Source organism: Saimiri boliviensis, chromosome 3 (genome assembly GCF_048565385.1).
Source record: "Saimiri boliviensis isolate mSaiBol1 chromosome 3, mSaiBol1.pri, whole genome shotgun sequence".
Classification (NCBI taxonomy): domain Eukaryota; kingdom Metazoa; phylum Chordata; class Mammalia; order Primates; family Cebidae; genus Saimiri; species Saimiri boliviensis.
Genome location: NC_133451.1, coordinates 150,962,716 through 151,104,006, shown reverse-complemented (window position 1 = coordinate 151,104,006; position 141,291 = coordinate 150,962,716). Strand labels below are relative to the sequence as shown.

General features: G+C 35.6%; 1 protein-coding gene and 1 long non-coding RNA gene across 2 annotated transcripts in view; both read right to left on the bottom strand.

Annotated features, from left to right (window-relative positions):
* Positions 1-44,259: 44,259 nt before the first annotated feature.
* On the bottom strand, positions 44,260-116,548 carry SLC7A11 (solute carrier family 7 member 11). Its single transcript, XM_003943054.4, has 12 exons — positions 115,833-116,548; positions 110,433-110,559; positions 106,688-106,803; positions 97,787-97,912; positions 94,116-94,215; positions 89,418-89,462; positions 59,485-59,608; positions 57,572-57,675; positions 56,666-56,762; positions 54,967-55,116; positions 53,538-53,715; positions 44,260-46,046 (listed from the first exon to the last, which is right to left on the bottom strand). The coding sequence occupies exons 1-12, from the start codon at positions 116,107-116,109 to the stop codon at positions 45,985-45,987; spliced, it is 1,506 nt and encodes a 501-aa protein (XP_003943103.1). The 5' UTR covers positions 116,110-116,548; the 3' UTR covers positions 44,260-45,984.
* Positions 116,549-132,612: 16,064 nt separating this feature from the next.
* The window catches only part of LOC141584071 (uncharacterized), a 459,558-nt gene continuing 450,879 nt past the window's right edge, over positions 132,613-141,291 (bottom strand). The window contains exon 5 of the long non-coding RNA XR_012517006.1: positions 132,613-132,804. This is a non-coding gene — a long non-coding RNA (uncharacterized LOC141584071). The remainder of the gene's footprint in view (positions 132,805-141,291) is intronic.

The window sequence follows — 141,291 nt, the reverse complement described above, 5'->3', positions numbered from 1 at the left end:
GAGATGCAGACTAAAGCTCTGTAAATCAGAGTAGAAATGAAATGACTTTTCCCATTGTCACTGCTTCTTTGGGGTCTGGGGACAGAGAGTTAAGGATGTGAACAGAACTGAATGCCACCTGGGTTCTTAGAATGATACCATTCTTTCTCCGTGGAACACATTTATCCTCTAGTTCAAATCATATCAATTCTTCCATTCCCATTTGAAGTATCACCTCTTCATGAAACCTTTTTTCTGTCCCTCAAAAGAAGCCATGCTTCCCTCATCTGCACTCTATCGGACATTGGTACTTCGTGACAGCTTTTCTTACTATTGTATATTACATTCTTACGTTTATTTGTCTTAGACCTTTACTATATTATATACACCTTAGGTTATGGATTTACTCTTTTTCAATAGCAACTGTAGCAACTACATACTGTGACACATAACTTAATAAATATTGTTAACATTCTTTAACATCTGAGAACAGAGAGAATATTTGCATGATTTATGGAAAAAGAAATGGGGTATCAGTATCCAAATATACCTTTGGATGCTCCCCCAGTTGGCCAGTATCACTGGCATTTCAATATGTTTTATAGAGATAACTACATATATTCAGCTTATATTGAATATTTATTTATAATCCCTCATGAACCTAGTCAATCAGTCTGAAAATTTATCATAATAAAAGTATTTACTATAATCTGATGGCATGTGAGAGATGCCAAGTAAATATTACCACAGAAATATACAAATGTCCTCTTTAATATTCTCTTCATTTGTTGCCGGTACAACCAGGAGTCATCTCATACCACCTAAAAGTTGGACACCAAAACTAAATTAGGTTATGTTTTGATTAACATTTAGTTTGCTTTCATACTGGATTTAACAATTTTCTGTCACTATTTTGTTCTTTTATTAAATATACGATGTTGGAAATATATATTTCTTATAAGCTCATAGTAAGATGTGTAAGAAAAATCTTACAGTATAAGGAATAAAATCCTTCTTAAATGTTTTCTGTATTAACATTTAGAAAAATTGATGTCAGATTTTCAACCAAGTATATTAGATATTATATAATGCATTTTTTGTTTAAATATTACTACTGGATTTATCTTATTTTTCATACTTATTTTCCTTTAATTTATTGCTTTAAAAAAAATTGTTACCTTAATCTTATAAGCTAGCTCCTTTATATATATTTTAACAATGCAGGGTATAAATAATAACACATAAAATTAAACTTACTTAATCTTATTTATACTTTAGTATCCTAAAGTCAAATATGTTGCATAGAAATATAGTACAATATTATTAAATAGAAAGGAAATGACCATTTTAGGTGACTTTTCTTGAAAATAGAATGATTTCAAAACTAGCTGGAGGTTTTAGGAATAATCTGTCTAATTTGTTCCTAACACTAAAACAAATCTCCTAATTTATTCCTAAAACTAAGACAAGCCATTTATTCATTTTTTCCATTATTTAAAATTATAAATTCACAATTTATAATTGTAGAAATTTATGGTGTTCAATATGACGTTATGATTCATGAATACAATGTAGAATAATTAAACTAGTTAAATCATCCATTTCCTCAAATACTTAACATTTTCTGGTGGTGAGAGCAATTGACATTTACTTTCAGAAGTTCTGAAATGTAGAATACTCCATTATCAACTATTAATATATCTGCTACACTATGCAATAGATGTCAAAAAAAAAACCCGTATTGATCATCATCTCTCCATTGTCCCATCCCTCAACCTCTGTAACTACTTTCTACTCTATATTTCTATGTTTTCAGTTCTCTTAAGAAACCATATATAATTGAGAACACGCACTATTTTTCTTTCTGCACGTGTTTTTTTTTTTCTTCTTTGAGACAGTGTTTCACTCTTGTTGCCCAGGCTGGAGTACAATGGCAAGATCTCGGCTTACCGCCAATCTCCGCCTCCCGGGTCCAAGTGATTCTCCTGCCTCAGCCTCCTCAGTAGCTGGGACTACAGACACCTGCCACCTTGCCAGGCTAATTTTTGTATCTCCGGTAGAGACTGGGTTTCACCATGTTGGCCAGGATGGTCTCCATCTCTCGACCTGGTAATCCTCCTGCCTACCAAAGTGCTGGGACTACAGGTGTGAGCCACCACGCCTAGGCAAAAATATTAATTCCTTCAATCCACAAACATGGGATACCTTTGCATCTATCTGGCTCTTCTTTGATTTCTTTCATCAATGTTTTAAACTTTTCAGTATACACATCTTTTATTTCCTTGATTAAATTTATTCCTAAGTGTTTTATTTTTTGTCACTAGTACAAAAGGGGCTGATCTCTCACTTTCATTTTCAGATAGTTTGATATTAGCATGCAAAAGTTTAACTAGTTTTTACATGTTGATTTTTGTATCTTGCCACTTTCATGTATTTATTTATTAATTCTAACAGATTTTTATTTTTATTTTTTGGTTGAGTCTGTAAGGTTTTCTATTTATAAGATTATGTCATCAGCAAACAGTGACAATTTTACTTCTTAGTTTCCCAATTATACGTATTTTATTTCCTTCTCTTGTCTAATTGCTCTGGCAAGGACTTCCAATACTATGTTGAACATAAGTGCTAAGAGTGGGCATCCCTGTCTTTTTCCGGATCTTAGAGGCAAGACTTTCAATTTTTCACCATGAAGTATGATGTTAGCTGTGGGCTTCTCATGCATGGCCTTTATTGTGTTGCAGAACATTTCTTTTATACCTAATTTGATGAGTGTTTTTATCATTAAAAACATTGAATTTTATCAGAGTGGATGGAGCTGGATGGACATCATTATTCTAAACTAACACAGGACCAGAAAACCAAATACCACATGTTCTCACTTTCTAAGTGGGAACCAAAAAATTAGAACGTGGCTGAGCGCAGTGGTTCAAGCCTGTAATCCCAGCACTTTGGGAGGCTGAGGTGGGTGGATCACAAGGTCAAGAGATCGAGACCATCCTAGTCAACATGGTGAAATCCCGTCTCTACTAAAAATACAAAAAATCAGCTGGGCATGGTGGTGCGTGCCTGTAATCCCAGCTGCTCAGGAGGCTGAGGCAGGAGAATTGCCTGAACCCAGGAGGCAGAGGTTGTGGTGAGCCGAGATCGCACCATTGCACTCCAGCCTGGGTAACAAGAGCAAAACTCAATCTCAAAAAAAAAAAAAAAAAAAAAAAATTAGAACACACGGGCACAGATAGAGAACCAGCAGACACTGGGGCCTACTTGAGGTTGGAGGCTAGCAAGAAAGAGAGGATTTTAAAAATATTTAAAAATTTAAAAATACCTATAAGGTACTGTACTTAGTACTCTGCATGACTAAATGATACCTACACTGAGCGCCTGCAACATGCGGTTTACCTGTATAACAACCTGCACATGTACTTGTAAACCTGAAAGTTAAAAAAATTATTACTTTCATTGACGTATTGTTTTACCAGTTTTCATGCTATTTATTTCTGCTCTGATCTGTATTAATCATGCTAATTTTGAGCTTTGTTTGTCCTTTTCTAGTTTCTTGAGGTATGAATTTGGTCATTTGTTTGAGATCTTTCAGTTTTGTTTTATTTTATTTTGTTTTTACCTAGGCCTTTATTGCTCTAAACTTTTCTCTTAGAACTACTTTTTCTGTATCCCATAAATTTGGTATGTTTTGTTTCCATTTTTGTTTCTCTCAAGACATTTTAAATTTTTCCTTTTAATTTCTTTATTGACCCATTGATTGTTCTGGAGCACTTTGTTTAATTTCCGTGTATTTATAGTTTTTTCAAAATTCCTCTTACTGATGTTTAGCTTTAGGCTATTGTGGCTGGAAATGATACTTGATATAATTTCAGTCTTCTTGATTTGTTGAGGCTATTTTTGTGCCTCACATGTGATCTGTTCTGGAGAATGTTCTGTTTGTTCTTGAGAAGAATATCCATTCTGTTGTTATGTGTGGACTGTTTCATTTAGGTCTATTAGGTCCATTTCGTTTAAAGTGTTGCTCGAGTCTAATATTTACTTGTCATTTTTCTGTCCAGATGCTCTTTTCTTTGTTGAAATTGAGGTATTGAAGTCCTCTTTTATTATTGTATTGCAATCTGTCTCTTTCTTCAGATTCTTTACTATTTGTTTCATATATTTATGTGTGCTAATGTTGAGTAAATATATTTTTACAATTGTCATATCCTCTTAAGGATCTGGCTTATTTATCATTATATAATGGCCTTATTTTGATGGTTTTTGACAAAAAATCCATTTTGCTTGATAGAAGTAATAGCTACCCCTGCTCTCTTCTGGTTTCCATTTGCATGGAATATCTTTTTCCATCCCTTCACTTTTACTCTGTGTGTGTCCTTAAAATTGAGGTGAGTCTCTTGTAGTCAGCATGTAACTGGGTCCTGTTTTTATTTAGTCTGTCACTCTTGTCTTTTTATTAAAGAATTTAACTTCTTTAATTTTTTAATTAAATAAATTATAAATTATACTAGAATTATAAATGATCATAATATAAATGTATAAATATAATTATAAATAATAAATTGTAAATAAAGAAGTTAATGTAATTTATTGATAGATAAGAACTTATTTCCATTTTTAGTTGTTTCTAGTTGTTTGATTAATAATTTGTTTCTCTCTTTCTCTCTTTCAGTCTTTTTTTGTGATTTGATGGTTTTCAGTAGTAGTATGCTTTGAATCCTTTATATTTTTGTTTTGTGCTTCTACTAAAAATTTTTGCTTTGTAGTTACCATGAGGCTTATATGGAACATCTCATACTTAAAACAGCCTATTTCAAGCTGATAACAACTTAACTTTGATTGGTTAAGTTTGATACAACAATAGTGTATTTGACTCCCTGTTTTTATTTACACACTTTGAGTTTCTTTAATAACTCATTGGCAAATACTGTTTTCAGCGGCTGCCAGAAGCCCATACAGAAGAGCACCAACAGGGGATCATCCACCTGCATGAGTCTCCTCTAGATGGTCTTACTGTTAGGGATTGGATTGAGGTGCAGCTTAATAACACAACCAGAATGCCATAGTTTAACATCTTTCATACTCACATATCCTAGCAGGGTACATAGCATGCCCAGAGGTTCCCCTCTCCACGCATATACACACAGGTCAGAGGCTGTAAGCAAAGAGAGAGAGAGAGGGACCTGTGAGTCAATTCCTTTACTGAATCCACAGGATTACCCAAACAAATTTCCTGTGGAGAGCTTTAATCAATACGTTTATAACAAATAGGCACTAATTTCAGGAGGTCACATTGTGATTGAGAGGTGATCACCTTAAGTTCCTGAGCAAATGTCTAAATAGTCCATTTAAAGGAGGTGGAGAAAAGTTGGGGGCCTAGCCTGCTAGATGGGAGAGATGCCTCTATGTTTTTATCTCTTGTCATTGGCTACAGCCAATCCCATTCAAGTGGGATATAGTATTGGAAACTGTGTCGAGGTAGCCTTCTAGGGTTCTGCTAACTTTTTAACTTTAAAAGTTTAAAAAGTTAAATTTCTATTTTAAAAACAATGCTGAAGCAATATAAAATTATTACCACTCAGTGTAGTTTACCTCATGGTGTCTTAGAATCATACTCAAAAGTAAGATAATTGGAGTTGAGTGGTGGAGATCTACTGACTGTAAGGGAAAAGAGTAGTTGTGATGGTTTTGTATGGAGACACAGGGCAAGAGATTGGGGTGGAAAGCTGGAGGTAGGTGGTAGGAAAAGACATCAGAGAGAGGATAAGTCCTATCCCCAGGGAGTCAAAGGGCTTAATGGCATAGAACTGGTGCCTCTTGGGGAAATAAATAATCTGCATTAATTTTAGTAACCTGTACCAAAGTTTTCTTTAGGTATAGAAGTGTGAGGGTATTGAGCAGAAAAGAAGAAGTATACCAGGATCACAGGATAACCAGACAGGGAATTTAGAAATATATGTAAAAATGTGCTGGGTCTATTTTCTGCCTTAGGAGAGGCACTGTTTGAGTATCACTTGGTGGAGTTTTAGTGTAAAGGGTGAAGTCATCTATGATATTGAGGTCTTGGATTAGGATGATGTCATCTGAGCTAATGTCATCTCAGTGGAGAGCAGGTCAATGTCATCTGGAATGTTGGATTGGGTATCCTTTTCAAGTGGGTACCCATTTGGGTTAATGTAGGACACAGTATTTGGCATAATTGGTTGAAACAATCATTTGCTGAAGAATTTGGATGTCTAGTTGTAAAGCAATAAAAGTACCCAAACCTGTAGTAGTAATAAGACCAATACTCAACAGAATAATGTGCAAATGTACCTGACAAGGTTTTGTTCAGAGTGGAAGTTTAGGTTTAAATAGGTCCCTGGTTAGATGAATAGCTACCTGGTCTGTGGGACAATCTATTGCAATGAGTCCTAGGAGAATATGAGTCCTTCATTTGAATTCCAGTGTTAGTGGGATGAGGGCAAGATCAAAAACATATGTAAAAGAAGTTAAAGCCTGGGACAAACTGGAGAACCTTAGTTTATTTGTTATCTTGGAATTTGAAAAGTATTTTTTGAGGGCATCATTGTATCTCTCAATCGAACCAGTTATTTGGGAGCTATCGAGGATGTGAAAGTTCTATTGAATGTCTTTTTGTTTTGAGATGGAATTTCACTTTTCTTGCCCAGGCTGGAGTACAATGGCATGATCTTGGCTCACTACAACCTCCACCTCCCAAGTTCAAGTGATTCTTCTGCCTCAGCCTCCCAAGTAGTTGGGATTACAAGCATGTGACACCATGCCCAGCTAATTTGTATTGTTTGTAGGGGTGGAGTTTCTTCATGTTGGCCAGGCTGGTCCCAAACTCCTGACCTCAGGTGATCCACGTACCTTGGCCTCCCAAAGTGCTGGGACTACAGGTGTGAGCCACCACACCTGGCTCTATTGAATGTCTTTTTCAAGAACCTAGCAAGATATATTTTAATAAGTGAAATTTGTGCCTTTTTTTAGTAGTAGTAATGTTTGCAACTTTGAACGGAACAAGAAATGTTCTAGCAAAGCCTTCTACTGTGGCTCAGTATATTTGGAGATTTGTAATTTTGATTTATTCTTTGGGTGTATATAAATCAAGAGATTCCCAGAGATTTTGTGTTTTTTGTTTTTGTTTTGTGTGTGTGTGTGTGTGTGTCTTAAAAGGGACAATTTTTAAGTAATGCCCTAATAGCTTATCATAAATGTAAAGATGAACCGTTTGTTGACCAGGGCATCTAATGCTAACACAATGGCCTGAAGTTTGGCTAAGTGTGTTGTTTCTTGGTTTCCATCCTTCATTAGAGACCGATGTGGTTTGAATGCTTGTCTCCTCCAAATCTCATGTTGAAATGTGATTCCCAGTATTGGAGATGGGGCCTGGTAGGAAATGATTAGATCATGGGAACAGATCCCTCATAGATGGCTTAGCATAATCCCTCTAGTAATGACTGAATTCTCCCCTCATTTAGTTCCCATGAAATCTGTTTGTTTAAAAGAGTTTAGGACCTCTCCCTTGTCTCTCTTGCTTCTGCTCTCAACATGTGGCATTTTGGCTCCCCATCACCTCTGCCCTTATTGATTGTAAGCTTCCTGATGCCTCTCCAGAAGTAGATGCCAGCACCATGCTTCATGTACAGCCTCCAGAACCATGAACTAAAATAAAACCTTTTTTCTTTATAAATTACCCGGTATCAGGTATTCCTTTACGGCAATGCAAAAATAGCCTAACACAGAAAATTGGTCCCAGAAGCAGGATGTTACTATAAAGACAACGAAAGATGTGCAAGTCGCTTTGGAACTCAATAATGAGGCAGAGGCTGGAAGAGTTTGGAGGTCTCAGAAGAAGAAAGAAAGACAAAAGAAAGTTTGGAACTTCATAGAGACTGGTTAAATGCTTGTGAGCAAAACGCTGATATAAATATGGACAGTGAAGACTAGGCTGACAAGGTCAAATGGAAAAGACAAATGTATTGGGAACTGGAGTAAAGGCCATTCATGTTATACCCTAGCAAAGAGCTTGGCTACCTTGGGTCCACATCCTAGGGCTCTGTAGGAGGCTGAACTTAAGAGTGATAACCTGGCATATCTGGTGGAAGAAATGTCTAAACAGCAAAGTGTTTAAGATGTGGCCTAGCTGCTTCTAACAGCCTATGATCAGATACCGTAATAAAGAGATGACTTAAAGTTGAAACATATTTAAAAGGGAAGCAGGGTGTAAAAGTTTTAAAAAATTGCAGCCTGGCCCTTTGGTAACTAAAGAATCCCAGCAGGCTGTGGAGCAACAACCCCTTGCTAGAGAGATTAGCATGGCTAAAAGGGGGCCAAAGTGCTAAATCCAAGATAAAGGAAAAAAGGCCTCTAAGGCATTTCAGAAGTCTTCAAGACAGCCTCTCCCATCACAGATTCAAATGCCTAGGAAGATAATGGTTTCTGGGGCTAGGCTCAGGGCACTGTTGCTAAATGGAGCTCTGCTTAACTTCCTAGTTCAAGCAGAACTAGTCTCTGTGTTTCTCTAAAATACATGAAAATGGGAATCTCCCTGCCTGAGTAAGGCCATTGGGTGAAATTGCAGAGTGGAGTTGATGCTTGACTTCCAAGGTCAAGCCAGTATAGCCCTTTCACTTGTCTGAAATCCACTGAGATAGGAGTCTTTTTGCCTAGGCAGAGTTTCTGGGTGGTTTTTATGGTCAGATGGAGCTGCTGCTTGACTTTCTGGATCAAGACAGTCTAGTTCCCTTTGCTTCTCTAAAAGGGGGGAAGGCAAGTAAGCATCTCCCCGACAGGGTGTGACCACTGGAGTAGACTCCAAGGCAGGCAAGGAGAATAACTGTCTTGATACTGAAACTTGCACTAGCTTGAACTTCACACCATGCTTCTTTGGAAGCTTTGTGGCTGGACTATAAGGTTGACTGATGTCTCTGATCAGGCTCTACAGCTGGCAACGGCACAGAGGCATTACCAAGTTCCATGTGCTGCTTACTATGACTTCTGCCTCCTTTATTTCTACCTGACCCCAGGCATTCTAGCTATGCCAATTTCCCTAGTGTACCCTGTGAGACTAGCGTGGGCTTATAGAAAACGACTCAGAATGCTAGGAAAGCTGGAGGACTGCCTCTATTTCTCTTCTCCCCCTGCAAAAACTGTGAGCCCAGGGAAATCCTCTCCCTCTGGTATCGTGCTAACTTGGGGGAGGAAAAAGGGCAGCACTGTTAGAGTGAGACCATTCTTTTTATCCTTCTCATTCAGATTTCGTTCAGTTCTATAAACCACATAGGTGTCAAATACTTGTTTCCAAGTGTTGAGGTTTTCAAAAGGTTGCTCTAATCTGTGGATAGTTGTTAGCTGAACCTTCTGTGATGGGGAAGTGAAGCCTGAGACTTACCCATCTTGCTGATGTCGCCTGCCTTTCGTTCATTTTTATCCCTTACTTTCTACTCTAAACGGTAAAGTAAATAAAATTCTTACCTGTCTACCAGTCTTACTTTTATAATTCTATCATAAAGTATAAAGATGAGAAATCTTGGCTTTCAAATACCTTCTAATATTTACAGAGCTGGAAGATTGTAAAAACTTCGGAGTGGTCATATTCATGAAGAACTTCACTCTCCAAGGCTACAGGAATGCATCAAGAAAATAAACCATAAATATGATACATTGTTGATTATTCTGCACTCAAAAAACTCTCTTTGAGGACAGGACTGTACTTTAAAAATGTATAGTTCTTCTACTAAAACAAAATAAACTTAGAATTTGAAGCTGATGACCAGCAAAATCAATGTCAGTGTTGTGAAACTTTGCCATAATGTTTCTTTTCTGGTTCCACTACTCTTTGTATATATAAATAACATATACAAAAAAGCAAATATATGTAATATATAAAAAATATATATAAATATATTTTATATGATATATAAAATATATATTATTATACATATATTATAAATATATATTATACATATATTTATATATAGTATATAAAATATATTTATATTTTATATATTATATATATTTGCTTTTTTGTATATGTTATTTATATATAGTCATTTCCAACGAGAATGTTCTGAAAGTTAATATTTTAACTAAAACAAGTATTAAAACACTTGTACCAAATGTGAAGTTTTACAAACACCAAGTCCACTTTCTTTTGTATAATATATGCAAACAAACTCTCTATAATGCTGTTTATGAACTCGTTATTTAAATATGTGGAAGTGAGCAAATGTTATTGCTGATTCAAAAGAAGGCAAAGGCACTTGCTGTGTGGGCAGAAAATGTTGAAGCTATTTGTGAAGAAAAGAATATGTCACCTAAATTAATGTGGGAGACTCGCCTCATAAGTCATCTGCACCACTCTGCTCTGCCACACTGCTGGAAAGAGTAGAGGTCAATATTCTACTCATTTAGAATATACAGGGCCTATTTATCCTCTATGGGACTCATATCTCTTCATGTAGTCAGGGTACAATAAGACTCAGGTTAAAAACTTCTTTAAGAAATCAATTATTCAAGATACTGTATCAGCCATTAAGCTTGAACAAATATTTCAAAATCTTGCTTGCCGTCCTCTGTTAGTGAATGTCACAACTAACTACATATAAATCTACACAATCAAATTTCAGCACTGTTAAAGAGGCTCCTACTTCCACTCAATAACGTGTTTCCTTCCTCATATGTTTATTGAATCCTGGTTTCTTTTCTTTTTTTCCCAAAATCCTTTTAAAAGGCACATGACATTTCTCTGATCAATTAGACTTAATAACTAGATTTTTTGTGTGTGTGTGTGTGGAAAGAGTGCTATATTAAGCGTGGTGGCCATGCTCACAAAAAGAAAAAAGTGAGGCAGGAAGTGAAGAATATCAGACCTAAGGGGGCACTGACAGTGTCTAGAGCAAACTTCAAGTGGCCAACATTTTGTTTCTGATTCTCTTTTTGTGGAAGATAATGAAATACCACATGTACTTATGATAATGTTTGAAGAGCTATTTCTGAAGATTTAGATTAATAATTGCTACTTACAGAAATTATGATTGGTCATAACCATTAAATGAATATTGAAAAAATGGACTCTTCCTATCCTTGTGGGCCAATTTCCAACAGTATGCATATTCTTGGCACTGTTTTTTTCCCATGGTTGCATAGAGTTATACTTTGGTTTTCTTGTTCAGGAAATCAGCTCATTCGGTGTACCCATATGGTGCCCTAGATTCTATTGAAAAGTCAATGAATTACCTTGGTGGATGGCAGTGGACCACTTGATGTCCTCATTTTCTTTTCAGTTATTTGGTTTGAGTTCATTTTGATTGCTGAATATTAAGTCTCTGTATCTGTTTAGAATGGATGAGGATTACAGGAGCTGAGAATATGGTGGCAAAAGTCAAGAAACTAAGTCAAAACTCACAGCTGGTGCGATGAGATTTGACTACCTCGGGTGCCCATTTTCTAATGCTCCACAGAGATCTATGTACATTTGACCTTTTCTGCCCTTCTTTGTTTCAAAATCAAACTACTTCTTTAACAACTTTCTTTCAGATTAATTTTTTAAAATACCCATTGAGCATCAATTATCTATGAAACACTGTGATAGGTTTGTAAAATTAAAAAAAGTTAAAAGAATGTAATTCATGTTTTCAAGGAGTTAAGGATCCTTGGGAAAATCACCGTTAAATCTATACAACAAAATAAAAACTACTGTAACTGGTGGCATGTTATATGTGCAATAGTAAAGATAAATGTGTCTAAGGAGGTTTGGGACAGAAGGGTTAAATAGCAAGAGAAACAAGTAATACTTTTTAAAGGAAGTGATATTGGAGGAGAGCCTTAAAAATTGTGATTGTACCCTTTTCTTAGTATATACGTAAAGGAATAGAAATTGGTATGCCAAAGCAGTATCTGTACTCTCATTATGCATAATAGCCAAGGTATGGAAGCAACCTAAGAATCCATCAACAGATTAATGGAAAAAGAAAATATTATATATATATATATATATATATATATATATATATATATATATACAAAATACTCCTTTTGTTTTTATTTTAAAAAAAAGGAAATTCTGTAATTTACAACAACACAGATGAAATTGGAGAACATTCTGCTAAGTAAAATAAACCAGGTACATAGAGACATATATTACTCCATCTCACTTACATTGGAGTCTAAGAAAGTCAACCTTCTAGAAACAAGGTAAAAAGGTGGTTACCACAGGTTGGGGAGGGATGAGTACAGGAGAGATGTTGATCAACAAGTACAAAATTTTAGTTAGACTGGAGGAATAAGTTTTAGTGATCTATTGAATCACTAAAACACGTGGTTCATCCGCCAGGAGCTCAACGTCACGGCCGCAGCTGCAGCCTGAGCACCAAGGGGTACCCCTCCACGTCCCGGACGGGACGGTTCTTCCCTCCAACTGTCCCTGGAGCCAGGACGCTCACAAGAGACACCCCTGAGAGGGTGGCCACAGCCCAAGATAAAGTCATCAAGACAGAAAAGCAAAACCCGGAAAAACGACGGGCGCCTGGAACCAATCACAGCTTCGGAGGCGCAGGCGCCCCGTGTTAGGCGCCTTGTCCCGGACTTAGGACGCCTCACCTGTTTGGAGATGATTGATGACATGACTGCTTCCATTTTGCAGATGAAGAAACTGAGGCTCAGAGAGGTCACACCACCCTTGAGCCAGCCGTGGACCCCACTCCATTTCCTGCCTGCGCCTCTTCGTCCCTGATTTATGCTTTGCACTCATTCATTCCATCTGGGAGGATCCCCTCCCGACACCTGCCGGCTTCCCCAAGCTGGGGGCTCTGGGACTCTTCACACCTGCAGGGATGTCTGCACTGTCCGTGTACCTGGTAGCAGGGTATAAGAGGGAGGAGGAGGGAAAGAGTGTGTTTTGGGCTGGACCCAGTGTCCCGTTTGAGAATAAAAACGCTTCTTCCCTTGCAAAAAAAAAAAAAAAAAAAAAAATCAGAGTTAATAATAATATGTTGTATATGTTGTATATTTCAAAATTGCTAGAAGAGTAGATTTTTCATCTTTTCACCACAAACAAAAAAATTAGTTGGTGGAAACAATGGATATGTTAATTAGCCTGATTTAATCTTTCTGAAATTGACATCAAAATATCACATTGTGGCTTTCAGAGATACATAATTGCCATCTGTCAATTAAAATGTAATTTTTAAAAATTGTGATTACAAAATATGATGTGAATTTGACAGGTGAGAACTAGAGATCACTGCCTTTGCCTCACCAACTAAAGGTACAATAATAAGGCTCACAGTTTATCCTTCCATCCCATGCACTTTCAGTTGATATATGTTTCCATTCCATGTATTGCTAGCAGGTTGGTTAGAGTTTCTGTTGCCATGAGTCCATCATCCTTGCTCTTCTTTCATTTCTTTGTGACAAAAAACTCAATTTCTATAAACGTATTTTCTTATGTCTCTTTTTCTACCATTTTGTCATATTTTAGTCTCTTCCTTGATAGTTTGTTAGTTCTCTAAATTCAGTGAAACGGTGCTCTCCAAAACAAAACGACAAAGGTATCAGACCTGGAGCAAATCAAAGTTTGTTTCCCTTTTCCTCTATGATTTAAAAACAAAACAAAACAAAACAAAACAAAAAACCTGGTGGGGTGTGGTGGCTCATGCCTGTAATCCAAGCACTTTCAGAGGCTGAGGCAGGTAGATCACGAGGTCAGGAGTTCGAGACCCGCCTGGCCAATACGGTGAAACCCCATCTCTACTAAAAATACAAAAATTATCTCAATGTGGTGGTGCACAGCTGTAGTCTCAGCTGCTTGGGAGGCTGAGGCAGAAGAATTGCTTGAACCTAGGAGGCAGATGTGGCAGTCTGTTGAAATCATTCCAATGCACTCCAGCCTGAGACTCCATCTCAAAACAAAACATCTATGAGATTAATCAACAAAACCTCACAAAACCACCTGAAATGACTTGCAGAGTAATTCCTCTTTCTTCAGATTGTTGAGGACCACAATCATGGAGGAAAAAGCAGAAACTCTGAATACTGGTTGTTTCGCTCATCATTTGGCCCTTGTGTTTGCGTGTTACATAATGCAGCCAAACTTTTGGCATCACCACCTGTATTCAAGTTACATCCAGCACTTGTCAATGTCCTCCCTTCAGGTAGAACAGAGAAGGCTAATTTAGTTGTCATGTGGGACCAAAGATGTTTAGAAGTGGAGGTGTAGAATAGACAAGAAAACATGGGAGTTTCTGGAGAGATTTTGGAGAGTTTTCAGCAACAGGAAGCAGAAGGAATCAAGTAGAGCACAAATGTGTCCATCTGGAAGATAATTGCCTCTATATGTTCAGCGTGCATTCATCACCCTCTCCCTCTCAGCTCCCTCACTCTTTGATAACTACACCCTAGAAATTGACACTGTATCACTTTCATTAGTTATATTTTCGTTTGTCGAATTTTTCTCAGGATGGTGGAATGATGACTATCCTCCGGAAAAGTACATTCCATCATCAGTAGTTTATTGAAAGGCTGATAATAATTTATTCTTATCGACCTCTTCCAAAAAGTCATAGAAGGAACAGCCCACCACCCAGAAGAAAGGCATTTTTTTCTGTAATTTTAAATGTATGAAAAGAAAAAATAATCTATTTCAGCATTGACTATAAGCTGCACAGACAATAAATTGTTTTGAAGATCGATTAAGCTCCGAAGTGCTGCTGTGATTATTAACCTATGACATCAAAAACTTACTGCAATACTCTACATGTCATAAACAGAGCAATAGTGAAACATCAACAGGCACAACTACATATGGTTATAAGTTGTTCCGGTAATCTTAGGAATCTCATGAAAATGGAAGACAAAGCAGGTATTAGATAGTACAGAAATCTAGGCATTCCCATTTTAATTGTTCCTGTACCAGCAGAGGTTAATTTCAAATTGTAGCATTTTAGGAGAGACTTTGGTTCACTGTGTGTCCAGTTTTAAAACACAGTTTTCTTATGTGGAAACCTGCCTGCTCTTTCTGTAATTTTTTTTATCTCTTTTATGTAACTTTGGGGAAAAAAAAAAAAAAACACTTAATTTTACCCCTTTTCACACCCTCTATTTTTCTGTCTACTAGAATAAATTTAAACTGAATATTTAATCTACCCACTTTAGCAAGCATTTTCAATCATCAAAAAGCTGATGTGAAGGTAGCTGAATGTGAGATGAAAAACAGAATAAATCAGTAGAATTACCTAAAATGTATGTCATTCCAAAGCAAAGAGGTCAGTTCTGATCTTTTTTATACTTTTTCATATTGCCTAATTCAGTACATGGAGTATAACAGGTTTTCAGAATTTCTGGATAAAATTGGATAAAGATGAATATTCTTGTGTTATACAGATACAGTAAATTATATTTGTCACCCATTTCTTACAACATAGTCTCTAGGAAAGCAATGGGCCATCCAGCCTCTTAGAATTAAGGCTTGAAAAGTAGATTTGCTAAGGTAAATGTCAATAAGATCAGTTACAGGATCAAAGTGTTTTAGCGTATGAGACCTGGCCAGCAGTTTAAGTGAAATTGTCTCTTCAAAGTGGAACAAAGCATAGCAGAAAAAAACACTAGAGTGAGCGTTGGCTAACAGGATTCTGTCTTCCGTCACACGGTGTCACATAATTGTTTGTGCACTGGATAAACCTCTTAAACATGCTAGATCTCAATTTACTCATCTGTAAAGTAAAGCAAATTGAACCCAAAAATCTTCTATATATATCAAGGTGAATTTCTTTTTTGCTAGCCTTACTTTTATTTTGTAAACCAACCTACATGAGATATATAACAGAAGTCTTTAAAAGAAACATTTACTAATTATTTAATACTATTAATTGAAACAAAATCATGGCAAAAATGGGTCATCACATTTGACTCCTTAGTTAGGGCATTCTTTCTTCATCATATTGTTTTCCTCTGCTTGGTGTGCTGTTAGAATACGTGTGTATGTGCACGACTGTCTGTGGTCCCCCTTTGGCTGACAGGTGTGCTTGACTTTTTGTATTTCTTCACAAGCTCCACTGTGTTTGCTTACACCAGCACTTTCATGATTTCTTAGTGATAATTTCTTCTAATCTTCCAATATTTTCTTTCCAAGCTTGTCCCCAGTAAGCTCCCACGTGTATCTGTAGTACAATTTATTTCACAAATTCCAAAAAATCCCTTTCTCCATGACTCTGTTCTCTTTACTGAAAACTGAAGGATACAATGGCATTAGGTAAAATGCTAACCAGCAATTACAGTCTCTAACTTTTTTGCATTACCTTTAGTCTCCACCTTCAATCTCGTTGTGGCTATTTGACTTTGAACTTCCTTGATATACGAAATAAACAGAATAAATGCAGGATGACTGAAGATCTATATACCTGTTCTTTGCCAGGCAGAATACAATGTCTTGAAAACTGCTTCCTGCTGGAAAGAGTGCTTTGTCCATTCTACAAATAAGAAAATAGAATTAGGGGAGATACAGAAATGTTTCTTGGCCAATCTCATTCCAAGACCATTTCTAAAACTGTCCCTAAGGAGAGGAAAGAGACAGGAAAAAAAACAGCTATGAGGTGCAATGCCAGCAATTGTCCCTGAGATAGCTACTCATTTTTAAATTGATCCTTCCTTTTCTAAGAAAAATTAAGATGAAATGCAGACAATAATAAAAAACTGAAAAGTAAGCATGAAGGGAATATTTTGCTACTGAAAATCAGTATAAGTATGTGTAAAACACATTTAAGAATAAAACCAAATCCACATTTTGATTGAAAATAGATTTCTAATTGTCACATGACATAGAAGACATAATCACTGCTAAAGGTGAGGGATGATATGTGTGTTAACTACTTTGAAGACACTTTTTGACCTCTGTGTCCTATTTTTTTTTTAGCCCATTTCTAAATGGCAATGCCCTATCAAATGCTCAGATGCAAAATCTAGAGTTCAAATCATTGTCAGCACTCATCTGAACTCTTTTTTGTTCCATCTTACATTTCCAAATCACATTTATTTCATAATGTTAAACCCAAGCCAGATGAAATCCCTTGACAAAGGAATCAAACAAGTCCAAACTGATTTCTTAAGTGGATCAATAGAAACTTAACTGAAATGGATTGGGGATTTTATCAAACTTGATGTAGTAGAACACTAATAAGATCACTTACAATTCACACATATAGAACTAAATTTTCAGCACAAATTGATCTGATTACTAAGGATGAATGGTCATCTTTAATAATGGATTAAGGTGGAAAAGAATTCTTTTTTATACAAAAATGCTTTTTTAAATAAAACTCTTGGAGATTGCTTTAACTTCTTGTACTGAATTTTATTTGATTCTTAACATGGTTTGACTTACACATTTGATGCTAGAAACATTTTAATTTTTGTAATTTTATCTTCTTTATTGAGTCAGAAATATCTTCTGAAGTGTTTTCAAAAGAACAGTTTGTTAATAGCCAGAGAAGCATTATAATACATTGCACTGCTCCAATAAACCATAACATACCTAAAAACTGTTCGTAAAATAATGCAAATAATAGTTAGTAAATCTGTCAATGTGACAGAGAATTGTCTGTTTGAAATGTTTGCTTTGTCCATTTTGTGACTATTGATTTGGTAATTTAGATACATGGTTCTTGGGAGATCTGTAACATGTTAGAATTTATTAAAGTTCCTCATAAAATTTATGTATAAAAGTTTACTGATAAATCTTTCATGGGTTTGGTTTAAAAACTTAACACAGTGATGAATAAAGACTGAAGATTATATTTCTCTAAGAAAAAGAAGTCCTAATCTATCTTCCAATCCATTTGAAATATTATAAGACTGATGTATCCTCAGATCCATCTCTTCATTTCAATATGGAGTGACCAGCTTCTGCATTTGTCTCTAGTGTTGGCTACAGAATGCTCAGAACAAGTTTCACTTCTCTCCAACAAAGATGGTGTTTCAATAAAATGCTTTGCTCCTTGGATATCTTATTAACATTTTGCTAGTGAGTGCATGTGGGTGCATACTTATTCTGGACCTTTCCTTCCTAAGATTATGATGTCTGTCTCTCTCTCTCTCTCTCTCTCTCTCTCTGTCTCTCTCTCTGTTTCTCTCACCTGTATCTCCCTCTTGAAGTCTTTTACGCTGTGGAATCAGTCTCTCCAGTCTCTCCTCACTTTCCTTCCGTTTGATAAATAGACACAAAAGCAAATATCTTCTCTATGTATGAGAAAATGTTCAAAATAAGCAGCCGAGGTTTGAGAAAAGGCGTCTTGTTTGCACTCTCCTTTCCTTACTAGTTGGTGTACTCTGAATTAGAAATCCTCAAACATATTCATATTTCAGTAAGAGAATAACAACACAGGACATGCAGGCAGACTTCTTTGCTTCCAGTTTCTTAGGTGTGCTGAGTACAGTTTTCTAAACTCTATCTAAAATGTTCTCCATCTTATGTTTTAGGATGACTCACAAGAGTTCTGCATTGGAGTATTGCTAAAGACCTAGAAATTCCTATGATATATTTTCCCTGGTGTTACCTTTTCGGTTCATTTTTACCAAGAACTACAAAAATAGCTGATTTGTCTGGTATAGATTTTGGATATTTGTGGATGACTAGGACCATACCACCATAAGATCAAACATCTTTCAACATGAGAACTATGATAAATATACAAGTAAACAAGCCATTATACAGACACTCAAAGGACTTGGCATTATCCCTGTCTTCCCTGATGCCATTCTCCCTGGTTTTTCTCTCTACTCCTTACTTTTTCTTATGTTGTTTTTCAAAATACTTTGATTGTATTGTTATGACTATAGAAGTAATAATGTCCTCATTGTGAAATAAATATTTGGAAGATCTGAGAAACTATAAAAATAAAACTTAAAAAACTCATATATAATCTCATAAGTGAGAAACAATCATTATTTATGTTTTAGAAAGAACCTACTGTATATTCAAGTCTAAAAGTTCTGGAATGAAATAGTTATATAGGAAATCTCTTTCTACTTCTAGACCAAAGACCAATAATAGTCACATGTTCTGTCTACTCAAACCAAGATAAGGCCAGCTTTTCCAAAGGGAGCAGAACAAAGATTCAAGAGATTAACAGAATAGTTATCTCCATTTTTCTTAAGAGATAACTGGTCCTATCTTTATTTCACTCACCCATCCTACCTGGCTATGTGGGAAGGAATCCAAAAGGGAGAGAGAAGGTAAATATAAATGGCCCTATCACCTCTAAGAAGGAGCATGATCCAGGCCACAAATAGTACCAGACCACTCTAGCTCAGCACAGAGAAAGCCCTGCCCATTTGCAAGTGGATGATGATGCATCTTTGCCTTTGAACAATACATCTTCTACAGTTTCACTTAAGTGAAATATTTCCATCACTTCTTGAGTAAGAGTTCAAGAGGTTGTGTGAGGGGACAGAATTTCAGCTCTTTTAAGGGGCTAACACTATAATATACAAGATATGATATGAGTATAGATGGTTAAAATGGAGTAGTGGTGGCAACTGCTTAATCTGAGATAGCTGAGGGAATGAGAGATGAGGTTGCTATTTACCGTAAGGTCAAACATTATATTTTCCTTCCTGTATTGTCGCTGTAAGAGTGATGTTTCCACATCCAGACACTGCTGAACTTGGAAGCAGATATGCCACTTGTTTGGGCCTATGAAATGGTCATGAAGTGATGTAAGTTGATGAGAGGCAAAAGTTTTAAGAGCCTGTGTGTAGTCTTCCACGTCTCTTTTCTCTCTGCAGTGACACAGTTCCAGAGAGAGAAGGCTCCATCACCCTGAGTTCTACAGGGAATGCAACAAGGAATAGAGTGAGAGCTAATAAGTGAGGACGTTAGCATGAGAGAGAAATAAATGTTTATCATTGTAAATCAGTACAATTTTTGAGTCATTTGTCATTGTAGCATGACATATCCTATTCTGATGCATATAAGCCAGATGCCAAAGCTTTCACAAATTAATGAAGGACATAACTGATGATGCCGACAAGTAGTGGCAGAGCACACTGCAGCTGTAAGGACTGAGCCACAAAAGAGATTTGTTTTTATGAAAGGGTGAAAGGTTAACTTCTTAAAGGTGCATAAATTCAGATTTTTTTCATGGTGCATATGATTTTGATTTATACATTATTTTTACTTAACGTAGTACCGTGAGTATTTTTCATGTTTTAAACATTTTTGGAAAGTGTAATTTTTAATGTGTACCTGCTATCCTGTGTAGTTACTTCTCATGTCATTGGCAGTTAGTTTGTCTCCTATTTTTCATTGTCAATGAAACTGTAAAAATTATCTTCATCTTAATATTCAAATTTTGAATACAAAATTCTACAACCTTCGTAGGCTATTCATTTTTATAAAATCTTTTTTGTATTCTCCCTTGCATTCATATGTAACTCCTTGTATGTACATATCATGTTTATTATTTCCCCTTAATATCCCTTGATATTTACTCCAGTAAATTACACAGAGCTAATACATAATAATTATAACTAGCCAACAAACCAAAGTGTGCTATGGACATACTTTAACTCATAAAGAAAACTGAAAGACTGGTGGAGTGATTTCTGAACTGTATTTGTGGCATAGGTGATCTGACTGTATCAGCTTTGCTTTGTATTTACAGGAGGATTGATTCTAGCATGTGAACTGAGTTTCATTGTACATTTGAAATAGATGGCTAGGCTCTCGTCAGAGTTTAGAAGGCAATTTAAGGAAAGTGGCAAAATTCAATATTTTAATATATCCAGATTCCTATTTTCTTCCTTATTGAAGAGTGAAAGCTATTAAATACGACAGGAGTTTGCAAAATCAAAATTGTTACTGATTTAGTTATGACATAGAACATTACTGAGAATAAAGGAGAAACTAGTCTTTCTAATGAGTCATCCACAGGTGATACACAATCTGGATAATTCTGAAAGGAGGTAAAGAGAGAGAACTCAGCTTCATTCAAATTATTTTATAGGCAATACAATTAGAATCTAAATTTATCAAGTATAATGTATGTACAGGATATAGTAGAGGGAGCTGAAAATGTTAAGCAAGTCCCCTGACTTGAGCCATAATTAAAATGATAATGCCAATCCCTCAGACAGAGAAAACCAAGTTAGGTGCTGAGTCAAGAGGAAAGCCTCACTTAGATATGGACATATGAAAAAATGTGAGGCCAGAGTGTTTAACATGTGTTTCTCCATTTGTTAGTGTGGTGATAATTTGCTACACTTAACAGCCTCATTGGTACAGTATCTAATCCTACTCATTAGCTAGCTATATCCTGTGACATAAACTTACAAAAGAACAAACAAGCAGTGGAGAAAAAGGAAATGTTTATCAAGACAGTAAAGTAGTGAAAATAAATGCTTATACAATAATATGCTTTAACTCATTTGGAGTAAGTGCTGGCTATTAAATATAGTCAAAACAGATACCATGCTGTGAATTATATAGGGTCTTAAACATCTCCTTCACTGATAGTTGACTTGTTAAAGTATAATGGTGGGTGGAGAGAGGAGTATCACAATAAATAATAGAAGACAAATTCTAGGCCTGTCAGCAATGATTTCGTATGTGTTATTTTCACTTAAACACTGAAGGAAATGACAAAGGCATAAATAGAATGAAAGCTAACCTAATGAAGTCTTTTTTATACAGTTCAGCAACACTGAATCTAAACCAGACAAGAAAATGTCAGCACTTAAGTCAGACCCCAGGACCGGTTTGGCAGGATCAAAACTGAGATGGGCTTCTGGAATTGCCCTAGAGAGAATTAAAAGGGTGAATGTGTTCATGTCATCTAATTTTTGCATTTTTTCAACTTGGTGGTGCCTGCAAAATCTCTTTAGAATTATAAGGTTTACTCTGCAGTTGATGAAGATGTGCTGTAGATTAGTGACTAGTCACTGCAAAGTATTGAACATAGCAATAAATCTAAAATTAAAAACAATGAACCTCCAAAGGTTAAGAGGCCTCCAGTACAAGCTAGTCTACCTTTTATCTTCAAAAGATACTTATATCTGAACTGCAGTTGACCTAAATTTACATTGTCATTGCAAAATCAAAACAAATCCAAGCTTGCGCTGTGTTAATCTTCCACACACTGATAGTTGTCTGTGAACAAAAGTTGTTTTGATTGGTATTGAATTAATCCATTCATTTAACCCTTTTATTGAGGATGTATTTCATGTCAGACACTATGTCATGCACTGCTATAATTCAAATATTAAGTTTATCTTCCTTCCCTCTCTGTCTCAGAGACCTAGGTATATGGCTTGAATCACAAATTCTGAAATAGTAGAAAAGCCAAAACATTCTTGTATAGCCTTACTTGGTGCCATCTACTTCCAGACCCAGCACAGCCTTCTCCCATTAGGTCTCAGCTTATATCTCTCTCCTCTTCTCCCATCTTTCTCATGTCTAAAAACCAAAACAATTTTTTTCCTACTTCTTTATCAAAGTTTTTCCTACTTTTAGATATCTCTGTAACATTTCACTGGAATGTTCTAACTCAAAACTAAGTCCTCTTTCTAGTTCACGGTACCCAATAATATCTCCAGTCTCTCGAAAAGAATTGTTCAACAGAATTTTCTGTAATAATGGAAGCATTCTATATTCATATTGTCCATAGACTAGCCACTAACCATTTATGCCTATTCAGCATTTGAAATGTGGCTAGTATAATTGAGGACTGACTTTTTAACTTTCTAAAATTTTAATTAATTTAAATTTAAATAGCTACATGTGGCTAGTGGCTACCATTCAGGACAGAACCACTTGATACAAAGTAATTTCTACTAGACCTTCAAGTACTTGCTTAATAGTCAGAGCTTATTTGCAACCATGTCACCAAGCTTTTCTTCATAGACCTCATTTTCTTCATATTAAATATTTCAATCTCTTAACAAAAACTACAGAGTACTGAATTGTCAAACCAAACTCACATAAATTGGATATTTTCCCCAGTATCAGGTTTTCATAATTTTGAGTTTAAAATAATCGATGGCACAGGCAAAGCAAAGCAAAGTCCAGATCCCCTAGTTTAGCTGAACTGGTGTCTTCTCACCAGATCAGAATACTTTCTGGCCCTGATTAACTTAGGTAATCTCTAATAACATTTGCAACAACACTACATACACAGACAACATATCTTTTATCATGCAGTATCTCCATTTTATACGAAAATAGCTTTCATAAAATTCCTTAGAAAGTGTTGGCCACACATCCGGAGATTTCATTCCTAACAATTGACACTTCGCCATAAGCAATCATTGACAGACCAGGTGCCTCTGCTCAAAGCATTCCATAGATAAAGACTTTACCATTACTAAATACAATTAGTATGGCTCTCAATAGATCTGTAATTTGAATGTGTATAAGACTCAGCTGCATTGCTTTTGTTTTTTCTTGGGAGCATTTTCCAGGCCAAAAAAAAAAAAAAAAAAGAAAATAGATTCTACTGATGCTTAACCATTTTTTTCAAGAAAACGTGTGTTCATTTATGCTAAGTTATATATTCAATAGTTAGGCAGCTGTGGTGAGAAAGTATTCCTGGTTAAGGATCATCCAAAATGCAGCTCCATGTTCGTACTAAGTTCATCAATTCCACAGAAGCACTAAAAATAAAATCTTAATATTGAATGCAGGTTACCTACCCTATGCTCATCTATATTTTTGATGTTGCAGAACAAGTCCCTTGGTGGCCTTGGCAACCCAGCTTTTCCTCCCTTTCTCACTTTAGAATAACTATAGAATATGCTGGGGATATAACATCTTGGAATAAGAAGGAATTGACTAGAATAGCTTGGACTCTGTTCTCACCTGATGCTTGCAATGCTTTAGCTCAGCTAGTCAAGTTACCATTGGGTATAAAACCCAGGGTAGAGTGCCTTTCAGGGTCCCTCAGCTGTGGTATGACATAGGGCACATGCATATGAGGCTTCATCCCCACTGCACAGTGTTCCTGAGCCTTAGGAGACTGATTTACCATGAACCCTAGGTTTCTATTGTCCCTTGCTGCCCATCTATGAGTCATAAAATTGCTTCACTTGTGTGAGTGTTTCACTGGAATCATGCAGGAGGATTGATACCAGTAACAGGAACTAACAAAGTGTTTAGAGCCCTTTCCTAAGACCGACGCCAGCACACAGCAAACCCACTTCACCGATGTCCAGTATGGTAGCCACTGGCCATATATGTCTATTGAGTACTTGAAATGTGGCTAATCCAAATTGAGATGTGCTCTAAGTAAAAAATGCACACCAGTACAACAAGGAAATGTAAAATATTTTGTTAATAATTTCTATATCATTTACTAAGAAAACAATATTTTGCATATATTGTGTTAAATAAAATATGCTGTTAAAATAATTTTACCTATTTATTTTAGTTTTTTTTTTTTTTTTTTTTTTTTTTTGAGACTGAGTTTCACTGTTATCGCCCAGGCTGAAGTGCAATGTTGCAATCTCTGCTCACTGCAACCTTCACTTCCTGGGTTCAAGGGATTCTTCAGCATTAGCCTCCTGAGTAGCTGGGATTACAGGCATGCCACCACCATGCCCAGCTAATTTTTTTTTTCTTTTTTTTTGTATTTTCAGTAGAGATGGGGTTTCACCCATGTCAGCCAGGCTGCTCTCAAACTCATGACCTCAGGTGATCCGCCTGCCTCAGCCTCCCAAAGTGGTGGGATTACAAGCATGAGCCACCACGCTTGGCCTATTTTTACTTTTTTAATTTGACGTGTAGTAGTTGAAGTGCCTGTGGAAACTCAAGCCAACAGGAGATATCTAGCAGGTGTGTTGCTATTTTGACCTGAAACCTTTATGGAAATGCTGGTAGTAGTTTAAATTTGGATGAAGGGAGCCTTTAGGGAGAAGAGTTGAAACCATGTTGTATAAAAACACACAGGGAAGATTGACAGTGAGAAGAGCAAGAGGAAGCCAACATTTTAGAGATATTTCGGAGTTGAGAAGCCTTCTGTGTTTATTGTCAGAAATGAAAAGTTGAGAGAGAAGAGTGTCTCAGGGGCCAGGAAAACAGAATTAAAAAAGAAGGTTTTTACACTGTGCTCCCAAAGTCCCACTGGGGGGTTATTATGTTTTGTAACAGCAGAGAGGGGTGAATAGATGTGGCTCAATGTCTTTCGCCAAAATCAGAGTAAGAGTGCTTTTCTTGATCAGTTTCCACTTTTCCATAAAATTTTATTTAAATAAGCAGTTTTGTGACAAAATTACATTTAAATTTTGAGTATAATATTTGATGTAGAGTGAATGATGAATGTCACCTGGTTACTTGGCTGGGGCAAACTGTGAATGTAGCCAAAAAGATGCAGCTACTAGGTGGCTCACGCCTGTAATCCCAGTACTTTGGGAGGTGAAGGCAAGTGGATCACTTGAGGTTAGGAGTTCAAGACCAGCCTGGCCAACATGGTGAAAACCCACATCTACCAAAAATATTTAAAAAAAATTAGCCAGGTGTGGTGGCCCACGCTTGTAATCTCAGCTATTCGAGAGGCTAAGGCAGGAGAGTTGCTTGAACTTGGAGGCAAAGGTAGCGGTGAACCAAAATCATGCCACTGCACTCCAGCCTGACAGAGTGAGACTCTGAATCAAAAATAAATAAATAAATAAAAGGAGAAAAAAAAGATTCAGCTACTAATTATGTTCATCAATTCACATAATTAATCATATATATTTTTGTTCTTGTTCTCATAGCCTCTATACATTGCTATATAGTGGTGCTTTTCATATCTAGTATCCTCGTCTGGATTGTGAATACATAAAATATCTCTCCAGTGATTTTCATCTTTGTATTGCAAGTGTCAAAAGATGAGGAAAACTTTATTCACTAGACCTAATCTTAAGGTGAAAACTGCCCGATTTCAGGAAGAGAGACAAATCTCAAAAGCATACTCAAACAAAATAAGACACTCATTGAACTATTTAGCAGGAGAAAAAGAGATAGTTTGTTTTTGGGAAGAAAAGAAGAAAAGAAATAATGAATAAAGAAGTAAGGGAGAAAATGGGTATGAAAAGAGAAGGCAGGGCTTATGATGTGATTCTGTGACTCATACATTGTCAATAATGTTTCTACACATACAAATCCTTTTCTTAACTGATAAAGCTTCTAAATTTTATATTATGCTAATGCAGAGCAAAACACAGACAGTGTGTATAGAGTAGACATTTGGAGGAAGTCAATGAAAATGGATTATCTGGGAATTTGAAGAGATGATGAAGAGGCTTTGAACTTCATAGGCCAAGGGTATTTGGAATAGGACTTTTTAGACTAGAGCTGGCCAGTAAAAATCTAATGTGAATCACAAAGTGCAAGCCACATATGTAATTTTAAATGCTGTAGTTGTCACATGGAGTTGTCCACATGACTCAACATTATAGTCTTCACACCTGAATAAGTTTCTCTCTAATATGCTATGTCTCAGTGGATAAACATCGCTACTTTTTTCTTGTTTGTTTACTTTTTAATTTTTATTTTATTGTACTTTAAGTTCTGGGATACGTGTGCTGAACATGCAGGTTTGTTACACAGGTACACACGGGCCATGGTTGTTTGCTGCACCTGTCAACCCATCATCTAGGTTTTAAGCCTTGCATGCATTGGTTATTTGTTAGGTATTGGAGGGTCCCCTTACCCCCTACCCTCCAGTAGGCCCCCGTGTGTGATGCTCCCCTTCCTGCATCCATGGAACACCACTATTTCTTAAAATTAAGTAAATTGAATACCTGGGAGTATTTTACTGTCTCCCTCACTCATCCCATGCCATCTTCATAAATTAATAAATTCTCCTAAATGCTTTTTGAATTTAGTCCCTGGGATAGACATAATAATGGTCCACTAAAGATGTCCATATCCGAGTCCTTCAAGCATGTGAAACTGTTTTCTTAGGTGAAAAAAAAAAAAAAAAAAAAAAAAAAATTGCACATGTGATTAAATTGAAGCTCTTGAGATAAGGAGATTATTCTGGATTATCTCAATGAGCCAAACCCAACATAATCACAAGGATCTTCATAAAAGGAAGGCAGAAGGATCACAGAGAAGAAGATGTGACAACAGAGAAAGAAGCCAGAGGTACTCAAAAAAGAGGCCTTAAGCCAAGGGATGCAGGAAAACTGGAAAAGGCAAAGAATCAGATTCCTTCCCCCAAACTGGCAAGAAGAAACACAGCTCACAGCTCTGCTGATACCTTGATTTTAGCCCCATGTCTACAGCCTGGGTTAGGTGCATATCATGTTGTAACCACTCAAAGGGGTTCACCTTGCCCACTGCCTACGGAGACCCGATTTATCGAGACAGTGGAATTGCAATAGAGAAAGAGTAATTAATTCACAGCTGGCTGTACAGGAAACTGGAGTACTATTATTTTTACTTAAATCAGTTTCTCTGAGCATTAGGGGATCTGAGTTTTTAAGAACAATTTGGTGGGTGAAGGAAAGCCAGTGAGTTGAGAGTGCTGATTGGTTGGGTTGGAGATGAAATGATAGGGAATTGAAGCTGTCCTATTGCACTGAGTCAGTTCCTGAGTGGAAGCCACAAGATCAGATGAGCCAGTTTATTAGTCTGGGTGAAGTCACCTGATCCATCAAGTGCAGGGTCTGTAAAATATCTCAAACGCTGATTTTAGGAGCAGGTTGGGGAGGGTCAGAGTCTTGTAGCCTCCAGTTGCATGACTTCTAAACCATAATTCCTAACCTTGTGGCTAACTTGTTAGTCCTGCAAAGGCAGTCTAGTCTGTAGGCAAGGAGGAGGTTTGTTTTGGGAAGGTCCTGTTATTGTCTTTGTTTTAAACTATAAACTAACTTCCTCGCAAAGTTAGTTCAGCATACACCCAGGAATGATCAAGGACAGTTTGGATGTTAGAAGCAAGATGGAGTAGGTTAGGTCAACTCTCTTTCATTGTCTCAGTTATAATTTTGCATTGGTGGCTTCAATGTCTTGCCTAGAGCAATTACCACAAACTATTGTCACCCTTCTTATGTGTTGATTCTCTATAATCTACTCTGTTCAAATACTCAGGGTTTTCATAGAGCTTTTACTTGCTTGTCACCCAAAGAAATCGTATACAGATTCCTTACCAAGTCCTATATGCTACCATCTGACCTGGTCTTTGCCTACATCTGCAACCTATGTCTCTCCTCTCTGCCTCTAACACTGCTTAAGACCCCTGTGCACTTTGTACAATATTTTCATTCTGACTTTGCACATGTAACCAATACGTACAGCAGCTGGAATACTTTTCACAATTCAAACCTCCCATATCCCTTTGCCTGGTTAGCTTTTAATGCCTTGTTTATAAATCATTCCCTCTCGAATCTCATCTCTATGCTCCCTAGGTAGGATTAGGTACTACTATCGTGCCTCCACGATGCCCCATTCATGCCTCTATCAGGCCCTTAAAGCACTATCTTACATTTGTTTACAGATCTCTCTTTCATAGATTATAAATTACTTGAGAAAAACTGTATATGTTTGAATGGACAACACTCAATCTGGGACATAGTAGTTGCTTTTTGTTGTTGAACGAGTTAAACTATTGAATTAAAGTATATGATACGGCACATCTATAAAAAAGGTCAGTTTCTAGAAAAAAGAAGGGTATTTTTTGAAAAAATAAGGGAATTATTTAACAGCAAATTAAAATAATATTAAGAAACAGTGAAAGAAACATGTCATCAGTAAAAAAAAAGTTAATGAATGTTATAAAATACCACAACTTATTTAGTTATTGATAATCTGGAAAATCCTTTTACAATAGGAAACGTTGTATAGAGCAAATCAGGGTTTCAACAGTAAATTTCCAGTTTAAAGACACAAATTGACATTGTGTTTGTATAATGCAGATAAGAATCATGTTTGATAAATGAGGGAAAACAATTTTATAGGATAACGCAATGATTTAAAATCCATATTCGTATTAAGATTCAATGAAAATCTCTGGAAGGATCTTTCATTGCCACATTCATTTTATTATACGGCTAAAAAGTTAATAGGTTCATCTCAAGGCTTCTTGTTGTAGCTTCATCTTCCAAAGCGTTAAAGGAAAATTGTGGAGAGTATCTTATTTGAAAATTACACTACCTGGCCACTGCAAATTATTAGGTTATAGATTCTGCCAGAAAAGCCCAGAAGTGAGAGAGTCTGTTCTGTACTTGTTTTTTCTCAAACCTAAAAAATAGTAGTAAATTCTCTGGACAGTGAAGCAGGGAATTGCAATGCTCTATGGGTGAGACAGACTTGTTAACATGGAAAACTAGCCATCTTTCTTCTTTTTCTTCATTTTTTCCTCTCTCTCATTTAAACTTCAGATGCATAAATAACTGAAGAAGCTGTGCTATTTTAAAACATGCACTGACGATTTTTCATGGGTACCTGCATTGATATCACAGCCTCTTAGTATTATTGTAATTTGCTGATTAATAATGCCCCTTTCTTTCTAAAAACTGACTTTAATGGAATACATTATTGCATTTAATATGTGCAAAATTTTAATTTTTGTTAATCCTATTCAGCGTTTCCTCAGTTCATGATCCCTTCTCTTGCTGAACCCGTGCAGACCCTCGCCTGGTTGTGTTGCTGCTTTGTTTTTGTCGTCGTTATTTTCCTCCCCGTGGCCACAGCTCCATTCCACCTGCCTTTTAAATTTCCCTCTAAGAACTGCTTTAGATAGAACCTAAAATACTGGCTTGCTGATTTTTCATTATCATCTACTTCTAAGTATTTTGTAACTCCTTTTTTCTACCCTAAAGATTTAACAATTATTTTTTGAGCCCGTATCTTGCTCTGTCACCCAGGCTGGAGTGCAGTGGTGTGATCTTGGGTCACTGCAACCTTTACCTGGGTTCAAGCAATTCTCCTGCCTTAGCCACCCTAGTAGCTGGAATTACAGGCATGCACTACCTAGCTGGGCAAATTTTTTTGTATTTTTAGTACAGACAAGGTTTCACCCTCTTGGCCAGGCTGGTCTTGAACTCCTGACCTTGTGATCCACTTGCCTCAGCCTACCAGTAATTGTTGTATTCTTGGTAGAGATGGGGTTTGGCCATGTTGGCCAGGCTGGTCTTGAACTCCTGACCTCAGGTGATCTACCAGCTTCTGCCTTTCAAAGTCCTGGGATTACAGGCATGAGTCACCATGCCCAGCCAATAGTATATTTTTAAGATGGCAGACATGTAGGATTTTAAGCTATCCTTTTGTTGTTAATTTATAATTTTGTGTATTATTGCCACAGTCTCTCAGATATTGAATTCTTGAAACTTAATTACTTTTCACTGAGTCCCAGAAGCAATTCAGTTTTTGTGAACGGTCCATGGATATTCAAAAACTGTATTTGTTTATTAGGAATTAAACACCTATACTAATATGTGAGGTAAATATATATAAATATTTATATTAGTAAGCTTAATGTTAAACATGTCTATACACATTTAAAACATTCTATACATTCATGTTTTGTCAGTTTGATCTAAGCCATTTTTGAGAATGTGTTAAAACCTCTAACTGAAATTGGAAATGCATCCACACCTCTCTGTTGTTCTGCCCACTGTTCCCACCACTCCTCACCTGACAAAACAGAAATTTCTGAAATCAAGGGGAAAGGGGAATTGTTAATTAGAAGTAGTGGCTAGTAATCATTTTTACTAGCTACGACCTTGTGGCAGGATTGTTGAAATGAGGCCTATTATTTGACTTGAATTGCTTTACCATTTGCTGGATTTTCCCTTGGTGAGAAAATCTCCCAAATTATAATTCACCCTTAACATCCCTCTACGGCTAGATGAGGCAAACGCCAGTATGCCCTGTGGCCAAAGAATAGCTGAAGAACCAAGTAATATTCATCATCAATTCTCCCATGATGAGAGTTCCTTCTGTTTTTGTCCAAAAAAAAAAAATCAATATTTATGAATAGATTAACAATAAAACACTTGGTGACCAAAGAACAGGAATAATTTTAAGAGGCTTTTATGTAAAAGTGTCTAAAATGTGCCAGACACTTACTGTGTGCCTTTGGACCAACTATTTAACTCCACATTGCTTCATTGTAGCGTAGACCTCATAAAGTGGCATGAGGGTTGAATAACTTAGTATAGTTAGTGCTCAGAATGTGCTAAAGTCATATAGTATCCATTTGATAGTCATTAGATGTTATTGGCTGCATTTCGCTTTTTGTACTCTTTCCACTTTCTTGATTTATTCATGTTTTGTGTAACTGTGTATGTGGCGTGTGTGTGTGGTGTGTGTGTATGTAGAGGAAACCTTTTATAGGCATTATATCTCACGGAATTTCACTTCTTTAAAATCAGTCACTCATCTACTTGTGTAGGGACCTTAGAACAATTTTGGACTCTATTTTGAGTGAGAACTTAGTATTTGTTACTGGGACTAAAGATTTGAGCCTTTGAGTTGTTCTGTTGATTGGGGAAGATGTATAGCCTTAGGCATTACAGAGCGAAAGCCAGCGCGTGGAAGAATAGAGGTATAATACAGCCACCTAGAGACACAGAGATAAGAAATAGAGAGAGAATAACGCCTGGTTTCATATCGTTTTCCATTTCCAGATTTTCAGCCCCTCTGAGGCCAGATGGCGTTCCTGACAAAGGGTTTTTCAAGACATTGCTATATTCTTATATATATACTCTTTTTTGCTTCAATTACTTTTTGGTTTCTGTTATTTGCATCTAAAAGGGTATCAAACAATACAACCCAATCGTAATAGATCATAACAAGCTTGGTAAGGCTGAAAATTGTGTCCTTGACTGCTTCTGGGATCCGAAGATAATACAGTGATCATTGTTTGACATCTTTTCACTCACCATGTATCTGAAACACAAAGCTCAGGATGTCTGCCAACCATCCAACTTGAACAAATTTGAGAAATAAAAGATGACATCAATGAAGGTATTCTGAAACTACAATAAATTGTTTCATCATCTAAAATAGACATTCATCTTAGATCCAAAGATTCTTAGTAGATGCCCACTGCTCTTTTCCCTTTTAGTTCTCCTGCCTCATTTCATTTCCTACCCAGCTCATGCAAGCTTATTCCATGGGGCTATGCACTTCCATTTGTACACTCTCACTGATGGAAAGCCGTCAGTTCACATCATCTTCAACTGGCAATTTCATTTCATCAAAAAGTGTATGTTGAGACTAATATTTTCCAGATACCCTACTTGAGTTAGTTTGGGGCTACAAAGTGCGATAAGCCTGGTTTCTGAACCCAAAGTGTCGTCTCTCTGCAGAGTATGCCTAAGTGTGATAAGGTGGGGAGGAGGAGATGGTTCTTTTGCATTGCTTGTTGCTTGCCTTCATTAAGTAGTACATTTAGGAAATACTCTTGGCCTCTTTTTAGAATAGTAGTGTCTTAACCTTATAGGTGAGTTTGGTAGAAAAAAAAAAAAAGCCCTGATTTTATATGTTTTCTTCTTGGGAAGCAGTCTGACCACAGAGGCATCAATTCTGCTGGGCATTAATTCACACTCCAAGTTTTACAGGGTCAAGGATCCATGGGAAAAAGGTTGAATGGTACAAGGCTGCCTACGGTTGGATGGGCAAATTTTTCTAGACCTAGAGTTCAATGTTAGAAAGTTCACTTGTTCGTAGCTATGAGTCATATTCTCCTATGTTAGCTGTATCTACATGGCAGTGATATTTTGTTCTTCTATCCACCTTATAATTTAGATGTATGTCTTAATTGATTTATGGACCAAGAGGAAAAGAGTGTTATTGTTAAGTCTCCTCAAGAACATTAACAATGTGTATCTCACCTGAGCTTTTGCTCTGTAATCTAATAATCAGGAGATATATCCAGATGGATTTTTTTTTCTTTTTTCTTTTTTCTTTTTCTTTTTTTTGAGATGGAATCTGGCTCTGTTGCCCAGACTGGAATGCAATGGCACGATCTCAACTCACTGCAACCTTCACCTCCTGGATTCAAGCGATTCTCCTGTCTCAGCCTCCTGAGTAGCTGGGATTACAGGCACCCACCACCATGCCTGGCTAATGTTTTGTATTTTTAGTAGAGATGGGGTTTCACCATGTTGGTCAGGCTGGTCTTGAATTCCTGATCTCAAGTGATCCACCCACCTCGGCCTCCCAAAGTGCTGGGATTACAGCCATGAGCCACTGTGCCCGGCCCCAGATGGAATTTTCACCACCTCAAATTCAGCACTTCACAAATGGAAATGTGTGCCAATCTCCAATCATTCCATAAATAAATAAAGGGAAATCAGAAGTGTATCACCCAGCATGCCTGTTTCAGTCACATTCTTCCCTAATCATCAACCCATTCAGCTGAAACCTCAGCGTCACCATGACTCATCCTCTTCTTCCTGGGAAGTTAGGCACAGAGTCCTTTTGGTTTTTTCTTCAGAAATGTTTCATTTCTCAGCTTTCATCACTAATCTCAATCTAGACATCTTCAAGCCTGTTCATTGCAAAAGCTCATCAGCTGTGTTTTGCTGATTCTAGATTTTTCCTTATAATCTCTCCAGCAGAGCTGACAATATAACCTTGCTCGGTTGCCACTCTTACCACATTATTCCCACCAAAAATACCTTCAGTGACTTCCGTCTTCAGATCAAATTCTTTTTCCTGTTTTAAAGGCTCTGCCATAAGTGAATATAATACACTCAACCTCTTCATATTCGTCATCCTCTATTCTGCTTGGATTTAACTCTTCTATAAACCAAAAGCATGGTCCACTATTACTGTATGTCTTTACTCAAATTGTAAACCACACATATATCATCATCCGAAATCAACTTCCACCCCTCTGTCAATCACCTCCAAATATTTAAGGACTCAAGCAAAGCCCAGCATCTCTTATCCATTAACTTATTTGCAATTGTAACACACGGTTTCACAGTTAATCATACACCGTATTAAACTGTGTATTCCTGTGGTTTTATTGACTCATCTTTATCCAAGCTGAATTACTCTAAGGTCCTGAGGCTGAAGAGTCATGGTATATTTTCTACATCTAAAATTAATTGTTAATCATATAGTATATAAAAAGTAATATTTAATAATTGATTGCCTTATAAATAAAACTAAGTAATTACCTTAACCTAAGAGATGGCTTGATTCAACAGTTTGAAATTCGAGACATTTGATAATCAAAATTTCTACTCTGATCTCTGATTTTCTCTGTTGCTTTAGGCAAGCCATTTTAGTTACTTTGGATTTATTTTCTTAATTCAAAAATGGAAGACTTGCCATCTGTCTTATTCACAGACACAGGTGAGAAGTATCCTAGTCAATACAAGGCACATAGCTAATACAAAGTTTAATAAAAATGATAAATAACACCTATTACTAAATTGAACCATTGTTCAATTTCTTCTGCCCTTTCAGTCTTTGATTCAATATTCTTTCATTGAAATCTGAGAGGTTTAATTTGAAAAAAGTGTTTTACTAATAATTGTAGACTTTCTACATTCACTTTTTTTTATCATTAGGCACACCTGAATGATATCAAATTATTCTTTTAAGGAAATCAATATATACTAAAAATGCATAGAAAAACATCTGGCAATAACATTTCAGGTAAGGGAAATTTGAGTATGAGAAAACTATATCATACAATTCCCTGTTTTTTATAGAAACTTTCTTTAAATAATTTAAAATAATGTTTTCTTTATTTTTTAATTCCCTAGGCAAAATTGTTGTTCTCTTGCTACAAGAACCACTTTTCTTTTTATTGTGAGTTATGAAGAATAGAAAAAAATGAAAAAAAATCATTGTCTGAGTCTCTAAAGAATCAGAAAGAGCTTTAAATAATTTTACTATATTGAAGATTTTTGTAGTAAATTATTAAAATCAAATAAATGCCTTTACTTGAGAGACAATAACTTTGTTAGCAACACATCATGTTAAGTAGGTTTTGTTTAGTATTTACGTGTGGGGAAAAACATAGATTTTTAGGCTAGGCATGGTGGCTTATGCCTGTAATCCCAGCACTTTGGAAGGCTGAGGCAGGCAGATCACTTGAGATCAGGAGTTTGAGACCAGCCTGACCAATATGGTGAAACTCTATCTCTACTAAAAATACAAAAATCAGCCAGACATTGTGATGCACACCTGTAATCCCAACTACTTGGGAAGCTGAGGCATGACAATCCCTTGAATTCCAGAGGTGGAGGTGGTAGTGATCCAAGATTGCGACGCTGCACTCTAGCCTGGGCAATAGAGTGAGACTCTGTCTCTCAATCTCTCTCTCTCTCTCTCTCTCTCTCTCTCTCTCTCTATATATATATATATATATATATATATATACATACATAAAATTAATAAATAGAAGTTAAAATTATATTTAAAAATCAAAACACCAGAAGAATATTTCTTTCCTAAAATATCACAAATATTAGAGCTAATAATCTGTGAGTGTCCAACAGTGTAGATCAGATATAACCTATCAGAGAGGAGGGAAACATGCTAAGGAGAGACGAAATTCCTAGAAATAAGGTTTCTCACATTTCTTAATTATATATTTCCTCCATTTATTTTCTCTTTCCAAATATGTGTCTTAAGCCCATTGCAATTTACAATGATAATAAGAATTTTTTTTAAAAAGAAATACAATTCAAATCCTTTTTTTTTCTTATTTACTATTTAAAAGAATTCTGTGTAGATGTGAGAAGGAACGACTGGAAATTTTGATAAAGTTCACTGTTTATATCACCTGTGAATTTCACTTGCCTATGCTGTCTCCATTATATTGGTGAAGACTGAAATCTAGAATATTGCCTGGTAAGTGCTCTATACTTGCTCCTCCTCAAGTGAATTCTGCACTTTGCCCCTGTACTCTGGTTGTGCTCGTCTTTCATCTATTTCCTTAAATAAACCTTGTTTATTCTGGCTTAAGGTTGTTGTCACATCATTCACTTTGCCTGTAACACTCCTCGCCCTGCCTCCTCTTATCTGGTTAATGAGCATTGATCCTTGATAGCAACTCATACTACTTCCTCAGGAAAGCCTTTGCCAACTTCCCAGACTAGATCACATCCACCTGGCGCTACTGTTTTACCGCACCTGAGACTAATCCTACTTTGTGACTATCCATTTGAGGGATTACTCTCCCCAGCTAGACGGTAGGTTCATGAGGCAGAGGCACTACCTAAACTGTTATCACTGCATCCCCAGCACTTACAATATTGATGGCCATAGGGGAATTGCTGAGTGAATTTTTGCTGAAGAACTAAAGTTCTTTAAATGAAGAACTAAACCTTGACTGTAGATTATTGAGTAACAAATTGTGAAAGGAACATGGCAATGTGAGAATTAAAAGTGACTTTAAGTAAGCTGAAGGCAATATTCAGAACATCAAATAAAATTTTATGGTGTTCTTAGATTTTAGAAAACAAAATATATGATCATAATGATATGTTATACAGTTACAATGTTAATTACTGTAACAGAAGTAAAAATAGTTTATTTTTAATACAAAGGAAAACTAGAAGAAAATAACTTGCCCAGACATCTCAGAGTTATCTTCAACTACACTTACTATTTTATCATAGCTGGAGAGCATTTCAATGTTTTTAGTGTTTAGCTTGCATTAACACCTCCAAAATCTTGTTTTATACCTTTCAGAGATTAATAAATGTTAGAAGCTAAAATTTGTAAGGAATTGAATCCTAATTACATTTTTATTTCTGAATTCTTCCAAACATCAAATATGTTTTAGATCATAGTTTTAGCCACTGCACACTGGTGACCAGGTGTTCTTAAGCTTAAGACCATATTAAAAAAAAAAAAAAAAAAAAAAAAAAAAAAAAAAAAAAGACCTGACTTTCAAAGTCAGATCTCTAGGGAGTCTGCAGATGTAATTGTTAGGGCATGTAGAGATAAAAGCAACAATACACTTACCCACCCACCCAAAGCCTGCTTGTCCCAGCATGCATAATCATCTGGAATCCTTATAGATTAAACATTGCCTACCAATTTAAGAAAAAATGTTTATATGTATTCTCGGAACAAAAGTCTATCTGAACCTGAACCAGCATGTTTAAAAACTTAATGACAGATGTTTAAAAGCAAATCATTAGACATTATATATTTTCATTCAATACATGTCATATTTATTAATTTTTAAATAAATATATCTACCTATGTCATGGATTGGATTTATTTTCAAAACTGTATACCTTTAATAGATGTGAAAGTTATTGGTTTCTTTTCTCATTGTTCTCCTAAAACATTTTACCAGGGAAAACTGTTATTTAATCTTCCATATTTATTTACAAGTAAAATTTGGTCATCAAAAAGTTTAAGTTTCTTTCTGCTCAACATTTCAGACAGTTAATTTTTTTCAAGATATGTGAAAAAGATATTGAATCAAGAATTTAAGGACCTAAATAATTCATAAAAGATAATTTGACTAAATATTTCCTTCATCAGGACCTACCTACCAATGGTGGTAGAGAAACTTAAATTGACTCAAACTTAAACTTCCTGGTCAGCTTGCTTTTGTTCTGCAGGTAGATTTTATAGAAATTCTATTCCCATAAAATCTAATGGATTGCTTAAATTTAGAAGTAACAAAACTTGCTTCTGTGCTTATCATAAAAAAGCTTACTCTGCCACCTAATGAATGTCATTCATTCATGCATGTACTTAATGGATTTATACATTTAATAAACATTAATTGAGCACTCACTATGCTTCCATTTGGCAAAAGAAAAAAAAAGCAGCAAGTTCAGGCAGAAAAGTGAGGCCAGTAAATCAATTAATTACAGCAGTATACAATGAGATCCACAAAAAAGATGTGCTCCAGATGATGAGTTCAGGCATCAGGTATTAAAGCAAGTTGGGGAAGGCTTCTGGAAGAGTTCACTTTTGGACTTAATCTTAAACGTTGGGTAGAAGATATATGTGGAATAAGGACATGGGAGCTGGAGAGAAAAGTACAATTGCTGTAAGAGTCTTTGGTGTGTAAAAAGAAATAATGGTACCATGTTTTGCTGCTGTTGAACTACTGAGAACACATTTAATATGGCGGCCGAGAATGTGGAAAGCTGGAGAAAGAAAGGTGGCAGGTGATGGAAACCCCTGTGTGTTATATGGAGGAGTTCGAATCCACAAAAAATAAATAAATAAATGTGAAACCATTGAACATTTTGACCTCATTTGAGTTTCGGGAAGAACATTCTGGGGAAACATGTGAAAGAGTAAAGAGACAAGAGGCAAAATTCTTGTTAAAGGCATGAAATGAAAAGATTCTGAACTTGTACAGGCAGAAATAGAACAAGAGCTAGAATAGACCAGGGGACAGAAAGATATAGACCACGAGAAAGAAGAGTGTTTATAGGAGACTGTATCTGCCACCACTTTCAGTTTTTAGTTCAGGAAACTGGTGTGAAGTCAGATGCTCCAACAAATTCATGGAACCAGTGATCAATAAATTCAATCATTAAAACTAAGGCCTTCAATTTAAATGAATATACACTGCTTAAAAAGAAAGCAAAACACAATATGTATTATGTAAACTATCAAATCTTTATTTAAATTTCCATTTAAAATATTTTCAAGTAAAAATATGACAAAAATGGTTATAAAAAGGTTGAAGCAACTAGAAGCATGACAGATATAATACATATAAATACAACCAAAATTCAGTTCAATGCAAAGTTGAAGGACATCATATTGCACCAAAATTTATTCCGTACAAAAGCACATGCATCAAGTTTCCATAAGAGGAAAACACACTTATTTCATAGCATCTTACCACTTACACAAATAGCCTGTAAACACCATCTGGCATTGTGATTGCTGCACCAGAACTCTCCCCAGAGGGAAATCATTTAGCTGGAGAAGAATCCATTTTATTTCACATATCACATGCTTGTGCAGGCATCAGTGCCAAGGAACCTTAAAAAACACAACACAGTCCACAGATGAAAGTCTCTCTGCACCGTTTATAACTTCATAGATAAATATCTTAGTTCTCTTAATATGATTGGAATGTAGATGCAGAAATGAAATGTAGTTTTGCTCTTTAAGAATTTATCAATCAGTAGAAGACATTGTATTAAATTTGTATAAAATACACACAATCCCCTTTACTAAGTTTCATAATCACAATGCCAGAAGGAAGAAACCCTGCTTGAGTTGAGGACCAGTTAGATGCTGAGGATCACTCTTTCTCAACTGGATCCCTTTGTTCTTGTGTTTTCAATCACCAGACTAAACCCACGATGCCCCTGCAATTCTGGGAATGGTATAAGGTCGTAACTAATGCATTCCAGATCTAAGTTAGGGATTTGGCTGGTCTATAAATTACAACTTAAGCACAGATCAAACAGATGGCTGCCAACACAACCCTCAAGGGTAACCTGAGTTCCAAGACTTTCCCACTGGGCTAAATGGATTCCACTGCTGCAAATTATAAATGCTTGTCACAGAATATGAAAGTTATTTAAACACATTCATAGATAGTACCTAATAATATGTTAATATAAACATAACAACACACATATTATTCTACCCCTTGGCAACTGAAAATGAATTTACCATTCCTAGGCCAAATTTTTAGACAAAGCTTTCTAAAGCCATTTCAAAAAAGTAATTCAGATATACTTGCAATAAAAAGACATAAAAGATTCATCCTGAGATGAATTCTGAGTCAATAACTAAAAACCATTTCTACCAGTGCATCACTACCATACAATCCATTCTACGCAAGCTGTATAAATATTGAGTCAAATCCTGTCAGAAAATTAAGACCCAATAAGTTTGCCAAATATTCATTACAAAAGGCCATTTGTCTTGCCTTTTTCTGACATGTGCATACTATAAAATCACAGGTAGCCAACATTTATTATCAGTAAAAAAAAACAGCAACATTTGTTCACCTGTTTCGCATAGGGAGAAAACAATATACTTCATAGCACTAAGTGATACACTCTTAACATATATGATGCTTATGTTTGCGAAGTTCCCAAATGTTGAGAAGTACTACTGAAAACTCATTACTACTGTGCAAAGATAAAAATTTGGGGCCGATCTCTGTATTCAAAATAACCAAAATATATTTTAAAGCAAAATATATCCCAATACTACTATAGACTCTAGGAACTGTCCTAAGAGAGTAAAATGACATTTCCTCTCTGAACATGAATAACATCAAAGGAAGAACCCAGTTCTTAAGGCTTAAGTAGGAAATTTATAGAAATTTGATTTATAGCAGTAGTAATAACATTCATAAGGAAAAACTATTAGGTAACAATTTTCTCCAAGAAGAGGATCAGATTACTTAAAATTGTTGGAGAATTCCGGTGGTTTGTGCAACAATCATAGTGATTTACATTGCTTTTTTTCTTTCAGAGCAATAACAAAAGTCTATGGGATAGCACTTGAAATAATTCATATACATAGTCATTTAACATAGATCATTTCTAGTTGAGTATAAGCATACATTCATGGGAACAATCTGTTTCATTCTTCAAAGTATGTTTCTACTTTGGAATGAAGGAGAAATTATAGGGAAACATTAATTCAAAAATCCTTTGAAATAAGACAGTTCAAACCTAGGACCAGGGAATCACATTGCACTGCCTCCCAGTGTGATATGACTGTGCTTCCAAGTATGCATCTAATAAAGTTAATTAGTGGAAATATTTGAAGTCTAATTTTATAATCCACATTTAAGTCAGACCACTCACAATCCAACAAATGATATAGCTTTAACCTGAAAAGGCCTAATAGATTTTCCCACAAGATGTTGTACAAAATACCCTGTCACACAAGGTACTCGAAAAGCAGTCGCCACTGCAAAAGAGATACCTGTGCATTACTCTTCCCCCTCCCCCTCTGGCTTTCAGCACCGCTTTTTGAGGCTTCCACAGGAGGTAATAAGGACTTAGCAAGCAGGTTTCCTAACCAATATATTAATTCACTTGAAAGTCATACTTTAAAATAAATCAGTAGTGTATACGTTGAGGGGAAAAAAAAAAGCATGTTCACTTCGAAACAAGTGTGGCCCTCTGCATGGCTCTCAGATGCCTGACACCCTACAGTTTTGTGAGAGAATTGTTAGCTGTAAAGCTGTAAGGGCAGTTATTGGTACTATAAATGTACGCTTGATTCAAGTACACTGAAACACACACATGTAACAGATAGCTATTAAGAGACCGTAACCATCCTCTGTGCATTTTAAGGTCAATAGTAACAGAGAGGAGGGAGAAAAATAACTACCAAGAAAATAAAACTAGTTGGTAGATTCAAACTAAAAAAATCTGGGTGATCATATAAATTCATTGTTATGAGGTTAAGGAAGGACAATTATCTCACAACATACGGAAAATTGGTGAATTTCCTGTGAGATCATGATTTATGCTTTTGTGAATCTATATCTGATCTAAAATTAGACAAAACATTTATTTGTAGACACAACTAATTTGAAAATACAAGGGAAGAAATAATTATCTCCCAAAATTGACTATTAAAAAATCATTTTTAAGAACAGTACCAATAAACTAAGGACTACCTAGACATCATGCTCTTAGACATTATTTTAAAATCTTTTTTAAGTACTGTACCAATAAAGTAAGGGGTACCTAGTCATCACACTTTTATGTATTATATATTTTAACACAGATTTAAAATACTGTTTCTGGGAAAATTAAGCTTAAATCCGTGTATAGGCAATAATTATTTTGCCCATATACAAGCAATGTAAACAGAAGCTATCAAGGTGATCCATTATCTACTCTAATTTATATCCATGATGGGCTTCTTCCCAGTTACACAATGCCATATTTTAATTCCTCACTTTAGATGGTTAGGAAAGCAAAAAGTAGCTCTGTAAACTTGATCAGCACCAACATACTACATGTTATGGAGGGTAAAGTGAAGCAAGAATATATTCAAGTAAAATAAAATATCTTGACTCATGGGCATTCAAATCCCACATCTCTATATATTTCTTTCCTAACTAAGATAAAGAGCTATAATTAAAATCCCATTTATTATTTTTCTATAGTTCAGAATCAACATATAAAATATTATGAAGGTGAAAATATCTCCCTATATATCATATCACATATATGATGAGAAAGCCACTTGTTACATATGGATATTTCAATTAACTTAAATTTAAAAATATATATCCTTCGTATTTATTTCTAATAGAAAAAAGTAACAGAAATTATTTTACCTTACTCACAGGGACAAGGCAGATTTTGTGGGACTAGAAGTGTACACAACTTTGCTGGTCTTCTTCAACAAAATTAATATAGAATTCCTGATGCAAAGTTAGGTTCAGGAACTCGAATAGAGCATGTCTAAGTGAGGGGCACTGAAGCTTAGGTTTCATTAGCTTCTTGGGATATCCACCTATTACAACAGATGACTAATTTTTAATATTTCTCTGACTATATTGCATAACATTAAAATATTATTACCTTCAGTCACATACTATCATTCATTTCCTGATTCTCTGGACTTCGGTTTTTTTATCTTTCATACCCTATACCTCAATTATAAAAGATCAACTTTAACAAAGGTTGAGTTACTCCCTTTCTTAGCAGTGTATTCATCTGCAAATCAAGATAAAATAATGAGTTTCCTGTAGACTGATTACAGTTCATGAGGAATTCCGTTGTGTAATTATACTCTTGTTAACCCTCTACTGATATATCCAATCACAGGGAGAAACAATTTTACCGGACACATAAAACAAACAGCAAATTTGTTTCAACCTGAATATTTTAGTGTTAGAGAAACCACCATGCCCTGCAAGTGTAACCTAATAAGCTGTCCTAATTTTGTGTCCACAGGGCTGAGGAGCTACAGTCTAAATGCATATGCATGTTTGGAACTGAAGTCAGTCATCTTCACTAGGACACATCTTTGCTCTTCTAAAGAAGAAAAAGAAAAGGGTTTATTTTCAGCTAACCATTTATAATGGCTCAGTTTTCATTTGTTCAAAGGAATATAATCTAATACTTTTAAATGGGGTCAAAATAGTACCATGAGAAAAATACGTACTGCAAATATTTGTGATTGTGTAAGAAAAATCATTCTTTTTAAAATCAAATTGTGTTTTAGCTTTAGAAGTCTTTACTCGATCTTTCAAAATCACAATTAAGTATTTGAGACTCCATCCCCACAAAAATAAAAAAATAGTCGATTAGCTATTCTAAACACTATTCATTAATTTTGCTTTTCATGCTGTAATAAACTTATGTATATAAACATTTGAATATGCATGGTATAAAGTACAGGTACAGCACATGTAGTAGTAGTATGTGCGTGCATGGATGTGCATATAATATAAAAATATGAGAAAAATTTTACTTATATAAAAACATGTATATATAAATAAGTGTGCAGGAGAGTTTCTGAACGAGAATCTGCTTTACATACTACCATTTTGAATGAAAAAATTATGGATACTGATTTCTTGATTAAAGGAACTCTGTCTTGCCATGACATGTCCTAAAAATAAACCAAAATACAGCTTAATCTCCATCGCTTTGTTTCTTAATTACTGATTGACTTTTTTCCCTGCTTAAAATGGCATTACCAAGGCAGAGAAATTTAATAATGCAAAAATCACTTTTGAAAGTAAGAGAAAGAATAATTCTAGTTACCTTTTAAATTTGTACTTTTAAAGAGAAATTCAAATCAAAAATTAATTAATTAATTAAATGCTGAGACCAATCTGCCACTGTGACTATAAGCACATTAGCCCCAGGAATAGCAAAGAACTACACAAACTTTCCATGAGACTTTACCAGTCTTTTTTCATTTGGCAAGAAAAAGCTCAGAAAACATTTCTTGTTTAAATTCTATGAACCTAGACTATGGGAAAAAAATAGAAATAAAAAAGAAATTCTTACCTCAAGCAACATATGATAGGGAGAGATGTAGACAAATGAACAATGTTTGCTGGAAATAGGAATTATAAATCAAATTTCGAAAACCCTATGCTAAGAAAGGAAGGAGTTGTTACAAGTTTACTTAGAGACCCAAACATTAGGTTTGGCTAAAGAAATGTCAGTCTTGGATATATATTAAATGTTTTCAAAAGCAAAAATTGAAATGACTGAATTGGAAATGCTCCAAACTGTAAGTCATCATTTCTACTTTGGACAATTGTCTATGAACTCTATGTTTGCCTTTAATAATTTTAATTGGTATAATTCTTTCAAAACTCCTTATTTTCAAATGGACAAAAATTAAAGGATGAAATATACTTTGGCCAATGACTAACCATTTTATCTTATATATTTATAAATTACATTTTAAATTTCATCATTATATTGCTGTCATTTATAAGTTTCACAATATTTCCTTTCCTTTCTTTTTTTTTTTTTTTAAGAGTCTCCTCCGTCGCTGAGGCTGGAGTGCAGTGGTGCAATCTCAGCTCACCACAACCTCCCCTTCCTGGGTTCAAGCGATTCTCCTGCCTCAGCCTTCTGAGCAGCTGGGATTACAGATGCCTGCCACTACGCCCAGCTAATTTTGTATTTTCAGTAGAGAAGGGGTTTCACTATCCTGGCCAGGCTGGTCAGTCTCAAATTTCTGACCTCGTGATCTGCTTGCCCCAACCTCCCAAAGTACTGGGATTACAGCTGTGATAATACAGTGCCCAGCCCACGATGTTTTCTAATACTGGCATAAAAACGTCCTCTGAACATAAACATTCATCCACAGTTTCTCATTCTTTCAAGTTTCTTCTTATCAATTTTCCCTTTTGCAAGTTAAATAATAATTAAGGTGCGGAAATTACTGACAAAGCCTAAATATAGAGATGGAAATTTTCTAGAATCATCAGTTGTAAGTCCTAGTTAGCAGTAACATTTCCTTCTCAATTTTTATGTCAATATATGCCTTTTTCTAATTAATCTGTACAGTTTCATCTGAAGAGATATTTTAACAGAATATAAAATGTATAATGAAAATGCACAAAGTTAAAATTCATCATTATGTAAAAATAATAACAAATTTTAAAAATTGTTCAGAATTACTAACATTGCATGTAGATGTGATTATAGATATGGGACTATTGTTTAGGATATTTTCTTTGTCGGTGATTTCTCTCATGTTGACAATGTAATTTGAAGGTTTAAAAGTGCATAGGTTTAGATACATTCATCAGGGGTAAATTATTAGTGAAACGGGTGGTTGTTCTTAAGAGGATTTAATACCAAACTGACTCTTCCTCTAAGAAGTGTTACATATTTTCCTGATCAAACTGATGGAAAAAAAAAAAAAAGAGATGACTATAAAACTTCCTGATAATGAAGAAAAAATATCTGACATAATAAATTCTCAAGGATTTTTACTCAAACGTAATTCCTGGATGTCTCATAAGCAGTAGCCCCTAGAAACTCCTCTTTAATGTATTCAACATATCCCCTCTGACCTTTGTTCAAAATGCTCTGGGTACAATCCATTAAAGCAGGAGTGTTATCTAAATTGATATCTAAAGGGAAGCAATGCAATGTTAATGTAAAATAAATTTCTTTCTTTCCTCTTGGCCATAATCATGATGTATCCTTTTTTTTTTTTTTTTTTTTTCAGAATTGAAAACACTTTTCACAGTATAGTCATCTATGGTATATAAAACCATGTTTACAAAGCCCATATACACAGAAAAAGCCCAGTCTTCAATGAAAGCTTTCTTTGCCATGCTAAGAGATATTGTAGAGAATGACCACATAGTAATTGGCTATTCCGCTAGTCTTTTCTCCTAACCCCAATAGGTAGGTATCAGAGACTCAAGAATTCTGCAACTCATAGAACTGCATATTTGTTTTCTGTAACTACATAGAGTTATAACTAAATTTCTTAGAAATTAGTTTGAATGTGCTAAAATGTATGAATAGAAATAACTGACTCCTTTAGTTTATCACCAAAGTTAGAATTTCCTGGATTTTCAAAAGATGAAGTAAAAATCCCTATTGTGTGTCTTCTCTTGGGCAGATTGCCAAGATCTCAAGTTCATCAGTTCATAATTTATCTTCTTCTGGTACAACTTCCAGAATTATTTGCAATGATCTCGTTATTCTCTCTACAAAGAAATAAAGAGAAATTTAAAATGCATAAAAATCAGAAATGCATAAAAACAGCAAACTATGAATTATTTTGGGTTGAATACCAAAAACACACAACCGCCTATTTCACAGAGCACTTTCAAGAATTATTTACTTCATTAGAATCCTATCATGCTCAATTAATTTATTTGTCACTTCTGTAACTTCCCATGATGGCTTCTCAGCAAGAATAAATTAATATTTTGCATTAAAATACGGACTTGTATTCATGAACCAGAAGGCTGAAAATATTTTGAGACAATAGGACCAATATATAAATAAATGTTTCAAAAGACACTGCACATTCAGTTTAAACTTGGTTTATTTTTTTCCCATCTATGAGATTACAGCCAGTTCCTCAGAAGAATTGGGAGGAGAATCAGAATGTAATTTTCACTCTCAAACTTGTAACATATTATTGAGAATATTGTCTTATCTCCTAGGGCCCAATTTGCCTAGTCAGTACAATGAGAGTCTAAAAATGAGAGTTAAAGTGTGGTTCCCAGACCAAGAAAATTAGCATCATCTAACATATTAGAAACGCATCTTTCAAGCTCAATCCTAGACCTACTAAATTAGAAACCGAAGATGGGGTCTAGCCACCTGTAATTCTAATTGACACAAATACGTAGGAAGTAAGGGCATCTTGAGAGAGGTTGGCTCCAGTGTGCAGAAAAAGGTCAACCTTTTTTCCTGAGAACCACTGGGCTAGATGATTTCTAAGGCCATTTCATCTCAGCAGAACTCTAATACTTGGTTTCTGGGGACATTCGTTCTTGTTTGCCTCTTTTTTTCTTTTCTTTTCTTTTTTTTTTTTTTTTTGAGATGGAGTTTCGCTGTTGTTGCCCAAGCTGGAGTGCAGTGAGTGTCGTGATCTCAGCTCACTGAAACCTCTGCCTCCCGGATTCAAGCAATTCTTCTGCCTCAGCCTCCCAAGTAGCTGGGATTACAGGCATGTGCCACCACACCTGGCTAATTTTGTATTTTTAGTAGAGACAGGATTTCACCTTGTTGGTCCAGCTGGTCTCAAACTCCTGACCTCAAGTGATGTGCCTGTCTCGGCCTCCCAAAGTGCTGAGATTGCAGGTGTCAGCTACTGTGCCCAGCTGGTTTGCCTCTTATCTTTGTGATTAATTCCTACACACCTTTTTCAATGTCCTGCTAGTCCTGGAGCAGTCAGGGCCTAACCTCTTGATAGTTTCAGACTCAGATAGTCTCTCATCTGTACATAAAATCTTTTTCCTCATTCATGGCTTGTTATTCGTAATAGCTCCTTTCAAGCCATTTTTGATGACACTTAAAAAGATATTTTTCTCAACCTTTGATTTTTTTGTGTTTGTCAAAGATGTTGCTCTCAGCACCTTAATTTTACAGTCTACATTAATTGTAAAGGGCCCAGCACAGTCCTAGCAAATTATAAACGCTATGTGAATGTTTCCTAAATAAACTGTGTTTTACACAGCCCACTCTTTACATTGAGATGTAAGTACAGCATAAGGGAGCACCCAAGAGCAATTAAAGCCCATATTTTCAGAAAAGGGAAATGAGAAAATTATCCTATAAAAATAGGCATTTGTGGCCTGGCACAGTGGCTCACGTTTGTAATCCCATCACTTTGGGAGGTCGAGGCGGGTGGATCACAAAATCAGGAGTTTGAAGACCATCCTGGTGGTCTTTCAGTAGGGTGAAACCCTGTTTCTCCTAAAAAATGTAAAAATGGTGCACAGCTGTAATCCTAGCTATTCAGGAGACTGAGGCAGGAGAATTGCTTGAACCCAGGAGGAGGAGGTTGCAGTGAGCCTAGATTGTGCCACTGAACTCCAGCCTGAGTGAGACTCCATCTCCAAAAAAAAAAAAAAAAGTCATTTGTGGGAAAAGGAAATATTCATCAATAGTTAAAGAAAATGTAGCTTAGGCAGAGAAGGGGCGAGGGATATGTGACAATAGGTTAAAACAAACAAACAAACAAACAAATAAAAAACCAAGATATCTCAGGCATCTGCAACAGCCAAATGAAAAGCAGGGGTATTCAAGAGACATCATCTCCAGCCCTGCCTCCCTAGAGAGATCCTGCCCCTAGTCTCCTGAACTAATCTCCATAATGACTGCCCTCCTCGCTCAACATGAAAGCCTTTTTCAAGTGTCTCTCAATATTCAGGGACCCCAGTTGTCTGCTGTCTTAGACATATCTTGCTTCCCCATGTCATCACATTGCCTCCATTCAGACAAATGAGGGGCAGCTTAGATCCTGCTGCCTTCCTACTGTGTCCTATCTCCTTCTTAAAAGCTTGGTTTGAATCCCTGATTCAGGAGCACACGGCCAAAGAATCGCCCTTCTGGCTTTGCCCACTTTCTGCTATCTTTCATCATCCTTTGTGTTCAATCAGCGCTGGTGACGACCAACGTGTCTTTCTTATGAGAGCTCTCTTGGAATTTCACGATTTGAATGATTGTCATGGTAATGAAGGCTTCTACAGAGTAATTGATTTTGACCATGAGTGCATGTTGGAGTCACACCAACTTTTCCTTCTAGATTATCTGACAGCAGAGGACCACACAGGGGAGCTCAAGAGAGGCAAGTTTGTCTTTCAAGAAGCTTCCAGCTTGCCTGGGAAAGCTGCAGAGCATGCGGCATTCAGCTGCCATGTCTACATCCATGTTCAAAAACAGTCTTTCCACTTTAAGGGTAATCATCCATGGCACTCTTTCTTTACATAAAGGTGTGTTAATGAGTCTGCATTTGGTGTTTTCAGTAACTGTAAGGTTCAGGACCAAATAACAGTTGTAGTATTTTTAGCTTTACCTTTCATGTTCCGTAGTTATTCTTGAAATAATTTGAAACAACAACTGACCCTGCAAAATTTGATCTACTCAACCATACCTGGTACCAATGTGGGAACTACAGCAAAAATTGCCTGTTTGTGATGTAGCACGAGGCCATTTTTTTCTGGACGTCATCACAAGATTAATAGTATTTTTTTAAGGCTACAAAATATTTTCATCAGCATGATCTCATTTTATCTTTACAATGAAGATAGTTTGGGCCCCTAAGAAATGTAGACAAGTTTAAGTAATTTACAGTCTACACCACAGTCTTCGTGAAAAGTCTGTTAAATGCATTATTCAGCTTTCAGTCACTTATCATAAATGAAGTTATCTTGACCCACTGTATGCAGCATATGCTTTCAGGGCTCTGGAGTTACAAACTTGCTGTCCACAAAGATGGATCACAGTCATTCTGCTGGTGTTTCCCAGTCTGATTTTTTATAATCAACAATTTTGTTTAAAAGGCTGTCTTCCATCTCTCTCCCTGAGCAAGAGGGACCCACTTCCAGTCACTGAACTCAACCCTGTGTCAGGGTTTGGCTGATAAACAGAGACAGCTAAGTGCAACGGCTGCTGCGTGTCCTGGCTCGGGTCTGCCAGGGCTTGCTACCTTTGTGTATTTACATATGTCATTGGGATATCTGCCCCTTTCTCCTCCCGTGAGAAGCTTGTGTTTCTATAAGTAAATAAATAATATAACTAACCCACCAGAAGAATTAACCACTCTGTCACAGATGGCAGAATAAAAGCTTTCTGTGTATCTCAGTATTCCCCTAAGAGCACGTTTTCTTTTCTCCCTAGAAATGCTACCAAACAAAAAGTGACTCCATACTGGCATCCTGTGGCTGGAGAGATTTATCAGATCTCGGAAAATCTCAGCTCCTCAGATTCTGAACACTCCCTGGCTGTCAGTACTCCGCAGCCTTTCACGATTTTCCAAGTGCTATTTGGTTACCTCTCATTTTTCATGGAAACAACGTAGGTAAGATGTATTTTGATAGACTATCATTTTCACAGGGCTAATCTACTCGTGCATATCAGGGTAAAAATAAATGATCATATAAAGGTGATGGAATTTTACCAGACGAAAGGACATGATATGAAATCATTGAACAAACTGCTCCAAGCGAAGGCTGTTGGTCTCTAAGTCCACACTGGGTTTATCTCTAACAAAAAGATCATAGAGTCATTGGGAGAAGGGTCAGGGAGCTGCTTCAGGATTCTGTTGTTTGTGTGTCTGTGTGTGAGTGTTTTGTTTTGGCCAAAGGCTAAGAAAATACTTCCTATTGCAGCAATAAATATTATGAATTTTCTTTATTTTACTACAAGAATGCTGCCTCAGAGAAAAATCAAACAAAATTACAGAGGATTGTTGGTTTTTGCTACTCACTTTCAAGGCAGCTATAAAGATAAAGCGTTACAACACTCGCAGTTTAAAAGCAGAATTGTCATGCTCCCTGGTAAGACTTAATGGCATTTTTGAGAACCAAATAACCATTATGGGACTACTCCATTGCTGCTAGTTTCACAAATGGCTAACACTAAATTTGGAGGCCTTGGAAATGTTCAAAACATTATTAGAGATAGAAAAATAGCAAAAAAAAAAAAGTGTAAAAAAACAAAACCTTCAAAATTACATGAGCACCAAAAGACATCAGTGAAGGATCACGCATGAAGACTGCTTGTTGAGATGAACTGAGAGAAATAATACAAAGCACACACGTGTTTGTCAGCAAGAGGAAAGGACTTCCAAAGGTGGCTGACCCCAAACAGAAGGAACAAAAAGCCTGCTGAAGTGGGGGAGAACAATGGCTTCGCTCTTTCTTCATGCTCCCTCTTATTTCAGTGAAACTCTAGGACCACCAGCTCTTTCTTCCTCACGGCTCTTAATTTTCTGTGCTGCTCAGGGTTTTTGTTTTGTTTTGTTTTGTTTTGTTTTTTGAGATGGAGTTTCGCTCTTGTTACCCAGGCTGGAGTGCAATGGTGCGATCTCGGCTCACCGCAACCTCCGCCTCCTGGGTTCAGGCAATTCTCCTGCCTCAGCCTCCTGAGTAGCTGGGATTACAGGCACGCGCCACCATGCCCAGCTAATTTTTTTGTATTTTTAGTAGAGACGGGGTTTCACCATGTTGACCAGGATGGTCTCGATCTCTTGACCTCATGATCCACCTGCCTCGGCCTCCCAAAGTGCTGGGATTACAGGCGTGAGCCACCGCGCCTGGCTGCTCAGGGGTTTTAACTGTCTCGGTTAGTAGGGTAGACGGACATAGAGTCCACAGCGATGAGTGCTAATCTGTCCTAAATGTTAGCAATGAATAAAGCAATCCTAATGCTAAATGTTATTTATTAGGCTCCCTTTTCCCTCAGAATAGGCTCTATATTTAGCGTCTAGAACACAGAAAACTTAAAAATATTCCACAGAAAACTAGTGTGATCTGAGAAGAAACAGAGATCAAACACGCAGTTAAGGCAATCATTGTGTCTGTGTCAGCCATAAAGCACCTCATTTGTATAGTAACATTTCTTTGGGGAAACAAGAGCCAGATATAAATAGTAGTATAAGATCTAAAGATGCAAAATTCCAATTGAAGGCTAATAAAAAGTATTAACAAAACTCTGCTTTAAAGGACTGGCTTCTAAATGAGTCTGCACAGCACACTAGAGATTCAACATGCATATCAAGCTTTTTTGTTTGTTTTTTAGTAACAGTGGCATTATTTATTAATAATTTAACCAGAAATCCCCCTAAACTTTTAACTGGAATTTAAAAAATTAATTATGATAAAGTGCGTAAGTTAAAACAAAGAACAATTATGAAAGCGATGTTCTAAACTCCCCAAATTCACCAGCAAGAATAGAGCTGTCCCTCTGGTTATATTTGTTACCTACCTACTCCTCTCTCTCTCCCTTCTGCAAGAGATCCAGTCTAGAAAGAGCACGAACTTAGAAGTCAAGCAGATACGGGTTCAAATCTTAGTTCTATGGTTTAAAATAGTACACTCAAAAGTAAATTCTCCGTTTTCCTGAGCCCTGGTTTTCTCATCTGTACTTGAGAATAACAGCACCTCACACATCAACCTTGTTGACCATTGGCTGAGATGATCGTGTGGATCACGTAGGGGAAAGGTCCCAGGAAAGCCTCTGACAGAGAGATAGGCTTTGAACACGGGCTACTCATAAGAACCCTTCCTATCTAGTGATCTCCTGCGTTTCTCCTCCCCCAATTTAGCTGGTCACCAAGTCCTGCTGGTTTTTCCTTTTAGCGTATTTCACTTTCTCTCAGACCCTGATGATACTGCCTGTGTTCAGAACTCCCATCAGTTCTCATCAGGATTGCTATAGTCACCACCAAATTCCATATTCTGTCTTCAGCCCCAACCTATTTTAATCCACCCTCACAACCCCCAGGGTGATTATTCTAAACTAAAAAACAGCCTGCGTTTGAATTTCAGCTATTCTACTTTATATCTGTATGACTTGGAACAAGTGACATGAATTCTCTCAAGCTATAATTCAAAGCCTATTAAATCGGGATAATAATTTTTCCTGCCTCAGTAGGATATTGTAAGAATTAAATAAAGCCTTGTCCCCTCCCTGTGTCCATGTGTTCTCACTGTTCAACTTGCACTTATGAGTGAGAATATGCGGTGTTTAGTTTTCTGTTCCTGTGTTAGTTTGCTGAGAATGATGGCTTCTAGCTTCATCCATGTTCCTGCAAAGGGGAACTAATTCTTTTCCATTCTTTTTTAAGGCTGCATAGTATTCCATGGTGTATATGTGTCACATTTTCTTTATCCAGTCTATCATCGATGGATATTTGGGTTGGTTCCAAGTTTTTGCTATTGTAAATAGTGCTGCAATAAACATATGTGTGCATGTGTCTTTATAGTAGAATGATTTATAATCCTTTGGGTGTATACCCAGTAATGGGATTGCTGGACCAAATGGTATTTCTGGTTCCAGATCCTTGAGGAATCACCACACTGTCTTCCACAATGGTTGAATTAATTTCCACTCCCACCATAGCACATGGATACCTATGTATACCTGCATGTTCTGCACATGTATTCCAGAACTTGAAGTAAAAATTTTTTAAAAAGAAGTAAATAAGTCATACATGTGCACACACATGTGGAAGCTGCTATTGTTGTATTCATTGTTCTTGTTATGATGATCCTTCATGAGTCACCCTTCCTTTCCAGGTAGGGTACAGTCATAAAGTTTGAGACATTTGCAGGCCACTGCCTAACTCCCCAATAAATCTCACATCACTCCTCAGGTTACATGTTATGATATAGAATCACTAAACTGCATTCAACCCAGAAGAAAAATAATTGGGTTAGTAAGGGATTCAAAGACAGATTAAGTGGTTTAGAGAACTACTGATAAAATTTCATCTAAAACAAAGCTATTTCTCCTAAGAAGTGATTATAGCAGCCCAAACTAATATCCTTAAAAGATTCAATGGCGATACCTTAAACGTCCTTCCTGACAAACAGCAGTTCCAATTAAAATGCAATAGTGTTCTCAAATCATCAGTTGTGCCACTTATATTTTGAAATGTAAAGATATTACGTATGCACACCTTTGTGGGTTTTCTACATGATCTTGCACAAGGTCCTGAAAGTATTGAAAATTCTTACCTGACATTATTCTAAACCACCTGGGTTTCTTGTCCCATATAATAAAGAGATAATATGCAGGCACCCCAGTCAGTGTGATGACAAAGCCAATCCCTGTACTAAATGGGTCCGAATAGAGGGAAAGGGCAACCATGAAGAGGCACGTGAAGGAAAACAAAGCTGGGATGAACAGCGGGATCTGAAACACAGAACACAGAAAATGCCGCTTCAAACACGTCCAAGCAACAGAAGCTGGGTCTGAGATGAGCATGGCAGTCATGAGATACACTTTAGTGATCAGCTGTAGTCATGTGACCAGGTGACAGGCACCAATGTGCCTCACCTTAGTAGCAAAATCTCTTTCATGGCACACAGATAATATATCAAACATACTCCTTTCAATGTAACTCAACTTAATTTAAATTGTTTTTAAATCTTTGAGTAGAACAAAATCTAAGGACAAGAAAGGATATTTTTATTAGAGATGTTCTGTTGGAATTATTTTACTAGTTAAACACCATAACGATTTGTGATTTTGATTGCAAAAGATTGGCTCATTGATAATTATGATTAGAACCCACTTTAGTGTGCAGTCAAGAGGACTGGCTGCTTGTTGCATGTGAAAGTCTTTCAGTGCATATCGATTTTCTGTTGAGCTTCACAATAAGAACTGACAGGAATAAAACAGGCCAACTCCTATTCAACCGCTAATAAAGATGCTGCCAGCATTAGGCAATGAATATTATTAGAAACAAATCCTGACAACATGAGTGACAACATTATCTATGCTGTTTCCTAAAAGCAAATAAATAGTGAGGTCAAATCAATCCATGAGCGTTCAAGTCTGAAGGAGGTGACAAGCGTCTTCTCCAGTCTCCAAAACGGAAACCCTTACTCATGGTAAATGGGTGTTACGTGGTAAATTCATCGATCTTCTCTTTCCCTGCATATTTTACATTCCTAGTACTTTTGGAGTATATAATATAGAGAAACAGCAATGTGACAAGTCACAGCATTAAGTACTTAAAATGCCTGTTTTGTAGCAGCCACCTTTTTGGAATTGGCATTAATAAAGTGTCCCCCTTACTGCTTCTCAGCATGGCTGTCTACAACCCCAGCACAAAGACAGACAGAAGTAGCCCGTACTTTGACTTGATCAGGTCATTGAACACATTCATGGAAAATCAACACGCCAAACATTCATTCATACCGTCATTTTTCAAAACTGTGACAGACCAAGTTCAGCACATCACACAAAAATTTTAATCAACTATATTTTTTTCAGACTTAAAATCAACCCCGTAAGAAAGCACTGCCTGAGAGCGTTAAACAGTTCGATTCCGCAGGCTGCTGCCCCCAGCCCAACCTCCCCATCGTCAAGTTATGACAACGCGAGGACTAGGTATTAGGTGAAAGATTTATGTAAACCCATCAAGATCGCTGAGGTTACCTTGAAAGGACGATGCATATCTGGGCATTTGTATCGAAGGTAAATCAGCCCAGCAACTGCCAGCCCAATAAAAAGCCACCGGGCAAAACTGAGAAAATTCAAAAGACTGTCGAGGTCTCCAGAGAAGAGCATTATCATTGTCAAAGGGTGCTGAGGAGGGAAAGGGAGAAAAGCCAAGCCTGGTGAGTTCAGTGAAAACACAGAGGATAAACAACCATAACCTCACTATGCATTATGATCTTTCTAAATGATTATGTATCCTGATAAACTATCATTGTGGTTAAAAACCTGGATTTGACTCATCTATTTTCTATATTCTGCTGTCATAATCCATTTACACACTAGTAACATTATGAGAGTGACATCGTCATTACACTTTATTCAAGTGGAATTCTACATGAATGTTGAATTCCTTTTGCATTTGAGAGAAGATAATATGTTTTCAAAGAGTAAAAGAAAGGGTATTCAATGATTCAAAACTGAAAGACTCAAAGATTGGGATGATTACTAAATAATCAATAATAAACAGTAAAAAAGACCCAACTGGAAGATTTGCCGGAAGCTCTGTAAATGCTCTCTGATGAGCTCTGGGCTATCCACACACAGGAAGCACAGACACTCATAGGTGATTCTGTTGGCTCTTGATTGCAAAACTTGATCTTTTTTCCTCCACATGTACTCTCCCCATATGCTTGCCGTGTGTGACCCTCAAGACCACCGAGAAGAATGAAGCACAGAGATCAGCTTAGCAAGTCTCTGCAGCTGCACATGCCAAGGACAGCATGACTGATAGCAGAGGCTTAAAACGAAAGCCCTCTTCGCGGAATAATACATTCTGTTCCCACAAGTGACGTTAACGTCCAGATTCTGCACAGGGAGTATGCATACTTTAAAAAGAAATTTCAGGGAAACACTCTGAAACAAATTAAGTGCATTAAAAAAAAAAAAAAAAAAAAAGATTCAGTGCATTCTATGGTGCTCCTGACAACAGATTCCAGTTAAGAGAAATGTTACAAAATCATCAGTAAAAATGAATATAACATTGCCAATGGGTATTTGAGGACTTTTACACCTTATACAGTCTTCTGTAGCTCACATTTCACAAACACTTTTCTCTGCATAAAGAATTTTACAACTCAAATTTACATTGTGGTGCTTTTATTTTATCATGATGCTGTGATTAAAAGTGAGACATTTGCGAGCAAATGATAAAAGACATCGGCTCTCAAATGTCTCACTTTAAATCACAGCATCATGGCACTGTCTAGGATTCTATCCATTCTTTGAATAATTTTGTGTGCATTGCGTTACAAGGTGCCTAGACCATACCTCTGGGTACTTTTTAGACTGTAGCTTTTTGTTCGACTTTCCTTAAGCAATTGGGACTTAATACTTTACATCATTTTCTGTGAGGTGCTACGTCTATGAGAGGAGCCAAGCTAGTCATTTTCCTTAGACCTTACACATTTCTGCAAAGGTGAAAGAGAGGTGATGTGATTTTTGCCCCAAAGCGTCAAACAGTCATCAGAAACATGGAGTAAAGGGAAGTGATGGAAGACACCCTGCCTCCCAAACTCCACCGTGATACACATTAGCAATGAAAGAGAAAGTGAAGTACTATCTAACGTCTGGTTGGAATTCCTTTTTGCTAACCTATTATTCAAGGTTATATCTATATATACTTGTTAATATGCATTACCAAAACAATAACAGCTGGCAGAGGAGTGTGCTTGCGGACATGAATCATGGAGAGGATTTCTGGAAGGTGACCCTCTCGAGACGCAACATAGAATAACCTGATGGGAGAGAAATGTGGGTGGAGTTGACTGCATGATTGATCATTTCAAAGGGAAAATCCAGAAATCCCAGAGAAAACTTGCATATTTTTCATACCAAGTGGTTCGGCATTTCTTAGGTGATTGCCTATGTTTCACTTTTCAAATAAGGTGGAGAAACATCATAGGAAATCTAAATTTGAATTTTACAAAATCTGCCAACATTATATTATTCTTTGAAGAGAAAAAATAGCAATATCTGACTGGGCATAGCTCTCTCTACATATAACCCGCTGACGGGGAATTTAGTTCTAGAGTCATAGTGTTGTATGTGTGTCGTGAATCCAATTCAACAAACACACGCATATGCACATCCACAGGCACACATGCACGAGCAGCATTCACGTTTATCTGATTGGGTTTTAATCTTACATTAAAACAAAAAGAATTTTGCGTCAAACTAAACAAAGGAAATACAGATGGTGGGGTGTTGATTTCTGATGTCTCTTACTTTACTTTTTTCCTGGCATCTTCAGAGAAACAGAAAATTATGTCACCAGAAATAAAATGCCGTTGTTAGACTCTGTGGAAACACTATTTTTTAAAAAGCCACATGTCCGTCTTCCAAAAAAGCTATTAATAGGCAAGCAGTGCCCTCTAGTGGACAGAATAAAACGTGCTGTTGATACTTAACACCAACATTCAATCTTGCATGTTCCTTTAAAAACAACAGGTTTGGAGGCACTATTTCTTTTCTTTTTAAAGTTACCCTTATCACATCCAATCTCAAAAACAGAAATGTGTTTCTGGAAATACATGAACTCACTCACCTGGAGACAGCAAACACACCACCATTCATGGAGCCAAAGCAGGAGAGGGCAACAAAGATCGGAACTGCTAATGAGAAATTTCCCAGTAGCCGCTCAGAAAAGGTCTAGTGAAAGAAAGAATGAAGCAAATTAATGCTTTGCCAGAAAGTGGAATAAAATGAAACAATTTAGGCTAAACTTGCTCTATGACTTTCTATTAGCCTGGTGATACTCGGATGTTTTATAATTTTTCTCTTTGGTTAGGGTTAGACTAACTCCGTAGACAATAATCAAAAGCAAGGACCACAGCATTGCCTGTTGCAAAACCACAGGCAAAGGTCTAAGCAAGCACCTTCTTTCTACTTTCAAAAAGCAATGATCCATTTATTGCATCTTTATCAACTATGATGTGTATTGTCTCTGACTCTGGCAAGTGATAAAAGCTCAAATCAGAAATTCGACTTCTGGAGATAGAAATCTTTCTGTATAATAACTTCTCTTTAGCCTGGAAAACCATATTTTCCAGTGAAGTACATGGAGAAGTATTACAGATACATGTTTCATGTGCCAATCCCATGATTAGGAGGTAAATAAGATAATTAATGACAATAATTTCTATCATATACATGATTAGCTCTGAAAATATTTTTCCCAGAAAATCACACTAGCTAAACCTCTGTTTATAAACTCACTCCCTCCCCGTTATGTATCTGTCAATTTCTTTTGTGGTTTCCTATAAAAAGGCTAGAAAAAAAGTCCAACAAGCCACAGAAACTTAAAAGATAAACACAACTTCTAAAATGTCATTTTATGCCATGATAAGAGCAATATTGCAAATTTCCATGAACGATGTATTTTCAAAAAAAAAAAAATGTGTTGGATTCATTAGTTGTCCTTGAAGCAGCTGGCGCTATGTAATTAGTGGGCTACATCATGCCCAAAGAGTAAGTGCTGCCCTTTGTGTTGAAAGATGAGATGACTGACCTGATTTCAATAAGCTTTGTACATTTGATTGTCTGGTAGGACTTAGAGCAGTGGTCAAAGTCTTTTTCAATACTGTGAACTCATATACAGGTTCAAATGACATGAGATAATTTATTCTCTGTAGATGCTGCTGATATGAGGTAATACCAACTATTTTAAAAGGATCTGGTGTCAAGTAATGGGTCCTTAATTTTTCACCCTTCATTGTTATGAGGTCAAGAGTGAATGGTCTCTGACTAGCTAAGTTTTATGCAAAATAAAAGTATGTGTCACAGAGTAACAGTCTTATGATCTTTGGGGATAAAGATGGTCCCGGTATCAAATAAATTTTAGAAAATACTATAAAATTATAAAATACTCCACATCTTAAGGAGTTAGAACCCATGTTGGTATCTTTAATATTCTGAGAAGTATTATAACAACAACATCTGTTGAACTTTGAGTAACCCAGTATTTCCTAAATTTATTAATATCCCAGGACTAGTATTCAAAACGATATACTAAGAAAACTAAATTTATATGGTCCACATCAAAATTCTTAAGTGACACTTGGGGCAAGGATTTTGAGTTTGCATTTGAAAAGTTCACAAACAGGAAAGTGTACAGAATAAATTATAATTTGCATACAAAAATGTATTTATTTAGATTCAATAACGGTCCACCGGGAGAATAATGCCTTCTATTCAACAAGCCTCGGCAGATTTTCAAGCATGTACGTGTAAAATTGTTTAATGAGAAATTGGAAATAATGGGAAATCATATAGGAATTTAGATGTATCGGTTAAATAGAATATGCTAAGGTATGCTGTAAATTTTTTAAATATTAATTATTATTCAGGTCAAGAAAGATTACTGAATTTCAAAACACTTTCTGCTACAGGGAACTACTATAAAATTGCATCAACTCATTAACCTAAATTCCACTTGGCATTTTCCCAGTTTGGACTTACCACTGCCACTGCATTTGAAAGCAACAACTCCTCAGCATTAATGGTCGTAAAGTAGGCCACATTTGTCAGCACATAGCCAATGGTGACAATGACCATGGATATACATATTGCAAGGGGAATGGTTCTGAAATGCACAAAGGAATCACTTATTCGTTGTCTTATGTTAGTCATTCTCTGATACTGAAGAAAATAGCCTAATTCAAATGAAGAATATAATAGTATCTCCAATAATTATAGGCTCTGCTGGGTATGTATACACATTTCATCAGGGCAAAGAACCACATATTCCTTTTGCAACTTAATAAGGTCCATGGGGGCAGATACTTCATCTGTCTATTGCTATACCCCAGAACATATGGATTTAATCTCATTCAGGTACTCCATAAATGCTACAGCAGTGTTTCTCAAACTTGAGATGCATCCGAATCACCGGTAGGGCTTGTTAAAACACAGACTGCTGAGCTCCACTCCACAGTTTCTAATTCAGTAGGATCTGCATTCCTCATACAGTCCTAGGTGATTCTGAGGCTGCTGATCAGACCACACTTTAAGAACCACTGTCCTATAAACATTTCTAATACTAATTCACTGCCTCGACACCTTTCTAACACTAGTCCTTAAAAACATTTTTCACATTCAATGTTTTTCCCATCAGTAGCTTCCCTTACTACCAAATAAATGCACGCTTTCGGAAGCATGATAGTGGGATACATCTACCTTTCTGAATGTGGCAATATTTTTGTATATAACAAAAGAAAGCACAGAAGTGTTCATAATGATGACTTTGCACTGCCCTGCTGTAAGTTCAAAGGAAGCTCAAGATTGTGAGTATCTAATAATGCAACAGCGCAGATAATCCCATGAAATTAGAGGTGACGTGCTGTGAAGTACCGACGACCGGACAGTGCTGACACAATGTGGCATCAAAAAGTCCCCGACACAAACGCAGTATTATGTCTTCATTTAATGCACTGGGAAAGCCGGGAAGTTACTGACCCTAATAATTTGATTCCATGTTACCAATACACATTACTTGCTTAACATAATCGCCTCTTCAGACTCTTTCCAGTTCAGGCAACTTAAACCTTCAACTGCCCGCACAAAGGCTGATCGTTTTTCAGCCATAGTGCTTATCAGCCCTCATGGAGCCTTCACCCTGCTGGATGCCACTAATGAAGACCTCAGTAGAATTTCTTCCAAGATGAAAATGCAGCTCAGAATCAGGAGCAGGAGGGTGGCGGGAGAAGGCACAGGCTGCCTCACTACCCCAGCTGGGTGTGTTAGCACACTAAGTCCCAGCACATTATTCGGAACAGCGATATCCCCTGTTGAAAACATGCGAACCTCGCCAGTCAGCAACTGTCATTCATTATACTGCTTGGAGCCTGACACTTCCCCGGATTCCCAAAGCCTTCAGCCTTGATGGGGAAACACGTTGACCTCTAAATCCTGACATCCTAATATAAAAGTAGCAGATGGTCCCCTTCCCCAGCGTGAAGAGGGTCCTGTGGAATTTTCTGTTAACACCATAACATGGATTGCTAGTTATGATTGATAAATCCTAAATTTAAGTAAAGGAAATCACTCAGCCAATCAAATATTAAAGGATGAATGGCATAAAGCAAATTAAAGATGAGTTCTGTTTCTTTGTAAGAAGGGCTATTGTAAATGCAAAAGGGTAAGAAGGAGAACATGAAGGTGTATACACAGCTTTTCAACCACTCACTGTATTATTTTGACCTTGAATCCTTTCAGCTCTTATAACATCCTCATACGGGAGTAAATATTTTCTATGGAGGGAGGGGAAGAGAAGAAAAGAAGAAGAGAAAAAGCTCTGTTTTTTTGCAAGCATATGATTAAGGTATATAAAAGTTCCATTACTAAATAATGAAGTGACATGATTAATTGCAGTGATAGTACTGTCACATCACACGACGCTGCAAAACAGCAGAAAGAAAGAAGTCTGACATTTGGGACTGTGGCTCTCCCAGCACAGAATTTATCTTCCCAGTCCAGCTCCTCCAAGTCAGCCTCTGCCTATTCCCTGCCTAGATACTACAGTCTCTCAGAGGGCTGTTTCCTAAATTGATCTAAGCAGAAGGGATCCTGGAAAATCTAACCTTCTAGGTTGGTTTCCCTTCATTCTGTTTGTTAATAACAAAAACAACAGGAGCAGCTGCTACCATTGGGCTGCAGTGTGCCTGACAGGCACTTTACAGATGTGTCTCATTTTGTCCTTAGAAAATCCTGTGTTAGGAACCACTTCTGTATGAGAAAATAAAGTCTTCAAGAGATTAAATAACCATTTAAAGATGCACAACTGGTAAGTGGAAGCCCCAGAATTCAGGTGCATATACACCCTACATTGAAATTTGGGCATTTTGACCACCAAAGTGTATTCACTTTCAAGCATGTGAGTCCCTCAACTCCAGCACTTTTAAGGACAATCATAGTTATTTAATAAAACGTTTATTAGAGCTCTTATCAAGCTAGTATTTCTCATGTATTCCTTGACGCTACAGTTTCCTCTATTATAAAGAAGGGGACAAACTTATTTCATGATTTTTATCGCTTTTCCATGTAACATGAACTGTAATGTTAAGTGAATGTTTTCAAATAATTTCACTGTTTAGAAAACAGAATTTTAGAGTTACATATTGTTTAAAATAAAACGGAAGCTCACAATAAATTTCCCTAAAAATCATTTTTTATACAAAAGGAGGGAAGGTAAGCATGCATCAGATAAGAAGAAACAGACTAACAATTTTACTATCAGCCAAATATACTATACAGATATTAGTGGGAAAAATAACAGCTTAAAATATAAACCAAATGGAAAGCGTCTAATCTTGCTGCAATGCACAGCATGTCCAGTAATTTCTCTATAATTATTCTTTAAAGACTTTTTTTTTTTTTTTTTGAGATGGAGTCTCACTCTGTCACCCAGGCTGAAGTGAAGTGACACAATCTCAGCTCATTGCTACCATAGCCTCCCAAGTTCAAGCAACTCTCCTGCTTCAGCCTCCTGGTAGCTGGAATGACAGGCACCCATCACCACATTCAGCTAAGAATTTTTTTTTATTTTTAGCAGGGACAGGGTTTTATCATGTTGGCCAGGCTGGTCTTGAATTCCTGACCTCAAGTTATCCTCCCACCTCAGCCTCCCAAAGTGCTGGGATTACAGGCGTAAGCCACCATGCTCAGCTGATAATTAGATGGAATTAGGCAATGGCAAGTTGGATGGGGTATGGAGAAATAGCCACTAGCTTCCATTCTTAGGTTCCATTTCACTTTGACAGAGGGAAGGGGCTGGGGAGGCTCTCTTGGCTATCTTGACATAAACTGCCATTTTTGATAGAGAAGAGCACTTTACTCCTTCAGAAGGGCTTGCCCCCCAGACAGTTAACTCTGGGTTTCAAGTATCAAAGTGTAAGAGCAACTGGGTGAGCTGATAAAAGCTATTAGGCCATGCCAGAGCAATCTTTCCAGAGGCTTTAGATGCAGAGAGCAGATAGCATTGCTAGTAACCCAAGATTAAGGCAAATGGCACTTGATAATGAAAGGAATTAGAGAAAGGAACAAGTCGGCCATGGATATTTCAAAGCTTCTGTGTTCTTCTGAGGTATCTACCAATCTCAAATGCAACAAAAGTATTGTTTTTAAGCTGAGTAAAAAGGGCCTACTCTTAATAAAATTACCTTCTATTCTTTCTTAAATGTTAGTACATGTTTGTTATGACTAATAAAAACCACTTATAAGAGTGACTTAATCCTAAGAGCTTTTTGTCATATATGCTCTTTTCAATTAACAGGCGTTTAAGTATGTGAGAGTCTAATATTTTTATTAGTTGCAAATGGTCTTCAGTCAAAAAGGTCTTGGATAGTCTTCTTTCTTATAGGCTTATTTTAAATTGGCACTTATAACTAGTCTATGTCACACATATTTGCTTTATTTGAAATTACTAAATGGAAGTCTCCAAAACATGTACTTAGAAGTACTTTTGCTCTGAATGATAGGCCTCCCCAGAAATGAAAATGGCCCTATACTTAACGTTTGTATAATCTACAAAGCACTGAATGGGCAAATACATCTTATTTTATTTTTAAATACATGCATGTCACTTTAAATCATTTGTGGAATGAGAAAGAGCATGAGCAAACAAACTTTGCAACAACCCATGGAAGTAGGAAGTAATAGCCACGATTTTAAACAAGAGAACCAAAACTCAGAGAGGTTAAGTGACATAACCAAGGTCACAACAGCAGCAAGTGGGAGGGTTGGAACCTGAATCCACGTCTTCTGGCTCTAAGTTCTACACACATGGTGTATCTTGTCATGAGGTCATGGCTGCTTTGTGCCTGCTTTAACTCTAGGGACAAGGTCCCCAGGAACTTTGCATGCTGACAAACATGTACTATATTTTATATAAATGAGGCAAATATTAGAAGACTAATTGTCAAGGTGTGACACATTTTAAGCCAAGTATCTTTTTCTACACGCCTAATAGTAGAAATAGCAGAAAAAAACATTCATGCCAAAAATAAACTTGTAAATAATGCAGAATAAGGTACATTTTTAAAAGCGTGCTTTGTGACTCTATCATGGAGCATCAGAAATGACTACCGTTTCCAGTGCATCATGTTCGCTAAAAGTAAAAACGAAAATGAGTAAACCTAACTTGATTCTCCAGAAAAGTCAAGGAAACCTGAAGGCTAGAAGGATTTCTGACATTCAGACCACATGAGTTATCTAAATTACATGAATAATTCTCTAATCACCGGAATTTAGGATATTTCAAGATGATTTTACAACACAAATAAAATCTTCTGAGATTTGTGCAAGTCCAAATAGATCATATACAATCCCCTGTGTTGGATACATACAATCAATGGAGGCCACAGAACTCATGGATCCTGGGGCACCTGGCATTGTCTTTGCGCTGTAGAACTGGGCATGATGATAGGCAGTTCTGTTAAAACCTACTCTTGTGTGTTCTGGAGAGAAATGCTTGATGCCTCACATTTCTATTTAAAAATTCTTAATATTTTAACAAACGTACTTGGCATTCAGAAACAAAAAAAAATGAAAAAGAACAAAAAATGACAAATAATATGTAAGGTACAAAAAATAAAGGGAAAATGGGAACTATTTCTTTATATGCAATTGAAATGGAACTAATTTATCTCAACGTATTTATAATTATGTTAATACCATTTGATTCAAAGTATTTATTTTCGAATCATACTTGTTTCACATTTTCCTTACTGTGACCCTGCAAAGACCTTGAAAGCTATTCTGTAGGATTCATCCAGAAATGACTCAAACATCTCTCACTTCTCTCTTTTTGACCCACCAATTTACTTTTTTACAGAAGTACTCTATTTATTACCGCAGCTGTTAATTTTATTCTATCCTTCAAACTTCAGTCATGTGTTGCAGACGAAAAAAAAAAAGTCAATGAGTACATTTCAAAGAAAAGCTATCTGTATTTTTCATTCACATGAGTTTTTTCCCATACATTTTGACATACTTTCCTTGAATCTTGCTCACACTAAACTCTCCAGAGACCCCCTAGACATGGAACTGTCCTATCTGCCTCTCTGATTTCTGACATTTCTAGCAGGGATTGAATTACAAGTAAGTGTTCGAGAAAACAAATAGTTTTCCAGACATGAAAAAAATTGGACTAGTCAGAAGAATGTACATTTCTTTGTGTGTCTGCAGTGATTTTGCATCATTGTCATGTTGTGTTATGGCTGTAACTTTAGTTTTCTACTGAGTGGGAATTGGGCTATTAAAAACATGATAAAAAAAAGTGTATTTGAAGAGACGTGGCACATAGTTGCAGGAAAGGCATAGGTGGTCAGTGAAAAAAATATAGCAAGAGAAAGAAAACATTCAATAAGCCTATTTATGAACATTTTTTAAAGGTCTGTGGTTCATGTTCATCCTTAATGACGATTCTGGGCCAAGGCTGAACAAAGTGATGAGCTGAGCACGTTGTTACATAACTGTACACAGTGATCCCACTGATTTCCAGCATCAAACACCTGCCCTCTGCTTCTTACCCAACCACAGCAAGGCTATGGGTGTTTTCACTGAGACATTTTACATTTCAATACCTCTGATGTCTTATCTAAATCTCACCATTCTCCATTGTCCACAGATGAAGAACTCCATAAAAGAAGAAAAGACAGAGAGACCTGTAGGGAGATGTAAGAAACGAACAAAGATGAAAAGCCTGCAGGGCTAAAGGAAGCTCGTAGGAAATGTGCAGAGATGCATAAAGGAAGGAGAAAAGCGCAGCAAAGCAACATAGAAAAATGGCCAAAAGGGTCACTCTTGGCCACCACCACGTAGAAAAATGAACGAAATGGAAACTCACAACTCAGAAATACAAAATAATAAGCAATCAGAAACATAAATATATGCAGTTTTAACCATTCATTACTTTATTTTTTATTCTACTATGAGAATAAATTCATGACTGAATAAAATTATTCAGCAAATGTGGCTTGAGAGTAAATTTTCATTTGCGTGCATTTCATACACACAAAAAATCTGCATAGTCTGCATCTCATTTTTTCTCATTATCTAAAGATTTAGTGTGTCTTCCAGATATATTACAGTTATCCGTATTTATCATGGATAAACACAAACATATTTGTCGGCAAGTTCTAGTGTACAAAAACAAAATTGGCTTTAAATATAACACTAGCAACTAAATAACTAAGAAGATAAAATATTTTAATAGTAATAAATTCTACGCTGATGTTCAATTATTACATCTCTTAGTTTGTTTTTAAATTGTTAATAAAACTAATTATTTTCCTCAGGATTTGCACTACAGAACACTAAGATAATGCGAAATTTCAGTGAGCCCTTTTTATAATCGTGTTTCTGAGATTCATATTTACAGCTCAGACAACTAACTACTCACCAAAAGTTTGTTTTCTCTTTCCAAAGTATACGTTTTTTATGAGACGCAGCTACCAAAACAGACACCACATTTCCCAGCCTCTCTTGTGTCTAGGAGGGGAAAGTGACTCATTCTTGCAAACAGAATGTGAGTAGATGGGTTCATTGAGACCAAGGTGGTTAAGTGGGTCACCTTGTGACATCCTTTTCCTGAGTGAGCCAGTTGCAAAAGACCTAGAGCATGACAAAGCCACATGATGAAAAGAATATGGGTCACAGAATAAACGTGTGAAAGACAGCCTACTGGTAGCCAGGGACACCAACAATGGACTATTACATAATTTTTAAAAATAAACTTTTGATTGTTTAAAGCCATTGAAATTTTGTGTCTTGTCTGTTGTAACAGCTAGCATTATTCTAACTAATGAAAGAATGAAGGACCTCATTACATCAAGACTTTTTTGTAGCTTTTAGTTAATTAGTCTATACAAGACTTAGAATGGGTCCTCATTAAATTTTATTTTATAGTATGTTATTTGTTTTATAAGAGACAAGTATATGATACAGAATTATTAAAATGGTGTTCTAAGTTACAATATCAAATAAAAACTGATTTTCATCTTTAAAAGCTAGGAGAAATAAGTATTAATTATTATTCACACGTCTCCAAAACAGAGAGAAGATAGACCCCACTATTTGCTATTTTGAAATTTTAAAATATCTTGCACTTCTGAAAATTGCCACTCATCCAACAAAGAACAAAGTCCAAATGTCCCTTGTTTTGCCTAAGGACACATAATAAGACAAGCAACATTAAGTAAATACACTCTTATGAAGTATATTTTAAGAACAAGCTATATCTTAAGATATACTTCCAAAGTATATCTTAAGAACAAGTATATCTTAAGATATACTTATAAAATATATCTTAAGAACAAGGCGACAGAAAATAAATACATACACTTTAGCACGGTAAATGGGAATGAGAGTCAAAATTCCCTTAGACAGTAAATACATGTCTTGGAACTGGCAGCACTCACACTATACACACGTAAACCAGGTCCCATCACAATTCTGCTGCACAATAAACATGGAGACATGCAATCGTGGCAAATGTACTACTGCTTCCACCACCCAGAATTGCCTCCAATATTTCTGACCAACAATGGCAGGTCCAACTAATATTGATCATTTTGATATCTGGTGGTCAACTAAACAACTGGCTTTCAAACAGGGTGCTCTGGGAAATCGAACAGAAGATGAGCGAGGGATTATAGACTACCCTGTTTTCACTCATTTCAACCACACCAATCCTCTTTTACTAGTTTTATGTGTTGACATTCTATCAAAGAAAGATGTGCTCCAGTAGTTGAAGTAGGTTTAAAATCACTGTTTTAGATGCTCCAAGTCATGTCTTGACATCACTTTGTACTCCAATGCTGGCTTCTTAACGTATAGTTTAAAATAATATGAATTGAGCTGGGTGTGGTGGCTCATGCCTGTAATCCCAACACTTTGGGAGGCTGAAGCGGGCAGATCACCTGAGGTCAGGAGTTTCAAACCAGCCTGGCCAACATGGTGAAACTCCATCTCTACCAAAAATACAAAAATTAGCCAGGCGTGGTAATGGCACCTGTAATCCCAGCTACTTGGGAGGCTGAATGAAGCAAGAGAATCACTTGAACCTGGGAGGCCGAGCTTGCAGTGAGCCAAGACCGCGCCACTGCACTCCAGCCTGGGCAACAAGAGTGAGACTTTGTCTCCAAAAAATAAAATTCATAAAATAAAATATATATGAATTGGTTTTATAAAATGCCTATATATGAATGGTTATATAGGTATGTATGTACACATTTGACTCTAAAACAGAAAACAATTTTTCACTGCAAATCTCTATTCATACTTTTAGAGTAAGTAAGGGAAAAAATAGTTTTGGCAAATGAAGCTAATGTTAGTAGGAAAAGTATAAAGTTGACAGGGAAGCCAATAGCAATGGCCTGGCTTTAGTCAAAGTGGTAAATCCACATGCCAAGGCCACAGAGGACATGACATAGCAGCTTAATGGAGCAGAGGGAAAGGTGGGAAAGAGAAAAAAACAGTTGATGGGCTAAGCACCCTGCCAGTTCAGAGAGATAATATGTCATTGTCAAGAAACTGGTGATGAAGACTCCTGGTTGGAACAGTTGACAGCCTCCTGAAAAGGTCACAAAGGCTCTCAGAATGGCAAAACCTCCTGTAGCCCTCTCTCTCCTCTCCTCAGGCCGTCCATTTATAAAGATTCATATTCCCTGCAGAAATGGAAATGTTGTGTTCTTTTATCTTTTAGCTCAAAAGTTAAAACTTTTGAAAAATAAGCTTTTGTGCATTCATTTTATATTTACTAATGCCTTTTCTTAGACTACAAAGATTCATGTCCCTCTCTCTAGGGACATTTTTCTCAAGTCAAGTACCACTATCTAATGGTTCAGGGACTCTCTGCCCAAGGGAAACAAAAGCAGTTCATACAATTGTCCATCTCTTAATTTCCCTTTTCTTCCATCATTTCTCTCAGCTTTATGCTCTACATTCCTACAACCAAGAAAAATGTCTATATACACCATTCCAGACGTAAACTATCTTTTGGCAATATCTTTTCTCTGGAAGTCTGTCTCTGATATTTGTTTTCACTTGATTTCATAGAATTACGGGAAAGTGTCTGGGTTCCAACCTGAAGGTTGGGTCTTGCCGTGTCCCCATCGCTAGCAGAAACGCAGATCACCAAATCTCTCTGCGCTTACACGTCCCCGTTAGTTGAAAAGGGTGTTGAATTAATAAAATCTAAAGTTCCTTTTTTTTGAAAGTTCATTATTTAATAATTTTAGCACATAAAGCTAACCCCTAAAGGCTGTTTAACAGAATTCTTTGAAAACTCAGTTAAACCCACTTGCTCATGTAACAGAGCATCCTAAGGAAGTTTCTGCAGTTGCTTTGCTCTGTCATTCACAGGAGAGAATAGGATGCCAACTTTACAATATCTTCTCCTGTCTTCTGAAGATGTGATTCTGTCCTCAAGCAGCAGTACAGCACATCAAAGTACCTTCCATCATTATAACATCAAAGTGTCAGCCTGGCTGAAAAATAATGATCATTACAGAAGATCATTTAAAGGATAAGTGATCTGTTCTCTCTTCTGCATTCTAAAAAGGCTGTCTGTGGGATCAGATCAGACATCTGGAAGGTCACATACACTGACTGTATTATCTCACGTAATGTCTTCATAAGTCACTATATTTTATAATGTTAGCTTTTACCAAAACCTATTGCAAGAAATGTTTTTAAAACCATTTAAATTTCAGGAAGATATTTCCCATTGCATTTATTAACATTCTTTATATCGAGTTCATTCATTTAATCAATGTTTGTTAAATATCTTCTATATGCTAGACATTATAATAAGCAAAGGGATAAAGACATCAGCTACACACAAGCATTCATCCTCTCATGGAATCTAAAATTCAAACAGGAAAAGCTATGGAGGACCCTCTCCCTGGTATGTGTAGCTGATGGCATGTTCCCTAGATCTTCACATGGTTGCCCCATTTTTCTCAGATCAAAGTCTCCCTCCTCAGAGAAACCTTACCTCCCTCTTCTAAGTAGCTCTCTCACCTTGGAACTCTCCATTACCTATTGTTTTGAACATGAAGATAAACAAAACATCTTCTGACTCCTTATAGTCTCTTCAAGTATCTTTCTTTATGTATTCATACTCACCAATTCCACAAAAATATTAAGACCAGTCAATGAGCATTACTAAGGGCCCTTGAAGTATTTCCTCTAAATCTCTAGTGCAAACATTTTGAGAAGGGTTGTCAGGACTGCTGGAAGGATAACTCTGCCTTTTTTGTGGCTTGTAACCACATGCAGAAAGGATTTCTGGCCTCTTTGGCCTCTTTCTTTGTTGTTGTTCTACTATTATTCTTATTATTTCTTTTTAGCAACCTTTTCTTTCCAAGATATCTCCTAAAAAGAATTGGCTCATAACAACTTTGGAAACTATAACTTGGGATTTAAAAAATGTAACCATTAAAATAAAAGCACACTTCCAATAGTGATGGGAAGACACAAAACTTACCAAGTTTAAATTACTTCAACCAAACTAAGCTATCATTTTGATTCTTCATTTTAAGTTATTTTCACAGCCATGAGATAAATCTGAACAAATGTCCCAAAAGGAAACTTAAAAAAAAAATGGAAGCAGTGAAAAGAAGGGGGGTGAAAAGGAAGAAAGCTAAGAGGCAGCTTAACAGAGAAAGGCAATGTTTATTCCACCAAATGCTCATGTGAAATCTAAATTATTAAATCTCAGAGAATACCTGATTTATGAACAGGATAATACTGCCCCTAGCCAAAATTATTTTTAATAAAAAGCAGGGAACCTCCTGAAGTTCATCTCAGATTTAATATCAAACACAGCAGCCACACATGAACATTTCTCCATAAAACATGGAAACATCATGGTGTGATCAGCTGGCAGCCAGCAGTCGGAAGTCGAGGACAAACCAGCAGGGTGTGAGTGCCATGGAAAGGATCAGGCCTCACAAATCTAGAGACACCAGCCAATGAAAAATAGCCACAGACTGAAACAATGTCAACACTCGGAAGGGAAAGGGGCACAAGGAAGACTCACTTCTAAATATACAATGGCCAGCTCACATTCCTTGTCAAAATACTGAGCTCCCTCAGTGACTACTGAAGTTGAAAGAGAAACACAATTGTGTTTTGTGGATGCATATTTAGAATATGCCAACTGAGGCTGAACCACCATGGGGGAAAAAAGACTTGGAATGAAATAGGCTTACACTGATATTGCCATTTTGTAAGAAAAGTAGCAAGCATTTAATAAGGGTTTCATAATCTTGCATTGGAACTGAATCATATTCTGAGTATAGAAGAAAGAAAAAAATTGTTTTATTAAAATTTGATTCAAATATTTTTCTACAGATACTTGGTTCAAAGAGAAGAAAGATGTCAAGAAGGAAAAGATAACTTATTTCTAGCATAGATAATGTGTTGATTACCATTTTTATAATATATGTAGTGAAGGGTTCTTTCTCAAGATTATAGATGCAACTATTTGAATACATATGTAATAAATTTATTCATGTTTAATCTAGGGTAATTTCAATAATTATGAGGATCATAAAGAACTTCTTGCATGTTTCCATTGATACATCCTTTAATATTTTGGCATTTGTTCTGTTGTTAAAAACTTCTTTGGAAGTTACTTTAATTACTTAACATTTTTTAAATCTAAAAGAAGAAAAATAAGTCAATAAACGATAAACCATAGTACACAGAAAAAGAAATTTTTGGACTTTAAAAGACTCAGCCATATACATGGACTATATATTTATATAGAACAAATTTTATATGAGAGATAACACTACCAAGATAATTTGAAACACCATGAACTTTAAATTTAAAAGCACTATACAGATTCTCTTCATCCACATTGACAGTTAAGAGTAAAAACTACCTCTATGCAAATATAAGTTACACTCAATGTTGACTTATTCAGAGAAAAATATTAATAATTGAGGCTACCTTTCCATTCAGATTAAAAAAGAATAGTATAAACTTTTAATAACAAAATTATATAGTAATTGGTTTATACATCTATAGAAAGGCAAGCAGAAAATATTACCTTGAAATACAACTTAGTATATAACATAAAATATATTAATATAATGAAAAGTATCAAGATTTATAATGTAAGTCTCATAAACTAAGGACTAATATAACTATTTCTTAATACTGGGATATTGAGAAATTTCGGGGAAAGTCAAGAGCCTACATTATATCAGGCTTAAAAAAAAAAAAAATCCATTCCAGATAAGGTAAAGAGTGGGCTATGAAAAAGAAACCAGGAAAAACAAACTAACAGAAAATATGGGTGAGATGAAAATGATCTAGGGACGTAAACATTTTAGGATCCTAAAAGCAATACAGAAATTTAAAACTGGTTATTATTTCTAACTACAAATTCTACAAACAAAACTACAAGTTTTGTAATCTGAACTCAAAAAGAAAATCGAGTAATATGAAAAACTGAGATGAACTTTTTACAAATAATACAATAGATAAAGAATCAATGCCCATAATATACAAATAATTCTGATGACCCACCAATATTCATGCTCCAAAATGGTAACCACATGTAGCTACTAAAAATGCTGGAAGTATTGAGCCTTACTGGTGATCCAACGAATGCAGTTTCAAACCTTGAGGTGCAATTTTTGTCTTTCAATTAACCAGAATTTTTAAAAATAATGACACCCACCACTGTAAGTATTCTTAGCTACTGCTATTGGGAGAGGAAATTAATATACCCACTTTGGAAAGCAACTTGTTAATAGACAAACTTTTTAAAAGTTTTTTAAAGTTCTATTAAAAAGTTAATAGACAAACTTTTTTAAAGTTTGTAGCTTTGACATAGCAATTCTCTTCTAGCAATCTATTCTAAGAGAATAACTGGATATGTAAAGATTTATATAAGAAGTGTATAATCCAGCATTATTATTTTTGTACCAATTTAATACATTAAGAAACATTAGGAATGTTTTCAATTTCCAACAAGAAAATGAGCACAAGAATATTGGCACATCTCCCCAAAGAAATATTATATGACCATTAAAAATGTTCCTTACTAAGATCTTAGTAATGTAGGAAAACATAGTAAAATGACATGAAATGAAGACAGAGACAGATCCATAGTACATAAATACAAAAAGCTGGAGTTAAGCTTAAGATGTAGCAAATCTAAATGGCAGGGCACACTCAGTGGTACCCTCCAGCTGTTGGGGATACGGCAGTAGTGATACAGACAAGGCCCTGGCCTTGGGAACCACACAATAAACGAACAAGTAAATACATTGTGTAACACCAAACTTAGGAAGAAAAATGCATACGTACATTGACCTCAAGCAATGTAGTTCGATACACAGATGCCACACAGACAGTGGGGGAAAACAAAATATCAAAATAATAACAGTGAGTACTTTTATTTGATGTGATTAAGATATTACAGGTGATTTAAAATTTCATCACAATTTTTTGGCATTTTAAATTTGTTTATCTATTACTATTAAGGAGGAAATGCTATATATTATTACTGAAAATATCACAATCATCAACTTTTACTTTGACTTCCAATAAGGTACAGAATGCATAGAAATTTTCCTTTCTTCATTTGATTAAATGGATCATCGACCACAACTACTAGGTAGAGATTTGTGTTTCCTGACATTTAAAAATAGAATAAATAATATGTGTCCATTATGAGAAATACTGGAACACAATAATCAGGGAAGCCTGTGTTTCTAAGTGCCTATAGATCAGAGGCAGGGAGTGGAGGAGGCAGGGTTAAGCAGGGAGAGAGTTTCACCCAGGTATTGCTATAGAAATGGCAACAACAGAGCAGAAGGAGCATTATCTTTTAGAGAACAGGAAATACCGGTTTTGCCTAGCATCATAAACTCAATGGTTTGAAAAGCACCTGCATATTCAAACTGAAGCTTTCTCCCTTGCTGCAGTTCAGAGTTCACCTTATGACTTGGCATAAAGACGAACAATTCCGTAGCTCAGAGAAAGACATCACTGAGTTCAATTTCTAATGGCTTTCTCCCAAGATTTGCACTTGATCACTTCTCCTTGGCAAGAGGACACTGCACTATGAGGATTAAATAGCCAAACACTTACATACATTTAAAACACATTTAACCTTTTTCCACAAGACCCAGAGCAGCTACAGAATAGTATTTTTAAATCGTGACCTCCACTTGCTGTCTATTTCACTCATTTCTTTTGTCAGTTTCTGGCTGAAAACAAAAGTTAATCTTGTTTTCTGTATCAATTTCTCTTTTCCTTAACTCAGGCCAGAATATAGAAAGTGAGATTTGGACAATATCAGTAACAGAAAAATTAAATACTGCCCCCCCCAATGATATTTAACCTATTTTAAGAGCCAGTATATCTGTTAAGATGTTTAAGACAATAAAAAGCAGCTATTTCTTTATAATATTATAACATTTCAGCATTTCCTAATCATAAAGTTTCTATTTTAATCTTGTAACCAAATGACCTTCAGTAAATGACCTGAAATGGATTACTTACTTCAACTAGCCTAGCACCCTCTTTCATTATCTATTTGAATAACAGCTTTAGAGAGTCAAACACAGGCAAATTTTAATGCTCTTCCACACTTTTAAAAGCAGTTTTGTTCTATTCTCATATGACATAGAGGTCAGTTCTAATGATTACATTTTCCCCAGCTAATCTCAAGGCTAAAATGTTGCCATCGCCATCCTTCTTAGATTTGTATTCAACAACACTAAGCATTTGCAAAGAGTACTAGAAAAGGATTAGGATTTTAACTTACAAATACAGACAAATTAATCCACTTCTGTGCCTTCTATTTCATTATCTTCACAATAAAAGGGTTGTGAATTTTAATGGTTCCTTACCTTCTATCACCAACATCACAGGCTTTGGTAATTTATTTTCTCAAGGTCCAGTTCACTGTGGCTTTAATTATGACAATGAGTCTAATACACTAAGCCAAGTCAACGTGGGAATAGAAGAAGATAACCAAGTAGAGGATGATTTGTCTACACAGGTAATAGGATCATTGAAACCATTTTGAAATCTAGAGACAGTACTGTAATAAATCCTTTGCTATTTGTCCCTTAGAGAATGACCATAACAGTAGAATATCAGGGAGGAAGAAGAAATAGCATCGTGAAAAGCCAACAGAAGAGATGCTTTAGAGGAGGTGAGACTTGGAATTCCATGAAAAGCATTGTGTGAGGGGCAGTCTCCCAGGACCCAGAAATGACTTTTCTCATGAAATCATGCATTCTATTCTTTAATATCTCATTTTGTGTTATACGGCTATATATCATAAGTTTTAGTTTTTACATAGTATGGCCTATTAGTACATTAGTACTATGCCATAAACTTGATATCATAAACTACTTTTCACGTAATATTGTACAGCTTGATATATAAAACAGTGGTCTTTGCACTTAATCATTGCATTATCAATCATATTTATCAGTATGAGTTATTGTTTAAGCTTTTGTCACAGAAAGATGTATCTCTTCCACTTCTATAATTTTAAGAGAAAGCATATAAGGAAGGGGAAGAGAGATAATATGGTACAGCACTAAATAGCCAGGAAAACAACGTTATTTAAAAAACTATGAGCCTGTCTCCTGAGAAAACCAATTAAAAAAGTATTATATGTTCTTGAAAAACCACCTCTTGCCTTGGAGATTAGAAATGATTCAACTCTGAGACTGAGATAATTGTCATTTCCTATGGCCAGGTGTTTCAAGTAAGGGTGTCTTTTCGTTTGTGAGAATGGGTGTCAAAGTCAACACAAGCAGTACAGAAGAAAAGAAACAGCTTACACATGTTCACAAATCCTGATCTGACAATGCCTATGGGTGACAAATGAACTAATGACATGATGTTTAATACCGATAAAAAGCAAACCGTCTACCATTAAATAAGCACCTACTTTGAGCAAAGCATTGTCACATACAGCCATAAATTATATCTAACTCTCACAAAACTCTTAAGATAAGCATTAGAATACCCTCTTAGTTGGGAAAAGGAATGAATAAATGCACACTTTTGAAAGTCATTATAAGGATTGCACCCTCTCTTTCTTTATGTAGGCAGCATATTGCAAATATGTAAATGCAATCCTAACTGGATTATGGGGAATGTCTAATACTAAAATGCAGCAGACCCATCAGAAAAGATTCCTCTCAAATAATTGCCGCTATGGCTACTTGTGAGCAATCTCCTATGTCTATGCTCTTGAGAAAAATAATGAATCACATAATAAAAGACTACTATAAACCTTCTGCACCACAGAGACTACAGAGCATTTTATAGCTTCTGTGGGCATATATAGTAAAAGGAGTAAATAGGATTAGGGATTCATCATCACACCACATTAATGGTACCCTTAACAAGCATTTTTAAAATCTATATTTCCCCTGGTACATTCTGTGTATCACAAGACATTCTACTTGAGGTGATCCCACTGAATTCAATTCTATAGGTTGGATATGATCCTAGATCTTCAGATCTAATCACTAAACTCTCACTTTGAAAGGGTGCCAATTTGGACTTATTTCGTCCATTTACCTATTCAAACTTCTTAACATTTTCTGAGACAACTGAGGAAACTTTTGTCATGCCTAATCTAATCATCATGAGATCTGGAAAATGGCATAGAATCTCTTTCTCTTTATTCATCTTCTTGACATTTTTTCTTAAGTGTCTCTAAGACAGATACCCTGTTTGCATTTCTACCCTTTGGCCATGCTCCCATAGTGAGGTACTCTCCTTGTCAAACTAGGTACTCAACGTGTCATCTACAAGAATCTTAGAACATGCTAGAGTGGAAGGGAGACTCAGAATTTGCTACTCTACCATTTCTTTTCTGCAGCTGATAACCCGGAGGCTCAGAGAACACAAAAGATGCGACTAAGGACATAAAATCAAATATTTACAAAACAAGAGCTAAAACGGTAGCCGCCTGACTACAAGTTCAGAGCTACCTTCACAACACTCGAGTGACTCTCCCTGTGCCTGGCAGTCCCCAGGCTGACCCATATTCAGCACTGACATTGCTATTTCACTCTCTTCCTTATACCTGCCCTTCACTTAGAATACTAAATGAGTAAAATCAAAATTTTAATACATCTTATTCAAAATATTTAGAAACTCTGACCTAAGATTTCTTTTTTTATTATTTTTTTTTTTATTTTTGAGACAGAGTTTCACTTTTGTTGCCCAGGCTGGAGTGCAATGGCATGATCTCACCTCACTGCAACCTCCACCTCCTGGGTTTAAGCGATTCTCCTGCCTCAGTCTCCCAAGTAACTGGGATTACAGGCATGTGCCACCACACCTGACTAATTTTTGTAGTTTTAGTAGAAATGGGGTTTCTCTGTGTTGGTCAGGCTGTTCTCAAACTCCCAACCTCCTCAGGTGATCGCCCGCCTCGGCCTCCCAAAGTGCTGGGATTAGAGGCGTGAGCCACCACACCTGGCCTGACCTAAGATTTCTATTTGACTTTACTGTACTCATAAGAAAAAGGAAAATCTAAGGATTTCCTTTACCTTACAAGTACATGTCACCTTCTTTCCCTCCCCACCCGAATAAAATAGGCCAGTAGTGTAAGGTGTGCTTCCCCACATTGGTTCCTATATATTCAGTAATCTAAAGAGGTAACCATAATCTTTAAGAGCTAGAAACAAATTTAGGCAACAGTCTATCATTTTTTCAATCTGAATATCCCCCAAATTGTGGCTACAACAATAATCTTTATCTCTATTTTGAGAATTCCAATGCCTAACCTAATTCTCATTTCAATGCTTCTGAAATATAAATTTAATTGTAAAATGAACCATATTCTCATTTAACAAAATTCCAATTGTTCTTCCATTGGCAGGGAAAATAAATGATAGTATCTTTTTCATTAAAAGAAGATAGATCTATATCTTTATATATATGTAAACACTATGTTGATGCATCCTTCTCTAAGCAGTTTAATCCGTATCTTTGGGCTTGGACAGTGTGGAGATTGTGGTGCTGTTTGCCATAATTTCTGCTACATGATTTATTACATTTTCTGACTTTAGCAATGATGCAGGTGTATGAGGCAATTAACAGTTACTTGCTTTTATTAAAAATAAACGTGGACGCCGGGCGCGGTGGCTCACACCTGTAATCACAGCACTTTGGGAGGCCGAGGCAGGCAGATCACGAGGTCAAGAGATTGAGACCATCCTGGTCAATGTGGTGAAACCTGGTCTCTACTAAAAATACAAAAATTAGCTGGGCATGGTGGTGTGCACCTGTAGTCTCAGCTACTCAGGAGGCTGAGGCAGGAGAATCGCTTGAACCCAGGAGGCAGAGGTTGCAGTAAGCCGAGATCGTGCGACTGCACTCCAGCCTGGCAACAGAGCGAGACTCCATCTCAAAATAAATAAATTCATTAAATAAACATGCAAAATAAAACTAAAACATATCTTCAGGGACTATAGCTTTTTAAAAACTGCATATGTGTCACAAGAAGAAAATCCACTACAATTGTGATAAAAAAAAAATAGTCTCCAAGCACTGTTTCCCATACATCCACAACTTGCAACAGTCTCCCCATCCTCCATCCCACCATTGGGTACTGTATAAGATCCAAAATTCTTGTAACAGAGGCTAAGAGTGGCTGTATCCCTTCATCCACATCCTACTACTACCTTGATTTTGACTTCTCTTCGCGATCCTTTCCTTTAGCCAAAACAGTCTACATATTATTCCCGAAAACCAAGAATTCTTCTATGGCTATATGTATGCTAATCCCTGCCTGAGACATCTCCACTTCTTTGTTCTACTTTTCTAGTTTCTCCTCTTCCTCTAACTTTCTCTTCCATAGAAAAATACATCCTTAGCCATTTAATCACCTTGTACCCTCATGGATCAGTATTGTTTTATTTCCCAAAGACCAGCTGTCATGTTAGAAAAAGTATGAGCTCTAGAACCAGGCAGACATGGATTGCAGTTCTGGTCTTTTCATTGGCTAACTACATAGACACAAGAAAGTACTTCACTACTCTGAACTTCAGCTTTGTCCACTGTAGAATGAAGATAATAAACATCATGTTGTTAAAAGTAATCAGAGGCGCTACTTTTATGCCGCAATCAATCTACTTGTCAGAAAACAGATGCTGTTTGTAATTTTAGTAATGGGCTTATATTTTTAAATTAAAATTCATAATCAAAAATTCATAAAACTCATCTGAGCGTGAACTTGTATATTCTTCCGTTTTGTATCAACCCAGTAACTCCTTTTCTAGCAAAAGTAAAAATAAAATATTAAAATACATGATGCCAGCCACTCAGATCAAGACCTTGTTTGTCAGATTTCATAAAAGGGTTTCTTGGTAAGATAGTAAACCTAAAAATAGGTGACTTCAGTAGAAACACAAACAGTCCATCCATTATATCAGCACAACCGGCCAACAGTGACAATGATGATATGGGTGTGAGCATGCAAATATTTGGTTAGGAAGGAAGAAAAAGATCTGCCAGGAAGTCATTCTGATTACAATGTGTGAGCATATTATCACCTGAGGGAGGTTACCAGACTATAAAATAAACAGTCATTCTCATCATCTTCTGAACCTTTAAACTACTAATAATTGGGCACTTTGCTGATGATGCACAACAACTTTTCAAGCTGATTAATAGGTCACGTATGTAAAAAGGCACTCCTCGCTCATAAAACAATTACGCTAATCCTCTAATTTTTTTCAAAGATTATGAAATATTCTAATCATTCTAATCTTTGAAGAATATAGGTTTTGGTTGCAGATGGTGTTTGTATATTACTGGTGGAGCTCATTAACATTTTTGAATTTCACATATTTTATCCTCACAATCCCATGAGAACTATAATATAGGGATTATCACCTTCCATTTAAAACCAGTAAACAAAGATTCAGAAGCAATTTAGAGGTCTGTCCAAGGTAAAACAACTAGTTAAAAAGAAAAAGGATTAGAATTTTGATTTCCTTAATCAGTGTTATTTTCAAAGACTCGGCAAGTAGATGTTTTTACAGTTCATAGAAGTAAAGAAAATATTTTTTTCACTGCAAAGTCTCAACTTCGTTTGGTTCATTTTAGATGTTTACACTGGTAATACAGTTTTAGCTTGTGCCTGTACAAATTCAAAAGTTGCTCATTTTCCTGAGTAGATCAATAACCTAAGTCAATGTTTGAATGTGACTAGAATAAAGGTATCAAAAATGATTTCAGTGCATGGTGTGTGTAAATATAATAACCTGAATGCATCTTGTCTCTACCCTTAGTAAACTACATGTGACGTTATTATATTTCAGTGAGAATCTTAAACAACATTACATCTGCATGAATACCCAAACAGCAGCAGGTCTTAGACTAGATTTTAGTTGTCTAAGAAGTTTTTTAGCAAGTATGACACAGAATGTAAACTTTACTTGTGAACCTCATTTTGGGCACAATCACCTAACTTTCAACTTCAGACATGAAGAAAACAAGGGTAGCTTATGCACATAAATAAGAATATGGATGAGGGGTGCTATCTAAGTGTGGACTCAAAAGCTGGAGACAATCTAATTGCTGACTTAATGCTTCTGATTATGAAAGGTATTTCTTTTCAGATAACAGGATTCTAACTGTGGAATCTCTGGTGTATGTTATTTAACTCTCATTTAGGTCCTATTGTAGTCAAAATATTTGACTCATCCTTTATGCCAGTTTGAAATAGTCATAGCAATTAGCAGGTTGCTAACCAACATAAGCAAGTAAAAAACGCTGATAGCCCAGTTCAAGGAAGTTATATTAATTGTTAGTTTCTCATTTTATCATACATGAATTATTGCTGTGTAAAGATATTATACAGAAGATCTCTGTATCTGGTTAAAAAGGATTAGATGGTCTTCAAGGTATCCTTTAATTTTGAATTTTCGTGTTTCTATCACTCTACTTGTCATATCACTTGTATTTTGTCTCTGTCTCTGTCTCTCTCTCTCTCTCTCTCCCTCCCTCTCTCTCAGCTAGATAAAGGGGACAGAAACATAGGATAAAATTAGACTAGCCACTGTTCTTCCTCCTAAAATAAGAGTGTATTGTTCTAGCCTCAAAATATAACCTTCGATAAGATTAGAATTAGAACTTTGAAACAATTATTATGAAAGAAAGTAAAGCATTGCCCTTCAAATTTTGCCTCATAGTAGAATTGGAATCCTTACAATTAAAAAAAAAAAAAAAAAGAAAGAAAGCTAAATGGCTTCCACAAAGCACTTGAAGGATTAATATCTGTCTTCTTTGATTACCCCATGATAAAATATTATAATATAATCCTATAATTTCTGCACCACTTATCTGACACTTCAGCCTTATATGAACAAACTGTCTTTGGGCCAAATGTATTTTTTATGCATATGTGAAGCTGAGAAATGCGAGAATTTTGATCCCAAGGTACATCAACCACATGTTCTATTAGTGAGAAATTTTTAGACTGAACAAAAGCAAGGGAGAGCAATTTTGTGACCTTGTTCTTTAAACACAGAATCATCTCTTCTCTGTGATATCTGGCCAAATACTGAACTTTTGTCTGCCTCAGTGGCTCAACTAGCACAATTCTATTTCTACCATGAAACATATTTAAAAAGAGAGTCACCACACTTTATGTATATTTTCAAAATAAAAACAAAAAACAGAGGGATTCTAAAGTGGGTAGCAATTATTTCAACAATTGAAGAAAAGCAGTGTCACATTGTAAGATAATTCTAATGATGTCATATTGTCATTAGTAAAGAGATGCCTCATTTTGCCAAAGGGAAGATCTTTATAAACTTGGAAATATATTCAATTTCACAATTTAACTCTATTCAGAGACTTCATTTTTAAGAGATGCATTTGGCAAATACTTTTATCAATTACATCTGTTTTATAATCCAGATTTTCCTATATACATTTATTAATAGTGAGGGAACTTTCTATGAAAATCTGTTTACATACCTTAAAAACATATAACTTAAGTATTTGTAATAGGAACCTTGGAAATATTCTTTAAAATAATATTTAACATTGTCTAAGAATGTAGACACCATTGCCTTGTAATAAAAAGATTACAAAATATAATATTTCTGTAATCTGCACATATATCAAGTTAAGATATTATATGTTATTTTCTAGTAGCTATTAAGTTAGAAAGCTATAAAGCATATAAAGAGGAAGATTTGTCTCTCATGGAAAGATGCATTCTTGGCTGAGCATCGTAGCTCATGCCTAATCCCAGCACTTAGGGAGTCTGAGGCAGGTGGATCACTTCAAGGTCAGGAGTTCAAGACCAGCCTGGTCAACATGGTAAACCCCATTACTACTAAAAATTCAAAATTAGCTGGGCATAGTGGCACATAGCTGGGCATAGTAGCCTCCAGCTACTCAGGAGGCTGAGGCAAGAGAATCGCTTGAACCCGGGAGGCAGAGGTTGCAGTGAGCCGAGATCACACCACCGTACTCCAGCCTGGGCAGCAAAGTGAGTGAGACTCTGTCTCAAAATATAAAAAGAAAAAGAAAGCTGCATTCTTAAGTTGTTAAAATGAAAAATAAAAGATTTCACTTAACCTTTGGTCTTTAGTCATGTAACTTTGCTACAACACATTTGGGCAAGATATCTTGTCTATTTTGTTTTCTTATCTTTTTTCCTCAGGTTATCAGTTAGTTATAAAAGTATCCTACAAGCAATAGGTCTTATAAAACAGTATAGTAAAGAATTACACAATCAATAAGGAATTAAAACACATATACTAAGAATTTCAGATTGCAACATCTGAACTGAATGTAAATAACATGACTATGGGCCATTTGTAGACCAATCTGGTTGATTACACTGCCTTAAAAGTCTTCGGGCATTTTTCTCAAACCAAGTTTCATTTCTTTGAAGTATAAGGTGTGATGACTTTGCAGCATCAATTAATATAAATTGGAAGTAGACAAAGTATTAATTAAACATGACACTCTGATTATTTAAACCTTCTATTAAAGTTGATTATTCAGAGCCTGTTTCTCAAAAATGACTGATGAGATCAAGCTTTACTGACTTTCTCTAAGTCTACTATTTCCAGCTCTTCAAAACAGAAGGATTAAATGAAGTGAGAAGAACACTGGAACAAGGCTAATAGACAAACTGACTAATCTCAGACCCCCAAGGTCAAAGCAAGGCAATTCGTTTCTTGGCTTTCATCAACGCAAGACATGATTGATCAATCTAAAGAGCAGGATTACAAACATTATATATATCAATGATATGTTCTCTGCACTGTGTAACTTTTTGAACAATGACAGATTGCATAGTCACCACAAAAGTCACATCATAAGGCAAAATTCATTACACTTGCACCAGCACTACGATTTTTCAAAAAACAAATGTACACATTAGCAATTATTATTACTACGCATGCCATTTTGGGGAGGTAAGCCTTTTAAAAAATCAGATAGTCCTTGGGATTCTATCATCATCATGGTCCAAACTTTGGGACATTCGTGTCCCTCAAAATATAATTCTTACTCTAACACATTAATTTGTGGAGCATGCCACCATGTTATAGATAATTAGTAAAGGCAATATTCTTATGTTATTATAAAAGTTCAATAGCAATTGTTGTGTTTGAAAGATTGCTACTTCCATAAATTCAGAGCTATTCTTGGAGAAGAAAACATTGTAAGAAAGATCACGTAAAAATTTCTTAACATTATAAACATTTGTCTCTCATTTGATATAACACTTAAGGAACTATCCTATAAAACATACTAATAGCAGCTCAGAAGTTATTCCACAGAGTAATGGTAGATAATTTGAAAGATTTATCAAAATGAAATTACATGTAAAGTGTAGTCAATTGAGATCATGGAAACTTACTCTGCATTCTATATATTTTAACACACATTGGTATTTTTACTAATCTAAATTAGTTATCATCTTTCTATTAGGTTAAAAATTTAGGAAAATTTTATCGTCTAGGTGGAGGAAGACCGTAAAAGGTGTTGTATCTTCAGCGGATGATTCATTTCACCAGCTGCCAGAAAGTTGCATGTTGCAGCACACTTGGACACATGCATCCATGACTAATTGGGAAACACATTTATCTTGGCACATCACAAAGGAGATGGAATTATAATTATTCTCCCTTGTAACTAAAGGTATTTTGGAGCTGTGTCTACCTAAAAAATAATGCAAATTACACATCTGGACTAGGTCCACATAATTTTACCATCTGTGGTTGATATTCACCCATAAATATTTCTGGAAGCATTCTCTGTGTTTAAAACAACTTCAGTAAAGTTTCAGGATTCAAAAATCAATGTACAAAAATCAGTAGCATTTCTATACACCCATCACATTCAAGCTGAGGGCCAAATCAAGAATACAATTCCATTTACAATTGCCACACAAACAACAACCAAAAATACCTAGAAGTACATCTAACCAAGGTGAAAGATCTCTGCAAGGAGAACTATAGAATGTTGTTCAAAGAAAATATAGATGACACAATGAAAACTATATCATGTTCATGGCTTAAAAGACTAAATCTCGTTAAAGTGGCAGTATGGCCCAAAGCAATATACAGATTCAATACTATTCATATCAAACTACCAACATCATTTTTCACATAATTAGATAAAACTATTCCGAAATTAATATGAAACCAAAAAAAAAAGGAGCCTAACTAGACAAAGCAACCCCAAACAAACACACAAACAAAAAAACAAAGCCGGAGGCATCAAATTACCTGCCTTCAAATTATACTATGGGGCTACAGTAACCCAAACAGAATGATACAGGTACAAAAACAGACAAATTAACTAATGGAACAGGTTGGAGAACCCAGAAATAAAGTCACACACCTAGGACCATCTGATCTCCAACAGAGTCAACAACAATAAGCAATAGGGAAAGGACTCCCTATTCAAAAAATAGTGCTTGGATAAGCAGCCAGCCTTATGCAGAAGGATGAAACTGGACCCCTATCTTTTATCATATACAAAACTTAACTCAAGATGAATTCAAGATTTCAATGTAAGACCTCAAACTCTAAAAACCAAGAAGAAAATCTAGGAAATAACATTCTGGACATTGGTCCTGGGAAAGAATTTATGACTAGGTCCTCAGAAGCAATTGCAACAAAAACAAAAATTGACAAGTGAGACCTAATTAAAGAGCTCTGCGCAGGAAAAGAAACTATCAACAGAGTAAACAGACAACCTGCAGGATGGAAGAAATTACTCACGAACGATGCATCTGACAAAAGTTTTATATCCAAAATCTATAAGGAATTTAAACAATTTTAACAAGCAAAAACCAAATAATCCCATTAAAAAGTGGACAAAAAACATGAACAGACATTTCTCAAAGGAAGATAAACAGGTGGCCAACAAACATAAGAAAAAATGTTCAACATCTCTAATCATCAGAAAAATGCAAAACAAGACCGCAATAAGATATCGTCTCACATAGGCCAGAAGGGCTTTTATTAAAAAGTCAAAAAGTAACAGATGTTGGCAAGGTTGTGGACAAAAGGGAATGCTTCTACGCTGTTGGTGGGAATGTAAATTAGTTCAGCCTTTGTGGAAAGAAGTTGGGAGATTTTTCAAAGATTTTTGACAGAACTACCATTTGACTCAGCAATTCCATTATTAGGTATATATCCAAAGGAAAATAAGTAATTCTATGAAAAAGACACATGCACTCATATGTTCTTTGCAGCACCATTCACAATAGCAAAGACATGAAATCGACCTAAGTGCCCATCAAAAGTGGATTAGATAAAGAAAATGTGGTAATATACATGATGAAATACTATGCAGCCATAAAAAAGAATGAAATTATGTTCTTTACAGCAACATGAATGCAGCTGGAGGCTATTTCCATCCTACAAAAATTAACAGAGGAACAGAAAACCAAATACTGCATGTTCTCACTTATAAGTAGGAGCTAAACATTGGGTACTCATGAACATAAATATGGGAACAATAAACACTGGGGACTACTAGAGTAGGGAGGGCAAGAGGGCAGCAAAAACTGAAAAACTGCCTACTTGGTACTATGCCCACTACCCAATAGTAACAGGATAATTCAGACCCCAAACCTCAGCATCATGCAATATATCCATGTAACAAATAAAACAACTTTTATTTTAAATTCAGATGTAACCCCTGAATCTAAAATTTACTGTTGGTGGGTATGGAAATTAGTACAGACACTATGGAGAACAATATGGAAGCTCTCAAATCACTAAAAATAGAACTCCCATATGATCCAGCAATCCCACTGCTGGGTATATATCCAGTAAAAAGGAAATCAGTATACCAAAGAGGTATCTGTACTCTCATGTTTATTGCAATACTATTCACAACAGCCAAAACACGGAATCAATCTATGTGTCCATCCATGGATAAATGGATACGAAAATGTGATACATACATATATATATGTGTGTGTGTGTGTGTGTGTGTGTGTGTGTATATGTGTATATATATGTGTGTTTGTGTGTGTGTGTGTGTGTGTGTATACATACACATATATATGAATACTATTCAGCCAATAAAAGAATGAAATCTTTCCTCGGTTATTTGAAGCAGCATAGATTAACCGGAAGGACATTATATGAAGTGAAGTACGCCATGCACAGAAAGACAAATATTGTATGTTTTCACTCATGTGTGAGCTAAAAAATGTTGATCTTGTAGAGGTAGAGAATAAAATGATAGTGAGGCTAGAAAGAATAAGGAGAAAGTAATGGAGATAAGTTGACTATTGAAACAAAAATAGAGTTAGATAGAATATGTTCTAGTGTTCAGTGGCACAGTAAAGTGACTATAGTTATCAAAAACATTGTATAATTTAGATGAGCTGAAAGAGAACATTTGGAATATTCTCAACACACACACACAAATGATAAATGTTTGAGGTGATGAGTATACCAATTATCCTGATTTGATCATTACACATTGTAGGCATGCATCAAGATAGCATAGGTATCCCATAAAGGTATTTTATGGATCAAGAATGCATAACAGAGACCAAAACTGCATATTCAGCTTTGACACTGAAAGTCTAAACAGTAAGCTTCAAACTGCTGTAACTTTTCACATTGCTTTCAAAAGCTCCGAAGAAACATAATTGCTTGGAATATTGAATTCCAGAAAACACTGTTATGTGAAAAACATTTTACTTTGCTCTAATAAGATATATAACAATAATGGTAGTAAAGAAAACCAAACAATTATGTAGAAATTAAAAAGTGACAGTCACTAATCTAAACACTTTATGCATATTAATTCATCAGTATAACCCACTGAAGTATATGCTATTATTATTTCCATTTTTGAGATAAGGGAATTCCTCTGCAACAGAAAAAAAGAAAGCACTAAGTTAATACACTACCATGACCTGTTCCTTAGTATTTGTGTGCACTAAATCATGGACATTATCAGTGGTGTGAAACTAAGGCCTTTCAGTTAAAGAAGAGAAGGAGAGAATCTTTAATCAGAACACTAGTCTAGTGGAATATGTCAGAAATCTGGGTTGAGGTAATGGCATAAGTAGTTTAAAGATATCCTTAACATACACAATAATATTATTGTATATGTGGCCATCAAAAACCATGCTTAAACTGTTAAAGAGAATATGAACTATATGTACACCACTGATGCATCATATAATAAATGTAATGTTACAGGTCTTGTCAGCAACCCTATAATTTGCCATTTTCTTGTAAGAAATATTCTCTTATATTAAATTCTAGTAACTGATGTCTTTAAAATGTCTGTAAACTTAACAGACACAGTTACGAACCATAATAATTTATTTCCCATAATAGAAATTCAATAAATATTTTATATTATATCCAGTAAGAACTGTCTTTTCTCTATGCTGCCACTTATATACAAATAATTCTCTACAACTAAAAAGACAGGCCAATCCACTTATCTCTGTAATCAATGGGTTTACAGTCATAAGGTAGCTTATTATTTCCAAGTAATGCTTAGAAAGAACTAGCTCTTGGTAAATATGTGTTCTCTACCTACAATTCCAGTTATAAATATGACGATACTGGCATAAAGTGGTCATATTTCTTAATAAAATAGGCCTTCACTTGTTTAAATTACATATTGATTTGCATAGCAGTTGAATCAGATACCAATTGCTGGCTTGTGTGTTCTAAACTCTGACATTCCTGGTACTTGGCCAGATCTAATCAGTTTACCATCTCCCAAGATGCTAGGTGCTAGCATTTCGTAGTCTATCTTAGTGTGAATTGTCAACCCGTAGGCATAACCTTTGATGTCCAGGCTATTTCATACTAACGCACCTTTGTACTTGTTCTTTTTCCTAGAAATCAGTGAGTGTGTGTTTCTCCTCTGTCTCTCTCTTTCTCTTCCCACATTCCTCTTCTTTCTCACTTTTACCTAAGGAACACCTACTCATCATTTGAGACTCATTATAAACATCTCCCTAGATACACTTAAGTATTTCCTTCTTTTCTTTTTGCCAAACTGGGGAAACAATCTATTTTTGTACCAATCACAGTCTTACATTTATTTGTTCAAACATCTGACTCATTGACTAGTCAATAAAACACTTTAAGACAAGTCTTATGCGTCATGAAAGCTGTTCCCAGCACAATGATTGGAACATAGCAGATGTTCAATAAAGTAAAATGAATTAAATGACTTTATGATTTAGTCTACATTTTATATTATACTCTAGTTCCTAAATTTTCCCTCTTTGACTAGAAATTTATTTTTTCTGTAAAATATCCAATATTTATGAACAACTCATTTTTCTCTAAGTTAGTTCATTTTGAAAATATTATATAAATCATCATCAAATCATCTACTTATCAAGTTGTTACCTAGAAAGAGTAAAAATTATCCAGCTTCCAAAATTTATAAGTTCCTCTAACATTCTGCAGGTATTTCTAGGCTTCCATAATTAATCATCTGTTAATTACATTACCCACTTTAATTCAACAGTTATGAAAAAAATTACATTAATTGTTAGAAATAATTAACTTTTTGAGTTCAAGCTACCCTGTGGATAGTTGAGAGTCCATATTAAGTTATATGTATGTGTTTATATGGAATAGGCTACCTAAAATATAACTTTATTCTTTCATGTTTTTAGGTTAAAAGACAACTTAGTATTGAATACAGAATATGCAGTTAAGCTACTTGTATATAATTTATGATAAAGTCAAATAAATCTTATCTGTCTATGAGAATTATAGTGATGATGGTGATGTTAAGGCTGACTAGCCCCCACTGAATTTCTTCGTCAGGTCTACTTTTTAAACTATATAATTATAAATTTTATTCTTCAGGAAAATTTCAGGGTTCATCTGGCTACTTACTTTTCAGGGTTTTCTACTTCTTCAGTTACAAAATTGAGGTAAAACCTAAAAATAAATAAATCACAAACTATTAATGTATTTTGCCACTATTCAAAGTCTCAAATTTAAATTATTTGAAATTGAACTTAGAATTATGAAAATTATAACAATACTTACAGTAAGATGAACATAGCTAACCACCAAATACTCCCACAAATCATTTGTCTATTAAGCCACATTTACGGAGTGCTTCTCACATCGGAGACATGCACGTGGTAAGCCCACAGTCTCAAGGGGCTCCTAGTTCAGAGAATGCCCCACGGAATAGTGTGATACAGTGCAGAACCAACGCTGGAGCAAATACATGGGAGCCAGAGGGCAGGTCTAGCCCAACCTGGTAGGTCAAAAGAGGTTTTCTAGAGGAAGCATGGCCCAATTTAAAAACTGCTTTCTCTTTAGCCCTGGTGAGGTGGTGTGAGGCCATTCCTGACTGAGAATAGCACATGAGCACAAAAGTGTGGCAGAGGGGTGAGGCACAGGGAAATGAGTATTCGCTTAGTATTCTGCAGTACAAATGTGGCAGAGGAATTACTATAGAAAAGAACCAAACATAGGAAGGCAAAGATTCCTCTACCTTTTTCTTTTATATTTTCAGAAAATTTTTGCGAGATTAAAAAAAAAATCATGTTTTCAATATAATCTATTATTTTCTTATTATTTAAAATAACCTTTTACATAGATATGCAGGAGCACAGGTTCATAGGTACAAGTTCTCTTAAATCTAAAATCAAGTGGCTGGAATATTAGCCCAACAGCTCTTAGCATACTTTAAGTATCTCACTAGTTAAAACAAAGATGAAGAAATCTCTCTTGCTCCATCTTTATCAAACCATCTAAATTCACAAGTAGTCAGTCTATGTTCAAGGTTAAAGTGTCCACGATTTTAAGGACTGTTTAAGCTGAAACAATTGAAAAGCTGACAGAACAGTAGCAATAATGGTGATCTAAAAAGTCGGGAGCCAAAGATTGTTTTAATGACTAGAAAATAAGTTTTTCAAAATAGAGATCGTAGTTACACCGCGAAAGCCAGCAACAATCAGTCCTTATATCTGCAATATGCACTCCAGGAGGGGTTTGATGTGTTTGCTATAAGCCTGAGGCAATGGAAAGTAGGGGAAGAAAAAAGAAAGAAACACACTTACGCCAAAAAACAAAGACCATCACCAGTGAAAAATCACACACACCAAGAAACATTTCCAGGCTTCTCATGTCAAAAATAGCCAGTTCCTTCCTGACAGTTGTTTTAGAAAGTAGTCTTTTCCAACAATGTTAAAGCAATAAATAAAATATTTATGAAAAATACACACAATTTCAAAATCTGCCGTACTCCAGGGAGTAGACAAGAAGAAAGGGCTGGGAGCAGGGTGGTGGGTAGGAAGGAGAAAGCTTCTGGTTTTAGTCTAAACATTCACACATCCTGTGGGAAATCCACCTTTATGTTTTAGTTTCCAGAAATGAGTCCATGGTATTCCCTTTGGTTTACAACACTTCAAGTCCTCTAGAGAATGCTCGTATGATCTATTGTTCCAGCTTTTCTGTGATTGTGCATAAAAAGTACTGCAATGTTGGCAATGCATTCCAATACCCAACTTTGTGAATTATTTTTAAAATAAGCTTATTCTTTAGATTAGATTTGACACAATAGTACAAAATAATCCCAGCAAGTGCTTTAGAAAGACTAAATCCATTAAGAATAGGATTTAAAAGGAAGAGAAAAAGACACTGAAAACTATTTCCTATGGTACAATTAAAAAGAAAGAAAGAAAGAAAGAAAATCCAAAAAAAAAAGAAAAGAAAAGAAAATCCTACCAAGCAATGTTTAGCTTTGGATCAGGATATGGAACTGAGTTCCCCATGGCCACAGGAGGACTGGCAGATGTATTTCTCTGAATGCAGACATTGGCAATGTTATTAACGTTGCTCTGACCCAACTGTGTGACCTGGCTGGGTTCATGATTTCTTTTCCCCTAACTAAGCTTCTGTGTAGTAGCTTTATCATTCTAGAAAGGTTTTGCATTCTTCAGAGACAAAAGCCTCCTCTATTCATATTCCTCCCTGGGTTTGGTGATATCTTTTTTCTTGCTAACAGAGCAAGGTCTCCAGGACAACAATGGTCTTGATGCTTTTACTTACAAGCTAACAGGCTGGGCGGTAAGCTCTAACGACAATCGCTGTTTTGCTTCTGACTTCCTCATTTTCAATGCCCCCAACTTTTATGAGGGGGCTGTCAAACATTGCCATAGCAGCAGCATAGGGAGTGGAGAATCCTTTACAGTACCCCACCGATAATTCTACAACCCAGGCTTATAATTATATCTTAAAAGCGAGAGAAAGGTCAGAAAGGCAGGGATCACATTTTGGCAAGTGAATAAATGTCCCTCGCTTTGGGAATTTTTAGCCTCCATCTTGTTTCATTTACATCCAGTAATAACTTTTCCGCTGGAACTTCACACCAACAGACTATGTTTTTTTCTAAACACTTTTCTAAGACTGATGACCATAGATTAACAGCCAGATTACTTCTGCATCTTCACAAAGTGGCATTCAGGTAGCACAACAACCTGTTATAGAAAGTTACTTATCTGTCCCCTACGTAAGTCACTTGTATCAGATAACATTCCATTTTAAATCCTGGACTTATTTTCCAATACTGTGATTGAACCCTAAAAGGATATTAAAGAAATCAATGGTTTCTTGGTCTTTCAAATCGGGAGTAGACATGAGGATTATATGGGTAAAAGTATTAAATAAGGTTCATGTAAACTCCTTTTACCTTGTAATCAGAGTAATACTTTAGGGTCAGCATCAATAAAGTTATATACTAATAAAATAAATCAAAATGAAAAGGATCTTCATCCATGGAGAAATTCATCAGCCCTCAAAAGCCTACATAAGTGGGGAAGTTTTACTCTACGTAAAGCAGGTGACCTGAATTTTTAGTTCTGGGTATTGGAAAAGTGAGGAGGGGGAGCTGAAAGGATATTTTAAGATTACATGAGAACAGATCTATGGTATTCGCAAGCAAAAGAAATTTTATTCGACAGAATTAATCAAATCTCCCTTGTGACTATCTTCACATTCCACACTCCTGATTGTGTATTGCTGGTCTCCCAACACTTGGCTGTAGCTGAAAGCTTTCTCTACCTCCCCGATTTGCTCTGGTGTCTCCCAGTGACCCTCCCAGTAGCTTGGCTGCAGCCCCAGGGCACAGAGCTCTGATCCAGGGTGAACAGCCATAGAACAGTTGATTCTGCTTTAACCCTGTGATCACGTTCAGTTCTTTTGTCTGTCTAGCACCACATTGTGCTTTGGACAAAAGCAAAAAGACTTCAAAAATACTGAGTGATTCAAAAGTGCTGCTTACATTTATGGTTATAAAAATATTCTGGAAATACACAAATATTTTACACTGATCTCCTTAGAGCTACAATCTTCTAACACTCTTCAAACATATTTTGCCTCAAAGGCCACATTAAGATTTTAAGTTCCCATAACTCCCTAATTATCCTCTAATACTATATTTTCATAATTCAATGAGATTATTAGGGTGAATACTCCATTCATTTTGAAATATATCTATATTCTATGCATTAGCTAGAAGGTAAGAGCTTAAAAACTAAAGAAACAAAAGGAATTATATTTGTGTTGGAAATGCATTTATATAATTTTTGAGCTAGTATAGTTTTCTAATATTACTTTCAGGCTCATAGATCATTCTCACAGCTAAAGCTATATAACAGGGAGTTTTATAAATAATTTAAAAATAAATATTGCCTTGATTTACCCCATAACAATGAAATTTAATCTTACTATAATGACTTTTGATATTTAAATAATACCTCGTAGGCTTTCTTGCAATGATCATCTCTACAAAATCTTACTAGGTCAATATCCATAAGTACTGTTTTTCAAGTATCTGAACAAAGCAAGGTACAAATACAAAGTTTTAATTGCCTTAACCAGAACAGTAGGTATCACAGATGGACATGCATCAAAGGAAATATATCTGCGGCACCATGATTTTAATCATCTTTGCTTTATTAAATTTTCAGATATGGGGGAAATTTTAAGGAACACATAAGGTCCTTTTAAATGTAACAGATTGTCTGGTAGAGTTGACTGCATTATCTTGGTTTCTCTTTCTCTGCCTTTAGAGTATCATTAACTCCTGGGAACATCTTACTTGTTTCTACATCTGAGTTATTTCTCTATCTCATGAGAAGCTGGAAAAAAAATCAATTAATCACTATTTGTAAATACCTTTGGAGCTTTTGCTGAAAGGCCTTTTGACAAGTGAAGTATTATTTTTTAGTACCTTATGGCACTATTATGTCCTTACTGGTACATACTTATAAGTAATTTTTATTGGATCTTAAGACTCAGCATTTGTTTTTGTTTGTTTGTTTGTTTGTTTGTTTTTATGACATCAGGCTAAATCTAGTAGTCACCTTGACTGGAAACCTGTTATGTTTGCTTTGTCATGTGCAAAAGAATTGGCCTGGTAGAGGTGACAATACCTTATTTCGCATTTCAAGTAAAGCCTATCACACTGGATTATGGCTATTCGCATGTGTCTGGCACCTTGCTTGGCACTTAATTTGGGTACATAATGGGATTAATGAACTACACAAACTGCCAGATCTGGAGCTTTCAACTTACCAGCCAGCATAGGCATACATTCCGTAATAAAAAGCCAGGGGCAACCGTGTAATACTGGAATCTCTTCCTGAAAAGGCGTCTTTAAAGTTCTGCGTTTGACCTGTAATTAGAATAGACTGATTTTAGGATTTTTCAAAGAATTGGTATTCACTCTTAACCAGAAACATGGGGGTGTGGAGAACCATACTGTTTTAGGTCTAGATTTCTTACTCTCTGTTGATTACCATCTTTATCTATTTCTTGTGCCCATTCTATAAAAGGGGTCCCAAAAGAGATAAAAAATTGTTTGTGATCAAAGATTGATCACTAACATTATTTCACATTTCTGTTTTAATAAATTTATAACAAAGATGAAAATGGCGTTGAAAAATAATCCTTTGTTTGAGTATGCCTCTATTGTGACCATAAAAGAAGACTAAAGGGTTTTCTGTAAATTATAATCTTGATGAATATGGTAGAATTCTTAAAAGTAAAGACAATGTATTGCTGGGCAAAAAAAAAATGCAGAGAGGTTTCTAAGGGTCTATCCTTAATGATGAGATAAAAATAAATCTCAGGACCCCTTTCCTATATCATTTACCTTTCTGTTTTCTGTTTATCCTGTGTAGTTTATTAGATGCGTACCTCCTAGAGCAGAAGTTGGAAAACCCTGAGGACCATATCTGCCAACCTAAACTAAAAGCCTTTCTTACAGAGTTTTCTTTATCTCTAAGATAAAGATGCCCATTCATGAAGTATAGACTATGGCTGATTTCAGCCTATAATAGCAGAGTTGAGACGATATAGCTTGAAAAATTGAAAATATTTATCATCTTGTCCTTTACAGAGAAAGTCCACTGACCCTATGACCCTGTTGTAGAGAATGATATGGGTTTTCCCTATAAATATTGAAAAGATTTTATAACAAACTCTAAAATAAATAGGTTTCAACAGATTTTGCAGCAACATGTGAATTGAACACTTTTATTCCTCACATTTTTCTTTATTTTGTGAATCACAATGGAACTTGTTCCTATATATCTTTTGAATAATTTTAAAAGTTAGAAATTCAGATTTACTTTAGTCAGTGAATATTCAAGCTTAAGTAGAAACAATGTTTATATTGCCCAAAGAAAAGAGCAAATGAGATTAGCCAAATGGGAAGTGAGAGTTTCTTTTAAAATCAAACTTCATGTAAATAAACAGGAGGGGGATGGGGGTGGATGATGTGTAGGAGGCACTCTCTCTCCCAAGTCAAATCTCAGTTGTTTCCTGCATTGTCCAGGCACAACATATATATAAATATAATAAGTGTAAATATGAAGACCAAAAATGGAGAATGCTGAGTTATATATTACAACAATTTTTTCCTCAAAGTAAATGATTCCTAAACAGAGCTCACTTTTAACATGACACAATAAATTCAGAAATGCCCATTTTACTAAAACATGACTGTGTCCTTTAAGAAGAAAAATATACATAGAGGAATTCAGACAAAAACATCTGTTGAATATTCTTTTATCATGATCTGTGGTCTCTGGCATAAAGGCACAATATTTCTAAGAGTGCAGCAGCAAATAATCAATAAGAAAAACCAAATTCTGTAATGACTGGGTCACAAGCACAGAGCTTCAAAAGTGCCATTTTGAGAATACTACAAAAGAGAAGCAATTTCGTTTCTAAACTTCAGAAATATTTTGGCTATATAACAGAGATCTCAGGAAGATTAAAATCATAATATTCAAAGGAAAGTTCAACAAATCCTCACAAGTGAATATATAACATACAACTACTTTGAGGTTCTGATTAGAATAAAAATAAAAGCACAATTTGTATTAACAAGGTCTCTTACTAGAGTTTCAGATTAATGTGTAAAATGTGTGATCATATTAGAGATGAAGAAAATCAAAATTTTATAGTAATAGAGCAAATATACCTGCTAACAATGACCTCTAAATGTCAAAATTGACATTAAATGTACATTACATTAAATGTGGTAATATTATGAGGGAATTTCTCTCTTGAGGTGAGATCTCTGAAGAAGCCTGTCACATGTAGCACTGATATCATAATTATTAATTAAAGTGTCTCTATGTTGTAGCCACCAAAAAAAAATCTCAAGATATATCATGACCTCTGCTCTCAATGAATTTGTAATACAGTGACATTTGGGCAACCAAACCCTTCCTCATATACATATATAAATAAGTGGTAAAAACTGAACACAGTCTATAATGCTACCTATAATGTCTTAAATTACACCAAAAAAAAAAAAGAAAATAAATCTTAGTTTCAAAGAATATCATATAATCTTTTGGAATCTAAACTAGTATCAAAGAGCAGCCAATGACCCAGAGATTCTGCACTTTTCAAGTACTGAAGAAACTCTTTACAGAAGACTGAAGCGTTAACTCAGAAAAACAAAGCACTAACAAAACAGATTATTGTGCCTACATTCCTAATGAATAAGATAGAATATGAGCAGGCTAGCTCTGTGGAGGCCAAGGTATATTAGAAGAGCAAGCTCCTGTCTTCTCTTCAGTGCAAGCTCTAATGGTCAAAATCTTCATTGTGTTTATTCTGCGTTGGCCGCGGTTGCTGGATTTGACAAAAGCATTTCCGCCAGCAGGGCTCTAAAATCTCCCACTAGGCTTATTAAATGGGCAACAGCAGCTCCCCTTCCCAGCTACAGAGTAGCTGATCTTTCAGTGTTTGTTACTGTTGAATGCTTCTACCAACGGTGATGATTTTACCAAACTTTGGCAGTTCCTTTTGCCTTGTGTAATTCTTTTCCTGCAATGTCATTAAATTTCTCTATAAATTCCCTTTCTTGGAACAGACAATATTAATGCAAACATTAAATACTTCACATGCCCAAGTTATGTCATTCCTTTACAATTTCTCCTCACTTTCTTATTTATTTCCTGCTATGTTCCTGTTGCTAATTACATAACTCATGTGGATCTCTGTCCTCCGACAATTTCCACGGAGTCCAAGCAACTGCATATGGCTTCTTTCCTAAAACAACTAAAACTCTAAATGATATCACCTCTCAACTTCTTTTTCCATATTAAATGTTAAACTGTATAAAGCAAATAATCCCAGAAAATGTTGCATTTCAGGAGAAATGCAGATTTTACATGAAAAATAATGTAACAATAAAAATTAAGTTTTCACAACTACTTTATTGTGATAATTTTCGTGTTTAGGAATGCTGTTCCCATATTGACTCCTCTTTTGAGGATATCACTCTCAATTTAAAAGGAATAATAACCAGAAAGTAAAAGAATTATTGGTCATATTTCATTATTTTCCAGATACTTTTTCTCTGTAATCTTTATTACCATTCTTGCACAATTTTTAGGTTAAAAAGTATTTATCTGTAATTAAAACTAACTGGCAGATTTTTTTTTTCCACTTCGAGTTTTCACTCCAAACCATTATACCTAGAAAATTCACTGATGCCTTATTTTGCTGTTTGGCCCAGTCTTAATCCACTCTCTGCCATTCAACTGTAAAAACCAACTCACTTACAATGTAGCAGCATTTCAAGTCAATTAGATGACAATATAGAGTTTAAGCTCCATAAGCAGAGACTAATTAAGGATTCTGCTAGTACAAGCAAAAGTTAATGTTTAAAAAGACCAAAAACAGATAAGTATTTTAAAAAGCAGTTACTTTTCAGTCCATACCTTTAATTAGCTGCATAACTCCAGGGACTATAATTATCAGAATTGCTGTGAGCTTGCAAAAGGTTAAGACAATCTGGATCCGGGCACTCCAGCTGACACTCATGCTATTTAGGACCATCACCACAGCTGCAAACAAATAGATGAAGTTACAAAAGATGAATCCTCACTGGCACAAAGACCTTTTAGGTCCTTGTTGCTCAAAGGGCAATCTACAAGGCAGCAGTGTTGACGTTACCTAGAAGTGTTTTAGAAATGCAGAATCTCAGGCCCTGCCCCAGACCTAATGAATACAAATTGAGAGGTTCTCTGGCTGATTTTCATGCACATTAAAGTTTGGGAAACATGGATAAAACCTCTGGACAATGAGAAGTCTCTGTATATAAGAGTGGACATATATTATAGTACTCTAACAATCACATAAAAATGTCTTCTCACCAAACCCTGCCGCTATCACAGCATCCAATCAGATGGCTGAATTTGACACTCCAGCTTATGATGTGGCAACTCTTTTCTATCTTGATGATGGTATGCCTGCCAACGTGGATCGCACTCAGGAAGGGAGTTTAAAAGTTGGCTAAGATCTTATTTTTCACTCAGGACTAGCGTCAGGCAGCACTTTTCTTTTGGTTTTCCTCTTTCTAATTAGCATATCAAGGGATGACTTTCAACATGCCGTACAAATATAGTCTTTCAAGTTATATTTTAGGGCTTGAGTACAACCTTCTAAATAATGAATGCAAAAAAAACAACCAGGCTAGGATGCACATTGGGTTCAAAGCCAGCAGGATTTCTCATTCTTTCTGATGCTGTTTATAATTTCCCAAGCAGCAATAACTATCCACCTTCTACACCTTGTGGACCATGAAAAACTCAAGGATAGAGAATGGGTTATTCATCGCTGTATTGCTAGTGTCCAGCTCCAGGCCTGGCCCACGTAACTTAACATATTTTTGTTGAATGAATGAATGAACTGGGTCCTCAGTTAGAACATCTAAGGGACAAGAAAAATGGTGACGTTCTAAGACTTTTCTCCACTACTCTGGTGGACGACAGACGTTATTCTAGACAGTGGATTTCAACTTTATGCTCTTTCCACAACCTTATGCTTAGTGTTAAAAACCCAAAACATTACTTTATTCCTGACATTTACAATTATTAACTATAACCTTTATTTTTATAAAGATATACTCTCCCTAAACAAATATTAAAACTGTATATATTTCTCAAAGAATGAAACAAAACTACAGAATTCTTATTATTCAAGTTGCAATTGGAAGTTTTCCTTATGTATAGTAATGAGTCTGCCTCATAGTTTTCATTGCCTGATAGTTACTAGCTCACTTCAGAATTTAACAACGCAACTGTTGTCAACACGTAATATTTAAAGGCAAAAAAAAAAAGTGAAGCAGCTTAAACCCCCTAAAGGAAGACTAATATAACTAATATCATTTTAATAGTTTACATGCAGCCACTTAAAATTATAAGGCAGTTAAATATTTATTACAAGAAGGATATTCATTATATATTACTGACCAATATAGGAAGTTAGAGAGATGGATGGAAAAGAGGAAGGAAGGAAGGAAGGAAGGAAGGGAGGGAGGGAGGGAGGGAGGGAAGATACAGAATAGATACAGAAAGAAATAAAAATATCTGGAAATGTATTTACCAAAACTTCAACAGCAGGTGTTCACAGGTGATAGAATACTAAATAATTATCAGTTTTTTAAATTTATTATTTGGAATAGTTAAATTTTACAATGAACATATAGCATTTTGGTGAGTATACTTTCAAGTACACAACTGTATCCTTGAAATATACTTAAATATTCTCACCACAAAACAAAACAAAAAAGGGGTAACTAAATGAAGTAGTAGATGTGTTAACTAACTTGATTGTGATAATCATTTCTCTATAGATATAAAATCATTACATTATCCACCTTAAAATTACAATTTTGTCAAATATACATCAATAAAGCTATAAAAAAATTAAAAAGTAAATGAAGCAATAAAACACATTTTGTTTTTGGAAAAAATTCCAAGATGAGAAAAATAAGGGATCAGAAGATCTCATACAAAGTGAAATAGGGGGTTACTAATGAAGAAATATTTCTAAGGAGTAACTATGAGAACGATCAAAAAGGCCAAATCCCTGAATAAGCTACAGGGGCACCTAAGAGGGGATATTTTATCTGTGTTGGAAGCTGAAAACATGAGGAGATAGACAGGTCTGTTGTCAATGACAAAGTACATTATTTTATCTGAGGAATCACAAAAATAAAATTCTCTCTCCCCAATAGAAGGCACTTATATATGAAAATAAGTTAGTGCAACTCTGCTACCCGCTCCATCATCCAGTGGTTCTTTTCCTTTTCTATGCAAATGACTTCGTGATGCATCATTACATAATAATTATTGTTTTAATTAAGGAAGTTCAACATTGGCATAAAAGTGAAAAAAAATTGCCTCATGTGGCCACCAGCAACAAAAGGGCAGTGTTTTCTTTTAAATAGGGCTCCTAAAACCCAAAGCACACTCCATTTATGAAAGTTCTTTCCACAATAGAAAAGAGTTGTTATATAGAGAGAAAGGAAAAAAAAAGAGAGAGGAAAGAAGAAAGATAAAAAGGGAAAGAGTCAGGCAAGGAGGAAGGAAAGAGAGAGAGAGGCATTCTTATTTTTGTGACAACTCTGTTACTTCCATAAATAATATAAGTACCTAATGCCTATTGAAATAGCAAAAAACATAATCGGGGTATTTGGGATTTTTAAAAATACTTTGTAAAGTTTGCTTAGGCAAATGGAAGACAAAATCCAACAGGTATTATGAACTGATCAATTCACCTTGCTTTCCTCTCAGCTTTACAAAAATTCTCATTAAGATGCAAGTACAGTGCTAGGTAGAAATCTAAATTAGTATAGACACTATAGAAAACAGTACGGCGGTGCCTTAAAAAACTAAAAATAAATCTATCATATGATCCAGCAATCCCATTGCTGGGCGCTTGATTGTGGTTATTGTTTCAGAAGTGAATTCATACATCACACTTCATCAAACTGTACATTTAAAGCATGTATGATTTATTGTGTGACAATTACACCTCAACAAAACTTTTAAAGAAGAAAAAAGATGACATTTTTTTTCAAAGGTTTCTCAAAACCCTGCTTTATCTGAGCATCCAGACATTGTACTCATTATTTGGTACACCAAATTCCAGCTGAGATGCACCTGTGTTACCCTGAAGGCATAGCTTAACAAGTAAGACAGCCAGTGAGAGGCACAGGGAAGGTTCTCTAGTGGCTATAACTGCTGTTTCATCATGTGTCTTTACAGTGAAATTTATGTCTATGTAGTTGCTTATCCAACAATATTGAAAAGGGATTTGGGATTCACTAAATGCAAGAGCTTTCTGAGTTTCTGAAACAAATAATACATACTTAAAAAAATTACCACCTACCCACATTGCAATAATCAAAGAAATCTAAGCCAGCTCTTTGGTCTTCATTTTACTTCCTTTGAATAACGATTGCTAATTTCACACATGAGAAAATAATTTTGGCATTTTTTTGTGTGCGCGCCTTAAATTTTACCAAAATAAAAATGCAGGGACATACAGTTTTTATTTACTTATTTATGACACAGTTTCCTAAGAAATGAAATGTGGCAATGGAAGCTATATCTATAAATCCTGGAGATAAGAAATACATATTTGAAGGAAGCTATATTTGAAGAGGATGTTTAAGGGAAAGTTAAAGACTGAAGCTGTGATTTAAGGACTGGCAAGTATTTCTTTCTGCACGCTGTGTAATTCAAGTCTGTCTTTGGATTTTGAAGAGTGAGATTACAGAGTCTAGATATATTGAGTTTTCTCCCAGGTTCAAGTTTTTCTTGGCTTCTGAATTTTGAGTACTTTGTGCTAAACTGATAAAAATATATGGATGTTGTGAATATATGTTTCGTGTTGAGATAAAGTGGGTTGTTTCACTGCTGTTTGTAATGGCTGCCTGAATTCCTTTTATCTTTTTATTAGCATTTGTTTCCTGGATGCATTAATTTTAGAGAAGATATGTAGCAACAAATACTTTAAAAAGTTGGGTGACAGTCTATATCTAGGATTTCACTATTAGGAATAAAAATGTTAAGTGATACATAAATATATACTATTTTGGCAGAAATTTCACAAAGACTTTACATGAGTAATGTTATTTAATCCTCACATCTCTATGACATAGTTATTTTATTGGCCTTATTTTTCAGATGAGCAGCTGAGACTCAAGATATTATTTAACTTGCCTATGTTTACACAGGTAGTAAGTGTGAAGACTGGAGCCCAGGTAATGTAACTCTGGAGCCCACACTTTTACCATTAGTTCCCAGGTAACAATGAGGAAGTAGTTCAGAAGACATACATGATCCTTATGTTTAAATAATAGTGTACCTAGTTCTTTTAAATTCATGATGGCTCTTTCCCTCTCCAGAAGTTCGTATTTATTAGCTAAGATTTCAGGAACCTTTGATTCCACATTTTATTTGTCACCCTACTAAAGTATATGATAGTTGCTCTGCAGTACTTGTATATTTTAATACTATGCATATTTACCTAAGAATTGATTGTATTGGTAATTTAGTTATGGTAGAAAATAAGTAGACATAGCTAGATGTCACAAGATTCAAACAGAGCCACTTCATATGCTATATTTGATGTGTTAACACAGAAATAGTCCCAGATTTTCTTTTATGTAATTTACTGGTGCTAGAAAAATACAAACGGCAAACAGAATATAAAGTGATACCTTTGTAGAACTGGCTATTTTTTTTTTTTACAATGAAATCATGAATGTTATTTTGCTTGTTCCTCCCAATTACTCTCACAGGTTTGAGAAGTAGGATGGAGCTCTTAACTCATCTATATAAAATAAATTAGCAAGGAAATTGACATCCAACAATTGATGGTGTTAGGGATGGATCTAGGACTGGATCTCATATCGTAAAGAGAATGTTTTTATTATGTTCTGACATTCAAGTGTGTATATAGATATATATACTTGAATATATATATCTATATATTTTATATATATATATACTTGAATATATATATCTATATATTATATATATATACTTGAATATATATATCTATATATTTTATATATAGATATATATACTTGAATATATAGATCTATATACACACTTGAATGTCAGGACATAATAAAATAATTATTCAAGTGTACATATATATTTAAAATATATAATAACCCTATATAATTATACACTTGAATGTCAGAATATAATAAAAATATTCTCCTTAAGAGAATAATTATATTCTGACATTCAAGTGTATAATTATATTGGCTTCAATTTCAGGAAAACAGAGCAACAGATAAATATTTTAAATATTGAGCATACTTTAATGCTTACAGAATCTATAAGAGCAGTGAAAATTCATGAACTTCTATAGAAGGTGAAGAAAGTAATTACAATATTGGGCTATAAAAGAACAGCCAAATGTGAATCTCTAAGATTTTTCATCTAAACATCCATGTACCTGACATATTTACTGGAATGGATGAAATTTGTATAAACAAAAGCTTTTTTACCTTCATTAAATTTGACAGAAATGAAATACAGTTACTTAAAAAAATGAGAGTGAATAAGCCCTCAGTTAACTCCCACCCTCATATCTCAAATGGTTGGCTAACATTTCACAAAATTTGAAATTCTTTTTTTTCTGTGATACAGCAAGACCCTTCAGGTGTGCTCTGTTTCTATGCTTAACTAGAGATTTCAAATGGCCACAAACCGTTTCCTTCCCCAAGGATCACAGGGAAGCAATTCATGCAATTAAACTCTATTTTCTACATCTTGGTAACCTTCCACCCCTAACAGTTAGAAAATCACTTAGACTCACTTTGAAGAAAGCAGGATGTGAGAGATTTGACCCTAGATAAATTTCTTCTTCTCTATTTCCATCTCCACCCCCTGTTGCTCCATTAAAGCTAAATTTTTCTTAAAGACCGTTTGACTTTCCCAATTAGGGCACTGATTTACATTACCTACCGCTGAGTAATAAGGATTTCCAGTTTTCTTTTTAACTGTTGCTGATTATGAGAACACATTTCTTTCCCAGAATTTCAAGCTTGCAGAAGGAACATCAAAGTTTAAAAATGAATGGTGTAACTCATGATAACAATAGAAGGAAATGTCTGGGTTCGTCTAAGATTTACTCAGGCTCCTTGTTAACTATTCCGTCACCAATGTCTACTGCAGAGGTTTTATAAATCCCAACATAGTTATCCTTTTCTATAACTGTTTTAAAGTTTAGCTTGACCAGTTTCCATTTAATTCCCTGAAACACATTTTTTTCCTTTAAAATGTTTGACTGAATTGGGATAAACAAGGAGAGAGTTATATAGACTTACAAAAATAAAAACATAGCATTATTATTCATGTAATTTTAACTCCAAAGTGACCAAAATTTGTGAATTTATAAATTTTTACATACAGTCCACTTAAAGTCTTCTGATTACAGTTTTTAATTAATAACTATTATTGTTAATTTACAGAGCTCTCAAAAATGCCATCCCTGCTCTTCTCTTTTTTAAATATAATTGTGATATGATTCTTCCTCAGTCATTCAAGGGACAAGAAAATGGTGAATATAACAATGACTGATAGTCCAATCCCTTAGTGGAACAGTGGACTTATCAAGAACTTTCTATAGGCAAGGCGCTCTGATAAAGATCTTAAAAAATCTGACTTTGATCATGTCTTTTGCGGGAACACGGATGGAACTAGAGGCCATTATCCTTAGCAAACTAAACCAGGAACAGAAAACCAAATACTGCATGTTTTCACATACAAGTGGGAGCTACATGATAACAACTCATGAGCACAAAGGGGAGCAACAGATCCTGGGGCCTACTTGAGGGTGGAGTTTAGAAGGAAGGAGAGAATCAGAAAAAAATAACTTGGGTACCAGGCTTAGTACATGGGTGATGAGACAATCTGTACACCAAACCTCCATGACACAAGTTTACCTATGCGACAAATACGTAAACTCCTGAACTCAAAATAAAAACTGAGAAAAGAAAAAATTAAAAAGAATATGACCTTAACAAAAAACTGACTTCATTTAATCTTCCTTCAGCCATTCAAGATATTAATAGACTATCTTCTCATGGCCATTTTCCCAATAAATAAAACTGAAGCTTAAATACGTTTAAAGACTAGCACAAGATCACATAGTAAAAATTGTAACACCAAGTTTCAGTTTCAGGTTGTTTGCCTTCAAAGCCTAAGCTGTAGCCACTATGCTAAAATGGTTCATCTCACAAAACCTTAGGCTGCTAGACCTGAACATCATATGAATCAAACTCTATTTCATTTTTATCATTTTCCTACTGCCTGAAAATACTGAAGACATCTAATTCTCCAAGTTAACAAGTAAACAGACTATAAACTTTTCTGCTAGAGAAAAAGTTCTTAGACTTCTCAGAAAGTCAGTCAACAAATACTTATTGAGCACCAACAATATGCTAGGAGCTGTATGAGGAACTGGAAATATAGCAATGAATAGATCTCTAGTCTCATGGAACTTCAAATGATGTTTCTCCAAAAGTATGAAGAGCTACCATTTTGATTGTGTTCACAATAAATTGAATAAAATCATGTGTTTGGTGCATGCAACATGGATGGAACTGGAAGACATTATTTAAGTGGAATAACAGAAAAAGAAAGTCAAATGCCGTATGTTCTCAGTTACAACTGGAAGTTAAATAATGTATACACATCAACATAGAGTGTGAAACAATGGACATCAGAGACTCAGAAAGGTGAGAGGGTAGGAGGAGGATGAGGGATGCCAAATACCTAATGATCACAAGGTACACTGTTTGAGTGATGGTTACACTAAAAGCTCAGACTTGACCACTACACAATATATTCATATAACACAACTGCATTGTGCCCCCTAAATCTACTTTTTTAACTTTAATTAAAAATAAATAAGTAAATAACAGGCAATATCCTAGGCATTATCCTGTTGAAACACAGCCATACAAACCAAAAATTCTTCTATGATTACGCGATTCAGTTATTCCTGTGTAGCTTTCTATGTATGAGTAGTTAAAACTTGGTTAAATGTGATCTTATTGATTCTTAAGACAGTGATTCAAATAGCACCGAGAATTAAGTTATCCTTTCCCATATTTAAGGATTTGGTACCTGGCATCTTTAGGGAAGTTAAAGACATATATGGCTTCATATCACTCATGTAATTTTGTACATGTTCTTCTTTTTGCTTCCTTTTTAAATCAAAAAACATTTGTACTCATTGATAAAAGATGAACACCTTCTCAATTTGTAGACCATAAGGAAATCCAGTTGAGAAATGCAATTAATAATCAGTCTTGAAAGAAAACTTTTTTCATGAGCAACAACAGGCAGCTAACATTAAAACACTGGGAGTGATGGCTGCTAACACTATAAAATGTATGAACACAACTTACACAGCCAGCATATAAACGTAACTCCATTATTACACATGAGATATAATTCAATATATAGCTAATTTCCAATTCAAATAACCTATAAAATAATTGGGTTCATCTTGAAAAGTCTCATTCACATATAAATGAGTTAATATTTTACTAATAAGGTAATTTTTACTATTTAAAAAGATTAGCCATCTTATCTATTGACCAAATACAAAACTAGCATGGAATACAATATTGGATGCCACTCCAAATCCAGATTCTTTGTTTTCCAGCACAGATCTGGAACTGTAAGCAAAAAGGACATGATGTGAGAAGCAATCCCATAATGCAAAATGTCTAGAGAAACTTTATCTTCAATCATTTTTGTGTTGTTCTTTCCTTTTTTTACATTTATAGCCGTAATACTCACTTATGCCCACAGCTGTAATGAGCTTGATTGCAAGTGCAGGGATTTCACATTGAATAAAAAATGGTTCCAGAATGTAGCGTCCAAATGCCAGGGATATCACAGCAGTAGCTGCAGGGCTAAAAACAATGTATATATTTAGGTTAACCGCAGGGGGAAAAAATAGCATTTTCATTCATTTTTTTCTACCTTGAGTGTATTTAGCATATGAAACATGGTTAAATATGAAAGTCTGTAATTTTCAGAACCTGTACTTGATTAGGTTGCCACAGACCTTCCAAATGAAATGTTTCCTACAACTTTGGTGGCTAGTTTTTAAACTTCACATATTCTTGGGAAAAAGAATTCTCAGCTTTTCCCCTGCTCTCCCGTATTTGACTTTTCCTTAAAAATCTGGTTTATTACATGAGAGCTAGACAGAGGTAGGCCTTACAAAAAGCAGTCTTCTTTCTCAAAATGTCAATAAATAAACTTCAGCCATATTATGAATTTGTTAATACACAGATCTAATATGTCAAGAGAATGAACACAAAACTCAACTTGAAAAATTAATATTAAGTGTTCCCTGCAAATACATGCCTAAATACTTGATATTGTTTTATTCTTATTTTTTTCTGTACAGACAAAATCTCAAAGCCAAGTGATTATTCTTAATACTATAGTAACATTCAGATGCAAAGCATAAATTTTCAAATAATAGATTTATTATAATCTTATACAATTAAGAAAATGTAAATGAGACAAGAATATGAAATAAATTCAGGTATATATAAATATAGGTAATAAATCATTCTATTTCAGTTCTTCAAATATTTTTATGAGAAAATTGCACAACCCTTTTCATTTTAGATGTAAGTATATATGAATGTTTTTTCCATACACATGCAAGTCTGTGCAATTATCTAATTTTGTATGCCAAACTCCCTTTTTTAGCTTGTCTTTCTTCTTGTGGTTATCCAACACTCATGCCTGATCCATAGATTACCAGAAAACCAACCACCAATACATGTTCCCAACTTTGGCTAGCTGATACTGGAGAGCACCATAAGGTTTTCGATTATCTTCTTTTCTCAGACACCCTCCCATCTTCCCCCAAACAAAATGCTATTCTCCATCGTTTATACAATTTTTGATGTATAATTTAAAATCTGATTATGCCATTTCAGCACTTTCAAAATGTGGCCAGGATATGCAAAAATCCTTCACATTGCATTCAAGTCTCCACGCGGTCTAAGCGCTCCCTCTCTACCTCTTCAGTTAGCTTCCTCCCACTAGAATGATATGAATCTTCTCTGCCTGCAGCTTCTGCAACTGATTGACTGTGTTTGATACTTCAGATCTGGATTCAACTTTCCTTTACCAGGAAAAGCCTCTCCAACCTCTGACTGGGCCTGATCTCTTGGACCATATTCTTACCGAAGCCCTTGGCCTGTCTTTCACAGTGCTTATCACAGTAGCAATTTTATATTTACCTATGTGATTTGTCGATTGATAATGATTTCCTCCCACTTGTCTCTGAGCTCTAGGGGTATAAAATTGTATCTATCTTAATCACAATTTTATCTCCAGTGTCTATCACATAGCAGAAACCCAATATATATTGAATATACAGTGAATTCACAAATTTGGTTTAATGAACCCTGCTATGTACTGAGAGGTGATATTTCTCTCCTTGAAATCTACGTTTTACTGATAATTTCTGGCAATACTAACTTACTCTACAGGTATAATTTTATACCTGGGAAGAACTTAGGAACTATGGGTATTAGTAAAAGAAGAGGTGTTTAAATACCTAGCTCTCGTCCCTCTTCATGTCATTGGTTATTCTGCCTATTTAAAAGGCCAACTCAGCAATATGAGTATGTTATGACAAAAAGATATATGAACATATTTTAAAAGCTTCTAGAATACATAGGTACTTTCTTCTTTCAACACACACACACACACACACACACACACACACACACACACACACACAGAAGTAGTTTTAACATTTAATTATCAGCTACCTGGGAGCAGAAATCATGACTGATTTCACTTTAGATCTCTTTTTCTTGTCATTTACCATTCTGTAGCAGTTTGTGGAATAAATAAATAAATAGATGAATATTTTGTCTTTGCTATTACAAGATATAAGCTATATTTACATGGATTGATCATGCTCATTATAACACCAAGCATTGAGCCAAAGTTATACCACTAGTACATGGCTGAAGATGGAGTCAAGTCCAACTACATCAAGCTCCAAAGCCCACCAGCCTGACAGGCCAGCAGTCTAAATAAGTATGATATGCATTTGAATGTTGAGTATGTCATACTCAATATATACTAACACTAAAGTTTCAATTATTCTTCAAAAATCATTTAATACCTAACAAAAACTGAGCACTGAGTTAAGTAGTATAAAGGTTACAAAAAGATCTTATCTATATGTGCTTGAAATGTTGGCAGTTTTAACAGGGAAACAAGATGTAGACACCTAAAATATTAACGAAGGACAGAAAATATCATGTTCAATGTCAAATGAGAAGCAGAGACTGCATTTTCCAGAAGAACTCAGAGATGAAAGAAATAACATAAATTAGAATAAACAGGAAATTAATTGTGGGAAAGGTAGGATTTAAGATGACTTTTGAAGAGCAGGTAAAATTGAGATAATCAAAAAGGAACAAAAAGTACATTCCCCATGCAGGGATTTTAGGAAAGGAAAAAAATACTTCTTTATTATTATTTGATTATAACAATCTTAAATAATGCAGAATTGTTTAAAATGAAAACAGACTTCATGAAGTATACTGATATGATACATGACACTACTTTAAAGGTCTTTTTTATGTAAAAAGAAAAAAGGCTTCTAACATCTTAAAACTCATAATTAGTGTTAAGTCAATTCTTATTAGCACCGTATTTGCCACTTAGCCATAAAAGCGCACATGAGCTCTCAATCATATATGTTTAATAAGAGCAGATTTCCCCACTAATAGCCATTAAATTCTGTAATCAGAATGTACATGTCACATTTTATCCAAGTAGTTACCCTTGAGGAACTGTGATACTCTGAAATGCACATATGACATCATAAGCTTCCCACAAAGTTGAAGGAAACTTGCTATTCAGAGTGACTTGGCACTATTCAGTTTGATTTTAAACCAAGACAATCAGGAATGTCAACACATTCTTACAACAAAATCAAAAAAGACCTTTGCCACTATAGTTCCTGATTTGTTTAATGTGAGGAAATGAGTCACTTGACTGTCATGCAAACTCTGTTTTTTTATGAAGCATAAGACTTACTAAGTTGTTAGGCACAGAAGTGTCTTCATCACAATGACTAAAGTCAAATGATATAATGATGTAATCTACAATAAGAAAAAACTCTAATTCCTAGTATAATATTTAATTTTATCTGGTCAGTCAAAAGGTATCCAGGTGAATTTTCATGTTCATATCCTTTCAAGTAACCATCTTTCTCCTAGAAATGTCAAAAAGAATAGCTGAGGGTTAAAGAAAGGTAGATACTTTTAGAAGTTTGGCATTGCTGGCGAACTGCTTGCTTGCCAGTGACAAAATTGCATTAAAAATATCTTAATCCAGAAAGGTATTTTCTCACAGGCTTTATATCCTGAGGTAAACATGCTTATCACACAGTCACACGACATGCATATTTCTAACCAGTTAAAAATAATCAAGGTGATTCATAAGAATGAATTGGTTTATTTTTTCTTAATTATTTCTACTATGCTCTTACCGTATTACGAGCAGTTCCACCCAGACTCGTACAAAAGCTGGTAATGGACCAAAGACTTCCAAAATATATGTGTAATGACCTCCGGATTTCTTTATACTTGTTCCCAATTCAGCATAAGACAAGGCTCCTGTGAAATATTTGTCACAAAATGGTATTAATTTAATACATTTTCAAGACGCCTATACAATTATGTTTATGTTGCCTGAGATGTAACTACCAGCTTTGGTCTGAATGGCATACTTATCAAGACAAATAACAGTCATCTAATTGCTAAGACCCACCGAGTTTATTCTATTTGAACACTGTAATTTTACTTGAAATGATAAAGACACATGTCTACAATATCATGTGTTCTAGAATTTCGAGCTGAAAACCTAGAAACAGGGCAAAAAGAGAAGAGAAATGCCAATACTATTGACCTATTTTTAGAAGAACATATCTCACACCAAGACAAGACATTAGTCCAAACGTTTGAGTTAGCTTTTAATTTTTTTAAGTTTTTTTTTTTAGAACCCTTTTAATAAGCATGTTCTGTAGCAAATAAAAATAAACAAGCTGTATCCATTCTTTTTTGTGTGTGACGGAATCTTACTCTATCACCAGGCTGGAGTGCAGTGGAGCAATCTCGGCTCACTGCAACCTCCGCCTCATGGGTTCAAGCTATTTTCCTGCCTCAGACTTCCAAGTAGCTGGGACTACAGGGGCGCACCACCACACCCAGCTCACTTTTGTATTTTTAGTAGAGACACAGTTTCACCATGTTGGCTAGGATGGTCTCGATCTCTTGACCTCATGATTCATCCTCCTCGGCCTCCCAATGTATCCACTCTTTAGAAAACTATGGACTCTATGTCTTGCAAGATTTCATTTAATTTGTGGGATATATTTTGTAAACATAATGAATTCTGACTTAGCCTGTTTCTATAAAAAGCTATCTTGGATGTTTTTTGAAGTGTACATTCCAAATGGTTGGAACAATATACTTTTTTTTTTTTTTTTTTTTTGAGACAGTTTCTCATCACCCAGGCTGGAGTGCAGTGGCGATCTCCTCTCACTATAACCTCCGCCTCCTAGTTTCAAGCGATTCTCCTGCCTCGGCCTCCAGAGTAGCTGGGATTACAGGTGCCTGCCACCATACCTGGGTAATTTTTATATTTTTAGTAAAGCTGGGGTTTCACCATGTTGGCTAGGCTGGTCTCAAACTCCTGACCTCAGATGATCTGCACACCTTGGACTCCCAAAGGGCTGGGATTACAGGCATAAGCCACCACTCCCTGCCAGACTATACTTTTTAAAATGAGGTACTATAATGTATATTTGTGTACATTAGATCAAATTAACTATAAGCTAAATTTTTAACATATAACAACACAACTCACATAAAATTAGACAAATATGCAACCCCCCAAAACCTCAGTTTCACTCTCTGTAAAATAGAGATCTCAATTTCTACCTTGTAAGGGAGTTGCATGTATAAATGCGGCAGTGGGTACCAAGGACAGTACATGGGCTGACACATGGGAAGCACCACATGAAATATAGCTATACTTTCTTAATTTGAGTAATTAACAAGAAAATAAAAAGTATGTCTTGTCATTATGTGAAAAGTTCTGTCTGTACTGTCAAGTGCTCAAATGTAAGAACACAATTTTTTTTTTTTTTTTTTTTTTTTTTTTTTGAGACGGAGTTTCACTCTTGTTACCCAGGCTGGAGTGCAATGGCATGATCTCGGCTCACTGCAACCTCCACCTCCTGGATTCAGGCAGTTCTCCTGCCTCAGCCTCCTGAGTAGCTGGGATTACAGGCACGCGCCACCATGCCCAGCTAATGTTTTGTATTTTTAGTAGAGACGGGGTTTCACCATGTTGACCAGGATGGTCTCGATCTCTTGACCTCGTGGTCCACCCGCCTCGGCCTCCCAAAGTGCTGGGATTACAGGCTTGAGCCACCGCGCCCGGCCAGAACACAATTTTTACCCAAGCTACTTCTGAAAATAGAAGTGTAGAAAAGTATTACTGATTAGTAATACTTCAGACAGAACAGTCCAATATAAATATAATTTGGATATTCAGTGAAATCTTAGTGTCACCTATTTTATATCCGATTTCTAAACTTCTCATGACATCTAAGTCACCTAGGAATAACTTTTTTTTTTTTTTTTTTTTTTTTTTTTTACTTTTTGAGATAGGGTATCATTCCGGCACCTAGGCTGGAGTGCAGTGGTGCAATCTTGCCTCACTGCAACCTCCACCTCCTGAACTCAAGCAATCCTTCCACCTCAGCCTGCCAAGTAGCTGGGACCACAGGCACATGCTCAGCTAAATTTTTTTGTATTTTTTGTTGAGACAGGGTTTCATCATGTTGCCTAGGCTGGTCTGGAACTCCCAGGCTCAAGGGTTCTGTCTGCCTTAGCCTCCCCAAATGCTGAGATAATAGGCATGAGCCACCAGGTCTGGTCTGGGAATAATTTTTAATTCAAACACTCAAATGAAAAAGAGACTGTAATCAAGAGAGTACAGATTTTCTACAAGAGAAATTCAAGAATCTCTATCATTTTAAAATTTGTACAAATTAATTCTAAAGTAACTAGTCTGCAGACTGATATTTGGGGAACACTGATATATTTCCTCTATCTATAACTACTTATAATTAGTTGCAACTCACTCTCCATGGGGAAACATTCGCCATGTTGGTAGGCTGTCCAGAAAAGGATCCAATATAAAATGTTATTGGAAGGAGTCTTAAGTACCTCAGAATTTATTGTCAGAGAATCAATACCTAGACCTCTGTATGCTTTGCTGAAACTCCAGGATGGTTGCCCTAGGTTTAAACTGAGTTCTGGGGGAAGGATTTTCATTTAAAGGTCTCAAGCTTCATAACCATTTTGCCCAGACGAAAAAGGTTCAAAACAAGATGTAAAAATCCGCGTATTGACCCTTCACTTAAAAATACATACATACATACATACACACACACACACACACACACACACACACATATATATATATATATATATATATACACAAATATACAGATTCTTTACACTTGTTCCCAGAGTTCTAGTTCTAGAGTCTTTTCAAAAAGAAGGATTGTATTTTCTTTACATTTTGCTTTGCTTGCTGTTAGGGAGGCACTCCTGTCCAAAAGCTTCCGGTAACTTAACAAATGCAGTGTAAATACAGATAAGTAGATTAATACAATAGCACACTCCCTGCAATTACTAATTTAAAAAAAATACCAACTTAAGTGTAATCTTAGCTTGTCTCCTTAGCTGTTTCCTCTTTTTTATGTTCTTTTGAGCTTTTTAAGATGATATATAATATGCATACGCATAATTTCATAGCGCAAGTCACCATCACTTTAACTAGTTCAATACTCATAGTAATCTATTTTATTACATCTGAGTAATCCTTTATTATGTGCAAAAACTGAAGCACATCGTGGAAGCTGCATGTACATAAGTATGCAAAGCCCAATAAACTGGTTGTGGTTCTTCTGATTAGATGTTGATTTATTCTGAATATATAAAGTGCCCTAGGAAGATTTAAAGGCTAAGGGTGCACAAAGTCATTTAAGATGATCAACAATTAGGTTTCTCCTTATCTATAAATGCATACACCAGAGCTATTTGAATATTAATAGTGGCTAAGGGTACTATTATAGTTTTTCATAACCATATTACTCCAAATTATTTTATGAGTGGGAAGTAATACTAAGAAATAAAGACACACAATTGTTACTTAATATTTAATAAAATACAAGTTAGTCATATAAATATGACTAACAAATTTTCTTAAAAACCCCAAATAATTCCTCTGTAAATCTTTCTATACTATGACCTTGTTTTAACAAGTTTTATTTAAAATAACTTATTCCTAAAATGAAATTTGAGGGCCATGCACAATGGCTCATGCCTGTAATCCCGGCACTTTGGGAGGCAAAGGCGGGTGGATCACGAGGTCAGGCGATCGAGACTGTCTTGGCCAACTTAGTGAAATCCTGTCTCTTCTAAAATTCAAAAAGTTAGCCCGGTGTGGTGGTGCATGCCTGTAGTCCCAGCTACTCAGGAGGCTGAGGCAGGAGAATCGCTTGAACCCAGAAGGCAGAGGTTGCAGTGATCTGAAATTGTGCCACTGCACTCCAGCCTGGGTGACACAGCGAGACTCCATCTCAGAAAAAAAAAAAAAAAAATGGAATTTGAGTTCTCTAGATGAGTGTCAAACCAATGATTTAAAACATCATAGGGCCTGAGTAAAAAGAATAAATGGATTGGTACACATGGGATCAAGAGTTAGTATGTGTTAGTCCTAGTTAGCGTTAGTACTTGTTAGTTAGACTTAGTCCCAGAGTTAAAACAAAGAGCAACTTTTAAGTGTAGAATCTTTCCCAAGAAGAATAAATACATCCATATAGCATAAATCAAATTCAATATTTTTTGACAATTCGCCAGTTTTTATCATCTTTACAACAAACTCAGGTAGCTCTCTCGTAATTCGTCTACTTCATAAGGGCCATTTACTTACCTCTTTACTGTTAATTCTCAAATCAATAGATGAGACATAAATTTTGAAGAAAAATTAGTAATTATACTTCTACCAGTTCCTTTCAGATTAATTCATTGAACAGGTGGACAAATTATGTGTGTCTCTGGAGAGCAAGTGAAATATAGATGAAAAAAACCAGATCTGGGCAAGCACAGAAAACTAACACCCAGCTGAAGTTTTAAAACTTGTATTGCAAAAGTGTATGAGTGGTGAGGAGTGATGAAAGGTTGAAAAATAATTTGAAATATGCTCAGGCCATTGCAATATACCCCTTTATGATAGGCATTGAGTTATGTGCCATCATAATCTCTCCATGTCAAGGACTTTTGAAAGAATATTAAGAGCTGACAAGCACATGAACTTACAAAATATTCTTAAAAAGACTGTCACCCATTTGTTTCGCTATTAAAAAGTCAATAAGACTTCTGCTGAACACTCTGTTCTATGTCTAAATAGCCCACGCCAGGCTCCACTCCACAGGTGTCTCACTCAGCGTGCCAGCTGCCAGAATGTCCCAAACTAAGCACAACTGCCCCGCACAGAAACTGCGCGTGTTTTTTACTGGGTCATAAAAGTTAGCCTTTGCTCGCATCACCACGGGGAAAAGTCAGAAAATAGCCTGTCTTAGGAAAAGAAAGTACAGCCTGTAGGAAGCAATTTGAGGGAGTTCCAGATCACACCAACAGTGGATGTAGCGTCTGGGTAGTTCACGTATCTGAACAAAAATTTTAAAAATGTGGTGTGGCCTTTGCCATCCATTCACTCCTCCAAAATAACCATTTGCTTTCCCAGAAAGCAAGCTTCCCAACCTCACAGCCACGCCCCCCCCTCCCTGCAGAGAAAAAGTCACACTCACCAAACAGTGACAGGACCCCGCACACCGTCCAGATGGTCAGAGACATGCCCACGCTGCCTGTGTTCTCGAGCACGCCCTTAGGAGAGATGAAGATTCCTGCTCCAATGATGGTGCCAATGATAATGGAGATTCCCCTCAGCAAAGTGACTTTCCTCTTCAGCTGCACTTTCTCCTTCCCAGGTGGCTCCTTGTTGCCCAGGGAAGGCAGCCTCCCGTTAACATTTCCCTGCAGGTAACCTCCTTTGGAGATGGTGGACACAACAGGCTTTCTGACCATAGTAGGGACACACAGGTTTGAAATAAACCAGAGGGAAAGAAAACAAAACTTTCAACTTTGGTGTCTCTTGGTGTTACTGATTGATGTCTTCCTCCCTGCTTTCAGACTGTCTCTCTCAGAGCTACTTCGTTCACAGGTAAAAACTCAAAGGTGTGCTTTGTCCTTCACAGCGATCTAATTACTACTCAGAAACACCTGTGTATGCATCGTGCTCTCAGTTCTCCACCTCCTCGTTCTACCACTCTGCTGCTGCTGCTGCGGCTGCGGCTGCTGCTGCCGCCCTATCATTACAAACCAGCTCAGCTTCCTCATGGGCTTGTATTTAAGCGCCTGCCTGTCACACCAATTTACTACAGCTAAATGATGATGCAAATTCTCCAGGTTTGCATCAGCCTCAGCCACACGAGAAGGCTCCAGCATTACTCAGCCTTTTTTCTAAAAAAAAAAAAAAAAAAAAAAAAAAAAAAAAAAAAAAAACAGGAGTAGCTTGTTGCTCAACTGACCTAAGCTTTTTAGAGAACAAAGCACACACTTTAAGGAGATTTTAGCCAATCCAGAAGTAGTACATTCGGAACAGATCTTCCCAGAGAATTAAAGCAACTCCTAGTGAGCAACAAAAGCTCTTCAAACGAAAAGAAAATGAAAACTGAAACAGGAAATAGTTACTTCATTTTAAGGAGTTTCCTTTTTTTAATGCATGTATAAACACATTTTACACGCGACTGTTTTGTGAGTAGAATATATCCTAAAGCTGCATTGTTTATAACAACACAGTTTGAATTTCATAATTTGTGTAATGCTTATTTTTATTTTGAGTTTCTTATAAGGCAAGATAGTCAAATCTAATATTTACAAAACTAAAAAGATTGTACACTTTATAGCTGCAGTCACATACATGCAACTGTAAGCTTTTCTCAACATTAAAAGATCAAATTATTTCTTACAACTCATAATAAAACAGCATTTAAAATCACCATCTGAGTGTGACAAATATAAAATTCACCATGACTCAGGAAAATCTTCATTTTCTGATTCTTATCAGCACTAGGTGATTTTTTTTGAACTAAGTGAAAGATACATATACTTCGTTGTCATGTTGTTCCTTTGAATTACCAACAAAAATTCTAAGTTCAAAATTACACCATGACAATTAACATAAAAATATGCACATAGCAAAAGCCTGTAAAGGAAAACACAGAATAGTAGTTATAGAAAGTAAAGATATTGTGTATGACTGTTTTCTACATGACATAAACTATTGTTATAGTATGATGACATATTTAAAATGCATTAAAAATGTAAGCTAAGATTAAGATATTTACTTTGCAATAGTCAAAAAGACAAAACATTTTCAAACCCTTCTAACTTTCTCAACCAAGTGCCAAGAAAAAACAAATACTAAGAGAAAAGAAATCCTGGATATCGTTTTTGGCTATAGTTATATGTGGTTTTGGATTCAGAGAGAAGCATTGAATGTTATCGTTACCCTGCAGCTACTTTATACACACCATTAAATATGCTTCTGAACCTTTGAACAAAAACAAACGAAAAGCCTGTATGTGAGAGGCTGGCGTGGAGAGGGGTCTGAAGGGAAGAAGGGAGTCAAGGGAGTCAAGTACAGTCAGGATGATCAAAGAAAGAAATAAGAAATAGCCATTAGGAAAGTGTTATGGGAAAGGTCAGAACCATTTTCTGTTATGTTGGCACCTGAGAAAATTACACCACCTCAATGCTTTTCTGGCCAAATAATTGAGACTGCATTTTATTCCTTTTTCAATCGTCTATCTAAATCTATATAATTGGCTTCAGCTATACCAAGTTAAAGTTTTTATAAAGCCAAAACAAATGTTTTTTTCTCAGCTGTTATGTCTTTCAGAAAACAAAAAGAGGTCATTTTCCTCATGCAATCTTGCTAAAACTCCTAAAGAAGGAACATAAAGAGAGATTATTTTCTTTCCAATTCTCTTCCTCCTCCTCCGTCTCCTTTCACTCACACAATTCTCCTGATTAATGTACCTAAGGGGGAGAGGCTTTTGTTCCCAATAAGGGAAACATATTAACTCTGAAGAAATGTGAGGTAAAAGTAGGACACTTGGAATCTCAGGGAACAGCAACTTTCTCTCTCTAATTAACACAGTGTCACACTTTAATTTTAAATTTTGTTATAAATAACTGAACTAATAAGTTGAGCCAAAGACTCCACTCAGATAGGAAGCTGAATGAATTCTAAAGGAGGATTAATCTTTCAATATTAAATAACATGCTCCTCCTCACAGTATTTTCTTCTAATTGCCGAGAAAAATGGCTCATGTTAGACTAAAAACCGAAAGGATTGTTCCTTCATGAAAGATAGAGGCTACTCCTCAGAATCTTTGCAAAGTTGCATATTGCTACTAAGTACACCAGTGTACCTCTTTGAAGCACCCCAAAATCTGTAGAAGATGCAGTTTATAAAGAAAATGTTGACTTGCCTCTACTGTTAATGAACTCTAAAATCACCCATTCTAAACTTAGTTGAACTAAGAGTTTGTATGGTCCTCAAATACTTGTGTATCATAAAAATGTGTTCAAAGCAAGTGACTACATATTCTTTGTCCTGTGCTAGGCCTTACTTTAAGCATAGCTGTCAAATTATTGGACTATCCTTGTGCTATTCACAAATACTTATTGACTGCTTACTGTGCATGAGAAATAGGCCTAGCTTCCTCACAGCATCTCATAGTAGACATAGACATAATCTATATTGGTAGCTACCATTTTTCTGGTAACAATTTCTGTGCCACAGTTATAAATATGAGCATATAATCTAGGCCCAGCCAAAAATAATATATCATTCTTGCTGCAGAGTACTGGAATATTACCTGATGGGATATTTCTACACAAAATTAGAATTAGCTTTTCTCTTCTGCTGTTGGAGATTGTAAAGATGTGACCTGAGAAAAACAGGTGGCCATGTTCCTTGCCATGTTGCAAATATCCCCATGGAATAAGAGAGAATATGCAGAGATAAGAGATATTCATAAAGTCCTAGTACTATCAAGCCCTATCTTAGTTTCTAAGGGACCCAGATTGGCTCGGGATCTTGAAGATCTTCCTTTGCTTCTTGAAGCTACCTAGTTTCCTTGCTAGGTGTTCTACCTAACAACACACACAGAACAAAAGTCAATTGCAACAGATGGTGGAGCTATGTGAATGGCACATCATGCACCCTTCAAGAAATGGGTCACCCAATATGATAGTAATTAGTCACATGTGGTTATCAGCTCTTGAAATCTGACTAAAACTTGAAGTCTTAAAGAAAAAGAACAAAAATGTTACTAATCATTTTTATTATGCATATTAGTTTTACCCAGTTTATTTTTTATTATGGCTACCAAAAATTAAGATCATATCTGTGGTTCAAAGTTGTCACGTACGTTATAATTCTAATGGATAGTGCACTATCTAATGGATAGTGCAGAATATATTTCTAAACTTTGTGTAAGCAGGGATTTCTTAAAAGGGACACACAAAGCCCTGATTTTAAAAAAGAGAAAAATACAGTGTAATATATTAAAATTAAGAATTTTAGTCTATTGAAATATATTATTTGATTATAAAAGTGAATCTTAAAATGGGAAAAAATATTTGCAATTTGCAAAGATCTCATATCCAGAATAAATAATAAAGTTGTATAAATCAATAGGAAAACGATAGAAAACCCAATAGAAAATGGCTAAGAAATTTGAACAGATGCTCAATAAAATGGCCAATTCATTTGTGAAAAACTGCTCAACAGTATTAGTTATGGGGACAATTAAAACCGAAGCCACAACAAGACCTCAATTCCCACTGAGAGTGGCTCACATGAGAAAGACTGAGTACCAGGAGTACTGACAGCATGTAGCAACCAGAACTTTTACACTGCTGGTAGTGGGGCACAAACTGGTAAATCCATTATGGAAAGCTGTTGTGTGCTACCTTTTAAAGTCAGACACGTATCCTTTGACCAAAAAGCCCTATTCTGGGAATATGTCCAATAAAAAACACAGTGCATCTATATGCCAAAAAGCATGGATGAGAACATGCCTAGTACTTTTATTCATTTGAGAATAACCCGAATGTCCATAAACGGTACAATGGATATATGTATCATTGCATTTATTCAGTGAATAACTGCAATGCAATAAAAAATAGGATGAAAAATAGTGATTCAAAAAACAATATGGGTGACTCATATAATGTTAGAAGATAGAAGCAAAAAGCATATACTGTATGGTTCAATTTACATAAAGTTTAAAAACAAGTGAAATGATTCTATAGTCTGAGAAGTCTTCTGGTTGTCTTTGGAGATAAAGGTTTCTAGAGATTGAGGGGGGAACAAAAACAATTCTAGAGACCTGGTATTGTACTATTTTATAACCAGGGTAATAATGACCTGAATGTTTTAACTTTCTGACAATTCACTAAGCTTTACATTTATTTTATTTATTTTATTTTATTTTTTGAAACAGAGTCTTACTCACCTGTTGCCCAGGATGGAGTGCAGTGGTGCAATCTCAGCTCACTACCTCCTGGGTTCAAGTGATTCTCCTGCCTCAGGCTCCCGAGTAGCTGGGATTAAAGGAGTGTGCCATCATGCCCAGCTATTTTTTGTATTTTTAGTAGAAATGAGGTTTTGCCATATTGGCCAGGATGATCTTGAACTCTTAACATCAGGTGATCCACTCACCATGGCCTCCCAAAGTGCTGGAATTAGAGGCATGAGCCACTGCACCCAGTCTCCATTTATACTGTTATATCTTTATGTATTTGTGTTATAACTCAATGATGAAAAAATAAGCATAACAGTTGAATATTTGTGATATTCTTTCAAAAACAGATTGCTCAAGCAGACCAGTAAGCAAAACTGTAGAAAATTTGGAGAGCATAATTAATAAGCTCAAGACCATTACTTTACAGAGAATTTCCCATCCACCAAATACAAAATAAAGATTATTTTCAAGCACATATAAAACATTAACAAAACTGTCCATATTAATGACAAAATAAGTTCCAAAGAGTTAACATTATGTAAACCACACTCTCTTACTATAAACATGCAAAAAAAAAATAGAAGTTAATAGTTATAAAACTAATAAAATAAATCTCGTATGTCTGGAAATTAAAAATTATATTACCAGCTGGGTGTGGTGGCTCATGCCTGTAATCCCAGATAAGGCTGAGAGGCAGGAGAATGCAGGAGAATCACTTGAGGCTGGGAGGCAGATGTTGTAGTGAGCTGAGATAGCACCACTGCACTCCAAGCTGGGTGACACTGGAAGACTGTCTTAAAAAAAAAAAAAAAAATCATACTACAAACTTATCTTTAAATTAGAAAATAGGCCCTGAGAAAAATTCACAAAATACTTAAAACTGAATTACAATGAAAACCATATATTCAAATCTGTTGAACTAGATTAAAGAAAGCTGAAAGGAAAACCTAAAGCTACAAAATATATTTATTAGAATACAAAAGAGGAAATAAACTCAATATCCAACAGAAAAATTTAAGTAAAAAGAATATAGTCAAAGAAGAAAAAAAGGTAATTCCAGAAATCAAAAAATTAAGAACAAAAAGGGAATAGAAAACATCCCCAATTGCAAAATCTAACTAGTTAGAAAGAATAATAATTTAGGTAAAAGTCTGGCAAATGTGAGCAATAAAAAATGAGGAAATGTATATTAAATGTGAGGTTAAAAAAGAAAATATTTTAGAGAGCTAGAGAGAATTTTTAAATTATAATGAAGCCCAGTGATCTACTCTACTGAAAATAGTATGAATACTTAGAACAACATGGATACATTTCTGAAATGAATAGATTCTATTATGTCACTAGAAAAAAACAGAAAAACTGAATGGAAGGACAACTGGTCATGGTGCTAATCAGGATATCCTTGGCTCAAAAAACAAAACAAAAAACTAGATTTTATCCGTTTTACAGGTAAGACCTATCAAATTTTTATGAAATAAATAATCCTCCTTAGAGAAATTATTTCAGAAAGTGAAAAAAAAGAGGAAAAACTGAGAAACTCATTTTTGTAAGTTTAGTGCAGATACTGGCAAACTTCTTGTGAAAGGCAAAGTAGTAAAAATTTCAGGCTTTAAGGACACACATTGTCTCTGTCCGTGTTCTCTCTCTCTCTCTCTCTCTCTCTCTCTCTCTCTCTGTGTGTGTGTGTGTGTGTGTGTGTGTGTGTGTGGTGTGTTTGTATGCTATAGCCCCTTAAAAATATAAAAATTTTTCTTAGCTTCTGTATGGTTTGCCAACTCTTAGTTTAGCAATATCTTAACTACAAATAGGATAAGGCATTATGAGATCAGTGCAATGCGCTAATGAAAGGAAGATTTCTAAATAAAGTTTTACTAGAATATAGCCATGCCCACTCACTTATATATTGTCTGTGGCTGCTTTCATACTACAACAGCGGAGTTGAGTAACTGCCTAAGAGGCTGAATGGCCTGCCAAATAAAAAATGTTTACAGTTTGCCTCTTTACAGAAAAAGTTTGCTGACTTTGGCTTAAGAGAACATACAAGAATTGACCATTTATTTCCACTTTGATGTTCTCTCTTACTAGCAACTTTCCTTGCATATTCAGTGCTTGCTATTCCTACAAGATAGTCGTGCTCCAATCTTTAGGCATTTGAAATTGCTATTCCTACTGCCTGAAATTTTACTCCCCTAACATCTACATGTGACATTCTCTTACCTACTACACTAACTTCTATTACAATACGAATTACACTGCAGATTTAGCTTCTGTTAATTTTCTCTATCCATCATTAGAATGTGAGCATCCTGATCTTGGATGGCATTTTTATTTTTACATCTCAAAATGCCTAGCCCATTATCTGGTAAAAAATAGTAAGTATTGATTACATGTTATAATCAATAACCCCCTGCCCCCAAATATAAACTATAAGAGATCTGTCAGAATGGTGTGAGAAATCATATAAAATGCAAACCTTCTTGGTAGGCTGGAAGATTTTGTGAAAACCTTGGGAAAGAGGTCATGGCTGAAGATGGGCTAATCCTCTTACCTTGAGCTAATAGCTAGGAGTAGACACAAATGAATGTAGATGAGTTTATCTAAACAACTGTTTACTCATGTGGTTCTAAGACCGACCTTGATCATCATGGGCACATGACTACTCTCTACCCTAAGGTTATCAACGTTAACTACCCTCTAATGGTGTTTACTTGAGACCTTTGTCATTTAATCAGTACTAAATAAATGCGAACATCGACAGCTTATGGGGGCTGCTGACTACGGCAGAGATCCCCTGGCCACGCTACCTGACAAGCCTATGTCAATGTATGTTTTCCATAAATCGCTCAATCAAGTCTGCCAATCAGACTCAATAATAAACATTATTATATAACTCCATTGCAAAAGTGAAAGAAGTACATTGGGGGCAGGGAGGAGTAGTAAGAGAGCTAAGTAATCATCTTTCATAGTAGAAAGTTGATACATAACTTACAAAAACAGAACTCTAAAATAAGAATATAGGCCTAGTATTTAAAGCTATAAAGCCAAAACACAGTAGAATGATGTTAAGAGAGAGAGTTTGCTTCTGGGAGTTAAAAAAAAAAAAAAAAAAAAAAAGGATACTGAAGGCATAGAGAGTAATATTAAAAAATAAGGACACCTGTTCTTTAGGATAACTTGAATTTTCAAACTGTGTTTTTATTCTTTAATTTAAAAAACCTAAAGATTAATACGAAATAAAGTATAGCTAAATTTTAGATATAGTAAAAACAATTAAAAAGTAAATTAAAGTAAGACTTTAAAGGTCCTTGCATTTGGAGAGAGCAGGGTAGAGGTAAGAATTCATTTAGACTATGTAAAGCTATTTATTCATGTTAGTAACTTAAGAGTAATCATAAAAAGGGAAGGAAGAGAGAGAGGCAGGGCAGAAGAGAGAGAGAAAAAGAAAGGGAGAGATAAAGTATAGGGAGGGAAAAAGGAAAGAATGAAAAGAAAAGAAACACGCCAGATGAAAAGAAAATGAAAACCTCAATCATTCCAAATTGTAATCAAGAAAAGAGAAAAAAGGACAAAGTAAAGGCAAGTAAAATAAAAATATATAAAGTAAAACAAACCATATCTATACATATATATCAATAATATTAATAAATTTAAATGGATTAAAAACAGTTAAAAGACTTAGATTTCGATTATTTGTTTTAAAAACCTAAATGCATTCAGGTTCTATTTACAAAAAGTACATGGAGCTAAAACAAAAAAACTTTCAGGCAAAAACTATTATGTATGAAGAGAGTCATTGTGCAGATAAAACATCATGCATCTAGGAACACAGCACGAAGTACGCGAAGCAAATACACTAAAATGTCAAGGAAAGTTTGATAAGCAATCGTTGGAAATTCAGCACACTTCTCTCAATATTAAGTCAATAAGAAAAAACATTATCAACTGTAGGTGATAGTTGATATAATATAGAGATTTTCTCATATAACTTTTCTTATTTCTGGCTATTTGTTCCTTACCTTGTGTTTTTGCTTAAAAAGGCATACCTGGCTAAGCAGGTGGCTCACGCCTGTTTTCCCAGCACTTTGGGATGCCACGGTGGGTGGATCACGAGGTCAGAAGATCGAGACCAGCCTGACCAACATGGTGAAATCCTGTCTCTACTAAAAATACAAAAATTAGCTGGGTGTGGTGGCGTGTGCCTGTAATCCCAGCTACCTGAGGCAGGAGAATCCCTCGACCCCATAAGGCGGAAGTTGCGATGAGCCGACATCCCGCCACTGAACTCCAACCCGGCGACAGGGCAACACCCCATCTCAAAAAAAAAAAAAAAAAAAAAGATGAAGAAGAAGGAAAGAAAGAAAGGCATACCTCGACTCTCCTCCTCAGAGGACTGCGCTTAGATTAACGGAGTCAGTTTTCCCATGGGGCAGGGAGTAGGAATGCCCAGGAGTTTACATCCCTTGTGGAATGTTAAGGGATGTTAACCAATCACTCCTTGATTTGAGAATATGACAGTACAACATTCTTGCCTTGAGTGAGACAAACTCTGAAGTATATTTTGCCCTCCAGAGTTGTTTTTCCAATCTTCAGGATCAGGCTAGGGGTTTACCTGAAATTGTACCTTTGTCTTTCCCCTCCATGTTCTGCTTCCTGCCCTCCCTCAACAGTATTCTTAGAAGCATTTCCTTATTTCGTGGTCTTTTTCTAGGGAACCTGAATTAAGACAGTTGAAATTAAAAGCAGTCTAGAGGGCAGACTCAAAAAATCTGTAGTTTACTCACTCACCTGGCAAATGGCAGTAACAAGCCCAGCTCTAGTGAGGAGCAGAGTATAGGACAGCTCTCCTCAAGCTGCTGTATTGTGGTTACTAAGACTTTCTCCTGGGACGAACTGGGTTAGCCTACAGCTGAATACGGATGAACTTCTTTGTGCAACCTCTAGTGTTTGGGAACATTACAGTATTAGTTCTTAATATTAGAGATAAGACAAAGAAATATATTGTCGTCCTTATCATTTAACATTACGCATTAACTAGTTGCTAAAATTAGACAAGAAAAAGCATGAAAAATGAAAAGGGGAACACAAAAACTCATTACTTTATGATTACCTGGAAAATATAAAACATTCAATGACAACAACAAAAATCTCCCCACAATGAATTTAACTATTTTAAGGTAATGGTTACAAATAAATTTCCAAATCAGCAAACTTTACATATACAAACAAGTTACATGAAATAATGAGAGACATCATACCATTTACAATAGCAACAAAGAATTTAAAAGCTAAGAATAAAATTAAGAAGACATTTGTAAATTGTATATTTTTAAAAAACAGCTTGACCAGATAGAAAGATATGTCATGATTTTAGATAGGAATACTTATAAGTTGTCGAATTTTTAAGTTAATGGAAGATAATACAAATAAAAATGCCAAGAACATTTTTAATTAGGAAAAGTAATTCTATAGTTATATGAAAATATTTAATTTTTATGACTAAAAAACAAATATTGAGAAAATACAAGGTCATCAAAATATACTACGATTCTTAAATAATTAAAATCTGGTTGTGTAGGTACATTAAAAACATAATCTAAAGCCCAGAAATTTGACTAAATAAATTCAGAATTTTATCAAATGTTGAAAGTATTATCTCAAGCCAGAGAGAAAAATATGAACTACTTAAAAATGATGAGGGGGTTGGTTATCACCATGGACTACTATGCAGCTACATGAAAAAGAACAAAATCATGTCCTTTGCAGAAGCATGGATGCAGCTAGAGGCCATTATCCTGAGTGAATTAATGCAGGAACAGAAAAGCAAATACCACATGTTCTCATTTATAAGTGGAAACCAACCACTGAGTACACACAGACACAAAGATGGGAACAACAGATACTGGGGACTACATTAGCAGAGAGGAATAGAGGAAGCAGGAACTGAAAACTACCTATTGGATACTATGGGTGACAGTTACTACCTGGGTGACAAGATAATTAATGCCCCAAACTCCAGCATCACAATATATTCATAATTTACCCATGTAACAAACCTGCACATGTACCCCCTAAATCTAAAATAAAAGCTAAAATTATTTTTTAATAAATGAAGTGAAGAAACCTGGTTAAACTGTTAGAAAAACATAAAGTTGAATTAATTGTTCATACCATACAACAGAAATAAAATCATAATGGATTAAAGGCATAAATGTAGAAACAAAGTCACAAAAGTGCATAATAAAACATGGTAGAAAGTGCTTTAATAAAACATGGTAGAATTCCTTTAGAATCTAGAGTGCAAAAGGTTTATCGAATTGACACAAACTCTAGAAGCCATGGAAAAAAGGAACACTTTCAAAAGAGAAATTTTTGAAATCTTTGTGGCAAAAAAAAATCATAAAGTCCAAACAAAGTCACAATGTGACAAAAATATGATATATTTTAAACCACAGCCAAAGCCCTAGTCTTTTTAAATTTAAAAAAGTTCATACAAGTCAATAACAAAAAGACGTGCAATCTAACTGAAAAATGAGCAAAGAATATTAATAAATTATTCACAGTAAAATAAATACAAATAGCTTTCATACATTTGTAAAGATGCTCAATCTTAATCATATTGAGAGAAATGCAATTTCAAAAATCAAGAATATTCTTAATAATAAACAGAGTTGGTTAAAAGGAGAAGGTTTCTTGAGGCAGCATATACTGACCAAACTTAGAATAATCTGAGCTCCAAGAAAGATAAAGAGTGCAACGAATTATAATACATTATTTTTAAAATGATGAGTGTAGTTTTATTAGGAGAGAGAAGAGAGAAAGAAAAGAAGAAAATTGATGTTCTTTAAGGAATCACAGCTAATGAATGTAAAAGGAATGAAAGAATTAGAAAATCAATGATTTTGCCATTCTATGCAATAATTGATTCAGACAAGGATCATAATGAGTGTGGAAACCAGAGTGAAATCTTACTGAAATATAAAATGTCCATATAATTTTGAATTATTCATGCAAAGATCACTTACAAACCTCAGAGGAAAATGTACCTTTATAAAAGGGAGATCTAGTTGTCACTGCCTTAATTAAATGACAAAAGCAAACATCACCAGCAATACCAGTTAACATAACCAATATTGATAATGCAACATACCTTACGTAAAATTCTTGCCAAAAATGCTTACCTGAATCCAGTGATAAGAAAACAAAAAAATCAGAAAAAATCTAGAATATGATCAAATCTATGCAACAATTGGCCTGGAACTTTCTCTTTCCTTCTTTCCTTCTTTCCTTCTTTCCTTCTTTCCTTCTTTCTTTCTTTCTTCAGTTCTTTCGTTCTTTCGTTCTTTCGTTCGTTCTTTCTTTCGAGACAGAGTAGCACTCTGTTGCCCAGGCTGGAGTGCAGTGGCATGATCTCGGCTCACTGCAACCTCTACCTCCTGAGTAGCTGAGATCACAGGAGCCAGCCACCACCATGGCCGGCTAATTTTTTGTATTTTTAGTAGAGATGGAGTTTTGCCATGTTGGTCAGGCTGGCCTCAAACTCCTTACCTCAGGTGATCTGCCCGCCTTGGCCTCCCAAAGTGCTGGGATTACAGGCGTGAGCCAGTGTGCCCAGCCTGGCCTGGAATTTTCAAGAACTCAGTGTGATTAAAAAAAATAAAAATGGAGGGAGAGAGTGTTCTAGATTTTAAAAAACTAAAGGGACACAGCCTAATTCAGTTTGTCAAACTTGATTGAACCTCAAATTTCTACATATATATATTTGGGAAAATTGAAAAATATGAATGAGAATTGGATTTTAAATTATATATGGAATTATTGTTAATTTTCTTAGATGTGAAAATAAATTGTGATTGCACAGCATATCATCTTTCAGAGATGCATGTGAAATATATATGGGGGAGGTGTCATATGTAATTTTTTGCCAAATGATTCAGCAAAAATAAGTGGAAAGAGAAGTCAGATGCAGTAAACTTTACCCTTGCATCAGAGTTTACGATAGCGAAAGTTTGGAAAAAATATCAATGTTCATCAAAAGGGAATAGTTAATAATTTTCCAAATATACAATGAAATACTAACCAGCTTTAAAAAAATTTTTAATCTCTTAATGTAGTGGTATAGGTAAATTTCTAAAATATGACATAGCTGATATTAAGTAACAAAAGAAGGGTAATAATTGTGTGTGTACATAAAGATAACCATGTAAAATCTCTGCATAGAAATTGAGCAGATGGGGGTAAAAGTAGGAGAGATCTTTTTAGTTCATACTTTTTTATAATGCTATTTAAACTTTGTGAATGAGTACTGATTTAATAACAACCACAAAAATTTAATAAACCACAATGAGTCAAGTACTACAGAGAATGTAGAGAAAAGATAGATAATGTGATAACAGAAATAGATTTAAACATAATGATAAGAAACAAAAGCAACAACCATTTTTCTAAAAAGCTAATAAATTTAAGCATGCTTTCGTCAAGACGGCTCAAGATAAAGAGAAACAGGCATAAGTAAATCTTAAGAGTAAAATATAGGCAATAATTAGTAACAAAATACAGGTTTAAAAACCACAATAAAGGGCCCAAATTCAGGACAATTTATTTTAAAAGACATTTTTTAAAAATAATAAATTTTATTTATTATTTTTAAAATAAATTTAAAAAATTATTTATTTTAAATGGGCAATTTTCTAGAAAAACCAATACTACCAAAATGGTTCAAAACTAGTACATTGGAATACATTTTTAAATAGTTAGAAATTAATCAATAGTTAAAAACTACATTTAACAAATAACCAACAAAATGTAGACAGGTATTTTATAGGAGACATCCACAAACATTTAAAGGACACATAATTTCTAACTTTTGCAAACTATTGCCAAAGTAGCAAAAGTAGAAAAACTCTTTTTTATTAAGGGATTATAATTTTGATATCAAATAATAGAAAAAGACAGTAAAAACATGGAAAATCCAGCCTTACTTTATAGATAAATGCATGCTAAAGTATTAACAAAAATAATTAAAATATTGGAATATCATATTTAATAATGTATTTAACAATTCATAATAATCTAATCTGATATTTGAGAATAGAAAGATAAACAATAGAAAATAAGCACAGTCCTTTAACAGTGTATTATTTATTTTCAATTTGCTTGTGCGTGTGTGTGTGTGTGTGTGTGTGTGTGTGTGTATAAAATTTACAATTTGTATACTGGAATGTACATAATACAGAATTTACAATATTTTAGAATCCTTTAATTGTGTAATTTTATGACTAAAAGATGGCAAAATGATAAATTAATATATTTTAATATAGTCTATTATTTTTATATATGCATATATAATAAGATGTATATATACATATGCTACTAAACATTTTATTAAGAATTTATTAGAAATTGGCCAGGCATGGTGGCTAATGCCTGTAATCTCACCACTTTGGGATGCTGAGGTGGGCAAACCACCATAGGTCAGGAGTTTGAGACCAGCCTGGTCAACATGGCAAAACCCTGTCTCTACTAAAAATGCAAAAAAAAAGTCAGGCATGGTGGCAGGCACCTGTAATCCCAGCTACTTGGAAGGCTGAGGCAGGAGAATTGCTTGAACCCAGGAGGTGGAGGTTGCAGTGAGCCTAGATTTTACCACTGCACTCCAGCCTGGGTGACAGAGCAAGACTCTGTCTCAAAAAAAAAAAAAAAAGAAAAAAAAAAAAAAGAAAGAAATTTTAACCAACAAAAAAAGACAAGAAAGAAAATAAATAGAATAGCTAAGAATTGTTAAAAAAAAAAAAGTATATAAATAATTTTTGTCATTCACAGATAGAAGTCTAAATAGGAAGTTGAAGAGAATCTACCAACAAATACATTTAAAATAATGAGTATGCCCTATAAAGTTGCTGAATTTCAGATCATTACATCAAAAATACTTATATTTCCAAAACCGAAAAGGTATAAAATATTTTTAAAAGTATTAAAAGTTGAAAAATGCAGATTACCTAGAAATAAATGAAAACTTTAGAAAATATTACAAACTTCACTGAAGGATTTATAAGTAGTCTTAAATTCATAGAGATATATGCCCTTTCCTGGATGACAAAACTCAATAGCTTGAAGATGGCAATCCTCATTAAATGAATTGACACATGAAAATAAAAATATTATAAAATTTTTGTTTAAACTAGGTAAGTTCATACTTAAATATACATTTTAAGATAAAGATCCAAGAATAACCAGCACAAAATAGAAAATAAAAACTAGTAAGAAGAGGAAGAGTAAACTGGAAATCAAGACATATTGCAAAAACACAGTAATTAAACAAGTGATACTGGTACAGAAACAAATAAGTAGATCAATAGAACAGAATAGAAAGCTTACTTTAAAAGGTTCAATTATATACAAAGCCAAAGGTGTACAACAGGCAGCATTATAAAACAGTGGAGACAGAGTGGCCTATTTAATCCATGGTATTAAAATAGTTGCTTTTCTGCATAGAAAAAGTTCAGATTAGGTTCTTACCTTATAGTAAGAACACAAAAATATTTTAAACAGATTAAACCTGAATATGAAAACTAATTTTGAAACTATTTTACAAGAATGTATAGGAGTAAATTTTATGTCATCAGAAGAGTGAAAAATTTTTAAACAAGACAAATACCTACATAGGTTGCTCCCTCCCTCGCCTATCAAGTTCTCTGCTCTAATCAAAAAGGTTTGCTTTAGGCCATCAGATATAAATTATAAGCCTCCACACTTAATGCTTACCATTCACTGCATTGTTACCCTGTTTTACTTTCCTTTATATCAGTTATTATCAGTGCTGAGAAGGGAATAGGCACTTTGTCTATTGTGTTTGCTGCTGTATCCCCAGATCTAGTACCTGGCACATAGTATTCTCTGAATAGAATATTTAAAGAATTGTGAAAATGAAAAAAGAAAGTGAAACTATAAAGGAAAGCATTTGTAAGTGTATGACATTAAACTAAAAATTTTCTGTACATTAAAACTACTATAAATATAGAAAGAGTCCATATCCAAGAGACCATATTTGTTTTACATATAAGAGAAATTTGTAAAGCCCAGAGTGTGTGTGTGTGTGTGTGTGTGTGTGTAAATGTACAAGAAAAGCAAACATGTCAATATAGAAAGGACAAAGGATTTAATCAGATTATTCAAAGAAAAGAAAACTTAATTGGCAGAAAACAGAAAAAAGCTACCTTAGGTATGATAGTAACAGGAGATAGACAAATCCCTAGGCAGACAAAGAGGTTCCCCAGTGACATCTGATCTTCAAACCAAGAACAGCCTGAAGCCTAAAAACCTGAGCTTCCAGTTCTGGGTAGATCCCACAACTGGAGTGAAAACTTCCCCATGCCTTTTAGCCAAGTGAATGCTGCTTTTTCCAGATCTGCCCATGGATCAATCAACATACACTTCCCCATTCTGAACCCATAAAAATCCTGGACTCATGCTCACAGAAGGCTACCCATTTTGGGGCCCCCTCTCACACAGAGGGCTACCCACTTTGGGTCCCCTCTTTTTGAGAGCTTTTCTGTCACTCAATAAAATTCTTCTCTGTCTTGCTCTCCCTCTGCTGTCCACTGTACCTCATTCCTCTTGATCATGAGACAAGAACCCAGAACCCATGGAACAGCAAGTGCAAAAAGAGTTGTTACACACACTCCTGCTTGTTAAGTGACAGTGAAGAAACCATTGAGGGCCACACACCCCCATTCTTCGAGCTGCAGGTGGTAGGACAAATGAGATTTGACACACCCCTATTCACTTAGCTGCAGACAGCAGGAACGAAAGAGAGCTGTAACACTTCCTTGGGGCTCAGACTTTGGGACTCCCTGAGCAAAAGCTGTAACACCCCTTGGGAACTCCACAGTTGCTAGCATCTCTGAGTTTTGAGGTGCACTGCCTCCCTCTTGCCCAGATGCTAGTGCCCAGAGGACCCAGTGAAGTCTGGGCAGAGGCACCACTGGCCATGGAGAATTCCCACTGGTGAAGCAGCAATGAAAGAATCCTGTGTCAGGTACACAACCGCTTTGTTGACATTTGTCAATAATAAACATTGATTGGGACTGCTTGTGAAAATCAACTAGTGTTTACTTACCTAAAGCACAAAGAGAAGAAAGCAAATGCAGTCAAGGTACACCTTTGTTCAAATTAGATTGAAAACCTAGGTAAAATGAACATATTTTTGTTAAAAGTTAACCTAAGAAAACTAACTTGTGAGAACATAGAACACCTATAATTATTTCACTCATCTAAGTCTAAATTCCAACATGAAAGAGGAAAGAAATCCTGGGAAGAGTACTCAGCCTTCTCTAATATACATTTTTATCAATTATTAGAGAATACTGAAAGTGTTCTTTTGTAACAAATTGTTGAGGTTATATTAAACCTAGACAAACTAAAAGCATTCATAAATAAGCCATTTCAAGACACCTTAAATAGTTAGTTAAAATCTTTAATTTTTTTGTAGTATGTTTCTTTTAAAGAAATGTGTAAACTCCAAGGGAAATGTATAGAAGCAACATAAGAAAATTATAAATACACATATAAATGTAGATCATATGAATATCTGACATATCATAATTATGGTGCTGCTTTCATTTCAAAAATTCAATCTATCAAAAAATTGTGGTTCTCAATTTCAATCATGATAGTGTGTCATCAGAATATAACCAAAAGCAAGTCTCAACTTGGATTTCCACTGTTTGTTCTTTTAAGGAGCAGGAAATTATAATCTCTAAAAGGACACACCCTTCACTAATGACAGCCTATCTACAATGTAATTTACATCAACTTTCACTTGAATAATTTTTTAGAGGCCTTATACTTTACACTTTGCAATGGGGAAAGTAATTATTAAAGGAATTTTCCAGAGGAAATAGTTACATATAAAACAAAAACATTACTGAAGTTGGTGAGGGGGCAAGAATCTTAGTTCATAAATGAATCCATACATTTTATCTGTTAAAACAAGTGATAAGTAATGAGTTCAAATCAAGTAAAATTCAATCACGAGTTATATGAAAATCTCAACATTAAATTCAGGGCCAGAATTCACTAAAACAATGTCTATTAAAAGGACTAACTCACCATGAATTGTAACTAAATAAATTCTAAAGTTTTAAGAATGTAAAATAATTTTGTTAAAATTAGATTGTTTTTAAAATTCATTTATGTTAATAAACATTTGAATTAATTTTACTAAGAAAATTCTCTTTATACCTGAACATCCTTAGGAGGCATATAAACGATATGCAATCCATACATTTTATCTATATGACAATCACATACACCTGATCGACAATTAGTCCTTAGGTAAGAATGTTTACTTTGGACAAGCTGGGTCAGTTACTTGACCTCTTCAGTCTATGTGTCTCCCCTGTGCATCTGTCAATTTATTCCTTCTTTAGGCAAACATTTAATGACTATTTACCATGTTCCAGGCACTATACTGGGTGGGAATATATAGTGGTTAATAATAATACTAATAAGAATGTGTAAGTGCCTACAACTGTATAAGCAATTTACAGTCCCTGCCATCATAAAATTTACAATGTATAGAGAGGAAGCAACTAATAAATTGATTTCAATTGTAATAAAAGCTAACAAGGAAACCTATAGGAGTCTAAATAACAGGGAAATAGTCTGAAAGGCAGGGTTGGTGTCCTTGAGAAAGGACAAGAACACTACCAGTTTCCATCAATTGCTTATTTCTTTGCCCCAGTTGCCCCATACTACTTTTTTTGAAAAACAATGCTGTATTTCCAAAGACTTTATTAAGCCCTTTCCTCATTCTTAACCCACTTTTCTCCCATGTCTGATGAGCTCCTCACTAAGAATGGCCTCATATATGTCTTCTTTTGAAAAGTGTCTGTTGATATCCTTCGCCCACTTTTGAATGGGTTTGTTTTTTTTCTTGTAAATCTGTTTTAGTTCTTTGTAGATTCTGGATATAAGTCCTTTGTCATATGGGTAGATTGCAAAAATTGTTTTCCATTTTGTTGGTTGCCGATTCACTCTAATGACTGTTTCTTTTGCCGTGCAGAAGCTCTGGAATTTAATTAGATCCCATTTATCTATTTTGGCTTTTGTTGCCAATGCTTTTGGCATTTTAAATCATGAAGTCCTTGCCTATGCCTAAGTCCTGAATGGTTTTGCCTAGGTTTTCTTCTAGGGTTTGTATGGTGTTAGGTCTTATGTTTAAGCCGTTAATCCATCTGGAGTTAATTTTAGCATAAGGTGTCAGGAAGGGTCCAGTTTCTGCTTTCTGCACATGGCTAGCCAGTTTTCCCAGTATCATTTATTAAACAGGGAATCCTTTCCCCATTGCTTGTTTTTGTGAGGTTTGTCGCAGATCAGATGGTTGTAGATGTGTGGCGTTGCCTCTGAGGCTTCTACTCTGTTCCATTGGTCTATATCTCTGTTTTGGTACCAGTACCATGCTGTCATTTTAAATAAATCTAAGAAACCTCACTTCTCATATTTGCTACAGATTTAGAGTGAGAAGTGGTGGCACTTAAATTTCTGCCAGCCACCGTTGGCACTGAGATGTTACTTTTGCTGAAGTTTATATCACTACCCTGCCTTTGCTTCTTGCTTATGCTTTTGATTTTTCTCACCTCTTCACCCACTGTACACCATCTCCAATCATTTCACACTTCCAAATAACAACCACTCAGAGTTGTATATTTATCTATGACTAGCAGACTCGTGTGAAGTTTTGGTGCAAAGGGAATTGGAGAATGGATGTTTCCATATTATACTAACATAGGGAACAACTTGGAATTAAAATTTTGTTATATCTGATTTTAAAGTGTCTTAGCCATTTCTGACATTGGAGATTTCCTCCTTCTTTAATATAGAATGTCAACCATTGCCCAAGTTTCTGGATGTCTGTCTTTCCCATCTACTTTCATCTACTTTCTTATTCTCAGGCTGCCTAGGGAAGCTCAAAATGCTTCTTACATGACCATTCATAGACATATGTTCCCTTTGCTTCACTTCTCACCCAGTCTATTCCTATGCTGAGAGACAGACATTGTTCAGCCAACCGGATGGTCTACCATGGTGCTGGTCTCGAGAAACACATTCATTTCACCTAAGAGGAATTATTTTTCAGTTCTTAAATTAACAGGTTATTTTTTCTTCTTTCTTACAATTTCAAAGCAGAGTTGCAAAAGAAAAGTAAAGGTTAAAAACTAATGCACAAGCAAACAGAACAAAATTTACAAGAAATAATATTGAAAGGTAAAATATACTAGAATAAATGCTTCAAAAGTCCTGACTAGTGCCTTACAATAACACTGCTTTGTTGAAACCACCATAGTGGAATTCTCTCCAGCAAACAGCACAACTTTTATTCGGTTTGTATGTACATATATGTGTGTGTATCCATCCGTTTCCCGAATTGTAGTAAAAATCTAAATATATGGTATAATGGAATGTGAGGATGAAGAAAAAGGAACAATAAGATTTTGGCTAACTGGCAAAATCCATTAACAGAAACCAAAAATGCAGGCATGATTATGACCCCTGAAAGTCAAATCAGTTGTGCACGTCTGTGTGGGAAGTCGGGGTGAGGATGAGTGGGACTGAGCTGAAAAAAATGGGGAAAATGAATATGGTTAGTGAAGATGAAAACCTCTAAAGAAGCCACTCAAATGACAAAATACAGCAATATGTACATTTGTTCTGCCTTTTACTAAAACTTTGAACTGATCATTCTGCCAAATAAATGAACAAACTGAAACTTGCAGTCTGTCCTATCCAGCCCTACAATGATTAAACACATAACAGCTTGTGAAAGAACCAAAAAGGAAAGCCAGACTGGAGCTAGCCAACAACGTGTATCATGTGGAGGGAAAGTGTCAATGAATACGGAACTAACATTTTTTTTCAAAATAAGTGAAAAGAAAAGAGACTTGACAGTTGTTCATGAGAAGGCTGAGAAGAAGGGGGAAAATGCTAAGTAAAGCTGACTCAGAAAGCACATGGGTACATCTTTGAAGTACAGCAGGTAGTTATGCTATGCTTGGTGATTACACACTCAAATACAGCATGACAGACAATAGCTTCATTTTGAAATCTCTATGTTAAAAGTGAGTCTTGAATTTGGCAATGAGGACTTTATCTTCCACCAGTGTCAAGTCAGAGTGCAGCCATTTCAGCTGAATGCCCAGCTGCAACATTGTCATAGCTAGTTACTTAACCACGTATGTGTGACTTGCTTTTCTTGATAAGAATAGTAGTAAATTGAACGAGTTTTTGCTTAAAGTCTTCATCTTCAACATGCCAATGAAATAAGGTTCATCTTGTACCTATGAATATCACATATCTTTTCCTAGCAAACTGAGACAACACTGGTTTGTATTTTTTTAAACTGGTATAAATTTAAGGGGTACAAGTACAGTTTTGTTACATGAATATATTATACAGTAGTTAAGTCTGGGCTTTTAGCATAACTGTCATGTGAACAGTGTACATTGTACCCATAGAGTAATTTCTTATCTCACCCCCTCCCTTCCCCACCCTTCCAAGTCCTCAGTGTCTATTATTCCTTATTCCATACTCTATGTCCATGTGTACACATTATTTAGCCCCCACTTATATATAAGAACATGCAGTATTTGACTTTCTGTTTCTGAGTTGTTTCACTTAAGATAATGGCCTCCAGTTAAGAAAAGGAAAGAAGGAAGGTATGTTAGCCTGTTCCCACACTGCTATAAAGAACTGCCAGAGATGGGGGTAATTTATAATGAAAAGAGATTTAACTGACTCACAGTTCCACATGACTGGGAAAGCCTCAGGAAACATACTCACAGCAGAAAGCACCTCTTCACAAGGCGGCAGGAGAGAGAAGAAGCAGACAAGAGAGGATCTGCCAAACACTCATAAAACAGCAGGGGGAAACACCCCATGATCTGATCTCCCCCCACAAGGACTCCCCCTCAAAACCTGGGGATTACAATGCAAAATAAGATTTGGGTGAGGACATAAAACCTAACTAGATCAGAAGGTAAGGAGGGAGAGAAGGAAAGAAGGGAGAAAATAAGATATATAGGTAGGGAGGGTGCGACAAAAAGGAGCCATTAAAAAAAAATAGATGTGCATAGCTAAGTGTTTTATAGTCATTTTAACTGAGAGTATGCTATGGTCTGAAGTATATGTCCTCTTAAAATTTGTATGTTGAAAGGCTAATCACTATGTGATGGTATTAACAGGTGGGCCTTATGGACGTGAATAAATCACAAGGGCAGAGCCCTTGTGAATGGGATTCCTGTTCTTATAAAAGAGGCCCCAGACAGCTTCCTTGCCCTTTCCATAACATGAGGACACAGCAAGAAGGTGCCATATATAAAGGAAGAAATGTGCTCTCACCAGACACCAAAAATGCCTGCACCTTGATCTTGGACTTCTCAGCCTCCAGGACTGTGAAAAATAAATTTCTGCTGTTTATAAGCTACTCAGTCTATGATATTTTGTTATAGCAGCCCAAATGGACTAAGATAGAGAGCCATGAGAAAAACATCCAATTACAATAACTCATGTTTCTATGACACATTTTTAAATATGAGAAAGAAATTGGAGCCAACCATTTTACAGATTTGACAGACCAAAACATTTTTGCTGTTTTAAAAGATAATGTACAAGCAATCTGTGTCATGCAAAGTCTTCCAAAGAGAAAATTTTCAGTGGCACACTTAAAATGAAAAATTAGGAAAAATTTGTTGTTAGTACCCTCTGATCATCCTTCCCCCCTCCCCTTTTAGCTGAATATTTTTGTTATATCTTGCTCTATTCCACTTCCCCAATTGTATCCAATTTTCACTAAAGTGTCCCATGACACAAAATAATTCCTTCTTCCTGAAACTTATTTTTCTTTACTTATAATAATAAAGAAAAAGCAAATTTTGTTTAATATTTTCAACAAATTTTTCAAGCAAATTTTTTTTGAATGCAAAGTGTGAAGGATTGCTATAAGCCTTAACCTCAAAGAGGTATTTTCTAATTAAAATCAATTGGAGATACATGTAGGAAGGTTTTTTGTTTGTTTGGGTTTGTTAATTGTTTGTGTTGGAATGGAAGTCTTCAAAGTATACCTAGCTTACTCTGATAAGAGTAGCCTTTTATTTCATGTTTCTTTAGAATAATTATGTAATTATTCAGTATACTTTCTAATAAGTTGGGGACCTTTGCTGAAAACTGACAACTTATCCTTTTGTTTGTAGCCTTGTGGCATCTTCTTGACTCCTCCCCCTATTTCTAGATTCACTATCATCAGAGGGTTTATTTCTCTCAAGCCCTAAACCAGGGTGATGATGAGAGAAGGTAGTGAATAGCCTCATTCAATGAGCAGCTATGATTAGAAAGCTTTGTCACCATTTCCCCAATGGTCAGGGCCTGACCCACATACCTAGCCTGTTACTGCTGTTCCAAGCCCACCACCTGCTAGCTTAGTCCATGTTAATAATTTCTGCCTCCGTTTCTCCATACATTCTTTTTTCCTGGGACTAGAGCCCTACCATGACTGCATCTCTCTTGTGAGACCTGGACCCTTCATCACCCTCAGGAGCCAGGATCTCATAAACATTCTACTCTACTACCTTGAGTTACTCACACACACTCACCTAGCCCGGGTCTTCTTATCTACAATGTGGAGCTAACACATCTTCATAAGGCTCTGAGAAACACATAACATAAAGAACATAAATTACTCAGTCCAGTGCCTAACTGGAAAAGCTGAGTAAAATAGCTTTGACTATTTTTGCAAGAAGAGACAACAGAAGCGTGGATCTCCTATTTCTCTCCCTCTCTGATCTTCCACCTCTCTCTTCCAAGGATGCTTGTGATTACATTGAGCCCACCCAGATAATCCAGCATAATCTCTCCACCTCAATACTTTTAATTTGACCACATCTGCAAAGTTGTTTTTCCAATATAAGGTAACATGCTCACAGGTTTCAGGGATTAGGATATAGATATCTTTAGGGTGACATTATTGGGCCTATAATAAGCTAAGATGAGCCTCTCTACATGAAATGTGAAGTGAGATGTGTCTTCTACTTACTTAAAGCGATTTGTTATAATGTGCATATCCCCACTAAAAATTTACACTAGTCTTTTAGGGCTCTTGAAGAATGTTTAGTTTTGAAAACAATCACTGCACTTTGAACTTTAAACATGTCAGTGGAACCCGAGCAGAAGACATTTCAAAGGGAGTTTAGATTTAAAGCAAATATCTATTCGCCCTAATCTACATTAAAATCTGCTGTTTTCCTGGAGAGACTTAATCATGATTCCAAACCATGAATCAAAATGAAAAAAGGAATACAGCGCACATGAAAAAATCATATTTACCACTCATTTGTACCAACTAAACACTGTAAAAATATACAGAGCATACATTTATGAATCAGTGTTTTAAATACTCTCCCATAGCTGATAATCCATTTGCTAATTTAAGTAATATTTGATATGATTTACAGAAAACTGTTTGTTGAACTTTAGTCCCTGCTACAAAATACAGTATGTGGATCTGTGAAGATATTTTCATTCACTTGTAATCATACAAAAGGCAATGAATTTTATTAAACACCAATAATTAAGCTGCACAGTGGAAACAACTGAATTTTTAAAAATCTATATACACATATGGGTATAAAATATTTAGATCTCGTCTAATGTCCTGTGGGGGAAGACATATTAGAATCTGAACTCTAGAATCAGATCTTCTCAATGTGACTCACTAGCTCTGTGATCTTAGAAAAGTTCTTTAACTCTATAAATTCTTTTTCCTACCTATAAGACAAGGATAATACATGTACTATATCTCATATTATTGGAGGAATTAAATGAGATTATATAATGTTAAATCTATACGAGATAGATTTATACTTGGTATATAGTAAAACTGAATAAATATTTGTTACTATTCTTACCATTTATTCTACCATTTCACATATTAAGATGTCAAACAAACTATCTTCCTAATCTCCTTTACAGATCACTGAGAACTTGCAACATAGAAGACAGAGTGAATGTTGCTCTAAAGTTAGTCTTCCTAGGTCTCTTCTCTGGCTTACCAAGCTAAGAAAGGCTCACTCAGGCTAAGTGAAAGCAGACGTCCTTACAGTGGCCTGCAAGGTCTCCCAGTTCTTTGAGAGTGCTGTTCTTCCCCACTCCTCAGTCCACTCCCCATAGTACCTTTTGTGCTGTTCTTGGGGGAATACCATCTTTCTTCCTGCCTAAATGCATTTAGCCTTGCTCTTCCCTCTGTTTGAAACATTCTAGTCCCAGATATCTGCTGGCTCCCTACCTCTTTGAAATCATGAACAATGAAGCCTGCTCATCCAGGATAAAATAGCCCTTTGCTCCTCATGATATTCTCAATTACTTTCTGGTTGATTTTTCTCTAGAACACTTATTCCCTTTCTATCATATGTTATAAATTACCTGTTTTTAAAAATCTATTACCTGGGATTTTTTTTTAATCTATTGCCTGTTTTTCCCACCCATTTATAAACTCTAAGAAATCAGGAGATTTTGTCTCTTCTGTACCTACTGCATCACCTTTGCCTAGAATGCTGCCATGCAGATATGAGAAATTCTGGTGCCTTTGTTTAAACTGATGCTCTCATTTTCCTTCAAATGA

Coding starts and splice junctions, on each gene's coding strand:
- SLC7A11 (XM_003943054.4), bottom strand. CDS start 116,109: ATGGTCAGAAAGCCTGTTGTGTCCACCATCTCCAAAGGAGGTTACCTG. Junction 97,913..106,687: donor CATTACAGCTGTGGGCATAA/GTGAGTATTACG, acceptor ATTTGTTTGCAG/CTGTGGTGATGGTCCTAAAT. Junction 57,676..59,484: donor TTTCAAATGCAGTGGCAGTG/GTAAGTCCAAAC, acceptor TTCTTTCACTAG/ACCTTTTCTGAGCGGCTACT.